Below are 113,588 nucleotides of genomic sequence, written 5' to 3'. Positions count from 1 at the left end.
CATTTTCACTTTCTACCACCCTGAGTAGAGGAGCTGCAAACTTAGCCAACTTACTGCTTATTTCTAAATTAAGATAATTTGTGAGCAAATTAAAAACCACTGCCCCAACTCAGACCCTTGTGGAACTTTTAACAGCATTCAATAATACTATTGGCATCCTTGATTACCTGGGTTGGACATGGCTACAGTTTTACAGAATAACAGTTGGAAGGGACTTTGTTGGTCATCCAGTCTAACCCCCTGCTCAAGCAGGAGACCCTATATCCGTGGTGGTGAACCTATATCACGCAGAGCCCTCTCTGTGGACACGCGCACCATCGCCCCAGTCCTAGGCCTTCAGTCCGTCCATGAGCAACTTGCATCAATACCTGCACAGGGTAAGGTTGCCATGCCCACCCCTGCCTCCCCCAAACTTTTTTTTTACTAACCTGCCTTTCAGCTGCATTCTGTTTCTCCGTTTGCTTCTCAGCCTTCGCCGCGTTTGTGGGACTAGCCGTAAAAAAAAGTTCCATCAGACTTTCTAACTTCTCGCGAGATCTCATGGGTCATGAGACGTTTGCAAGAAATGCTGAATGGACATGGCACCCCTGCCCTGCCCCCTGCTTCGCCTCTCCCTGCAGGACAAGCCTCCTGCCCACTGCCCCACCTGCCAGAGACCCCCTGGATCTCCCCCAACCATGCCCGGCCCCCACAGGCATCCCTCTCCACGAGCAACATTGAGGTGGCCATGCCTACCCTGGCCACGTCCACCCAGTTTGCCATGACCACTCCAGCGATGCTCACCCAGTGGCCACACCCACCCTACTGGCCCACCTGGCACCGGATGATAAATAAGTGGGGTTTGGGTTGCAGTTTGGGCACTCGGTCTCTAAAAGGTGCAACATCACTACCCTATACTATTTCTGACAAGTGGCTGTCCAGTCTCTTCTTGAAAGCCTCCAGTGATAAAGTACCCACAATTTCTGAAAGCAAGCTGTTCCATTGGCTGATTGTTCTGTCAGCAAATTTCTTATTTCTAGGTTGAATTTTTCCTTGATCAGTTTCCATGCGTTGTTCCTTGTCTGGCCTTTGGGTACTTTGGAAAATATTGTCCCCCTCAAATAATGGAACATTGCTATCAACATTGCTGTCCTTCCTAGTCCTCCTCACTAGACTAGCCATGCCCAGTTCTTGCAACCGTTCTCGGGAGGTACTGCTTTGTAGGTATTCTGGTTCTTTCTTGGCGGGCAATTAAGTCAGTGGTGATAGAAGAGAGGTTGGCCTAGTGGCTGCTCACTCGTAGGTATTGGAAGGGCTTGATCCTTTTCTACTATTTCATGAGGGAAGAGGTGGGGAGGAAAGATAGGAACCCTGCTTTTAAAATCATGCCTCCACTATAAGTCCCACCTTGAACATCAGGGTCAACCTGTGATAACCTTCCAAAATTAATCAAGCCTGGTAAAAAGGGGTAACAAACTTGGTTAAAAGAGGGCTTTTGACAGGGGATGCCATCTTACAGGTAGCTGTCAAAATGTTGCTATTAATATTAATAAAGTACTCTTTACAGTATTAACACTGTTACAGGTAGTCCTTGACTTACGACCAGAATGGACCCCAAAATTTCCATGGCTAAGTAGGACAGTTGAGTTGTGCCCCATTTTACAACTTTTGCCACAATTGTTAAGTGAATCACTGTAATTGTTAAGTGAACCACGTGATTGTTAAGTGAATCTGGCTTCCCCCATTGATTTTGCTTTTCAGAAGCCAGCTGGGAAGGTTACAAATGGTGATCACATAATCCTGTCAGAAATACATGCTGGTTGCATGTATTTTGAACATGTGACCATGGGGTTGTGTGAAAACCTGTGATGTCACTTTTTTCAGTGTGGTTGTAATTTTGAATGCTCATTAAACGAATGATTGTAGGTTGAGCACTACCTGTAGTTATCAGTTTGTTACTGTAGATTTTAATTGTGGTTGGAACCAATTTGGTGTAGTAATTAAGGCACCAGGCTAGACACTGGAAGACCATGAATGCTAGTCCTGCCTTAAACACAAAGGCAGTGGGTAACCTTGGGCCAGTCACTCTCTTAGCCCTAGGAAGCTTAACCACTTTTGAAGTTTTGCCAAGAAAACTGCAGTTGCCCAGGTGGTCAACAGGAATCAACATTAAACTTGAAGGAACCAAAAAAATGTACCGGTAGTTATATGTGTAGTTTACTTTTATCTACTTTACTATGCCATTGGTCTATTGTGGTTGTTTTTGCTATTCTGCTTAGATCTGATAGGAAATAAAAGCTTTCTCATAATGCAGATGGTCAATAATTACTAGCTTGGCTTTTCATAAGACTTCTCAACAGGTATGTCTGCAGCAAGCTTTCTTCAGAATGTTCATTGTAACAATAGCTCATCCCATTACAACACATGTATAAAAGAAGCGGAGTTTGCATTGTAAAATTATGACACACATTACATCACTTCTCCTTGTCACCTGGTGGATGTCCATGTGTACAAGGTGTTCTCTGTGTTGTTCTGTGCTGAAGAACTTGTGTTCATTTAAAAAGAAAAGGGGAAGGTTTTTGCTAGATAATGTCGGCTGGCCAACCCCAGGGGAAGGGCCTTCTCTGTGGGAGCGCCAGTCCTATGGAATCAGCTCCCCCTGAGCTTCGGATGACCCAAGATCTCCAGTCCTTTCGCCGCGGCCTCAAAACACTCCTTTCCCACCTGGCTGACCTGGACTGACAGGCATTTTAATTATGTTTACAATTTTAAATTTATTTTTAATTTTTAATTTTAATTTATTGCACAGATGACTTTAATTTTAATTTTATCTTAATTTCTGTTATATGTTATTGTTGTTAGCCGCCCTGAGTCCTTCGGGAGATAGGGCGGGATATAAGTCCCATTAATAAATAAATAAATAAATAAGGTTTCAGCTCAAATAGAGGGCAAAGTGCTCTGCAGCTGGAAAGCAAATAGGCATGAAGGGTTGGACTACATGATCTTTTTGATCACTTCCATCCTCATAATTCTTTGATCCTATGAATGAGTGCACACAGTACAAGCCTTGGGGCTATTCTCACAACCACCGCTGCAATGCAGCAGAATACAATTACCCAGGGCAAGTCATAGGGGAGCAAATCAAAAAACAAAGGACTTTGTAAGAGGACTTCTTTAGATGCTAATAATACTTACACTGCAATAGTTACTTTGTATGATGTAGTATAATTTAAATTAAAGGAAGTTAATTTAATTATTAGGCTGTCTGAATTTATTTATTTATTTGCAATCAAAGCTGATCTTGGTAAAAAATACTCTTCCTCAATTAGCAAGTGCTTAATTTCATTGGAAAATTACTGCAGATGCTAATCCACATGAACAACAAACATGTTAAAAACTTTATTTTACATTATATACATTAGGAAATATTCATTACCAACAACAATACAGACCATAAATCAGTTTTAATGTACTTTGTTCTTACTTTATATCACAGTATAAAGAACATATACAAAAAAGTATGTATTTTCCCTAAAACATGGCATCTACATATCGCACCGAAAAGAATCAGAATAGTTTTGCTCAAAACTAAAATTCCTGTGATGTATTATAACCATTTAATTTTGTGAGGTAGTAACTAAATAATTCCGGCTAGGTGTTAAGACATTACGAGAAAAAAACATGTGACAACAGTAGTAAGGCAAAACATTTTTTTAAACAAAAGCAAAATTCCTTAAAACCATTGCCCCATCTAGTATCACTTTTTCTCCAGAACAGGTAGTCAATATATGGTGTCCTTGATGGCAGTGGGTTGGAAGCATCCTTCTCTTCAGAAAAATATATGTGCATGTTGCATGTTATATACTGGTGCCAAGAAGCTGTTACCCTCTACTGATTATTAGTGTACTCATTTCCCACTCAACTGGCCTTTAGAAGTTGTAGCTCAGCATCACAAGGAAGGTCATAATTTCATCACTCCTGTTGTTAGGGTGCATATGGGTTGCTGGCTTTCCTCCTGCCTGAACTGAGAGGCCAGTCTACATTTCTTGTGAGATTGGGAAAATCAGTTGCAAGAAGCATTTCCTGTTTTTTAAAAAAATGCTTTTCTCTGTTACTGATCTTTTGTTTGAAAACTTTGTTGCTATGTCTGAGGAAGAGCAAAGATCCTTGAACATAATTTTAAAACCACTGATTCATATTCCTTGGTAAAAGAAAAGCTTCTATCTACACATGGAATGCAGCAGGAGCCCTATGGCCCTAACATCCTATAAGAATCAGATAAGAGCTCTGCAGATCCAACAGGGTACAATGGTAATTCATTAGTGATAGTCAATCTCTTATTAATGAAGGAAAATGTATATTTTCTTTTAATGCAAGTGCTAATGAATATATGCAAAGTACTGCATACATACTAAGGCCTTTTGCACATGGCTATCTGGATCTAACTCCAAATATTTAGACTCTTCCACAGTGTGGAGTGCTGTAAATTTTTTGCATGATATAGTAGCCAGTAAGATTCATAATAAAGCTTATATTATCATTGTACACACTTATAATTACACCAAGGTACCACTATTGGATGTATTCCTATTTCAAAATAGGTATTCTTTTCTCCAAGCATAGAAAATAATTAAGAGAATTTTCCTTAAATATAAAAATATAGGTGTCCAATTGGCTGGTTTTACAAAGAGAACTACCTAAATAAGCTAAAATTATAAAGCCTAAATTATTTCCACAAATGTACTTTTGTGACTGAATACATTACATATTAACACTTTGTGCAACCAAAACATCAGTGTACTTGCATAGAACTAAAAACAAGATTGTAATAGGATTACCGTCTTGATTACAATGTCTAAAAGATTTATTTATATTAGTAAATTACATAATAAAATACAATAGTGTTATTTAAATGCACTGTGTTTATCAATAGCATCCCATTAGTCCTTAAAATAGTACCCAAACACAATTTTCTGTCCTCAGCAAACTATACATATCTGTACAAGTAAAACATTTTGTTCATTATCTACAGAAAAATCAAGAGAGGCCTCCAATAATACATTTCAACAAAAAATACTGCATATATGTACAAACATTACATTATAGTGATCAAGAGTTCTGTAGAATGTGCTAATCATATGCATATCATTCATGCAAGCATTCTTGTTCTCACTCATACTCATACACTACAATAAATTACAAAATAACTGTAGTTGGGATCCTTTTCCTTTTATGCAATTGCTGTCAGATGTATTGAAGCAGTAGTGTTTCCTTATCTTGTTGCCTCTCAGTAACTGTTCTCATGACCTGCTAAGATGTACAAGTTGCTATTGGCAGTAGGGTTCTCTGTTGGTCTACTCTCCAGTACCACAACTCTGAGGGGAAAAAGAATGTCCCAAAAATAATAATTTTGGCAGATATATAAAAACTTTATGAAAGCCCTTAATTGGCTCTTGCTTTCAGACTGGGGTAGGATGGGGCATGTGACACAGCACAAGCCAACTGAGAAGTCTTTTTTCTTCATCTAATCAAGTATGCTTGTTCTCCTTTATCCAACCACACCTTAAATGACAGAGCAGCTCCCAGGAATTGGTCACTTGCCCAGTGAGGTGAGTGAATGGTAATAACGCACTGGCCAAGTTCCTTCCCTATAAATGGTGGAAGGATTTGAGCTGTCCAGAAGAAAAAGACAAGCAAGTGAATTCTACATAGTAGGTCTAGTGATTCCTGCTTCTCCTCAGCAAAATAATGAGTTTGGCAGCTACTAATGTAATGGGTCCCAAGCCTAATAGATAATTTATTCCAAAACTACTCCCTCCTTATATGTTGTGATTGTGATTGATCATACCTGTCAGATCCAAGAAGTCTAAATATTCTTGTACTGTCAGAAATTTCCTGGGTGATCTATTTGAAAAATCAAATATTTAATAAGAGTGAAGGTGCATGTAACAAATGCTTAATGAATCAAACTTTGCAAGCATTTTGCTTTGCAGCATTAAATAAAATTAACTGGTCATATCTAAAATTGAATAAATACATATACACACACACATAGTGGCTAGCTAGGGCTACCAAACCTAGCTGCAACTTCTGGACACCTAGATAGAAACAAAGGAGAGCAGAAAACTTCGTATTGGTTGTCTTGACATTGGTAGATCTGGCAGCCCTACTTTAAATGTTATTTAAATATTTCAGGGCAACTGAAATTATATAATACACAAAGTGCTAAGTGACTCAAACTGTACAGTCAAATTTACGGTATATGTTATCATTATTCACCCCTTTTCCATATAAGGTGACTAAGGTTAAGGGAGTACTTTAGGTTATTGAGTGAGTTCACAGAAAAGCCAACATTTCTACTGAGATGTTCTATTTAGTATCTTGGATTGCTATGATTCTCAGCTGTTTCTATGAGGGAAAATGTATTTATAGCTGCTATAATTTGGAAAATAATCTGAAGTTTAAGCTGATAAGAATACTAACAATTCTTTTTTGTTTTCAGAGTATTTTTCAATAATTAAATATATTTTTTTCATCTCTCAATATTTACCTCATTTGAACGGAAACTCCTGCCTTGCATTCCATGCTTCCAAAAAGCCAAAACACTATCTTGTAAGCAAACTGGGAGGAAAGAAAACACAAATTAAGTTTTTGTACTGTGTCCTAAAAAACATTTTCCTACTTAAACTGAATTGATTCCATACATTATTTAATGAATGAAGGACTGAAGTTTAGGGTGCAAGAAGTTTTCATCTTTTTGTTATATATGACCAACTTGTTTCCTTTCTGTATTCTGAACCTTCCATTTGTTATCTGAAGTTGGATGGGCAGGATACAACAAAGCAAATGCTATTCTGGGAGTCCAGATCATGGACAGTTATTGTCTCACTACATTCTACCTTGATCAGGCCTCACTTGAAATGCTGTGTCCATGAAGCCAGTGGAGAACTACCAAGATTGTCTGGGGATGGGAAATTGAATTCTCTGAGGAATATTTAAAAGAACCAATTAAGTTTAACTGGCAAAAGAAAAGATTGAGGGAAGATGGAAGAGTAGTCTTCAGATGTCATATGGTGGAGGGAGTGGATTTCTTCTCTATCACCCAGGAGGGAAGGACCAGAACCAATGAATGAATTTGAAATTACAGGAAAATAAGAGCCAGGTAAGATATTAGCAATAGTACTTAGACTTATATATAGCTCTATAGCGCTTTACAGCACTCTCTGAGCAGTCTACAATGTCAGCATATTGCCCCAACTTTCTGGATCCTCATTTTACTGACCTTGGAAGGATGGAAGGTTGAGTCAATCTTGATCCTACTGGGATTGAACTCTAGACTGTGGACAAAGCCTGCAATACTGCATTCTAACCACTGAAAGGTGTGCCGGATGCCATAAGGAGCATCTTTTAGTTATCTTGCCTTACAAGGATATTAAAACCTCTCTCTATAAAGAATAATCCAATGAGTTTATGGTCAAAACATTTTTAGTTTTCCCTTGACTATGTTTTGGAAGGATATGATTGTCCTAATTTTATATCTGTTTTTAGCAATATATGAAATGACTTGGCTTGCCATTAGAGACATCAGAACTGTGCATATTGAGCATCTTTCTATCTTCAAATTTTCATCTATATAATGCAAATTTTCATTATATAATATGGTGAAGTATTAGAATAAGCTGAAAAAAATGCAAGGTTCATTTTTTACTCACCTATTGATTCAATTTGGAAATCAAAAGTGAGTTCAGATGATAGTTTTCGACTAGATTTTAATCTGCCTTGCAAATTTACAATTTTTATACAGCCTGAAAAAGCAAAAATATTTATTACTCAGCAACATTTCAGAGTGCACCTTATCCAAATATTTATATATGGATCATAGTTGCCACTTACAATCCAAGCAGACTAAAATGGTATCTCTCTCCAGTTGTGTTACATGTACAACACTTGTCTGTGTAGTATCTATAACAAAAGAACCGAGTTAACATTTTTAAAATAAATATCAAGAAATATATTATGTAGTTAAGCTGTATCAACATCCAAATTGTGTGTGTGTGTGTGTGTGTGTGTGTGTGTGTTTTATTATGTACTAAACTTTCGTTAGCCAGTGCTAACAGTCAAAGTGTAAGCTAACATTGGGAAAGCCCAGGATTCGACAAAGGGCGGCCGCCTGTTGAAGGAAGCCTGGCTGTCTGACCAGCATTCCATTAACCGGCATGTTGACTTGTTACTGGCATATCAGGTGCTAAGACATCATGACCAATCGCGCAGGAGGCCAGAAGAAGCATATCAACAACCACCCCCCTCCTGGATAATCATTCAGGATGGAAAAGTGAGAGATCCTGACTATACATTAACTGCTGGAGGCCATGACGATTGAGGACATGGGAGAACGGGCCAGACCGATCGTGAGAACGAGGATGAGACAGTAAGGAAATGTGACAAGAGCAGCTGAGAGGCCACTGACCAGAATAATTACGTAAGGTGTTGACAACATGTTGGACTGTGATGGTGGGAGGAGTGACCATGTGGCAACACTGGATAGTCTGACGCAATATGATGAGTGTGTTCAGCCGGCAGGGCAGGCGGCAGGGAGTGGGGCGGGGAGAGCTGGGCGGATGTTGGCCAAATCAGCTGAGTCGAGATTGACACATCCAATCACACGTGGACGGCAGACGGATGGACCCATTACGCACTCAATGACCAAATTACCGACACTTAAAGGGCTATAAAAACAAAGTCTTCCCAATGTTAGCTTACACTTTGACAATGTTAGCAGTGGCTAACGAAAGCTCAGTACATAAGAAAACTTTCTGTCCCGGAGATCAGGATGCTGGTACATCTTTTTTACAAATAAATGTACCTGGGACTCGGATTTTTACGGTAGTTTCCGAGATATGACAATGAGAGAGGAAGCCTGATAACTTCCCTTTGACCCTTGGATAAGAAATTGTCCATCCCTCTTCTAAGCACCCAATGTCTTCCACAAAGGCAAAGAGCAGATAAGAAAAAAGGGGCTGCCACAAAGAAGAGGGAGTCAAGCTATTCTCCAAAGCACCCGAAAGCAGGACAAGAAGCAAAGGATGGAAACTAGTCAAGGAGAGAAGCAACCTAGAACTAAGGAGAAACTTCCTGACAGTTAGAACAATTAACCAGTGGAACAACCTGCCTCCAGAGGTGGTGAATGCTCCAACACTGGAGGTTTTTAAGAAGAGACTGGACAGCCATTTGCCTGAAATGGTATAAGGTTTCCTGCCTGAGCAGGGGGTTGGACTAGATGACCTCCAAGGTCCCTTCCAACTTATTATTATTATTGTTGTTATTATTATTATTAAGTTTAAGTTCCCTCTCATGGTATAACTCTGATCAGAACCATTCTCTCACAATATTCAGTGGCTGGAGAAAAAACAACCCCAAATACTATTTGTCCAGTGATAAGACACTGAGTGACCCAGATAGAGGGTCAAGCCAAAGAGCACTAATGACTCCAAAATATATATAGTTTAGCTATTAAACCATCTTGGAATGGAAGCATTATAAACCTAGAATCTAAAAGTACAGAAATCAAAATACTAAAAATACAGAAATCCAGGAAATAGTATAGAATCCATTAGCATGGAATTTATGGAGTTATCATAGGAAATAACAAACCTGTTTCTGTAAACCATGAAGAGGTAGAATTTGGATTGATAGTTTCAAATTTCACCACTTGGTTGAAATCTCTCCCTTTAGTTACACCAACACAAACCAAAGGGTATTCCTGTTCAGGCACTACAAGCATTTCAAACAACCTCAGTGGACATGGTACAGGAAAGTCTATGTGCTAAATCAAGAAATATGTTAGTCACAAAGTAGTTATCAAAACAGAATATTATTAAATTATTTCAACAATATATTACAATAAAATAAGCTTTTATTCTGTTAGGTTTTTATTAGTAAATTCAATCTCCTTTATGAAATAGATAATAGATAACATTTTTAAAATAAAATCTTAAAGAAGATTGTGGTTTTGCTGTTAAAACAAAATGTCAATTATGATCCTGTGAGGTATCTATGGTAACTCTGAATCTTTAAGTATATCTCAAGTCTATGGGCAGTGCAAATGTGGAAGCAGGATTGAATCCATGCTGAAAAATCCATGCTTCCCAAATGTGATAGATTCCTACCAACCAGGGAAAGATGAAATGTCTTCCTTACATGTCACTTTGGGAATTATCCTGTGCCAGTGACAATACTGGAAGAATATTTTTCTCTTTTGGACAATTGGGTTGGGGGAATCCAAGGTAATTTATGAATATGCCCCAGAAAATTACCCCTCCACTTTGTTAGCCATCTATCAATTTCTGTCAATGGATCAAGAAGTCCTCCAAAGAGCAGAGAGTATGTTTTGACCTGCTTACTTGCTGAATATTCTAAAGCCTCTCAGAAGGCAAGTAATGGGCTAGCATTGTAGATCCAGATTTTTTCCCCCAAAACATGAACAAAGCCTCTCTGCTTTTTAAAACAATTTCCTGTTTCAAATCCCTCCCCCCCACACTGATAAAGCTCCAGGACCTTTATTCAGGCTGAATTGCTGTGAAGACGTTTTAACCTCATACTTGTTAATAACACTGCAACAATTGCTCCTGCAACTACTAGTAATAAACTCTCTTTCTCTCTCTGTCTCTCTCTGTCTCTCTCTCTTTCATAGAACTGTTGCTTTTAAAGGAACCTACCTTGATTAACATGAATTTCTGCATTGGTTCAACCCATTCTAGTAGAATAATACTAGACTGTAGTGCCCCAGAAAGGTATTTGTGTCCAGTATAAGGATTCCTCACTGGAAAAAAAAGCACTCTCCTTAGAACACGGCTTCTTAAACCTTTTGCTATCTCTTTATTATAATCTTAATTTACACAACTCCCCTAAAAATCTAAGCACCAAAATGAACAGAAACGACCAATGAAAAACAATACAATGAAACTTTGAAGAAGGTGGGATTCATTGTAACAGTGTACAATTAAGAGGATCTTCACATCTTCCTTGGACTCTGTCTTCACCTCCCCTAGGGAGGTAAACTTCAGTTTAGGAGATCCTGCCTTAGAGTAAAGCATGGACAATGTATACATTATATATTATGCAACAGTAGAGAATTGGATACCTGCATAAAAAGCTAACATGAAACTGTTCTGTTATTCTCTAGCTGTAGCCTTATTACACATGAAAGTAGTGTAAAAGGGTCATAAACTATCACAATTTCTTTTCTATTTCTATTGTGAAAATTACACTTTTGAAAAAAACCTAGGTAGGAATGAATATTTTCCTTCTTTGTCTGCTAAGATAACTACCTACGTAGAACCAACATCTCAAATTCATGTGTGCTTATCATAAAATATTCTATATGTCATATATAGAAAAATATATAGGAAGATGTACACATGTGCTATAACAGTATATGTTAAGGATAGGGGGATAAAGCCCTATTGCACAATTCTAAATTTCTCAGGGAAACTCAGCACCAAAAGGTCCCATTCCTACAAACTCTTACAACATCAGGAAAAATTACTTTGTACCCTATTCTGCAAAATGTTTCTTCACAGCATGGTGATCATCAAATTACAGCAGAGACATTAAAATAGATATTAAATGTAAAATTCCAAGTCAATCATTATACAGGTGTACATTATAAAAAAGACACACACTGAAATGAAAAAGTATCCTTACTTACCCACACAGCATTTCTGACACCATTTGGTATCTGGGATTTTTGTAGACACTGCAAACTTCCTAGAATGCATGAAGAACAATGGAAATTAATACCATATCTTCCTCCAGATATTGATCCTACTACCAGAGCCTTGATTTTGCTCTACCAGAGCCTTGATTTTGCTGGAAATAAGAGTGGTAGGGAGGTACAGTTAACTGTAACAGTGTACTACACTATACTACCTTAAAGTTTGGAACCTTTTTACAGGGTGCAGAAGAGAAAATTCCAACTTTTTCAGTCTGCTTTCATTGGCTGTTTGAATGATTTTTTTAAAAAAAATACAATAAATTGTTCTTGTCTACAAACACTTGTGAGCCATTTTGATGACTCCATTTTTTCTTTTTTTAAGAAAAAACAAGATCCAAAACAAGCAATATATTTACCTGGGAAGTATTCTGTCAGGTAGTTTATGTGCTGGTATAGCCACTGGTAACTTCTGCATTTGCCGTGCATAGTCAAATAATCCTGGCAAATTATGAGAATAAAGCTGAGAAGCTTTACCTATAAATAAAAGAATAAATAAAAAATTTAAAATTCTACAGACCAATGTACTAAATATTTACAATGTTTTTTTTAATGAAATGTCCTACCAGATATTGATAGCAAGCAATTGTTCATTACGTATAGCCATGTGCATCGTCGGGGAAATAACTGATAAAAAAGAAATAATTTTGAATGAGATAGATAATAAACTTGATATAGTAAGCTGTTGTTAGTCATCCTGCGTTACACTTGCTTAGTGCACATATTTTCTTGGTTGTTTATTAAACCTATATTCCGCCTTTTAATATATGGTTCCAATAAAAAATAAATGCAAAAAATGTAAAGTTAAATAGTTGTGGTTGATTTGTTGCTAGATAGCCTATAGGAATTGCAGGAAAACCACATGTGTAAGGTATAAACCATGTTTAAAATCAAGCACGGCTTGATGTAATTGTATCCTATTTGTTTTTTTTAACAAAGCTAAGGGTAGCCCAGACCAAAGAGAGTCCCACCAATTTGCACCAGATAAGATCCTTTAGGCAGGAACCATCAGCTGGCAGTCATCTGCTTTTCAGAAATCATGCTCAATATGATGTAGTTCTTAATTTTGCTGCTACTGGTGGGTCTTATACTTCACCTCACCCATTTAAGGTGGAGATAAGGCATTATGTTTTGTCTTCAATAATACTTGCTATATCAATGTCTCATGACCAGGATTGAGAGGTTATGTAAACCAGTGGACATAGAGTCTCTGATGGGACCACAAATTCTGAGTAGGGAGATGGGTGGCATTTTAGCACTTTCTCTTTTAAAACAATTCACTTAACCATTATCCAAAACTGTAGTCTACAGTCTAGATACCTGTAATTCATATTTCCATGTTGTTTTATATTTTCCTCATTCATTTGAAAGGGATATACAGTAATTAAATATAATGAAAGTAAATTTAACAATTAGTGTATACTGAAGTATACTATTTATTGGTTTGGCACTAATAATGTTTTGATATAGATATACTATTAAATTGTCTGAAGTTTCAGTATGTATTTTGCGTAAAATCCAATGCTGTACATAGACACGCGTTTCTTTTTCTGGATATAAAAAAACTATTTTAATTAGATCAATTAATAGCTAACACTTCATATGATCACATTCAGAAATGCAGACATTTTATGAGATATAGCTATCTTGAAAAATCTAATTTAAATTCCTTTTTAAAAAGTTTTGGAGGTCAGTACACTCCATCTAGTGATTTATTTTTATTAAACTTATATACCGCCCTTCTCCCGTAGGACTCAGGGCGGTTCACAAGGTTTTTTAAAACAATGCAACAAGTTACAAAAATTAAAAACAATTAAAATAATTACACTAACCTTGAAAATAAAAACCCAATTACAATTAAAAATACAATTAAAACCCCAGTTAATACTCTCAGTCTAGGCCAGAAAGCTCGAAGAGCCAGGTCTTCAGGTCCCGGCGGAATGAGCGAAGGTCAGTGATAATTGTAGCTGCCAAATATCTATCCCCAAACCTGACGATTTTCAGCCCTAAAAATAAAGATCTGATCTCTTGGTAATTAACAGAAAAATGTTTTAGGCTGTATTGAGAAAATTATTTACTACTACATTTGAAAACCAAAATCTGAATACATACCTGTTCCATTGATGTTTCATGAAGCTCATTAAGATTTAAGGTATAAATACCTTCCTCAGCACCAAATATTAAGTACTGATCTACAAAGAAATGCAGGTATTTAACAAAAGTTTTCATTTGATCACACACAACAGTCTTTCAAAGCAATACCCATAAATTTAAACTAGCATAGATTAAAATATACTACTTAAACAGGGCAGATATATGAATGAATCCTTTTTTAAACAAGTGATTCAAAATGTCTTCAGTTAAATGGCAAGGAATTACAGATTACACCATGCACGGTTAGAAAATCAATGGTGAAACAAAGCAGATTTCTTTAGTACCTGAAAGCCATTTTCTTTCATTGATTTGCAATGCCTAATGCACAGGTCGGCAACCTGCGGCTCCGGAGCCGCATGCGGCTCTTTGAGCCGTCTCTTGCGGCTCCCAGCCGCCCGGTGCGCGCGCACCTCTTCCAACGGGCAGTGGTGCGCGCGCACCTCTCCAAATGGAGAGTGGCACCGCCCGTTTGGAGAGGTGCACGCGCACCTCCCCAAATGGGCGGAGGTGCGCGCGCACCTCCCCAAACCTTTGGAGAGGTGCGCGCGTACCTCCGCGCGAATGGGCAGCGGTGCCGCTCTTTCAGGAAGCCCGCCGCGGCCCGTCTGTGAAGCTGCCGAAAGCGGCAGCTTAGCAGACGGGCCGCGGCAGCTTCCGCAAAGAGCGGCGCCCCTGCCCATTCCGAGAGGTGCGCGCGCACCTCTCCGAACGACCGGAGGTGCGCGCGCACCTCCCCAAACCTTTGGGGAGGTGCGCGCGTACCTCCGCGCGAACGGGCAGCGGTGCCGCTCTTTCAGGAAGCTGCCGCTTTCGGCAGCTTCCTGAAAGAGCGGCGCCGCTGCCCCTTCGCTTTCGGCAGCTTCCTGAAAGAGCGGCGCCGCTGCCCCTTCGCACGGAGGTACGCGCGCACCTCCCCAAAGGTTTGGGGAGGTGCGCGCGCAACTCCGGTCGTTCGGAGAGGTGCGCGCGCACCTCTCGGAATGGGCAGGGGCGCCGCTCTTTGCGGAAGCTGCCGCAGCCCGTTTGCTAAGCTGCCGCTTTCGGCAGCTTCACAGACGGGCCGCGGCGGGCTTCCTGAAAGAGCGGCACCGCTGCCCATTCGCGCGGAGGTACGCGCGCACCTCCGGTCGTTCGGAGAGGTGCGCGCGCACCTCTCGGAATGGGCAGGGGCGCCGCTCTTTGCGGAAGCTGCCGCAGCCCGTTTGCTAAGCTGCCGCTTTCGGCAGCTTCACAGACGGGCCGCGGCGGGCTTCCTGAAAGAGCGGCACCGCTGCCCATTCGCGCGGAGGTACGCACGCACCTCCGGTCGTTCGGAGAGGTGCGCGCGCACCTCTCGGAATGGGCAGGGGCGCCGCTCTTTGCGGAAGCTGCCACGGCCCGTCTGCAAAGCTGCCGAAAGCGGCAGCTTTGCAGACGGGCCGTCGCCATCGGGCAACCGGGAACCGGTTCCATCTCATTTTTTAAAAAATGGCAGCCGCGTGCGTCCGCGCATGCGCAAAAAACCTTTTTGCGCATGCGCGTGCATGGACACACGCACGCGGCTCCCTCTTTTTTTAATTTGTGATGGAACCGGTTCCCAGTGGCTCTTTTTCTTTTTTAGGTTGCCGACCCCTGGCCTAATGGAACTGTTATACCTAAACCATCATTATCTATTCATTTTTAGATGCATATAAGAGCCAACTATTTGGAAGTCTGAAACTGCCCCACCCTCCCAATGTGAGGGAGATGATTTAAAAATGTTATAAATAAGTAAAAGCAAAGTATTTCTAGTTTTAAATATTAATTGGTAAAGAGCCAAAAGTCTATATTTTGTCCTGGGTCTATTCAGTTGCAAGTTTGTGCAGAGATTTGAAGACATGACTGAATAAACAAGGTTGACCAGAGGGCATGTACACAAGGACGCATAAATAAATAAATGTAATCTCTTCCCCTTGATCTACAGATGACTTTATGCTCTTCAAATTTAGCTATTTTGTTCTATTATCTTTGTAAAACTAGGTCTTATCTGTCTAATCAGGATTAAGTAGAAGATAAAAGGTTCATAGAGGATCAGCAGCAGAGACAATAAAATCTCAAAACATATGAAAAGCCTGAAATAAATCTCTACTATGATATAAGGTTTACATAGAAAACATAATTTGGTATATGACTTTCATTCTGTAAAAATGTTTAACAGGATTATAGTTATCCCAGGTATCCATATTAGTTCAATAAATCAAATCCATGTTCCATTGGAATGATTTCATTAAGTCTGCGGATAATTACTGGAACAACTAGAAAAAAGTCAATTGGGTGAGATAGGGGTATAGAAATGTGATGAATAAATGAATAAATAAAATATTGACTAATAAAAAATCTTAGAAGAGAATCTTGCTAAAGCTTCAAAAGAGATCAGAGAAGTATCCATCTTTTAGGGGAAACTGCCTGCCTCAGTGTGTGAGCAGTCAAGTGGTAGCCAGAACTCAATCCCATAATAAAATGCTTTTTATTAAATATTATTTTTAAAATATTATTCCATCCTGGTTCAGGGCAAACACATAACTTTAGGAAAGTCTGATGAGACTATTACCTCTTGTATCAGGATTTATCCATGAAGTTGCACAGTGAATTTTCAAGGGGCATCCATTGAAAACCTTTGAAAAGCAAGCACCCATCTGTGTAAAATAAAACCACACATAATTTAGAACAATGAGTGGCTTAAGAACTTTCAATTTTCAACTAAAAATGAGCACCTTCAGTGAAGTGAAATAGCTGCATATAACAATATGGCATATCATACAATGCTATAATATGATTTCCCCTTAATGTGATTACAAATTGTAGGAGAGCTGTGTTAGTCCCTGGTGGCAAATTTTAAAGGAGTCTAGAAACTCTTTTTCAGTCTAACAAATTTTGTCTCTCCCATGTAACTATCTTCCACTCCCTTCCTCTCAGTTCATTCCAACTGATGAGCTACAGAAGATTTGAGTTCTGGGTGTCATTTTATTGTTTTAGTATGTTTTAATAATATTTGTATGACTTTTCTTTTTTCTTTGAACGCCATCTAGAATGGCATTATTTCTGTTTGATTTAATTTCCTGCGTTGATATGGCAGCTACACTGTTTTATTGAAAAACATTGACTGCACCTTTTTTATTTTCAATTTTATTTCAAACACAATACATCTGGATCCTCAGAGAGTTACAGCTACTCTGCAATTATTTGTTGTAACAGGTATGATATTGTTCATGCAGTACATAAATGTAATTTCTAAATAAAAATTGTATTCAACCATGCTGTTGGCTAGTATTTCAATTTTATTAAAATGAGTTTGTCGGGTTCAGAACGGAATACTTACATGTACTTTTGGTGTAGGAGGAAGACCGTTACTAATTGGCTTCTAGGAAAGAAAAAAACATACATTTAAATACTGGCTTTGAATTTGAGCTAAGGTAACCGGGGGGAAAAAATCCATCGAAGTGGGAAGATATGTGCTCATGGCATTGATGTGGTGCTTTTAATATGATGGAGAGACCTAGCTTTCATCTCAAGACATGCTGAAGGGGCCCTATTCATTAGATTTCTATACAAAACAATGAAGGCAATGTTCTTTGCTAGGTTCAAGTTGGAGAAGAACCAGAAACTTAAGACAGTCCAGAAGGACAGGTTGTTTCACAAATGAAGGCGAATATAAGTATCCCAGGATAATGTTGCAGAATTCAATCTGGGTCAGTCACTGGGTCCAGAGGTTTACTCTTTCAAGCTTTCCGACTCTGCTTGAGTCCATCCTCAGGGAATCTCTCTCTAGCACAGTGTGTGCTTTGGGCTATTCTGTGTGTGCTATTTGAACAGGTTGTTTTCCTGTGATTGTGATTCTCTAAGTAGACAGGCGCATAACTTTGAAGTAGAAAAAAGATAAGGAGTTAGTTATTTAGTTAGGTATGTATTTTTCCACTATCTAACCTAGTACTATCAACACTGATTTAAAAGCTTAGGTTTTCTCTCTGGGTTGTTTTAATAAAAACATACATTTTTTTAATAAAAACAACCCATTGTACTGGGCTTACAGAATAAATGAAAGTAATTAGAGGGAATTTTGCATCTGTAGCCTTTGGGAAGTATCATCACTGCACATCTGCAGCTAAACCATGATTAGAAGCATTGCCATTGGATTTAGAGGACAAATAATTTGTCTTCCTATTGCAGTCTAAAATGATCTTGAATATTCATTATATTCTTATGTAAACAGAACCCTCTACCACTGGTAACTGATTATGAGAATCATGAACTTCCATTCTATGCTGAAGTCAAAAAGCTTTTGTTTGGAAAAATATGTGCAAGTAAGAGACATTGGTCCCAACATGGCACATAAATTATTTTCCTCCCCCTTAGGCATTGTCTTATTTCGCAGCTTTTGGAATATGATCTGGCAGGTAGCAATTTTGCTTTCATTTTTGAGTGCCTTCTTTTTGCATTCTTACAAAAGGCACTCACTATATCTGCTAAGACTACCAACCCTACATTTCCCTCCTGAAGAGCTTATTTCTGGTACATGGAAAAATACATTTCAGACATTCACTAAGACGTATATTCCAAATATGTGCAATAACATTAATAATGGATTTATTATCTTGCTTTTCTTTGCAATACAAATGCTTAAATTCACTAGCATAAAAATATTGTAAATTCAGATACCAAAAAAAGACAAGAAAATCACAAAGTGCATTAACCTAAAGAAATTTGCATTGAGTTTTTCCAACAATCTGAAAGAACAAAGCAGAAACATAGCATTACCTACCAGTATTTCCTTTCTTTCCTTCCTAGGATTAGTGTGCCTATTCTCACTTGGTTCTTGATGAGGAGAACTCTCTTTGTCACCATTTAATTGCACAGAATTAAATCCGTTACCTTCAGAGAAAAAGGCAATTAAAGAATTCATCGCAAGAAAACTTCGATTCACATGCATCACTGAAATCTCCAAGGTCTACTGAAAGCATTTTCAGATTTCCAAAATGCTAAGAAGCATTGTTGAGATTAACTCCCATTTACAGAATGTAATCACATTTTAGTCTTGATTAAATCCATGCTGGAGAATATTTCAGAATCACTATCGTGTTTCCCCGAAAATAAGACCTAGTCTTATTTTTTTGCGGGGGGGGGGGACGACAAAAAGACCCATGAGGGCTTATTTTTGGGGAATGTCTTATTTTACAGCCACCCGCCCACTCCATCCCACTGTTTGGTTACTCACGGCGGCAACAGGGCAGGAGAGCACTATCACGCCAATGTCGCTGCTGTGAGGAAAGGTGAGGCAGGTGGAGCTACCCCAGGCACCCCACACCCGCTTACCTCAGGGCCCTTGCAGCCAGGCCACCCATGCCCTACCACCTGCCTCACCTCGTGGTGGCAGCAGCATGAGCCCCATACAGCAGGATCCTGCATGGCTGCTGGCCTACTTGTCTGGTTGCTCGTGGTTGCAATGGGGCAGGAGAGGCAAGGCAGGTGGAGGGGTGGAGCTGCCCCACATGCCCTGCACCAGGCTGCCTGCCCGCATCTTCACTTTCACTCCCCTCCCAAGCCAGACTGCCATGCCATGGAGGATAGGCAGGGGAGTCTTGGTCCCCTTACCCGGTCCCCCTCTGCTGTTTTGGAGCCAGGGGAGTGAAGGCCAGTGCGCACAACTGTGACCGCTGCTGGAGGGGTTTTCTTCAGTCCCCGCCACCCCCGCTTTGCCCCACCCTGTCCTGCAGATGACCTGCCTAGTGGCAGCCTCCTCCTCTGCCTGCCTAATACTACCTGTTCCCCGTTTTGGAGGCAGGGGGAAGTGACGATGAAAGGCCTTTGCCATGAGCAGGCAGCGTGAGGCAGGTGGAGGAGGCAGTTACCACTGGCTGGTGCAGTGGCAGAGGAGGCCTTTTGTCATCACTCACCCCTGCCTCCAAAACAGCGAAGGGGATCGGGTATGGAACCCATCCTCCATAGCATGGCAGTCCGGCTTGCGGGGGGGGGGGAGTGAAAGGGAAAAGGCAGGCAGCCGGGTCATTGAATGGGTGGGGGGAGGTCACCGAGTGGGGAGTGGCCTGGTTGCAGGGCCCTGAGGTAAGCGAGTGCAGAGCACATGGGGCAGCTCCACACCACCTGCCTCATCTTACCTTGTGGCAGCAACACTGATGTGACATGCACTCTCCGGTGGGACGGAATGGGCGGGCTCTTAACTAGGGCTTATTTTGGGAGAAGGGGTTATATTAGGTACAGGCCAAAAATCAGCTAGGGCTTATTTTCTGGGTGGGTCTTATTTTCAGGGAAAAACAGTATAAGGGATGGTTGTCTATGCTGGCCTACAAACCAAGGGATAAGTTTGAAAATAGTGAGACATCCTAACAAACTGATAAGAATTCTCGGTTACCATTGAGAGCTGTTTTTGTGTCCTGCCCTGAACCTTCAAAGTAGACTAGACTTCCAAAACAAATTTGTAAATCTTCTGAAACAAAACTCATTAAATGGCACACATACATTATGAAACTGAAGTATGAACCCAGTCTTGACAATTGTAATTCATTTGTAGTTTGAACTATAAAAAAGTTATGATGGAAGACACCAAACTGAGGTCTTATACTAATTATATTTCTTCTATTTATTCACTCTAGAATATGGTGGGACATGCAAGTTTGAAGTATAATACTTAAAAATATTTTTGGGAAATCTCAATTTTTCTCTATTAGTAATAATGTTTATTATGGTCACAGGCCTGCATTACAAAAAAGAAGCATTAAAAAACAAAAAAGACAAGATAATATATTACAATTAGTGGTAGATTAACAATGGCCTAATTTAGCTACATTCAAAGAGATTACAGTGGACTGATCTGATAATAACAATTGTACATAAAAAAGATGGGTGTTTCCTAGTTATTTTATCAGGTGAGGTGTTATGAGGGGTCTGTGAGTCCTTAGAGGAGGAACAATATGGTAGGATATATAAGCTGCAGTTTATAGAGACACAGTCTCAGCTCGTATGGAAACAATTTTTCTCAATATGACCCATTACCTAAAATGTTTGATTTCTGTGGAGGTAACCGAGGGGGTGGTGGTCTAGGAGGGACTTGAGTGCTTGATTTTGCAGGACTCTCTGAAATAGGACATCTTTTAATAGTTCCTTGATTATCATCCTCAGAAGCATGGTTTTCCTGTGGAACGTAGATGGATTTAGGCTAAAAAAGAATAAATTATTATTCTAAGATATCTATGCAGTTATTTATTCAGAACATCTATCATACTACTTTTCTCTCACACTTTAAACCTAAATCTGTAAAGACCAGCTTCATTTACTGGTTATGAAAGAAAGGAACTCAGTATTGAAAGCATTTTCTTTGTAACTGTAATGAGAACAGTAAGTTTTGTTCTTTTGTTAATGGTATAATTTAGTAAAATTACTGAGTTGATAATTAGAGAATAAACAACACTTTGTTTTAGCCTTATATCCAATTCTAGTCTATGTTGAATTCAAATATGACAAACCATAGATTCCTTATTATAGGAATTTACATCCCTCCTGCCCTCAGTGAGGCTATCTTAGTTCCTTAAATCAAACTCCCACATTGGATATCAAGGAAAACCTATAAATAGTCTGGGAAGAAAGAAAAGGATGCAAAGAATTTCTTCCGGGTCCAGTAATCCACAACTCAAAAATATTTCAGGATTATTACAATCGGCTTAGCCAATGTATTTTGGCTGGAAGAGTCCAGGAGACAAGACTTTTCTGCTATAGCTCCCACCCTCTGGAATATTGTGCTCCTCAAGGTGAGATCTGCCCCCACCCACTAGGCCTTCCACAAAGGCCTGAAAAACTTGGCTCTGTTGATTGGCTTGAAGCCCCAATGGGGGCATCCCACTCTGGAGGTGGTTAGTATATTAAGAAGAACCCATCTCCACCACATTTATGCATTGGTTCCTTTCTTATCTAGTTTTTTTGGTAACTTTTAATGCTTTTTAAACGTTTTAACATTCTAATTGTTTTATATTGCTGTTTTGTGATGTTGTAAGTCACCCAGAGTCACTCCACAATGAAATGGGTGGCCTATAAATTTAATAAATAAGAATAATATTCTCTTCTGGTAGGAAGTGAGACCCCTTCTTACCTTTGGTGGCAAAGGAGGTGGCACCTTTGCTTTCATGGTTGAACTGTGAGAAGAAAACTAAGTATTAATTACCAAAAGTAAGAATTCAGTATTTTATAACTAATCTAAACATTGCCATGTATTCCAAAAGCTGTGGTTCACTTTATTATAACCTGCAAATCTCCAAAGATTTGAGAACAACTTAGCATCCATTTGTTTGTGCAGAATTCTACAGACTCATGTATTTTACATATAAATAAAAATAATAATCCCCCTCATCCCCATCCACAATTGAAAAAGCAATGACAATTATAAATAAGGTTCAGAAACAAGAAATGCTTTGAATGGGACAGCCCACATGCTACGTGCAGCTTCCAAGAATCCTGAAACTAGCTGATTATGTGATATCAAGTCAATGTTGACCTTTAATAATCAAATACCAATTCTCCAGGACACCAGGATACTATTGAAATCTGGCAGTAAAGTAGCAGAATTTCAACTGTGGAATTTTTCATGCTTTTCCCCAAATGTCACTCTCCAATTTCATTCTTAAAATTCTTCCCAAATCTCAAAAGCAACCTTAAATTGGCCAGAAAAATGCTGCTGTTTTTTGGGGTGGGTGGGAGGGGCGAACTAACAATACGAATGGGAACAGTTTGGAGCTCCCATTGTCACTATTAAGGGAGGATATTTTGCCCTAATCCTTTCAGGCAGAGTTACAGCCACAACTCTTCAAGCAATGCCCATTTGTGGGTTACATTGGCCAAAATGAACTAGTTTGCCACATCCAGATTTTTCTCCAAATTGAGATTTTTCAGAATAATATTTTAAAGAAAATATGCTTCTCCTCCTGCATAGCATCTATTTATTAAGGAAAGTACCTTTCAAATTACACCACAGGTAACCATAAGTGCACTTCCTGGATATTTTCAACTTAGGAGCTGCCATCTCATGTATCAAATCATGACTAATCAATTATCTGAAGGAAATAAGGGCTGCAGATGTGGCAGACTACAAACTCACTATCCATAACCAGCAAAGGACAGTCACATTAAAGTATAAATAAGGAAACTCAAGAAGAGTAATCAACATTTATGCTAATTAATTTAACAACGCTTTTCTAAAGTTATATAATTTCTTCTAAAAACAAAAGGACAAATAGTTATATGCTAAATAAAATCAGGCTTTTAAATAATATGTTCAAATTACATAGCATGTTATTTGGAAAAGATTCCTAGTTTTTGATTTCATCTTCTAAAATACATAACATTTTATCTATCTTAGGTGCATACATATAAATATATACCTAGAGCAGGGGTAGGCAACCTCGGCTCTTTTATGACTCATGGACTTCAACTCCCAGAATTCCTGAGTCAGCTGTTGACTCAGGAATTCTGGGAGTTGAAGTCCATGAGTCATAAAAGAGCCGAGGTTGCCTACCCCTGACCTAGAGGGATACTTCCAAACAGGCTCATGTCTCTATTCAAGGAAAGCCTGGAATTAGAGCATCAGACAACAAGAGAAAGCACCTTTATTTATTAAGGGTTTGGATTTAAAGTAAAAATTTGACTCCCTACATAGAGTTGAGGAATCATATTTTGTCTCATTGACATTTTATTCTCATAAAAATATGCCTATTAAAGTGGTACGTTTAGAACACTTGGGAACAAAACAGAAGAAGACACTGTCAAAATCATAATACATAAATGAGGTTTATTTTACTGATATACTGCTCAAGGCAACAACTAATAAATAGCTGTAAGATCTTCAGGCTTTTTATGTGAATCCTTATGTGAATCTTTGACCAGAAAATGATCAGAATTAAAATTCTCTATTGAATTGACACATTTTGGTGAAAACTGTGGTGAGAAACATACAAACTTTGTACCATGGGAATGGAAGTCATTACCATTCAGGGCCTTCTGACAGCTGATCCTGTTTTTAACGAGGTGGCAAGCATTCCATATTTGTATAAAAATGGCCTCTGGTGTGAAATATTATTTTTCTTCACTGTGCCCCCAGGGAATATGCAATTCTAACTATTTTTTGGAGACTCTAAAGAAAAGCTTGAGAAAGCCTTTCACAGCTTGAAGGATGGCAGATATGTAGCTCAAACACATTTGGAAGTTAGCTGGTTGAAGGTGCTAATTTAACCTTTAGTATCAATTTCTAGTAAGGGACGCGGTGGCTCAGTGGGTTAGGACGCTGAGCTTGTTGATCAGAAGATCGGCAGTTTGGCGGGTCAAATCCCGAGTGCTTCTGCCAACCTAGCAGTTCGAAAGCACGTAAAAATGCAAGTAGAAAAATAGGGACCATTACAGTGGGAAGGTGACAGCGTTCCGTGCGCCTTTGGCATCTAGTCATGCCAGCCACATGACCACGGAGACGTCCTCGGACAAGCGCTGGCTCTTCGGTTTTGAAACGGAGATGAGCACCGGCCCCTAGAGTCGGAAACGACTAGCACGCATGTGCGGGGGAACCTTGACCTTTACCTTTATCAATTTCTAAATCATGGGAAATCAGCAAAGGGACACCAGGCAGTGCACCTCGATTAGCTTTGCTTGCTTTCTAGAATCTTCCAGAAGAAGAAGACCCACTAACATAATATTCTACATGAACAGCAATAATGAAAGCAGTATTTTTCTAAATTCTGAACAATAAATGTTTCAAATTAATGTAACTTACTGTTTGGAATCATCACTGTCCACTTCATTGTCATCTTCTAGATGTGCTACATGTCCCCTGAGGAATTAAACAGATAGTACAGCTAAACAGAATAGTCAGATATCAATGTATACTTTGTAATCCTATTTGTTTGAAAGAATAAATCAAGGCTGCAACTCAGACAAGCAAAGAACCTCTACAAACATTGGACAAGAATATAGCTCATAAGCACTAGACAAAAGTAGGAGACACATGCATACCTCTTTGCATATGAGAAAGGACTTTGCAATCAAGAAGAAAAGAAATTTAACAATTACCGCTGATGTAGTTCTTCTTCAACTGATTTTAGAAGGCTCCTTTAAAAATAGAAGTAAAATTCAAGGACGACACATTTAGCGAAGCACATAAAATCAGACATATATTAAAGCCATGCAATAAGTTATATAAAGTATTAGAGATAATATATGAAAACTGAATTGCAATCTGAGGCAAATGATTTTTCAGCTAATTACAGATTTTTATTAAAGTATATTCAATCGTATATTTGTGAGCTAATTACTGTACCTGATAACCAACTCCATGTGGCCAGGAGGAGTATAGCTTATGTTTATATATAGTTATAATTATCTTTATTTTTATTTTTTTTTAAAAGTAACATATAGTATGCACGTATGTACAGAAAGGTACATTTTAGCACACAGATGCGTACAAGGAAGCTAAATTTCTATATGGAAAAGGAAAAATTCCTTAGCCACATATATAAGCACAACAAATAGATGTATTAGAGAAGACCCATTGGACATGCAAACTTTAGATAATAGTGGTTGTAGTTCCAATCACTCTGGAGGATGAAGTTTGGGAGAAAAGCTAATGGTTTTAAAGTATCTACTGAATTCACTTAAATTTCATTGGTGTCATTTTATAAATGTTACATTCTTGAAGACGTAAATCAATTAATATTAGCTTTATTTCTTTAAAATGACTGATTCTGTTTTTTATTTTATTGGTATTAAATTTATTCTGTTTTATATTTGGCATTTTTGTTTTTATAACTGCCTTCACTGTTGGAATAAACAAACAACATTAAATACAAAATAAATCACTACATTAACATCATTTCTAAATTGTACTCACTTATTTGCACCCAAGAAGTAACTGCCTTGAGGACCATGACCATATTCTAGCTGCAAATCCTATGGAGAGAAAACAATAATTTCAAAAACAACCAGGCCATGTTATCTTGTGGCCTTTCCTTTTTCTGAATTACAACATAGGCTTTGCTACTGTTTCTTTTTATATTCAACTCAAATAATTACTGTCCACCCTTTCTACAGGAAAACTGCATTGTTATGTGAAATGTTTGCAACAACAAGACATGCAATTCCAGTGTGGCCTGGTGCCCTATTTTGTTTTTGATGATTTCTTCTTTCTATCCCATTATTGCTTAGAGCAGTTTCTCCACTTCAGACTGAGAAACACCAGTTTAGAGGGATTTCCAATCGCTAGAAACAAACATCATAGAAGTGCAGAAATTAAAGCAAGGATTATATGTCATCAAGTTGACTTCTAGCAACTATATGTTCTCCATGAAGTAACTAATTAAAAATATGAAGATACTATGATCAGCTCACACTGCCCAGCTCTTTTGTTTTGAATAATTCCATTGAAACACCCACATCTTTTTCTATAGGAACCATGAACACCTTTGTCATAGAAAGCAATAGCTTTATCATATCCCTGCATTTTCTTTCTGAAAAATGAATACTGTTGCACTTAGTTTTGCATGGTATGTACTACCCACCTTGGGAAGCATTCCCAAGCAAATGTAGACTATTAGCCATCAGAGAAATAGGATATGTGAAATTGTAATATTTGAGTATATTATTATGGATTTTTTTTCTTTTTCTCCTTCCCCTGGCCTAGTATTTTCTTATATTTAAACACAAGCCTCAGATGGTGCAAAATATAGTAGTTTTGACTTTTTTTTCTTTGCAATTTTTGGATGTTATTGGTTATAGACCATAATATACATTGATTGAATGGTTACTGTTATGCTCAGCCCAAATATAATTTGTGGCATATAGTTCCTTTTATTTCACCAGTTAACAAAAACGCGAAATGGTGAGTGCTTTCTCTGTCTTTGAAAGCCCAAATTTTTTGTGTAAAAGAAAAAAAAAGAACACACCATAGTTTTGGAAAACACCAAACAATAGATATATAGGTTATATTAGCTAAATTAGAAGATTAGGATAGAATATTTGTCTTGCCTTTAAACACCTCCCCTACTCTTGTATACCAGCGGTCTCCAACTTTTCTGGCTCTGCAGAGGGGGGGGGGAGGAGGTGATTTCATGCACATCTGAGCTGCTTTCACAAATGCAGCTGTGCACACACTCAAACACCACTTCTATGGCCCGGTTCCAAATGGGCTGCGGCCTGGGGGTTGGGGATTCTTGTTATATACTATTACTATATGTCCAATCCAGATTGATACCTCACAGACTGCATCAAAAGATTCATCGTCAGTAAACACCTGCTGAATAAAGCAGTCCTATCTTACTACATCAGATTTCATTGATTTTTTGGTCTGTTCCACTTTAACGAGTCTTAACTTCTTTACGGTTTAAAGGAAAACATTTGAACTTTAAATTTATAACATGTTGGAATAGGCCCATTAAACCACTGTGTTCACTTGCCACCAAGCAACCATTGCTCTTATGCTCAGCCAGAATGAACAAGTTATTAACAAGTTCTCAGATAATACTAAGCAGTAACTAAGCACTTCATATCTAAGGGAATAATACTAAGTGAATAATACTATATTATCATCTGACAGTTCTGCCAAAATATGTTGCAAATGTCTATATTAAGGTATTTACAATAAAAGTTTGCACACACTAAAGAATTTAGAGGTTTTATTTTGTATCATAGAAATTAAGGGTTGGAAAATTCAACTTTTTACTCTTAAACTAAAGATGATGAAGAAAGTCACAATATGGTCTTAAGTATACATTTATTGTACTTTAGAATGTCAGGAATTACTTTGAAGTACTAAATGTCATTGATAGAGAACCAAAAGAACTGTGGAATGCTTAACAAAGTCATTAAGTATGAATGTGAAAAGAGACTGCTAAAGATCAAGAACCAAAAATAAATTGGATGACAGAATGAACTTAGAAAGAAGACAAGCTAAAACCAAATAAATAAATAAATACAGAAACATAAAAAGTTTCAAAGAACTATTAGAAGACACAAAAAACAGCATCATTTACAATATCTGTAAAGACATTGAAGATGGAAAGAGACATGGAAAAACAATTAATAGGATTCAGTTGATACATAAAAAATAAATAATAAAAATCTCTTTATTTATAATCAGGAGCTTCCAATCTCAAATTAATACACTATTGTCAATAGTAGACAATAACTGATTCAAGAACATCATAGAAAGATGGAAGAAGAATACTAAAATCTTGTACAGTTAAGATGTCAATATCTAAATAACAGGGGTGTCAAACTGCTGGCCTACAGGCTGGATGCATCATTTATTTATTTTTTATTTTATTTTAATCCCATTTATATCCCGCCCTTCTCCGAAGGCTCAGGGCGGCTGACAAGCTTAGCAGTAGCCTTCATTCTATGTATATGCCTGCTTATTAGGGCTTTCACACACACACACACACACACCCAGAGGCATTATTACAAAGTCAGCTTATTGCCCCCAACAATCTGGGTCCTCATTTTACCTACCTCGGAAGGATGGAAGGCTGAGTCAACCTTGAGCCTGGTGGGACTCGAACCTGCACTAATGGCAGGCAGCTGGTGTTACTTAAGGAGGCATTAGCCCACTGCTCCACCAAGGCTCCACCAAGGATCATAGCAAAACCGCACCCACTCCATTGTCAGCAATGGCAAAAAAGTTGCGATACGTCGCAACATGTCATGTGATGTTGCAAGTTTGACACCTCTGCCTTAGAACAGGGGTGTCAAACTCAATTTCATTGAGGGCCGCATCAGCATTGCGGTTGCCCTCGGGGGGCCGGGTGGGTATGGCCAGGGTGGGCGTGGCCTACTGGGTGGGCGTGGCTAGAGTGCGTATGGTCTGAGTGGGCGTGGCCAATTCTACATCGTTCACATCAAGGGTGCCTATGGGGGCCTGGGCAGGAGCGGGACAGATCTGAGGGTCTCTGGCAGAAGGAGGGTCTCTGGGCCAGGGCCAAGGCAGTGGGGGCCGTTCCCTCACTGTTTCCAGGTTGGCTTCGTGGGCCGCATGAAACCACTTTGCGGGCCGGATCTGGCCCCCGGGCCTTGTGTTTGACACGTCTGCCTTAGAAGATCTTCTAGCACAGGGGTCCCCCACCTATGGGCCGTGGTCCACTAGTGGGCCAAGAGGGATTTGCAACCAGGCTTTGTAAATGGCTGGTGAAGGTGCATGCATCCTCACTTGCATGAGCAGTGGGCAAGAAGATGAGCTCCATTTGACTGAACGGTAGGCGCCATGCATGCTGCTCGTGCAAATAAAGCTGCGTGCACGCACTTGCCATCTGCATGTGCAAAACTATCCCCCCCCGATCCGCAAAGCTGGAAACGTTGGGAAACTCTATTCTAACACTAAAACATGAAGTTAGATCAACATTCTGCTCATTATTAGGTTGGAAGACTTCAGGAATTGATGGAATATTCAGAGAACTATAGCAAGCAACAGAAGAAGAATCAGTAAAGGATCTAACCGAACTATGCCAGAAAATGTGAAAAACAGCATAGTGGTCAGTAGATTGGAAGAGATCAATCTATGTTCCAGTAGCAAAAGAACCAAATTTTTAAAAGTGCGCAAATACTGTACAATCTCCTGAATGTTACATGCTAGCAAAATAATGCTTAGGGTCATCCAATACAGATTTAAGCCCTATATAAAAAATGAATGCCAGATAGTCAAACTTAGAAAAGGAGGAGGAACAGAAGACACTATTGCTGATGCATGCTGGATAATTTAGAAAGCCAAAGAATGCTAAGAAGAAGTCACTATGTGGTTCATTGACGAAAGGAAGGCCTTTGACAAGGTTGATTATGTCGAACTGTGGAACCCACATTATGGATAGAACATGGCAAAACAGATTGGGAAGGAGTATGACAAGGCTTTGTACTCTCCCCTTATTTATTCAATTTATATGCTGAATATATATGCTGAATATATATTAATTAAGACTGGATTGGAATAAGATGAGAGTGGTTTTTAAAGTAGAGAAAGAAACATCAATAACATGTTCTAGGCTGGTGACTACTACTCTGATATCTGAAATAGCATTGGCAAGCTCTAGTAATAAAAGCTAAGAAGCATAATGAAAAAAATGGGTCAAATATTACATATAAAAAAGACCAAATTGATGACAATAGGTAGACAACAAGCCTTAGAACTGACAATGAAAATATCAAAATGATGGATATTTTTTTTAGCATATGGCATATCATACATGGACTAACAATATTGCCTTTTAGAATCAACCATCATCAATAAAGGAAAACCTGAGAAATTTTAACACTTGACAGAACAATCATGAAGTCCTAGAAAAAAAATGTCATGAGGTTGGACTTGGAAGTAGTAGGATAGAATATTGATGCATTTGAACTTTGATATTGGAAAAATTGAGAGAAGATATGTAATTTCTCATATTTTCTGCACGTCATGAAGCTGAAACATTATATACACGTCATGTTCTAGAATTCCTTTTTTATTTATTTATAACATTTGCCACTCATCTTGTGTTTTATAACATAAAAACATTAAAAACATAAAGAACATTAAAATCATCAGTTATAAAATAACACAGGAGATAAAATCATTAACACAAAATGGCAAAGGAAGGAGCCTGACACACACACGGGGGTGTGTGTGGAATTAGATTTTAATTAGTCAACCACCTCCAGTGTGAAGCTCCCCCATTGGGTCTCCAAACCATCTGTCAGAGGCTCTTATGAAACATCAGGAGGGTGGGAGCCAATCTTACCTCAGAGGGTAGGATATTCCGGAGGGCAGGAGCCATGGCAGAGAAGGCTCTTCTCCTGGATCCTTCCAGCCGAAATTCCTTTGTGGATGGGATCTTATCTAACTATTTACCACTTAGTTATTTAAATGCTTTTTTTGTTGTTGTTGAATCATGTCTGATTCTCAGAGACTGCCTAGACAAGTCCCTGGAGTTTTCTTGGCAAGATTTTTTAGAAGTGATTTGACATTGCCTCCCTCCTAGGGCTGACAGAAAGTGACTATCCTACGGTCACACATCAGGCTTTGTGCCTAAGGCAGAACTAGAACTCATCTTCTCCTGGTTTCCACTCTGTCTTAATCACTACACCAAACTGACTCTCATTTAAATGCTAATACATAATTTCTTATTATTGCAAATTGGTTTATCTTAATATGTGAGATTATACAGCCCATTATATAAAATTAATATGAAAATGTATAATTTTATTGTTTAACTGTTCAATGAATTTGACTGCAAATGGTGAAAGCAGCACAAGAACTGGGCAAAATATTTCATTTTTAAAAACAACAGACACATACACTGACAAAAGAAAAGCAATAGATGAAAATACCAGATTAGATCTTGCAGTGTAGTATATTTCTTCTGAACTGTCCAAAAAATCGTTACTGTCAGGCTGTTTATCAGATAAAGACCAGAAACTCAAGTTAATTACTTCTAGACTAAAAGAAATCCAAGTAAAAAAGGGATATTTTGCGTAATAGCTGACTTACTATTTAGTAGAGTTTTTAGAAGTCTACACAAATAACAGTTGGGTAAGTGTAATATCAAAAGTGTAGTCATAGCTTAAAACAAATGTAGCAGATGAAAAGGATGTCATTTCATTTTTAACTCTTCCCTCCCTCTGTTCTTCCTTCCTTCCCCTCCCTTCCCCAAATTAAAAAATAGAAGTTCACTGAATAAAGCAGATGTGATTCCTGACATTTGATTATCCAAATATGTATGACTTCAAAAAGCTACTGAATGAGAATAAGAAAACCCTTTAAGACCAAGCTTGAAGCTAGAGTTTCTTGGGAGTTTAAAATTCAAGTAAAATAAAAATATTAAAGTTGGCAAATGGCCAACTACTGAATTAATACTCTAGTTGAATTCTATAAGTATAAACATGTGTTCTTTATTGGAAGTTGATTCCATATACTCTATCTGAAGTTAAGTTCTGCCCCAAATAACTTCTATTTAAATTGGAGGGTTATCATAAGTGTGTTGACAACTTGGTAGACTGTTAATATCTAATCTTCCTTTCAAACGGAGAATGGATCACGTAAAAATCATATCTATTTTTTTAAGAACTATACCTTTAATTATAGGAGCAGAAAAAATGGCTTATTTTCCTTAAGCAGTATTTTCCCCTAATACAGAGAGAAACTATCAAATACTATAAATAGTTATAAAAAGTAAAATAATTTCCATTTAGGTTCAATACTACTTCTGAATGTTGCAGGCTAGTCTTCAGACCCAGAAATTGTTGGCGGTATTCAATTTTATTTATAATCAGTTTATTATTATAACTGGGCTGTAAACTATAAAGATGCACAGGAGAGCTGTTTTATGACTTAAATATTGACAAAAGTGAAATTGTAGATAACTCAGAATAGCTTCATGGCGCTCTCAAAATAATAGCAAAATCTATGCCAAGATTGTGACCATTGTCACGCTTACTAAAAGCAAGAAATATATATTGGTTTGGAAAAATACAATAAGTAGTGTACTTCAATGTTTGTTTTAACTGACTCTTTTTGGATTGCTCCAAAAGTATCAGCTTTCACATTCCTGAAGAGAATAAAAATTAATGGAGATTCTAATTCAGAAAACAAACTATTTGACATAAATTGCTTGGAAAATAATAATGAAATGCTGAAATGTAAAAACAATGCCAATCTAATGCCAATCAAATGAAGGCTGTAGAAAGGAAAGTAAATTAATTGATAAACTGAGCTAAGAGCTGCTAATACAATGAAGATACTTTGTATGAAATAATATGAAATGTATACTGTATAAAGTGATTGCCCAGTAAATTCTTTTGAAATTAGGTAAATTTTGGTTTCTAGGTGCACATGAGTACATTCCAAGTGTACAATCCAGTTTAAAAACTGTCTGTATACCTATACTCATAGCAATAATTATATGTACAGGAACATTGCATTATAAAATAGGACTCCTGACAGATATTGCTTATCAGAGACTAAACAAAATATTAGCAGAAGCAAGGTGAGAGATGAAGAAATGTGTCTAAGATGAGAATTATTTCTCAATGAATTTTAATTTAAAATCAGTAAAGCTGCATGAAAAAAAAATATCTAGGAAGAATATAAACAAGTCCAGAAGGGACAGTACTGGTGGATGAATTCCAGCCATTCTCTTCAATCCTCACTTCCTCTATCCTGGAATGGATGGGAATTATCTTATTCTGCCCATCCTCAGCTGGCAGCAATTTGCAATTTAAATAAGAAAATGTGCTAAGATTTCTCTCTCCACATGCTATTATCCTCCTTGCAATCATGTACCAAAACCTTTGAAAGGCTGCAGGGTTGCTTGATCACATATGATGTACATTGTACTAAATCATGTGGACCATCTGGCAATTTAGGCAACATCCTATCACTGTTAAGACTGTGAACAAAAATGAAAAAAATTAAACTAGAAACTAATTGTTAAAGAATGAAGATATTGCTAGCTTTATTTTTTCTCTCTGTTTGCATAATATTCAATTAGCAAATGGAAATTTAGTAAATTAAACATAGCAATTTACTAGCTTTTCTTTTAATACATAATGACCTATAAAGCCCTAAATGGCATGGGCCCAGATTATCTGAGGGAGTACCTGCTGCCAGCGTCAATTTTCCATCGTCCTGTGCGCTCCCACAGGGAGGGCCTCCTCAGGGTACCGCCGGTCAAGGATTGCCGACAAGCGATCCCCAGGGGGAGGGCGTTCTCTGTGGGCGCGCCTGCCCTATGGAATCAACTGCCAACGGAACTCCGGACTGCCCCTGACCTTTGTTCATTTTGCCGGGACCTAAAAACCTGGCTGTTTGAGCTATCTGGTCTGGACTGAGGGGTTTTCATGTTTTTAAATTGTGATTTTAATTTTTTGGGGCTAGACTTAATTTAATTTTAATTTTATATTGTATTGTTTTTAAATTTTGCCTTGTAAACCGCCCTGAGTCCTTTGGGAGTAGGGCGGTATATAAACTGAATTAATAAATAAATAATAAATAATACATCACAGTATATATATAATAACCAAAGATCCTGATAACTCAGGTGGAGATGAAGGACTAGATGAATTCAGTGCTTCACAAAAAGCTGTTTTAGCCTGAATCAGCCTCATTTTAGCAATGTATTAAGGTAAAATGTGCTCCAAAGAAAATAAAAAATAAATTGACACAAGCTAAAATAAGAGATATCTGTCTTCTGATGCAAGACATCTTTTGTCCTGAGAGATAATTACAAAGGGTAATTTTAAAAGGAATGATATAGAGATAATTGAATATGAGATGCTGATTTAAGTTAGTGTAGCAACTCCTCATAGCTGATTTCCTTCCTTCCTTCTTTCCTTCCTCCCTCCCTCCTCTTTACTAACTCAAAGCCTTATTTGTGAACAGAATATTTATATTATGTTCTAGCAGTCGATAGATGCTAATAAATAATTTTAGACAATAATTATGATAATGGCAGCTCATTTTTACTGTATCCTATACTAAAGCAATTGAAAGAAGTGGAGACAAGAATGGGAAAGCTGAGGAAATTGCTCTTTTGAGTGGCGATATTTATAGCCACTGCTGATTAAATTTTAAAATTCTCAAACTATAAATTCCTTCAGATAATTCCTTAATAATTGAGTTCTTATACAAATATATCCTATAGTGAACAAAGTACATAGTTCATAGATCTGCACTTTCACCATTCACATATTTTAGAGAAGAAATCTAATATGGTTGTGTTACTTACGAACTCATGATGTGGCTCTGTCTCCTTTCGTAAAGGAGGATCAAATTTTACTTGACCAACTATTAAAAAGAATAAGTAATAAGAAATGATTATATTCTCCGATTGATTTTTCAAATAATTGCATTATTATTCTTGGAAGCATGAAGAAATACAGAAAAAAACAAACAAGAACAAAAACAACAGAACCCAGATAAGCTCTCTTGGCTATAAATAATAACATAAACAATTCAAAGCTATAACGATAAATAATGAAGGCTGGTTGAAAAAAACAGTGAAATTCACATCCTTTCTTCATTATATAAACAAATAAAAGTATCTCCTTAGTTATCTCACCTAAGAAGGTGTTGGTGGAAAGAACCCATAGCCATAACTCTCAATAGGGAAGCAAGGTTTAATATACTTAAAAAGGTAAAGGTAAAGGTTCCCCCGCACATGCGTGCTAGTCGTTTCCGACTCTAGGGGCCGGTGCTCATCTCCGTTTCAAAGCCGAAGAGCCAGCGCTTGTCCGAGGACGTCTCCGTGGTCATGTGGCCGGCATGACTGGACGCCAAAGGCGCACGGAACGCTGTTACCTTCCCACCGTAGTGGTCCCTATTTTTCTACTTGCATTTTTACGTGCTTTCGAACTGCTAGGTGGGCAGAAGCTGGGACGAGTAACAGGCGCTCACTCTGTTACATGGCACTCGGGATTCGACCCGCCAAACTGCCGACCTTCTGATCGACAAGCTCAGCGTCCTAACCCACTGAGCCACCGCGTCCCTGTTAATATACTTACTAGGGAGTAAACCACACAATTGAGCAGTACTTACTTCAGAATAATAAACATGTATCTTATTATGTTGTAAAGATAGTCTTAGATGTTTGAAATATCACTAAACCTATTTTTCTGCCCCCTCTTTCTTGTTCAGTGCAATGTTCTGTGGGAATGACCTTGGGAGACAAGTGGAAAAACTACAGACCAGGTAACATTCAGACAAGTAGCACCTAAGTCTACAGAAGGAATGTATATTCCAAGAAACCATAAGGTTTCTTGGACTATAAAGGTGAGTGGGGATATACTTTCAGACTTGGAAGATTCTGTTACTGTGTAATTACAATAAAGTAAGAACTAGTATTTCTGGGTGTGCTTCTTTTCTGGACTACCTCACAAGGCTGGCACTCACTGTTTGCACTTCAATATTAAACCAATATCTTGTTTCCACGAAAGTGAGACCTACCCACCCCAAATAAGCCCAAGTTTTGGGGTGAGACACATGGCTAAAAATCAAGCTAGGGCAAGGGTGGGGGTGTGGAGCTGCCCTTCACGGTCCGCACCCATTGCAGCCAGGCTTCCCATGAATTGACACCTGCCTCGCCGGCCCACTTCTTCTGTGGCACCCCCAGCCTGCATTTCGCCAGCCGAGAACTGAGCTATGGATTGAATCTGTAGCTTGGTTGTCGGCTGCAGAAGCCTTTCCGGAAGTGAAATGCAGGCCAAGGGGAGCTTGCGTGTGTCAATCCGGAGCTCCATTCTCAGCTGCAGAGGCATTTCCTTCAGCCGCAGAAGTGGCCTGGCTGGGCGGGGCTGTCAGTTCCGCAGCTGCAAGGTGAGACCGTTGAAAAGACACCCTCCGAAAATAATAATAGGCAAATAATAATAACAACACCAACAACACCGGGTCTTATTTTTGGGGAAACACAGTAAGAAATTGAGCTAGGATGCCTAATCAAAAAGAAATGGCGAATATCCAACATGAACTAGATATGAGTAGTTTATTCAGGTAGGTTTACAATCTGTGACTCTACTTACAGTTTATTTCAGAGCGTGTTTTTTCTTCTCTCACATTTCTACTTGTTGAGTGAATTCTATGAGGTACAAGAGGCTGGGAAAAATATTGTATTAAATATTCATTAAAATGAATAAAATTTCCCCCACTTTAAAAATCACAGTACAAGAAATTTTTGTGATCCATTGAAACTCAAATTTAAAATCAGTTTCAAACAATGACATTTCCTGGGAAGGAAGAAAAATAATTTTGATTTTCAGATTAAGACAATTGCTCCAAAATTTACATTAATTCCCCGAGAAAATTCACACTTGATTTAAAAATTCTGCTACCTAATATAACAAACATTTATCCACTGGGATGTATTTGGCAAAGTCATGATTCTTATACATGGATGAAATCCTACTTGCAATTCAAAGAAGGCCTTAGGCAAGACTTTTCAAGGGGAAAAGGGGGAAATGTTATCTTTAGATTTTGAAAGAACTAACCTTTATTAGGAAAGCATCTCTTCCACTGTTGTTTCTAATCAGAACTTCCTTGACAAGCTAATTAAATTAACTGCATGAAAAAATTAAAACAAGCGGTTGGGCAGCAAGGGTTCTCTTCCTCTCTTCACAACTATCTGTTCATTCTTTTCTAGTTATTGTTCCTTTAAATAGGTTCATTCTAAATTAGTGAAAAATTACAAGTAAATGCTATTTTGGACATTAAGTTACAGAATCAAAGATAATTTTTAAAAGTAATTTTTAATTGATACTTCCCAAATTTAAAAATTGAAGGTAATAATAAAAATAAATTTGCCCCTGCATATACATCTTGCACAAGAGGCAGTAGTTTTAACTGTTCTAAGAGTGATGCTTCATTGATGCACCCTTGCATTACATTTGGTAATAAGCAGTATTAATTCACCTCAATATATCCATAGCTATTGAAGCTATTGACTGAACTTTTGTTATCCTGTGGAGATTTGTCCTAGATTATTTTTATTTTTAAAAAAAGCTAAAACTAACATAAATTTACACTGTGTATATCAGGAGTTTTAGCCAGGATGTTTTAAGTCAACACTTGCCCAAAACCTGGGCAAATACTATAAAAAAACCTATAAATACTATGCTGGATTAGAACACTTCTGATATTCTCATAGCTATTGCATTTCTGTGTAGTTCCACAGAACCTACTGGATCTTTGTGATAAGGACAAAAGAGACTATCCTAATTATTATGTTTGTTTTTGAAGATTTTCTTGAATTCAGCATTATAAAACACAGATTAAGGAAGCATAGCATTCTTTCAAATAAAACCTTTTTTTCCTAATAGGAATTCAGTTTCATTATTAATTTTACATTTATGAACAGATTCTCCACTAAAGAAGAATGCATAGCATCAAACAAAAACATGCACATATTTTTAAAATGGCCTGCTTGACTAAGGATGATGGGGCTATAGTCCAATCTACATAGACTGTGCTAGCTTAAAAAGTTATGTTAAATATCACGTGGATGTAAGTATGAGGACAGGAAATCAGGTGTCCTTTAGATATATTGTATTATAATCCCCACTACTGGCAATGCAAGTTGAGACATACAGGTTTATAGCCTAAATCATTAGAAATACCGTATGCTTTCTAATGGGGTGCGGGTTATTATTTTATTATTTTTATTATTTCTTTTATATTGTGTTTTATTTCCTGTAAGCTGCCTTGAGTCACTGTGAGCGAGTAGACAGCAATATAATGTACTGAACAATACTAGCCTACTTTGCGTGCCTGCTGTAAAATAATATGTTTTAAGTACTTATATCAGATTGGTTATATATCCAAATGTTTAACTATCAAAGCTATATTGAAATGATATTCTTACCTCAGGATCATCATCATCAAAATCATGATAGGTGGAATGATCAGGATTATTCATTTTATCCAATAGTTCAATAGCAAGAGTCCGGCTTAAAGGCTGGGTAATAAAAGGGTGCTTAAAATACAAAATGCAATAGGTAAGTATATGAAAGATAGTTGCATGATAATTGGAATGTTTTAATTTTATTTATGCATTAAATTTATATGCTGCCCCTCTCATTGTTGAGCTACTCTGGGTGGCTTACAACATCATACAAACATAAAAACATTAAACAAAAACTAACCTTAACCCTTAATATGAATACACTTCTCAAAACATTCTGGATGAATTTCTTAATAGCCAACAGAGATATTTCAAAAATTTTCCATGCTTTGCAAGATAAGCCAGCAATGCTACCCCATTTTTCCATTTCTTTAAATCATGGGGAGGATAAGACTAAAATACCTAACCATATGGTACTCCCAGGAAAACTATTAAATAATTGGCAGGGGAGACTATACAAACTCTGTAAGAAAAAGGATGGCACTATCCAAAGTGAGGAGTAGTTGTAGTCAAACCAAGTTCAAATGATAGCAACCATGACTCCCTAGCCCAGGGGTCGGCAACCTCGGCTCTTTTATGACTCGTGGACTTCAACTCCCAGAATTCCTGAGCCAGCATAGCTGGCTCAGGAATTCTGGGAGTTGAAGTCCACGAGTCATAAAAGAGCCGAGGTTGCCGACCCCTGCCCTAGCCTATAGATCCTGTTTTTTAATGCCCGGTTGGTTACTGGTTGAACATGTATCATTCAGGACCAGGCATGTATCACAGAGAGCTGATTTTGGACAAAGGGATTCTGCTGGTATATCACCCATTGCACTGCCTAGCAGTATCTGAACTGACCTAAAACCTAACAAGGAAAATCCATCCAACTAACAAAGAAAATAAGCAGCCCCAACTAACGTATCTAATTAGATGTTGAATTTTTCCAGCACCTCCTATTGACAGCTTTATTCACACAACAAAAAGTGGATAGAAATAATTTTAAAACAGTTTGGAAAAGGATAGAAAAGTCATTTATACCTGTAATAGTTTTTCAGCTGTAGGCCTTTTTTTAGGATTCTTTGTAAGTGCCATTTTGACAAAATGATGAAAACTATTTGACCTTTAAGACAAAATTATAGTCTTTACAAAGATAGTTAATATTCAAAGTAACTAATACAATGCAACTATATTGCAGTAATGTTTACCATTTCATTTTGTCCTTTAGTTTGGGAGGCTGAAAGTTGCTTTTTGACATTAAAAACAGTGCTCTGAAAAAGAAGGAAGAAAAGTGGTTACTTCTACAAAATTCCTGTCACTAGCTGACTTGCATGCAGAGAAGTAACATCATGTTTGCCTTTAGCAAGAAAAAGATAATTCTCAATGGACCACTGTATCTTCAGAAGAGAAAAAAAATACTTTCAGCAAAAACTAAGCCAGCAGTCAATCTTTCTCTTAAGAAAGAAATTTGAAAAAGCTTTGATAAATTAGGATAGTTAGGCTTCCTTGAAACTTTATGACTGGGTTTGCATGCAGTATTATTTCTTTTCATTTCATGAATTTGTAAGATTGGTGATCACAATTTGCAACTCTGGATGGAGCATAATATTAACATAAAAAAGCAATCAAATTGTAAATAAGTATAAATAAAATCTTGTATAACACTGAACATCTTATAAAAAGCAACATGTAACTGAGGGTAGGTGCAGCAAACTCTCATTTCTCACAACAGAAGAGACTCATCTACCATCTTGGCCCAATAAATGTGAAAACTCTGGCCTTTACAAATCTACAAAAGGCTAGCAGGGTCACACAAATCTTAGCAGGGAGCTCATTCCAAAGAGCAGGAACAGAATAAACTCATATTCAAATTATTATTGGATGATGCTTCAAAGGAAGAACTTGGAATAATCTCACCTGTACAATCTTGTGGGATAGGTAGAAATTAATAGGACATAAGTGGTCCCATAAATAATCTGGTCTGGTACCAGCACCTATAAAGCACCTACTTTGTAAGTGATTATCAGCATTTGAATTATACACAGAACTTTTAGGAGCCAATGCAGTTTGCTGTTACATGGGCATATTGAGGTGCAACAATTGCTATTAATGCCACTGTAATCTGGACCAGCTGCTGCTTTTGGATGTTCTTAAAGGGCAACCCTATGTAGACTGCACTGTAGAAAATGAATCAGGAGGTTAAGACCTGAGAGACCATGTGCAGGGTTTCCCAATCCAAAAATATATTTTCACATGTTTATCCAGCTGCTCTGATAGGACTAGTGCAACTCATAGTCTAGTACAGATTATCTAATCCAGTATTCCCCAATCTTTCTAGTTTGGTGGCCCGGCACAGGGGGGGGGAGGGGGCCAAACATTTCAACCCATTTCTAGTTTTTAATAGAATAAAAATAGCCAGAAATCACACAACTGAAATTTGTGGATTTCATTTTAAATTTTGGCGATGTTATGTTAATGTTAGGTTAAAAAGCTGGAGGTTGTCCTTAATATATTCCATATTCTGGTATTAAATATTCAAATACTTTATTACAACCAATACAGATAAACTACCTTTTTAAATTGTCTCTTATCGGTTATATGTTAGGTATTTGAATTCATATCCCTGCCTCTTCATTTGGTGTTTCTTTCTAGCAGTCTTATTTGTAAGATCTTAAGCAAAATTTGGTTGTATGAGAAATATAGTCAATAAAAGTACTATTTTCAATCTCTAGAACACACATTCCAGTCACAAAGTTATTAGAGCTTATTATTACCTACTAACCTCATGGGATGCAAATCAAACATTGGAGGCTGAAGTTCTGCTAGTTCTATAGCAGTAATCCCAACAGCCCAAAGGTCACAAAGTTGATTATATCCACCTTTCCTTTCAACAGCAGCAACCTCAGGAGCCATCCTAAAAAACAGAAAAATGGCTTGCAAAATGCACTTAATTCCTAGATTTCAAGGGATCATTCTATCCAAACATTTTTCAATCTATTTGAGAGGTAGTTAAGAGTAATGACTGACAAAGAGGCTAAGATATTTATTTATTTATTTTTATTTATTTATTTTATTGGATTTGTATACCGCCCTATTCCCATAGGACTCATATATTTCTTCTATCTCCATGAATCCCAAATCTAGCTGCCCATGCTCCTCTCCATCTTAGAAGAAAGCTTTTCCTTTGTTATATAATTCTTGTTAAAGGTATAAGACTAGACCAGACAAATTCTTGATACTGATGATGTGATAGCACTTCACAATTACTGTTAATGGTATGAATCTATTTTCCTTCTGAGTAACAGATATCCTCAGCTTTGCTCAACATACTGTAGGCATCCATATAACTGTAGGCATCCATGTAAGGATATTATCACAAACAAGTCAGTTAACAACATAGGCAAAAGACATTCTGAACCTCTACAACACAAGTGTAGAGCCTTGGTGGAGCCTTACAAGAGCCTTGGTGGAGCAGTGGGCTAATGCCTCCTTAAGTAACACCAGCTGCCTGCAATTAGTGCAAGTTCGCATCCCACCAGGCTCAAGGTTGACTCAGCCTTCCATCCTTCCGAGGTAGGTAAAATGAGGACCCAGATTGTTGGGGGCAATAAGCTGACTTTGTAATAATGCCGCTTGGGGTGTGTGTGAAAGCCCTAATAAGCAGGCATATACATAGAATGAAGGCTACTGCTAAGCTTGTAAGCCGCCCTGAGTCTTCGGAGAAGGGCGGGATATAAATGGAATTAAAAAAAAAAAAAGGGGGGGGGGGAAATGAACTTGAATTTTAGTATTAGATCCAGGATATCTGTGGAAACTTCTCTTATACCCAGGATGCTTCTAGTACTTTGACTTGTAAAATATTATTATAATTGTAAACAAAATTTAAAAAGAAAGTGGTCAGTTGCAAAGAAAAAGCATTAGTCTCAAGAATTATATTCTTTCCAATAATGTTCTAGGGCTCTCCCTTGTCTGTCTGTCTCTCTGTCACTCTCTATATATGTATGTATATAATAATAATAATAATAATAATAATAATAATAATAATAATAATAATAATAATAATAATAATAATAATAATAATAAGTAGTAGTAGTAGTTGGAAGGGACCTTGGAGTTCATCTAGTCCAACCCCCTGCTCAGGCAGGAAACCCTATACCATTTTGGACAAATGGCTGTCCAGTCTCTTCTTAAAAACTTCCAGTGTTGGAGCATTCACAGGTTCTGGAGGCAGGTTGCTCCACTGGTTAATTGTTCTAACTGTCAGGAAGTTTCTCCTTAGTTCTAGGTTGCTTCTCTTCTTGATTAGTTTCCATCCATTGCTTCTTGTCCTGCCTTCAGGCGCTTTGGAGAATAGCTTGACTACCTCTTTTTTATGGCAGCCCCTGAGATATTGAAACACTGCTATCATGTCCCCCCTCGTCCTTCTCTTCATTAAACTAGACATACCCAATTCCAGCAACTGTTCCTTATATGTTTTAGCCTCCAGTTCCCTAATCATCTTTGTTGCTCTTCTCTGTACTCTTTCTAGAGTCTCAACATGTTTTTTACATCATGGTGACCAAAACTGGATGTAGTATTCCAAGTGTGGCCTTATCAAGGCATTGTAAAGTGGTATTAACACTTCATGTGATCTTGATTCTATCCCTCTGTTAATGCAGCCTAGCACTTTGTTGGCTTTTTTGGCAGTTGCAGCACACTGCTGGCTCATATTTAAGTGATTGTCCACTAGGACTCTGAGATCCCTCTCACAGTTACTACTATTGAGCAAGGTACCCCCTATACTATACCTACACACACACACACACACACACACACACACACACACACAGGCAAATAAGAAAAAAGACCCATGTTTGGGTCGATACAGGGTATTCAAAAAAACACTTAAGACTTATCTCTTCCAAGACACACACACACACACACACACACACACACATAGAGGGCTTTTTTTCCCATAGAACGCTCAGAACAGCATTCCAGCACCTCTTTTTGGAAAAAAAGAAAAAAGAAAAAGAAAAAGCTGAAGGAAACTGTTCCGGAGAGCCAAATTCTCCTCAGGCAGCCAGATTGCATTGCAGCGACAGGCCTTCAGATGGCTCAAATCAAAGGAAATGCGATCGTACGGGCTAATTCAAAAGTGGGAGGGTAAGAAGGGCCGAGTATGAACAGGTAGTCTAGCAACCTGCTTAAACAGTCTCTGTAACTTTCAGCTCCTGGTGCCTTGCCTTTTTTAAGCTGAGAAGTTGAAAAAAATGCTAAATAGAAGGCAATAGAGTGCTATCAGGGAAAATGTATATAGCCAGCAGATGTTTAGGGAACCTTTATTTTTCATACACTGTTCAAATTTTGTTTTAATGATATGGTGATACACAATCAAATGTAGTAAATCTTTTTTTTTTAATCCCAAAGCAACTGTTCGTTAAATACAGTATAACAAAATTTTGGATGATGGAATTATTTTTTATCCAAGGATAACCAATGATAACAGCTCTTAAATCTGTTATTTTGTTTTATTTTTGCACAAAAAATTGTATAATTTGCACTTGCATTCATTTACATTTAGAATATATTGTTAAAATGTATTGGTGTTGAAATAATTAGTGCACACATATACCTAAAACCACTTTATTGCATTTGGCAATTGTACTAAAAAAGTATATCATTGTCAACCAATATAATTCATTTAATTTGAAATCAAGTAAAAATTGATTTAAATTATTTTATTAAAACAAATTAATGGCAATTCTTTTATCAATAAGAAGTTGCCTCAAACAAAATGAAATTTAAATACATTGTGCATTGTGAATGCTTTCTATTGCATTCCTTAAATACCATACTTATTCTATCTTATCCCAAGAGACCTTGAGTATTTTTATGGTTATCAATGTAACAGGAAGATAAGGAAGAATGCTTTGGAAGCATAAGAACGTAATTGCGTTTCTAAATGTCCTATGGTCATGCAAAGGAATAGTGCATTACAGAGGAATCTGATTTGTGATGTGTGCCATGTGTTCAAGTAATGTAGCTTGAAAAATAATGGCAGTTGCATATATACATATGGCATGGTGGTTTCTTCAGTGAACAAATTATGAAGCCCACCACACCTCATAGAACTACAACATGCTACTGAGGTGTTCATCTGGACATTATATAGTATGAATAATATTTACCTTAGAACATTAGCATACTTGAACAAAACAACTGGAGTCATTTGAGATTTTGTAGGCTCTTTAACTCAAGCTATCAGCCTTCATACCAGGACATGACTCAGTTAATTTACAATCCTTTTTGCACAGAAAAATAAAACCATATACAGTTGCAAGAAAAAGTATGTGAACCCTTTGGGATTACGTGGAGTTTTGCATGAATTGGCCATAAAATGCGCTCTAAACGTCATGTAAGTCACAACAATAGAAAAACACAGTCTGCTTAAAGTAATACTACACAAACATTAGCTGTTGTCATGTTTTAATTGAACACAAGATGGAAACATTCACAGTGCAGGGTGGAAAAAGTATGTGAACCCCTAGCCTAATGACTTCTCCAAGAGCTAATTGGAGCCAGGAGTGAGCCAACCTTGACTCCAACCAGTGTGATGATATTGGATGTGTTGCTGACAGCTGTCCTGCCCTTGAAAAACACACACCTGTTTTGGGTTTACTGGTCTCAAGAAGCACTGTCTGATGTGAACCATGCCTCACAGAAAACAGCTCTCAGAAGACCTACGATCAAGAATTGTTGACTTTCATGAAGGTGGAAAGGGTTACAAAAGTATCTCCAAAAGCCTTGATGTTCATGTGTCCACGCTAAGACAGACTGTCTACAAATGGAGAAAGTTTAGCACTGTTGCTACTCTCCCTAGGTGTGGTCGTCCTGTAAAAATGACTGCAAGAGCATAGCGCATAATGCTTAATGAGGTAAAGAAGAATCCTAGAGTGTCAGCTAAAGACCTACAGAAATCTCTGGCACATGCTAACATTTTTGTTGACACATCTACAATAAGGAAAACATTAAACAAGAATGGAGGACATGGGAGGACACCACGGAGGAAGCCATTGCTGTCCAAAAAAAATATTGCAGCACATTTGAAGTTTGCAAAAGAGCACCTGGATGTTCCACAGCACTACGGGCAAAATATACTGTGGACAGATGAAACCAAAATTGAGTTGTTTGGGAAAAACACACAACACTATGTGTGGAGAAAAAAAGGCACAGCACACCAACATCAAAACCTCATCCCCACTGTAAAACATGGCGGAGGGAGCATCATGGTTTGGGGCTGCTTTGCTGCCTCAGGGCCTGGACGGATTGTTGTCACTGATGGGAAAATGAATTCCAGAGTTTATCAGGACATTTTGCAGGAAAACGTACGACCATCTGTCTGCCAACTGAAGCTCCGCAGAGGATGGGTGATGCAACAGGACAATGACCCAAAGCATACAAGTAATTCAACAAAACAATGGCTTCAACAGAACAGAATACGCCTCCTGGAGTGGCCCAGTCAGAGTCCTGACCTCAACCCGATTGAAATGCTGTGGCATGACCTTAAGAGAGCGATTCACACCAGACATCCCAAGAATATTGCTATACTGAAACAGTTTTGTGAAGAGGAGTGGTCCAAAATTACTCCAGATCGTTGTGCAGGTCTGATCTGCAACTACAGGAAACGTTTGGTTGAGGTTATTACTGCCAAAGGAGGGTCAACCAGTTATTAAGTCCAAAGAGCGCATTTTATGGCCAATTCATGCAAAACTCCACGTAATCCCAAAGGGTTCACATACTTTTTCTTGCAACTGTATACAATAGATGAAAGATCCTTTGCAATGCAAAAAATGGACGTCTCTAGATCAGGCATGTCAAACTGTTGGCCCGCAGCCCAGATGCGTCACAACAAAACTGCGCCCACCCTATTGCCAGCAATGGGGAAAAAGTGTGACACATCATGCGATGTCACATGATGTCGCGAGTTTGACATGCCTGCTCTAGATAGTTGAATAAATATATTCTAGACCAGGCCTGTACATGCAGCCTACCAAGCACCTTTGGACAGAGCACAGACTTTTTTAAAAAAAAAGTAATAAAATCACCGCCACTGCCCTGAAAGTCTTGTTGCCTAGTGCCTCCATGGCTTACCATGACCACGAACTCCAACACTGTAGATGATCCTCTAGTCACCAAATCATTGATTAGCCCACCAGCATTCCTTTGCAGACCACAAAGATTTTTAATTTATCAGTGTGGGCCTTTCCCTTCTACAAGTTGCACAGACCTCTTCTAGATTTTCCTCTTGCCTTTCCGAGTTAACTCCTTGGTCTGTCATTGAGCAAGAATTGACTTTGTAGGGAAGCATATTATCATTTGATATATATTTAACATATGTTCTACCTTTATTTACCAATTATATAATATTTGTATGCAATCCACATGGCGAGGTTTGGGGCAACTTACAAAAGAAAAAAATATATTTTTAAAATCATAAAATTAAAACATAAAAGCAGGGCTTTTTTCTCATAGAATGCTCAGAATGGCGTTCCAGCACCTTTTTTTGCACCAAAAAAAAAGCTTTTGCACAAGCTATGCTACTCCCTCTATTGGCTTTCAAAAGCCAATAGAAATTGCTGCTGAGCACACCAAAAGACCTAGCCGGCAAATGTTGCACTGGCAAGTTGTCTGCAGCGAAGGTGAGTTGGCAGGAACTCTGCATCCCTCCCTGCTGCCCAACTACACCATCTCAACTAGGTAAGTAAGAGAGGACAAGGAGTGAGAGGTGGGTTCTGCAGAGTCAACTGCATACATACATACATACATACATACATACATACATACACACACACACACACACACACACACACACACACACACAGGAACTCACACGTCATACAACCCACCTTGCCTACCCTACAAGGTTCCATCCAAAAAAGGTGCTGTGTGTGTTTGTCCACGCGATAACTGGCTGCAGCTAAGTGCTTTATATATTGGCCAACCTGCCCTCCACCAAAAACAGGATAGATAATGAATATCCTGGGCCAGTAGAGATAGTGACAAGGAGTAACCCTCCAAATTTGCTTCAACAAATTGGTAATTTGCTACTGTCCAATTTTTAACAATGTAGCATTTATAATTGGCAATCATTTTATTAACTATAGGCCTCCCTTAGCAGTCATTTTCTTTGACAGGTTCTTAAAATATTAAATTATCATTCATTAAGAAATGGCAGGGGTTCCCTGGAATAAAAATAAATTACCAGTATGGAGTTCCAATGAAAGATTTCCTTTTTGCGATAGTAGCTGTTATTTGTGCTGCTACTCCAAAATCGGCTATAAAAGAATATAGAACATAATAAGTACACATATTTATAATAAACAGAATATTTAGAATGAAAGCCTTTGTAAAGATTTTATTTAAATAGCGAAAACAACTTTTAAAACTTTTATAACGCTATTTTCATGTTTCTGTTTCAGCATCATTATCTTCCACAACGTGCAAGTATTTTTTTTATTAAAGATTGGTTGCGTCAGTCTCACATCAGCTCATACTGTAATGATAGAAGTCCCTCTTTCATTAGATCTTATTTACAATAACTATATTAGGTAATTTATTGTCATTTTAGGTAATTGCATACCTGAATAATGAAATCCAATCTGAAATACAGCTGTGACTCAAAACTGCCAATTGAAGTTCTCATAACAAACTATCTTGACAGGAGTCTTAAGGTATATTAAATGTCAGCATGCGTAAAACTGAATATATAAATAAATATATTTATTTATATATTTATATATAAATATACAATATATTTATTTATATAAATTTATATAAATATATTTATATAAATATATTTATATATATAAATAAAAAAGTACTTACCCAACTTCACATGGCCATTATCAGTTAAAAGAATATTTGCTCCCTTAGGGAAAAATGGTAAAAGACATCTTTTTAGATTTTTTTTAATATTTATATTAGTACAGGTATCAGGTACAAACTTACACTATAAACTGTGTAAATCTGCAAAATATGTTAGAAATGGATTTTCATTGCAATACTAAACTTGTGTGGACAATAGGCAAGACATCTCAAGACAAGTAAACTGTATCAGTCAAACTGCCTATCAATATATCAGACAAACAAGAACAAATATTGAAAAATGACAGTATCACCCCATAACTCAGTACAAGCTGCCCAGACCTTGTTAGGGAAGAACAGGTAGGTTGATATACTTGCAGTATACTGCAGATAAAATAACTCATCTTCACTTAAGATTGAATGATTTTTGGGAGAGTTATATAAAGGCATTATTTTGATATTGCAGAATCCAAGGAAATGGATAGAGTCCTCTATAAAATAAGTTCTACCATCTGAGAAATAGGTACAAGTTCATCTGGCTTCGAGAGGTGATAAATGCCTCTTTGAGGTAGGATGATGTAACAAAAGCCTTGAGTTGGGGGTGCAACTTTTCTTGAACAACTTCTCTCTCAATCCAACCATATTAAACATGTTTTACAAAGGCTTCTCCTATATTCCTATTTGGGGGAAGATTCTGAGGAATCATTTGCAGAGGATTCTAGGTGAAGCAGATTATCTAAATCCCCTTCAGTCAGTTTTCAGACCTGAATATGTGATGGAAACAGCACTGGTCACTGTGGATGATCTTTAGGCCTTTGTTCAGCTTCAGCTGGTGTACTAATTGCAGCTCTATCTAAACCAGGAAGCCCTGATGATGCTGACTCACAACCTCATTTATCATGTAGCTCAACTGAGAAGTGCTCTATGTGGGGTATCTTTAAAGATAAAAAGTCCTTTCAGACATATGAAACAACACTAGATATGTAAGCGTGTATTAACAAAGTCAAAAGCAAAACAATGAAATAGAAAACTCATTCAAGTCAAGAACATTAAACTATATTAAGTGCAAATTCAATTGGAATCTAAATATTACTCGTGGAAACAATTCATGGGAAGAGTAAGCAGTTTCTGCATGAAACTTAGCAGATTAACATTCAAAAATAAACTGCAAAAAACTAAATTAAACTCATAACAAAAATTCTGCCAGCAGGGACAGAACAGAGATCAAAATAGGATAGAGAAATTTCAATTTCAGAAAAAAAGATAAGTGTAAAATTGACAAAATGTAATCTGGATGTGCTTGTTTGCCTAATATCCCAAACACAGACAAAAGGAAGAATATTTTCCAAACTGGACCAATTAAAACAGGGAACTTGTCAAAATGTGGGAAGGGGGAGAACCTACTTTTTGCATAACTTGTGCCATGTATATCTTCTTTGGTTGTTTGGTTGTTTGTTACAGAACCAAACTTTGTGTTTTTTGCAACATACAAATGCTGTTGGTTGAATTATCAATATTAAATAACTTTAACTTAGTTCAAAGGAATCAAAGCTCTATTATAATTATTACAAAAATCTTTCTTGTTTGTAAAATATTCCTTCAGATAAGTATTATTGCAATAATATGGGAATTTTGCGCACTTTAAAACTATTTCAGCAATCCTACCTTTATATCTCTGTGCATTTTTCCTTTACTGTGCAGGTAATACAAACCCTGTAATTAAAATAAAAGGTATAAAATTCTTAGAGAAAGACAGGTTTTCTGTTGAGTGTTTGCTCTATATAGTAAAAAATCAACTAGATTTTTAAAGTTGCAAAAAGTGTAGTTCTCTTATGTTTGAAATAAATATCACTGCATGACCAATCCATGCTTGAAGAAATGACAGAAGGAAAGAGATACAGAACTGTTACAAAACAGCTACTTTCATCTAAAAACATAATCCCTCACAAATGGTTAATATATTTTTATTACTAAAAGGCAAGCATAAGCAATAAGCACACAGCTTCATTGAAGCCTGTCATCTGAAACATATTTGTGTCAAAAAGAAGCACTACTGTAGTCAATTACAGGTCCCTTCTTCTGATAGAAGAATTATACTTCTTCTGTTCAGGATCTGGGTGCCAGGCATTTCTTCTTCCTTATAAAACCTGCCATATGAGTGAGAAGTCAAACAAAAATCTTTGTAATCATCACAGCTGCTCACTTTGTACCTAAATTTCAAAGGCAAATTCTCTGCACAAGACAGGCTTAGCTCTCTGCAGCACTGTAAGCCAGTGAACACAAATACATAAACACATACCTAAGAGCAAATGCAGAGGCTGCATTTTGTTGGTTAAATCTCAGCTAAGAAACATTATTTTAGAGAAATGCACATCTTACAATTGCTCAGTTCTATACTCTCCCCTCTCCCATTATTCAACAGAAATGTCTGGTATCATTTTTCTATCCTAAAAGCTAACAATGTAATAATTTGCTTACCTGCAGTGTCTCTCTGCTTACATAAGCAATCTGCTGCTCTGAAAGTGGTCCAGTCACTAAAAGAGAATCCATTCAAATTAAGTAGAACATCTACTCTATTTTCATTGCTAACTTTGAAAAGCTCAAAAGCTTGCTTTTATGAACATATATTCACTGTTCAAATTCTAAACTTGAAAATAAACTTTTATCTTCATGTTTTGCCAGAACCCCCCCCCCAAAATACAGAATAAAAAAATTCAGCTGGAACTCATATTGATGCCACAAGGATTAAATTCCCTTCTATTGTGCTGTTATAAATTTATTTATTTATTAGATTTATATACCGCCCCTCTCCTAGGACTCGGAGTGGTGTACAGGGCATAAAACACTAACAACACACAAGATATAAAAATTAAAATAAGATTAAATCAATAGCCCTAAGTAATAAATACATTCTAAAATTTAAATTTTTTAAATTTAACTCTAAAATCCAATCCCTCAGTCCAGGCCGGCCTGTTCAAACAACCAAGTCTTCAGGTCACGGCAAAATGAGCGAAGGTCGGGAGCCATCCGAAGTTCAACTGGAAGCTGATTCCACAGGGCAGGTGCGCCCACAGAGAATGCTCTCCCCCTGGGAGCCGCCAGTCGACATTCCCTGAACGACGGCACCCTGAGGAGGCCCTCTCTGTGGGAGCGCACAGGGCGATGGGAAGTTAACGCCGGCAAGAGGTGCTCCTGTAAATAACCCGGACCCATGCCATTTAGGGCTTTATAGGTCATCACCAGCACCTTGAATCTCACTCGGAAGACAACTGGAAGCCAATGCAGCTCGCGGAGCAGAGGTGTTACATGGGAGTATCGGGAGACCCGCATCACAACTCGCACAGCTACATTCTGCACCAGCTGGAGCCTCCGAGTGGCATTCAAGGGCAGCCCCATGTAGAGAGCATTGCAGTAGTCTATCCGAGAGGTCACGAGCGCATGAGTGACTGTGCGTAGGGCGTCCCGGTCCAAATTAACCCAAGCCTGCTACAAAGTCTGATTATCAGAGGTAGTTTAGCTTTAAAAATGGTATTTGTAGGATAAATCATGTGCAATGGTTGAACTGCCATCTTTTTTCTATGTTCTATGCCAGGACTACTGCAATGTGGTCTATGTGGGACTACGCTTGAAGAGTATCTGGAAGCTTCAGCGGGTACAGAACAAAAGCTGTGGGGGCAGTTCTTGGGAGTGCAAGTTTGGCTCATGTTACAACGCCGTCCTGTGAGTTGCAATGGCTGCCAGTTTGCCTCCAGGTCCATTGAAGGTGTTAACACCCTGCCTTCTCCCTGTATACACTTTGCTCCTTCCTACTCCATCCTGGTCAATTTTCTTTTAACTGAATTTTAAATTTAAGATCCCTATTTATTGTTTTAATGTTTATTGTGCATATAATTGAATGTAAGCTGCCTAGACAAGCTTTGTTGAGGTGGATGGTACATAAATTTGGTAAATAAATAAATGTTCAGGGCTTTTAATTTTATGATTGTATTTTTACAAATAGAACCTGCAAAATATTCTGGTGTAGCTCTAACTGGCCATTCCCTTCAAATAGGGCTTCTATTTTCTTTTCTTTTCCCCCTCAATATTCTTCCTAGTCCCTAACATTTTATGATTTCTTGATCATTATTTCAAAGAAATAAACTAACAAACTGGGAACCATATGACTGAGACGGGGCACCTCTCAAGCATATTTATACCTCTGTAATGGTAAGCTTTTCTACAATAAACCATTTTTCAGATATTCTTTAATGCTTGTTTGCTTGATTTTAGTGCTGCTTTCTGAAAGAAACTTGAGTCATCAGAATTGGTTACAATATTAGGGATGTGGTCTGACCAACACAATAGAAACTATGCCTTGCCTTAATATTGACAGTGTATGTCTGTTTTTGCAATCCAAGGATTGCATATGCTGTTTTGGAAGCTGCATCACACAATTGGCTCATGTTCAAATTATGATCCACCAAGACTCTGTTTGCATGTACTGCTCCCTATTATGGTCTCTCGTCCTATATTCAGGCCTTTTCCCCCTATCCATATGTAATTTTGCATTGTCCTTGTTGAAATTTATCTTGCTATTTTTTGCCCAATGTTTTTAAGGTCTTATGAATCTTAGTGGTGTCTTAAAAGATGCCTGGTTTTCCTCCTTTACACTGTCTACAGTTTCTAACCCTTCATCCAAGTGTTTTATAAATAAGTTGAACAGTATGGGGTCTAGAATAGATCTGTGTTATACACTCAACTCTTCCTCCCCGCTTAATACTTTCAATGAGTATGATTATTCAACCAGTGCTAGAGTCAATGCTAGCTCTCTTGTTGATATCCCCTCTACTAGACTTCACAGCAGACTTAATTGAACACTCTGCTGAAACCAAGCTATGCTATTTCTTCCACAATCTCTTGATCAACTAAATTGGTTACTTTATCAAAATAACAACAAAACAACTGGTTGGCATGATTTATCTTTGTTGTAGGTTGGTTTCTGATAAAGAATGCATTTTCTAAATCCTCACAAACTTAATAATCTGATCCAAATTTTTGACTAGTATTAACATCAAACTGATTAGTTTGTAACTATCCAGATCTTTCCTGTTTGAAGAATGGAACATTATTTGCCCTCCTCTAGCTCTCTTTTCACCCCCAAAATTGCTGAAAGATTACAGAAAGGGGATCTAAGATGATGCGCACTGTGGTTCTGATTAAAGAGGGGGGGAAAGAGTAGAACACATAACACAGCTAATTGCTATCTGGCAATACCCCATATTTGCCTCTCTTACGTGCTAACCTGTTTTATACAGTTTCTAAATTCTCAATTAACAAGAGAATAACAAAATAATATAGTTTTCAAAAGAATAATTATGACAGAAGGACTTGTATCTCCAGCAATTAAAACTAATGAAGTTTCACATTATTTCACATGTTTAGCTTATTATTTTGTGGTACCCATGGACAAGAGTTAATGTATTCTTTTATGTATGTATTCAGGATCAAATTAATGAAAGAATAGAACCATTATATTTGAAATATATACTGTACTTCCAAAATAACCCTATAAAATTTGCCAACTTACCATGGTAAATGTCCTGTAATGAACCACCTCCACAGAACTCCATGCAAATCCACAATTTATCACGTCTAAAAATCAAAATCTGGTCAGTTTTGCATACTTATAAACACTTCATGCAAATTTAACTATGAAACTTCATGATTTTGCAAAGTATTTGGAGGAAAACTAAGCCTTGAATATTTTCATCTTTCCAAAGAAGTGTTTTCCACCTTCCTCTCACTTCTTCACGAAATTCCAGTACCAACAAATCTTAATCCTGACTAGACCCTTACAAAAATTCTAAATCACTTCTGAATTCTGTATTTAGAAGACTTGTTGAAAAGAATAATTCATTTTAATAAATTAAAATCTAATCCATTTTGCTTTAATTTGATGTCTTGATGTTAAGAGTTTGTCAGAGTTTTGACATCAGTATTTATGCTTTAAAATAATATGTTAAATGAAAAATTATATGATTCAATATTCTTCCAAAATGCAAAAGTTGCCTTCATAGTAATTTTTAAAATAATGTCTACAAATAAAAGATGCAAATCACTCCTCAAAAATGTTAATAATCTTTCCAAACGTTTTGGCTCACAAATGTCTTTTCTGATTCAAAATGATAAAATAAATACTTGAGAATTCTTCTATTTTAAGAAAATGCTTTCAGATCATATACAGAAAAGATATATCTTTTCTACCTCATAATTAAGAAGTTTATATTAAAAGTTGGCAATGTTAAGTATCAAGTATGGAATTAAAATCTTAACATTATATAAACATATTTTCAAACCTACATTTCCTGAGGTTGATTGTGAGATGACATAGATAACATTTTTTTTCAACAGAACATTTTAAATTAGAAATTTAATTACTGAAACTAAATGGAACTCATGACACAGTCTGAAATAAACCCAAACTAGACTTGGTCTCACATAACATCATAATCATATCTTTCTTCCCTGTGGCCAGGAGGAAAAAATGGCAGATTATCTACTGCCAATAATATTTCATTTGTTCAACTTAAAGAAAACATATATGTAACTGTAATATGTAACTGGGAAGCTGTTACATTAAAGAGTTGTGATTCCATTCATCATTTAGTAATAAGAAACTCATAATTTTAGGTGATAAAACCTACATTTTATATTAAGCAAAACATCTTCCATTTTCATACATATAATATTCCTGTATGTGTAAAAGGAGAGGACATTCAACAGAAGAAATTATTCCACAACTGTAGTCAGAGTAACCTTCTGCTTCCCAGGCTAGGGGTCCTTACCAGGAAAAACAAACAAACAAAAAACAAAATACCAACTATATTCTATTTTAATTTATTAAATTTTTATGCTGCCCATTTTACTGATACAGCAACTCTGGGAAGCTTATGATCAAATGAAATAACTACAGATTTTTATAGGAATGCAAAGTGAATACTGAGCAGAGCAATAAGATGATTTATTTAATTGAGGAATTTCAGTATTAAGTGACTACAGGCAATTCTCGACCTACCACCATTTGATCAGTGATGTTCCAATCAGCGACTCTCATGCACCCTCTTACTCACTGCCCTACCCAGCAGCAGCTATTAACCTGCCTGGAGGCCTGGAACTTGCAACTTCCTGCCAGCGTCTCTATAGATTTTGGCTGTGGAAAGCTGGAAGTTACCGCATCTAATGATTATGGGATTCAGTTAAACAATGGCAACCATGACTGCAAGAATCAAGAACTGCTGTCACTAAGCAATACAGTCACTCTTTACAAGTGTAAATTCCACTCCCAACTGCTATCCTAAGTCAAGAACTACAATACAATAAACAATTTAATCTGTGATCAAAAATAGTATGAGATAGTTGGAAAAGCAGAAGGGAGAGAGTTTGCAAAGTTAGGAATAGAGCTTACTCAGCTATTTTCTGGAACAAAGATTAAAATGTATCATACAAAAGTGATGTGTTAACTGAAATTAGGCAGCAGACAATATGAACTTCCTAGGGAGTATAGAATGCCACTGATAATTAGAAACCCAGGGTCACACTAGGTCTTAATTTTGCAAACAGTGAACAATATTTACATTCTTATTGTATATATATATCATAAAAATTATACCTGAGATAGCTGCCAAAATAAGCAACAATGTTTGGATGTTTACAATCTTTCATCATAATGATTTCCTGCTGCACAACTGCAAAATCTTCACCTATAAAGAAAGCATGTTTAGCAAGATGCTTATAGAAAGAACGCCCCATTACCAACTTACATAAAAAGAACTTCCAATTCCTTAAAAGTTAATAATCAATTATTTTTCCATGATATTTATAATCCTTAAAATTAATAAATCAATTATTTTCCCATTATATTTATTACATTATACATGTTACTCCATTTTTGAAGTACATGATATCACAAAATAAAGTTAACATTAGTAGAAAACAATAATAAAGTATGATCACCTAATACGCCAGTATTCGAGTTATCAATATTTCACTAAGAAAACAGGCTATCAATCTTTCATCAGGAAAGCCTACATTAACTGTTGATATTATCTTGTTAAAGAGAGTAATATTAGGATGTTAAATATAGTGTTACAAATAGAATTTGGTGATTTAAATTTATTAATTACGTTGCCACTGTTGGAAATAGCTGATCTATGCTAAATTCTCCTACCTCCATTCCTTAAAAACTAAAACATGGGATATGGTCCTTCACAACTCTTGGTGTTAGAGAATACCACAGGTAACCATTGAATAAACTTCCAGCAAGCAAGAACTATATATGCCTATTTTGCTATAGATTGGGAAACTGACATCAAAGCTATCCAAAACAGATTATGACAACATTGTTCATCTTGCATTTAAGGATATACAACTGGGGGCATGCAGTATGTATTTACACATACACTGAGAGTGAAACAACAGGAACTGAAGCTATGAATCGGTAGCTCTGATAAATATTATAAATGCAATTACTGAAAGTTATTTAAATATTCATTTTTTTATTTGTAACCAACATTTCTGATTGCTTTTTCTGTAAAGCAACAAGAACACCTGTAATTGTAAATAAAAGCCTATGATCCCAATAACATCTGATAATGCCTAGTCTGCAAAGTGGTATATAGTATAACAGTGTAACAAAAGTTGAAGAGATGTGCATAATTTATGTAATCAATAATATACACTTTCTAATTTAGTTCAAAAGTCTACAGATTCCAGGTATGTTTACTTGGCAGTGAGATTGCTATAGAGTAGGCAATTTTGCTCTTTGCTCTATAACAGACATGTCAAACACAAGGCCCGGGGGCCAGATCCGGCCCGCGAAGTGGTTTCATGCGGCCCGCGAAGCCATCCTGGAAACAGTGAGGGAACGGCCCCCACTGCCTTGGCCCTGGCCCAGAGACCCTCCTCCTGCCAGAGACCCTCAGATCTGTCCCACTCCTGCCCAGGCCCCCATAGGCACCCTTGATGCGAACGATGTAGAGCTGGCCATGCCCACCCAGTAGGCCGTATGCAGTTTAGCCACGCTCACCCATTAAGCCACGCCCACCCAGGCCACACCCACCTGTCCCCCTGAGGGCAACCGCAATGCTGATGCGGCCCTAAATGAAATTGAGTTTGACACCCCTGCTCTATAATATCCTATTAGTCCCTATTGTGTTCATATCTAGTGCTCTAGATATTCTGTTAATTGATAAAGGACCTTGAAATACTGTGAAAGCATTACCTACATCTATTTTTGCTTAGGTCATCTTCTGAAATGAACACACAGTTACACTGTAGTGCAATCTTATTTTAAGCCTTGCACATATTACCCAGAGCAAATGCTATTGGATGTGACTCTGTAATTGCCTGGTTTGACAGCAAATTGTTAAATTATGCAATCTTATTACCATTGGTTTTTTTTTAGTCTTAATTTAAAAACCCCAAACAAAACATTCTAAACTTTTGGATGATTAAAGCAATCGAGTAGCTAGACTCATTTTATCTCTTCCACTAGCTAACTGGATGCCTATGCAATGTTCTTAATCCATGCCCTGACCACGAATGCAACATCTTTCTGGTTATAATTGCAGAAATGTATTTTAGTTTAACCACCATGATTACTAATCACTGATTACTTTATTATCTATTAGTTATTCTTATATGAAGTAAAGCATTCCTGTTCACTTTCTCTAGGACATATAAATCCCACATCATTTTTTATTTCACCTTTCCCCAGCTGCCTTTTAAAAGGTAAATACTCTCAAACATTCTTCATAGGGCGTGTATTTAGATAAATAGAAAAGTAAATTCTTCAAAGAATATGACTAAATGTATTAAAAGTAAGAGTAAAATTTGTTTAAATCCCAGATTAAACTCTGTAAATAATACATGCAAAGGAGAACTGTAGTAATAGGAATACACACACATACTAAAATTAACATTTCAATAGCAACTTTGTTACAATATGCAAATTCAGGTGGAATTAACAGCTTTAATTCTAGTTTTTAAGAAGGCCCATTTATTAATCTTCCTTATTTTGCTTTCCTAAATGTTACCCTTTCAGGATATGGAGGCTAGTTATTACTTAAACATTCTGATAGAAATGCATTTTTTGATTATCTAGGAAAATGTACAGCTAAAATTACCTATATTCTACTGGATCATTGTATTTTTTAAAAAGAAAAAAAAAGAAAACATAAGATGGTGGTCAAAACAATACAGGAAACAGAAATCTTGAGATTAAAAAATGCTTACCTGGTTCTAATTTTATTACTTTAATTGCTGCTAGTTCACTTGTATTGACATTCCGAGCCTGTTTTTTTTAAAAAAGAAAATTGGTAAATTAAACTGTGCTTTAAAAATTTTTTAAAAGCATAAATCCAGAGACTTAAACTGATCCATTTTCAAAAATTCTGATAGGAAGAAATTAGAAATAAGTACCTACATTAATTGCCTGGTGATATGTAATTCTGTTTAAAAGATAAGGGCATCTTCCAAACTGAGCGCAACTTGTAGTGTTGAGAATTTTAAAGTTAAAGAGAAAAATCCCTAAGCTTATGCAATTGGGACTTCTGGAGTAGGCTATAAAATACCAAAACCATAATTAATTGTATCCCAATAGTGGCATAGTACAAATGATAAAATATAAGAGTCCTTCAGGCAAGTCTCACTTAGGCAACAAGAAGGAATCTGCTATGTTATCTATATCTATAACAATAGCTGGATTTATTTATTTATTTATTTATTAATGGACTTATATCCCGCCCTATCTCCCGAAGGACTCAGGGCGGCTAACAACAATAACATATAATAAATACAGAAATTAAGATAAAATTAAAATTAAAGGCCTCTGTACAATAAATAATTAAAATTAAAATAAAATTGTGAAGTATATAACATTTCCTGTTGAAACAGAAGTTAAATCCCATTTGCCACTAAATATTTCTCCCTTTGAATAAAACTGCCAACAGCGGTAAAACTTTTTAAATAAAAAAAAACTGCCAACAGCAGAATTAAGGATCCATACAGTACTGTTTAAAAGCCAAAACAAACAGGAAAAGTACAATTCAATATTGCCTTAAAAATACTTAATTCTGTATTGAAATAGTTTCGTGCAACGATAGCCTTCTTAACTGCTTTAAGCATGCTAGTGGGAAATTAAGTTATAAACAAATATGGTCAAAGATAAGAAATCTTGTTAATTTCACCAATCCCTAGCTGTACCCAGCTGGCTCAGGAATTCTGGAAGTTGAAGTCCACGAGTCACAAAAGAGTCAAGGTTGCCTACCCCTGGTATAGACAGTGTAATAACATACACGCTACTCAGAATGTAGCATTTACTCCCAGTGAATGTTCTTCAAAGAAACTTTGGAGAGCATTTCATAAAACGGATAAGATCTACATACACTTTGCAGAAAGCATAATAATTCTTAACGAAGATTTAACAAAACCTTATGAAGATACAGAAAGGAATAAGACAGGGATGCCCACTGTTCCCTATCTTGTTTATTTTACTTCTGGAAATATTGAAGAGACATAAGGCAAAATGAGAGGATTGTGAGAGTAAATATTTAAAAAAACATATAAGTTAAGTAAGGGTTTCTGCAGGTGACTTGGTGTTGGTTCTGAAAGATCTTTTAAAGGGAATTGAAATATTATTACTCATTATTTATTTAATAGGTAAATTAAAGGAGAATTTGGTGTCTTAGCAGATTTTAAGAATAAAAAGACGAAAATGTTAACAAAAATATGAAAATAGAAGATCAAACTAGAACTTAGAATGATGTTTTTGTTTCAGATAATACCTATTTTGACAACTGATACACCATTTAAAGAGTGGCAGAAGGATATATCTAAATTTGGCAGGGGAAAAACATGTTAAATATATGCTACAGTAGTACAAAATGCAGAGGAGAGGAGGACAAGGTTTACCTGATCTGTAACTATATTTGGTAGTTTGCTGTTTGGATAGGATGAAAGTGTGAGAAAAAGAAGGCTTTTGAAGTTAGAAGGACATGATCTGAGATTTGGATGGCATGGATATTTGTGATATGACAAAGATCAATGAGGATTTTAAAAACCATTATGTTAGACTTACCATATTGAGATATGGAATAGATACAAACTCAGGATTGTGCTCAAACATCTAACTCTCAGCACAAGACGCATCATATAGACAAGAAATAGTAAACAAACACAAGGGAATGAAAAATAAAATCAAGAGAAGAACTGATGGTAGAGGGATACTGATCTTAATGGTTTGCTTATTTAAAATTATTAGAAAGCTTTAAAGTAGACAAAAGACTGTTTTTGAACATTCTATGACTGAATTTGAAACAGAATTTACAAATAATGAACGTAGTTGCTGAAATATATAAACATTTATTTAATACGAAACAGAAGAACAAGTGAAAGAGTGTATGATAAAGTAGCTAAAATTTTGAGGAAATAATAGGAAAATGTGTGGCTGAAAGGATTGAAATTTGCCTTGTTATAAAAATTGAAAGCATTTTTGTAAGATGATGTATTATTGGTATTTTCCATCAGAAATTGTATAGCATCTATAAAAACACTTCAAGTTTATGTTGGAAATGTGAACATGAAGGAACATTTTACCATGTTTGGGGACATGAAAAAGGCTGGAAAATTTTGGGTTCGAATACATATTATGGTTCACAGAAACTTAAATGTTAATATACAATTGAAACTAGGGGTTTTTCTTTTGGGATTGATGGGCAATTGGAAAAAGTTATGGAACTTTGTTTTTGTACATGATAATTGCAGTGAGATTATTGTATACACCAAGATGGAAAGATTCAGCATTACCCTGACAATGAAGTAATGGGAGGTGAAAATAATGGAATTTCCTGAGATGGCTAAATTGACTTCTTTGTTCAGAGTAAAGGCAATAGACAACCACAAATGAGTCTAAAATTTCTGTTCTTAGGTGAGACATTTGTGAAGTGAATTTTGCCTCATGTTATGACCTTTCTTGCCACAATCACTGCAGCTGGTAAGTTAGCAACCCAATTGTTAAATGAATCTGGTTTCCCCATTAACGTTGCTTGCCCAAAGGTCACAAAAGATGTTCACATGACCTTGGGACACAGCAATGGTCATAAATATGAACCAGTTGATCACATGATCATGGGGATGCTGTAACTGTCAAAAATGGTCATAAGGCATATTTTCAGTTCTGTTGTAACTTTGAACGGTCGCTAAATGAAGTGTTGTAAATCAAGGACTATCTGTATGTACTTTTATTGCTGACTGGAAACCCCTGTTTGCATGAAACAGGAGAAAATAAACATATGATTTATGGTTTTGATTATTAAACAAAATATATAGAAAGCAAGCTATGTTGTAATCATAGAGTAGGTGGTAAATTTGTAATTGTACTTATAACTGTTATAAAGAAAACAGGAATTTACTTCTTTGTATCATTTTTCTTTCTTTTTGCACTATTCTTTGACTTCTTTTCATTACTTTTTCATATTCTTTTAAAAATCTTTAATAAATGTATACGTGTATGTGTGTGTGTGTGAGAGAGAGAGAGAGGGAGGAAGGGAGGTGGAGGGAGGGACAGAGAGAGAGGGAGGGAGGAAGAAACTTATAACCTTCTCTTAATATATTTGGACGATTTTGCAGTATACTCTATAGTAATTTCATGACATGGAAATTAACTGTCAGAGATTTAAGCATATCACAGAATGAGAAATCAAATTAGATTTCTCAAATTTCCCTCTGTCAGGGAATTGGGCATTTCATTTCTCTGACTGGGTTGAATTTATCCATTTTTGAAATTTTTGAAGATATTTTGAGGAATTAAAAACAGAGGGAATAGAAAGAGGGAAGAATATTTTAAAAGATTTACCCAACAAAAATAACATAGTTTATACTATATTAAAAGAAAAAACCTTCCACCATTATTTGTGCAATTCAAGCTACAGTTATAAAGAGACCATATAACTGCTTAGCACTTTAAACACTGATATTAGAATCTGATGAGAGGTTGACAAAAATAGCCAAAATGATAAGAATTAACAACTAAAATAATAAGTTAATTCAAATAATCCTAAAATTTATGGTAGATCAGACAAAAATCTAGTGTTATAAACGTTGAAAAAGATCCAAATTTTGGATCTAGCAGAAAGCTATGTGCAGTTTCTAAATTAAATTAAGGACAGTATCATGCTTTCTTTTTGATATGAGATTATTTTTGACACTGATGTACACCTCCAAATCTTGATCTGCCATCCTTCTAATAAAGGAATCCTAAAATAAACTTCCAAAATTGTTGTGGTTTGTCACCTTGAAGCCAGGCATGAGAAATTGATCTATCCTAATTGTCATATTTCCGGCAGTCCTTTTAAATAATTTTTTGGGGAAAAAATTGGAATAATATATCAACAAAAAAATTCTTCTATACCTTTCTCTAAGTGTAATATTCACAGTAAACTTGTTTAGTTGCAGCATCACATGCAAACATATTGTGAGACAGTAACCATAAATCAGATTGCAGGGGCTAAGAATCAGATGCACTTAGATTTCATTATGTAAGCTAATGTCCTTTGCTTTTAAATATTTAAGCTTTAGAACAGTGGTCCCAACCTTTCCAGCTTTGCAGACTGGCGGGGGTGAGAGGGGATGGTTCAAGCCAAACGGGCTGTAGCCTGGGGATTGGGGACCCATGCTTTAGAACTTTTTTCCAGATAATCCCGGAGTACATATTTCATCCATTTTTGACTGTGTGCCATTCTAAGATAGACTGGTGAGGATTGGGGTACAACAATTTTAAAAGGACCACATATTTTAGACAAGAATAAAACTCAGAATTTTACTTTTTTTTTGGTCAAAGGTTTATTTCTTTAAAGGTAACCTGTCAAGGGGCACATATTGTTAGTGAGTGTAATTTAAGTAGGCAGTGAGTGGATCAGAGCCATAAAGTTAACAGTTCTCTCTCTTTCTGAAATCTCTCTCTCTCTTTGTCCCCATCTCTCACTCGATTCTAAATAGTAGGCTATCACAGTAAAGGAATAAATAGCATCTTCAATAGTCTACCCATAATTTACCAAGAGATTTTAAAATTTGGCCAAGGCTGCCCATCATTTGCATATACAAATATATACACAGTTATAGTTAGACAAACATGCTGAACAAAATTTAATTCTTAAAATGCATACCTTTCCATCTGAATGCCTGACTGAGGTATATCCCTGATACCAGGTTAAGTCCATTGTGAAACTGTTTATAGTTAATTATTATCAGTTTAATTTATGGCACTATTTGTAGTCCTTGGGCTATTCAACAACTGTTCAAAACTGCAATGGTGCTGAATAAAAGGTAATTACAATTGGTCCTCAAAGATACAGCCTTTGCAGCACTCCTGAGGTCATGTAATCAAAATTTGAGTGCTTGGCAACCAGCCCACATTTATGACTGGTCACAGTTTCCTATGGTTACATTCTCCTGCCCTTTGCAAACTGCCTCTGCTTCAAGTCCCCCCACCTGCCCACCCCCCTCCATCTTAGCCTTTTTGGCTGCCCTGCACTCCACTGTCTACCCCTGCTGCTGCCCCTTACTTTTTTGCCACTTTCTTCTATTGCTGTCGCCAATCCAAGCACAATCTTAGCCTGGACTTTGCAATCTGGACTCTGCCACCAAGTGACGGGGTCATACGATGCTTTGCTTAGTGACAGAAATTCCAGGCCCAATTCCGGTCAAAACCAGAGGACTACCTGTAGATATTATGGATGTTTTGTTGTTATGAAGTTTGCTGTGGATGCTATAGTGTTTATATTGCTGACCCTGGTTGTTTTATTGTTTCATGCTGTATTGTACTGTAACATTTTTACAGAGTTATGTAGACTATTTTAATTATTTTTTGTAAACCACTATGAGGCAAAGCAGACTCAGCAATGCAGAAGCACAATAAATGTGGAATGAAAAGAATGACTATTCCTAGGCATAGACTTGTGTTGCTGTTTTTTTAAAATCATCTTTCAGAAACCTAGCTTTCAACCAGTTCTGCTAATACAATACTAACATTAGCAATAACATCCAGGAATAAATTTTCACACTGAAGTGACCTATCGCACAATATATACTGCTCCAAAAAATAAAGGGAACACTTAAACAACACAATGTACTGTATTTAATAGTAGGATGTCTTATCTTGTGTTCCCTTTATTTTTTTGGAGCAGTATATTTTAAAATCATGCTAAAAATGAAATATTTAAATGCAATATATTTTAAAAATATTAGCCCAATTGTATAGGGTTTTTTGAACAGCAACAATTTGAAAGTTTGAAAGTCTTTGGGTACTGTGGATGCCAAAATCTAAACAAACATTTCAATTGATTTGGAGCACTGATACCAGTTAATTGCCTAATTAACACATTTTGATTATATTTAATAGCTAATCACTGATTACAGAAACCAGTAAGACTATGCTTTTATATGTCGTTCTACAGAAGTAAAATAAAAAATACATATACTTGATATCTAGGCAAAGTTTTTCTTTTAATGTACTAAGAGTATTGAGTAAAGTGTTTGTATGCAAATATGCATACAAACCATTATTTATGTGGGTGCATATCAACCCTTTCCTTCCATTTATGACATCTTAGTATAGGATACAGTATGAACATTTTTAAAGTAGCATTTCTACTACTTGCTTCCCTGTTTTGTTTTTAAATGACTGTTATTTCAATATTATAATTTATTGAACTAGTCTTTGCTGATTGCCAAAATTAAGTTTTTCTTCGTCGCTGGCAAGCGTTTAGTGGCACCTGCTGAGCATTAATGTTTTATTAATTAATCATAGACTGTGTTGATTAAAGAAAGCATAATCAACTATAGAAGCTCTTTCAACTAGCTACAGTTGCATAATCTTGTTTCTTCTCTGTTATGGCATGTAAAAGAAGACAAATATTAAAATAATCTCAGTGTAATTTACCTAAGCATGCACTTCTGATTTATTGCTTTATCTAATGTATTATGCCAATATTTTATATGAATACCTGTGACTATTTGACATTTTAAAAATAATTTCTTTATAGAAGATGAAAATATCTTTCATCTTGACTTTCAATAAAGGTTGAAAGTCAAGGGTTTAATTGAAAAAGAACAGATATCAGTGAAGTTAATAAGCCATACTAGCTGGAAATTAAGCTAGCAATACTTCGCCCATTTTTTAAATAGGAAATTTCTTTTAGGTTAGTGGAAAGTTAGGTACAGGTAAATTTAAACAATTGTTTCACATTTACTTTTCTTTCAGCTTTAAAATTGAAGAGTTTAAAATCTCTTTGCTAGTTTATCAAACCTGAGAAGTTACAATCTTAAAATTATGGAAGTATTTAAAAGTTTAATTAAAAATGACGAGACACCTCCAAAATGCTTTATGTCACATTTTAAATTTGACCTCAAAACCACCTTAATAATATTATAATTCTGTAAGTTTGCTACTGTCTTTATCTTCTTTAAAAATGCCAAATAAAGACTGCAAATTTCCCTGGCTACTACTTCTGACTCATATTTCAGATTCATGTCTTTAGTCTCTCATTTAATATCAAGAGCTCCATTCATTTTTTTTCAAAGTTCTCCGAGCATCTGTCTTCCTGCCACACAGTAAGCAAAGGTTTAAAACTATATCCATACATGAAAGCCTTAAAATATATTTAGTAATCCCTCTGTTGTTATTCTTTCTCGTAATAGTTTTTTTCATTACTTGGAAAGATCAGGTAAAAATGGTAAGGCAAAACATCTTCAAAAAGAATGATACAGTAACTTTTTCATTAAACTACACACCCTAGGATATTATCTCTATAATTTGGATAACAAGCATGCTTGAATATTGTTCTATTAAACTGAGATACTGAAAAATGAACGGACTGTTTGCTTTACATTAAAAAAAGAAAAAAAAATGCAATTCACTTATTCACATGGAGATATAAATAGCTCTTAAGTTGTTCCTTCCAGTTCTCACTGCTGTTGTCTTAAGAACTGTCCTACTTTGCTAAAGGGCTGTAAGAGCATTTTTTTGATTGGGATTAGGGCTCTTTACAATACTTCTGATGGGAATCCAAAACAGATATCCCTTTGTGGAAATGGGAGTCAAAGTGAAGGGGAAATACCGATAACCTATGATGCCCTACTTTTGAAAATATATTGACAATTTCTAGCAGGAAAGAAAATCATTTAGGCACAGAATTCAGATGGGAATCAAATTATTTCAGGGACTGTCAAAATAATTATCAAGTGATACATTTCTTGTGGAAAAAACCACAAGCTTTATGGCATTGATTTTGGAGGAAGAGAGAATGGAAGAAAATGACTAGGGAGAAAATTAGTACTGAACCTTCATAGATCTCAAGAAGAATCTGAGGGGCACTGATGAAAAACCAATGTACGTGAAGAAGGCCTGCAAGTTGGTTCACCTTAGGAAGCAGATTAGAAGCCACGGTTCACACTGACTACCTAGCCCTTAAGATCTGTGTTTAGAAGCCTGTCTCCCACTATTGCCCTGCCTGACCTCATGTGCTGAGGCAGAGGGTATAGGTTCCTTACAGAGTTAACTGTAAGAACCCAGATTGTTGGGGGCACTTAAGCTGACTTTGTAATAATGCCGCTTGGGGTGTGTGTGAAAGCCCTAATAAGCAGGCATATACATAGAATGAAGGCTACTGCTAAGCTTGTAAGCCGCCCTGAGTCTTCGGAGAAGGGCGGGATATAAATGGAATAAAATAAAATTTTATTTTATTTAAAATAAATGGAATAATATAAATGGAATAAAATAAAATAAAATTAAAAAAAAAACTTAAATTGCCAGGTTAATTATGCAGAAAATATTTTTAAGGGCTTTTTTCTGCTGGCAGTGTTATAATGCCAACTTGGATGGAAGAAATCTGTATGCAAGGCCATGCCCACCCCCACCCCAAATTAAGTTAGAAGGGACAGCTAAGTTACAGAGTGACAGCTCAGCTGCATTCATAAGAGAGAGAGACTGATCTGAAGATGCGAGTCAAACCCATCTTGTACCTGGGCTGGGGAAGAGAAAAGGGCTATAGGTATCGGGGGAAGGAAGAGAAAATGCCCAGGCCCAGAAACATTTTGCAGATGGAGGAAGGGCCACCCCAAAACACCTTTCCCAAGAAGGAAGACGGGGGAAGAGTTGGCGAGGTTGCCCGACGATAGGGCGGGTGTCGGGGTGTCGGACCTCTGCGGACTGAAGAGCAGAGGGAGGAAGGAAAGCAGCCCCCTCGCCCTCCACCGCTCACCTTGTAGACGTCGCCGTAGGTGCCGCTGCCGATGCGCTGGATGAGCTCGAAGTCTTCCTGGGGGTTCCTGCGGGACAGGTCGCACACCCGCCCCCCGCCGACGCTCATGCTGCGCCGCCTCCCGGAGCACGCAGCTGCCCGCTCAGCTCGCTCCGCCGCAGCCCCCGGGATGGCGAGGTGGGGGAAGGGAAGGAAGGAAAGAGGGTGAGCAGGTGGGTAAGGGGAAAGGGGGGGGAGGAGGAGGAGGAGGTGGAGGGAGAAAACGACTCGGAGCGATCACCACCGACGCCACCTCCCCCCGTTCTGCTCAAGCAACATGGCGCCCGGAGTCACCGCCTGCGCATGCGCGCAGGATCTTCAGCTGCCCGGCGGCTGTCTCGCAAGACTTAGGACGCAGCGGGCGGGGGGCAGAGGCGGCGTAAGGGAAAGGTGAGGCTGGTAGGCATCTGGGCATGCTCGAGGGAGGGAGGCCTGGAACACTGTGAGGTCAAATATTCGGACCCGAAAGCGGGAGCGGCAGTTGCGGCCTTGGCGATTTCTGACCTCCGGCGCTCAGCAGACCGGGAATCAGGGACCACAAGTACCTTCTTGGCTTGGAGGATCGGCGGACTCTTTGTCAGCCTTGGCGGGATAGAAGGATGTGCAAACCTTCAGACTCGATTTCTATTAAGCCTTTTTATTTAATTTGTAAAGCTGTGTACCGGCTATGTAGGTTTTCAAGGCGGTGTTTGGATAAAGTTGCGCTTTCTGCCGAATTTAGGTTCATCGGTCTCGATTTTCACGTAAGTGTATATAAAGTCATTTTTCCACCAGACGCGATCCGGAGGGATGGGAGTGCAATTCTGCAGCTATGCTGACCCTTTACAATACCGATGGTCACTTGGACCTTCCCTGAAGCACTCCTTGTAACGTGGAGTGTGGGAGGAAAGGCTGCGATCCTGAAGTCGGGCTGCACACACAACTCTTGTTGACGCAGATCAGCAAGCCTGACCAACAGCAGAGAGCCAATTCATCTTGGGGAGGCATCAAAATCCTGTTGACGCAATGATTATGTTTGGGTAAAGAAGTCAGGACCGCCCTGTTTTTGACACACTGGTCCCAAACCTGTTTTTCCCTTTTTAAATAGTTTATGATATAATCTGGAGAAGTCCGATGTTTCTATTATGTTTCTATTCTGTTGTAAATCTGAGGCGTAGCTATAAAGAAGACATAAGATAGAAAATGTATTTATTATATCAATATTTTATTTTTCAATAGGTAGGGATAGGAATTTTTGCCCTAGATGCCAAAGCAGAACGGCAGCCACAACTATTGGGTACCTTGCTTTCTAAGGTAGGAATTCTGATTCTGGCAGTAAAATGTTGTGAGTCATTTTTGTGAAGAGGAATGAATCCTATCATGGATAAATAATACACATTCTAATTAGTGTTACTTAACTAGTTTCTAGAATGTTCCCTGTAGCTGATTTATCTGAAGAGTACAAAGTTTTTTTCAAAATGTATGTATACTGAGGGAATATGTTACTATGTTCTATGGTAACTAGTGATCCAAACAATAAATCACAATCCCCAAACCACTCTGGTTTCTAGGTGTTGGACTCAAATGTTGGCAACTGTAACTTTTGTTCAGACTTGTGAATATTTTATCATAATGTTTTACTTTTAATTGCAATACTGTAGATTAGTATAGCTTTCCCTAACTTGCTGTTCTCCAGGTGTGTTCTGCCAATGAAATCCAGAATTTCTTGGCAGCAAATTTTTTATTGACTGATAATTCTAAGAACTGTAGTTCAAGTGTTGACCCTAATTCAGAACCGGATTGAGGAATGGTAATTTAGAATCTCCAAGTTCAAAGGCTGTAATACATTTATGTTAATATATGTGAATTTACTTCTGGATAGACATTAAGAAATTTTAGAATTAATTAGCCCATATCACTGCCATCTTTTCCTTTAAGTGGATTTGGATTTCAAATCATTTTAACTGTTGTTTGAATTGAACCTTTTCATCTCTCTTCTATGACTTTGATGTGGAAAATTCTACTGTAATATAATTTAATATAATTGTAATATAATATAATATGTAATATAATATATCTTTGCTTTTTAATTTTTCCTAATTAATATATCCTTAAAACATACATAGATAATACAAAAAAATTAGTTTAATAAAACCAAAATCTCATTAGCTATATTTGCCTTAGTAGTCTCTCATAACTGCTATAACCTCCATTGGCTCTTTCATTATCCAGGATAGGTATCTTACATATTTAGATGGGTATTGTAAATGGGCTATACAGTAGGATCATTTTAATAACTCATCCATATGTTTTCAACTCCTGCTTGTGAAAAATAGCCATAATCGGCTGGTTTTTGTTTTGAAGTTAACCAGTACACTAGAAAACCAGTGATAACCTCATGCTTTGTATAAGATATGCGGCATTATATTGTATATTTACTTATCAACACCACTTGCAATTATTTAAATTATTCATTTGTTTTACATAATTTATAGTCAGCCCCAATCCTAAAAGACTCTGGGCTGCAGATAACTTAGAATAGAAAGAAGCAGCAGCAACATAATTATAAATAACCAAATCCAAATGAGCACAAGAATGGAAGGTAACCATAAATAAAAAGATTAAACTAAACTAAAATCTAAGATAAGTACCCATGATCAAAAGCACATTTCTAAACAATAATATAGGATTATTTAGATTGAGAACGTTAATCAGTCTTGATAGCTCATTCATAGCCATTAAACTGGTTTAAAAAATCTAAGTGCCCATCTTTTCCATTTTATGTTTTATGATATAGTTCCATTTTATCAGTTCTTTTGATATATATCAATTTATCAATTATTTTGATATACCGTATATCAATTTAGAGTGTGTGTATGTGTATGTGTAATAATTATAAAAATACGAATCCCAGGCATATCTGTATAGCAGTATGAAATTCTTGAACTCCAGGAAGAATATAAAACAGCTGTTTATTGCTAAAATAATAAAAACAATAAAAACAACTATTTACAAACCTAATACCTAAACCTACAGTTAGTTAGGACGAGCGGCCCTATTACACAATTAATGGGCAGGGCACTGAGTCAACAAGGTTTATAAACAAACTGCCCACCCCCTAGCATTTACTCTGATGACGCTGGTCTGGTAGTGGACCAGCAAAAGCTAAGGTTGTTTTAGGTTTGTAAATAGTTGTTTTTATTGTTGTTATTGTTTTTACTATTTTAGCAATAAACAGCTGTTTTATATTCTTCCCAGAGTTCGAGAATTACTTTTTAATATGCAAAACACTTAGCTTTTGTCGGCCAAACTGCTGATGTCGTCAGAGTAAGAATAGGAGATCTGGGAGTTTGCCTATATAACCGGCTGCTTTTGCACCCTGCTCATTGAGCAGGTCACCGGTCTATTGACTTCAAATGGTATATATACACACACACGCTATATGTGTGTACATACACACACAAACACACTCACTATATATATTTATAAATATTTCAGTATTTTTAGGTTTTTAATATATGTATGAATGGAAATATTTGTTAAACTCTTTTATCACAGCCTTATTTAGATTTTACTTTATTTACAGTTTAGTATATACCCAGAGTGATTGCCATGCATTGTAATTGGAAATACATTGAATATCTTTGGCAAATAAAAGTTACACTATTTATATTCATTGTCAACATCTTTTATTGCTTTTAGATGCTAGTTATGCCTGGAGTCAAATGTTGACACTCTCTTGTAAAATTGCAAATGGGAGACCAGTCTTTTTTCTGGAAAAGGGTGCTCTGCTACTGAACAATGGCTCTGCCAGAAGGAAAACATCTCTCAATATGTGCTGTTTAACAGGATTAGGCAAGTTAGAAACCATGGGCAGAGCTTTTTCAAAGCCATCTGATTTTAAAAATTGTGTAAAAATTGAATGAGTCTGAATTTATCCCAGTTGTCCATAAAGACATAAATTAATCGTATGTAAGGGAGGAAGTGGGCTCTCAAAAGGGATTAATTTAAATCAATATTTAAATGACAATGCAGAATGTTCTGGAACTGATTGGATCTGTTGCTTATTCAATCTTTTGTGTGTGCTTTTTTCTTTAAAAAAACTTTAAATATATACTTGATATGTTTTTTGTTTTATATTTTTTTGCTGTATGTCAGTGGTCCCCAAACTTTGCGGCATGGTGGGTGTGGAGGAGAGGGGAACCGAGCCACACTAGTGGTGGGCCAGTGTGCATGCATATGTGCACAGTTTAACTTGCACAAGTCGAGCTGCATGTGTATGCACACGTGCCAGCCTGCCACTTGTGCAAGTCAAGCTGCATGCATGCACACTGGCCTGGTTCCAAATAGGCCACACCCAGTAGTGGGCCGTGGCTCAGAAGTTGGAGCCCTCTGCTATATGCCATCTGGAGTAATTTCTTGTGAGATGTGGGTTCATATAATGTTGATAAATAAATTGTATAAACTGATAGTTGTTTCCTGGATCTTTTTACTGTGAACCCTATATATTGCATTATTTATTTAATTTATTAGATATTTTTTTATCCCACCTTTATTATTTTATAAATAACTGAAGGTGGTGAACATACCTAATAGTCCTTTCTCCTCCTATTTTCCCCACAATTACAATCCTGTGAGCTGGGCTGAGAAAGAGTGTTTGAGTTACCCAGCTGGCTTTCATTTCTAAGGTAGGACTAGAACTCAGTCTCCTGGTTTCTAGGCCAGCACCTAATCCAGTTGGCGCTCTGTATTATGTTTGGGGGAGAGAGTTGTGATTTATTAGCATGGAAGTTTTATTGTATATTTTTGTTACTGTAAGCCAGAAAGTCTAGAACAGGGGTGTCAAACTCGCGACGTCACGTGACTTCGCGCAACGTATCAGAGCTTTTTCCCCATTGCCGGCAATGGGGTTGGTGCGGTTTTGTCATGACGCGTCTGGCCTGTGGGCCGGCAGTTTGACACCCCTGGTCTAGAATGATTCCGTGACATACAATAAGGATGATGTAGGCGTCTATTGAAATTTGGCCAGATTGTAGACTTAATGAAGAGTTTATACAACATGGTGCATGCCAGTCAGGAGCCTTTAAGGGGCTACATTATGTTATTTTTAAAAAATGTATATCATAGATCAAACATCTCATGGCCCCACGTGGTATCTTAATAGTTGCAGAATATGCTTATTAATATTCTGATTGACAAAAGACAAAATAGCATTTGTGAGACTTGGGGCCCACAGAGAATGGTCCTTGTTTATTTCAGGTCAGTGGCTGAAATGGTGATGGTGCTGAATGAGTGCTACTCACGACTGATCCTTGAAGCTCAGACCATTTACGACCTTCTCTGCTGGCTTCCCACAAGCAAAGTCATTGGGGATACCAGAAGGGAAAGTCACAAGTTGCTCTGGTAAGTCTCTCCCACTGCAATGCATCATGGCCTTCTTCTTCCCTGGGCCTCCTTGCATTTGTACGGATGAACCAAACCTGCAAGCCCTCCCTCCCTCCCGCCCAACTCATGTATGTCCTGGGTTGGGCCTCTCAGGACCTCCCTCATCCCCTGAAGCACCCCTCTAACTATTGGAGACTCCTGCTGATACACGCTTAACAACCCATGTGTCTTGTGGTTACAGTGGTAACTGGTACTGCTTGAATTGCCATCATTTAGCAATGTAGTCGTGTAATATTGTAATTGGTGAAGACATTGTTTAGTGACGGCAATCCCAGCCCCAACTGTTATAACTTGAGGACTACCTGTGCACCATAGTAAAACAGTTCCACTGGCCAACTTAGGGAACTGGAAGTCTAATTTATTTATCCCAGTTGATGAAAAACATTAAAAAATAGGATAAAAATATATTTGTTTCACCACTTTCTGAACCCAGGGAGTGGGGAACACATCAAACCTGTTTTGTATTCAAATGTAGAGACACTTCCAGTAAGTTCTGCTTCTCTTCAGGTTATATGCAATTTTTGCATTTGGATAAATGGGTAGATTGGCTGCACCCGTTGGGCTTTGTGAATAACCCCCCCACTGACAGTCATGTGAGAGCCTTCGGCAAATATTCTCAACATTGAAAGGTCTCCACAGCACCCAAATGGGTGCCTCCATTTACTGTGCAAGATATTTTGGTGGTTATTTCACACCTAGTGAATTGGAATCCACACCTGTTCACATATAAGTGATAGAATGTTTTTGGAATTGATCCCTTTCGCTGCCTACCAAATACTAATCCGATAATACCATGAGGCAATGGTAATTAAACAATGAGATCATTTGGCATTTTCACATGCTCCAGTAAGCTCGATTCTTTCCATGCCTTTAGTCCTGTTTAAGATTCTCCATTCCTAAGTTATAAAAGGCTGCAATAGAATATGCTTATCCTCATGAAATTCCCTCCTGCTGTCAGTTGGACTCACTAGATAGAATAAAGGAGAAGACACATAGTATTATTTCCTCATTAAGACATAAGGTCTTCGGCCGCGCAGCCTTGCTCAGTCCTCTCCCGGCGGGCAAGTTGGCTTCGCGCGCTTTTCTTGCTCCGGTGCGTCGCCGCTGACCGGTTGCTCTTGCTCCCTCTGGTGTCTCCCCGGCGGTGCTGCAAGCTCCTGGCCTTTCTTTTGTGTGGAGCGACCCACCCGTGGAGAGCGAACAATGAACGCGGGATAGGCGCCGCCGTCTATCCGGCCCGTGGCTCGATTCGGCGAGCGAGTAGAAACCAGAGGCTCCTTCTGGACGCCTTTGCCGTCTCTCGCGACGCCATGCGCGGAAGCCCTGAAAGCAGGACGGGCGTCCGTTAAAAGGACGCTGCGTGCCAGGCGAGGGGCGCCCCGGGGGGCAAGCCATGGGCGGCGCGCGAGCGCGGGCGCTCAGCTTGTGCCTCAGCCTCTGCTCGTTGGCGTTGCTCGTCACGGCCATTTTCACCGACCACTGGTACGAGACTGACCCCCGACGCCACCGGGAGCGCTGCGAGGAGCGCGCCGGCAGCGCCCACTCCCCGGACCAACGCCGCCGGCTCCTGCCGCTGCCGCACCTGCCCCTGCGGGACGCCAAGCCACGAGTCCCCCGCGGAGGCAGTGCGGAGGCAGTTCCCCCCACCGGGAACCTGCTGCTGCAGCTAGAGAACTGGCCAACGCTCCTGGGGCTCCGGTGGCTGCAGTCTCGGTGTGGCCGGCCTCTCTTCGCCACTTACGCTGGTCTCTGGAGGAAATGCTACTTTGAGGGAGTCGACCAAGACCTGGATAGCCTACTGGACAGAGGTGAGGGGGTGACCTCAGGCGGCCTTGCAGCTTACATTCCCCTTTCCCACTGTTACCACCTCAAAGTGGTGGAGCAGTGGGCTAATGCCTCCTTAAGTAACACCAGCTGCCTGCAATTAGTGCAGGTTCGCGTCCCACCAGGCTCAAGCTTGACTCAGCCTTCCATCCTTCCGAGGTAGGTAAAATGAGGACCCAGATTGTTGGGGGCAATAAGCTGACTTTGTAATAATGCCGCTTGGGGGGGCCCAAAAGCCCTAATAAGCAGGCATATACATAGAATGAAGGCTATTGCTAAGCACATTGGTTTGTGCTTAAATTGTAAGCCGCCCTGAGTCTTCGGAGAAGGGCGGGATATAAATGGGATTTAAATAAATAAATAAATAAATAAATAAATAATTGCTTCTCCTTCCCAGCCCGTGCCAACTGTGAAATAGAACAGGCCCCACCATAATTTCTTCGCTATATCAGCGCATGGTGTCATATGATATATGTATGTCATTTTGTGTGTGTGTGTGTTTTTCTTTTGTATGTTCATCCACTTTTTCTTCCCCAAAAGTCTGTCACTCCACACCATAATTATGTGAATTCCATCCTGAAACCTTCCTGGTGTAGAATGAATAATCTCTCACCGCTGTTACTATAATGCACTTGTCATCTCCTGGTCACAGTTCCTGAGAATACACACAAACACTCCTCTTGACAGCACATCTAGTGCCATCATCACACAAAACCATTATTTTTTTATTTTTAGTTTAATTCCATTTATATCCTGGCATTCTCTCTTTTTCCTTTCACCTCTTTCCTTTACATTGTTACAGTTGTTGGTTGTCATCACTGTGCTAGTCATTGTCCTCGTAGTCCTCTTCTGCCCTGCAACACCACCCATAATTTTCTTGAATACTAGTTTCCACCCTTGTTTTTCTCAGTTTTCTGCAAATATAATACCAGATATATCGCTATCGAAGTGCATTCTCCAATGTAGCATTTATGCTGCAAATCACCAATAGAGTGCATTTTATTAGTGACTAAGGAGCAGGAGAATACTGTTTCCTAAGCACTATTATGTTCATGTATTAATTTATGGACCACAATAATCACACAAATAACACAATGAATCCACAGTCTTCATCAACCTTTCAGTGATTGAACTCCATGTATTAGCCTACTTCATTCTTTCTTTCCCACGCACTATGTGTCTTCAGTAATCTGTATAGTATGTAGTAACAAATTCACTGAGCAGTTATTCAGCATGATGTAGCACCTAGTTTGGGTAGCTACCAATCTGTTTCAAAGCTCCCAAAACAGAGTAATACACAATGCATCTGTTATAATAGTAAATATTTTCTCTTCAATCTGCAAGGACAATCCCCTGGTTACCATTTCTTTCATTTCATTACACAGCTTCTAGGCTGTGCTTCAGGAGTATCCTTTCATTCTGAAAATGTTGTGGAGCCACTGCACTTAAAGGCATGATGACCATCATTTTTTGATACATAATGGCCTGTCTTGCAGAAATGACATTTTTTCCCCTTCAACTGATAGAAATTAATATTTCTGAAATAGTAGAACACGTGTCTTCTACACCCCAGAAACTAGCATTTTGACCTTTTGCTTTTCTGCTTATATTTCCAGGAGGAACACTCTCATGTTCTCTATATTTTATATATAAACATTTTGCATGAGGCATCCTCCCAATTCTTCATACTAGCTCTTTCTTTGAGGTCACCTGCTCCAAATAGAATCTCCCTGCCTAGGGTATCCTATGGAGAAGGCCTGATGAAAGTCCCCATCCATGTGAAGTGTAATAAAAGGGGACTGGGAAGTAAACATTTGTTTGTGAGATGTCCCTTCCTATGGACTATCCTCCCATTAAATGTAAGACTTGTATCCTTACTCCTTTTATTCAAAAAGCTGTTAAAATGTAGCTTTTTAAATGTGTAGTTGGAGACTGAGGTGAAGAAGAGATTTACTTGAGCTGATTGATGAGTGTTATATTCTTGTTATTTTGAATCTGTTGGCAGCTTTATTATTGATATTTTTAATATGCATAACATATATTGCCTGCCATTAGAGCAGGGGTGTCAAACTCAATTTCATTGAGGGCCGCATCAGCATTGCAGTTGCCCTCAGGGGGCCAGGTGGGTATGGCTTGGGTGGGCGTGGCCTACAGGGTGGGTGTGGCTAGAGTGCATATGGCCTACTGGGTGGGCGTGGCCAGCTCTACATCGTTCGCATCAAGGGTGCCTATGGGGGCCTGGGCAGGAGTGGGACAGATCTGAGGGTCTCTGGCAGAAGGAGGGTCTCTGGGCCAGGGCCAAGGCAGTGGGGGCCGTTCCCTCCCTGTTTCCAGGATGGCTTCGCAGGCCACATGAAACCACTTCACGAGCCGGATCTGGGTCCCAGGCCTTGTGTTTGACATGTCTGCATTAGAATATGTGGTTGAAGTGGCCTTGGGTAGAAGCTTTTGTAATAAGTGAATAAACAAACTTTATGCAGCCAATAATGTAGCTGTAGAATTTATATCGAAGATGTAGTGGTGGCCACTGGCTTGGATAGTTTTAAAGGGAATTACCATGGAGGACAGGATTATCAGTGGCTCTGTATTACTTCCACTAATCTATCTTCAAGAAGTTTTTAGTGAATATAACAAGAGAGTTATACTGTGCTCATGTCCTGCTTATGGGCTTCCTCAATGCAAGTGTTGAATACTGGACTAACAAGTTTTTTATGTTCTTGCACTCTCTTTAAGGGATGAGGTATTACATGCAATATTATTCTCTCCTATACTTCGGAGAGAAAAGCAGTTTTAGAGAAAAGTACTTTGGGATAGTTTTGAATTTGGCAAGGAAAGGATGAAGTGCAACCTCATTCTCTTCATATTGCCCAAGCTAATGGACATTATTTCCAAATCAGCATTATTTCATATTTTATCATCCTTCCTGGAAAGAAATATGGCTCTCTTCTTTACTTGACTTTAGCCTTTTAAATTCTGTCAAATGGATAATTGAAAATTTGAACTGTAGCTTTCTCTGCCATAATTAAGGAACCTAATCACTACACAATATTGAAATGCTTTTTAAGGTGTCCAGCTTTAATTTCTGGGTTAAATAAAAATATAGTGGGTATTGCTCTGGAAACCGATGTTCTTTTTCACAGATATTAAAAATTATTTTTCTTAACCAAATTGTTTAACTGATTAGCAGTATTTATTTTTTCAGATACAAAATATCCTAAATTGAAACTGAATACTCTTTTTACAGGATAGTGCCATAACAACTGAACACCTTCTTTTTAACTAAAGTGTTGCCACATAACTCCTATAATCCTCTGTGGTCGTTGGAGAATATATATATATATATATATTTTACAGAAAATAATTTCCACTATCCCCCTTTTCAATAATCTATCAATAGTAAATTGTATAAATGTACATTTAAAGGGCTTCAGGTTTGCGTGTGTCAAATGAGGGTCTGTGGTGGGTCTTGTGATGGGTCAGGTGTGAGTCCTCAGTGAGTCTTGTGATGGATCATGTGATGGGGAAGTTACCTCCGGTCAGGGACACTGGAAGGTGAACTGCTGGTGTGGGGAGTCTTGTGTGGGTTGGTTGAGGATCGGTGCTGTCTCTGGTTGGCTGTGTGGTTGATTTGGATCGTGACGGGGTTTGTAGGCTGGTTGCAGGTCGATGATTCTGTTGATGGAATTGCTTGTGGAGTGCCAGGCTTTGATGAACTCACAAGTATGGTGGGTGGTAGTGTGGCCAATGATTTTTGTGTTGCTACAATCGAACTGGCGCTGTTTGGTGTCAGTGTGGTTAGAGATTAAGGATTTGGGATCGTGGTGTTTGATTGCCAGCTGGTGATCATGGATCCTGCTGAAGATGTTACCTAGCTGGGTAATGAAATATTCAGAAACCAATCCACAAGCTTGGAGAACGAACCTTCACCCTCATCCTATACCTGAACTACAGATTTCAGACTATAATTCAGCATCATATTCATATCTTGGAACCATGAAATTTCTTTACCATTTACAACCTGATGAATATTAGACCAAACTGGTGTCAATGTATATACAAATAAAAGCCCCTTCTTCCATATTGGACTTCTAGCATAAAGAAGATACAGCCCACTCCTTGCTAAATGTTCTCTGAAGTGCCCTATTTATTTGAAAAATATTATTTGGTCAACTTAGTCTTATTTTCAAAACATACAATATTAATATAACATTATTTAAGACTCTTAACATATTGATTTGTTAAAAAAGAACATTTCCCATATCTATTGCAATATGCTTCTTAGCGTTAAGACAAAAATGACAAAACTTATATACGTTTCTTACAAAAAGAACTTCAAAACCATTTTCTAATGGTTTCTAATTAGTTTAAGAATTTCAGACACAGCTAGTGCGTCAGAACTAAAATGTAGAACCAAGAGATATTTTAATTGCATATATTTGCTCTAGGTTATTTTAAAAATTGGGTTATAAATTGTTTTAATTGTACTGCACAATCAGAAACTGCAAAGTTTGTCACTCAGTTGGGGATATATATGCTCTTGTTAGCAGCAAAACTGTAAGTGCTTTCATGATCATAATTGGCAGAATAATTCTATAACATTTCACTGATTGTTTCTGTAGGGAAATCTCTTAATGTTTATAGTCAGCCAAACCAAAGGACAAAAGAAAATATCCCACCCCTCTGCCACTGAAGCTGGGACTTATCAAATTCATCCCAATTGTAATTATTTTGTGCATCTTTTATAAAATTTCAGATAGTGTTGCATACTGTAAGTAACATATCTTGACAGAAAAGGGCAACTTCCAAACATATGTTATAAATCAGATTATTTCCAATAAAATGGACTAGTAATTTTCTACCAGATTTGGCAACTAATGGTCCTAATTCAGCATGTCTATTAAATTATTACTGTTTTAAAACAAATATTATTTATAAATGATAAAATAATGTAATAAAAATTACATTATTTTAGATCAGGAAATTTAAAAGATTATCTCCTTTCACAGGAATCTTACCTATCAGCTACAGTCACCTTCAGTGGTCTCTTTTTTTTGCCAGAAAGGAAACATGAAAAAGGTTTTTCTTTTTTTAAAATGGCAGTACTTCTTATGTGAGGGGTATAATGGCTCAGCAGTTAAAGACCCTGAGCTTGTCAGCTGGAGAGTTGACAGCCCAGATTCAAGACCTGGGGTCCACGCAACAGGGTGAGCTCCCATTACTTGCCCCAGCTCTGCCCACCTAGCAGTTTGAAAGCATGCAAATACAAGTAGATAAAAGGATACCACTTTTGTGGGAAGATAATAGGGTTCCGTGCGCCTTTGGAAATTGTCTTCAGACAAGATGAGCTCTGTGCCTTAAGAGTTGGACACAACTGACAGGGAAACCTTTTTACTACTTATGAAGACCTCTTTTTTTACAGTCGGTGTTAGATAAGTGGCTAAGATTGTGGCAAGCTTTTTAGTGCTTTTTAAATTGTGTTTTGTCTTTATCTTTTATCCTTTCCTTGAAGATATTCTGTACTCTCAGGTTTTACATGTTTTGGATTGTAAATCAGTTTGACAGTCAAATATAATAAGCAAATATGACATTTTCAATATCGAGTGTTTGAGGATAGCAGCGTAAGAAAAGATCTGCAAATCAGCACCCTATGTATGAAATTTTTCAGTCATTATCCATTAAATATCCAGCCAGTATTTCTATGGTCCTTTGACAATAAGCCACAAGCAGATAAGGCGAAAAGCTATTATAAGGGAGTTGTAACAGTGATGCTACAGAGTGGAGAATTACAACTGCCATCTAGACTAAAACATGCAATTGACTGCTTGATGCTGTATCACCTCCTTGCCAGTATGGATTTTGCTTCAAATAGACTAATAATGATGATGATGATGATGTTGGAAGGAACCATGGAGGTCATCTAGTCCAACCCCCTGCTCAGGCAGGAAACCCTATATCATTTCAGACAAATGGCTGCCCAGTCTCTTCTTAAAAACTTCCAGTGTTGGAGCATTCACCACTTCTGGAAGCAAGTGGTTCCACTGGTTAATTGTTCTAACTGTCAGAAAGTTTCTCCTTAGTTCTAGGTTGCTTCTCTCCTTGATTAGTTTCCATCCGTTGCTTCTTGTCCTGCTTTCAGGTGCCTTGGAGAATAGCTTGACTCCCTCTTCTTTGTGGCAGCCCCTGAGATATTGGAACACTGCTATCATGTCACCCCTTGCCCTTCTCTTCATTAAACTAGACATACCCAATTCCAGCAACCATTCCTTATATGTTTTAGCCCCCAGTCCCCTAATCATCTTTGTTACTCTTCTCTGCACTCTTTCTAGAGTTTCAACTTTTTTTTTACATTGTGGTGACCAAAACTGGAGTATACCAAAGCATTGTAAAATGGTATTAACACTTAACATGATCTTGACTATGTTTGGACAATATACTGGATCCCAGCTGCTATCCCAGGAGATATATCCCTGTGTGCTGGGAGCTAGTGATTCAAGATCCTTGTCAAGTGGCCATCTTTGCTTCTCAACTACTGTTTTTTAAATGTTTGAGGAAAAATTAAAAACCAAACCTGTGTGGTTGCTGTCAGTGCTCCAGGTTAGTCATTTCTGCCCTTTTTTACATCTCCCCCTCTATATTGGATTGGGTGAAAGGTAAAAAAATAAATAAAATGGAAATGACATTCCTAGAATAGGCCTGTTTATGACTGGGGAACCTAGTTTAGCAAGAAAATTACAGGTTAGTAGTTAGCAGCTAACACTGTCCAATCCCAATGCTGGCTTATGGTGTTAGGATGCTTATGACATACTATTGTATAATATGTATAATATTAAACCAGTTGCATAAGTTTTATGAATGCAATCATAAATTATAATTTGTCTTCTGGATCTCAATACTGTCTTATTTTATTTCCTTGCTTACAGAATTTATAACTTGCCCCAGTAAAATTTGGGCAGTGTACAAGTTCTAATGGGTTGGACACGGCTTCACAACTAACAACACAAGTTCTGATATGAAAAATATAATAATAACTATCTAAATTCCAAACAATAGTAAAACCAAAAATTAACGACAAAAAAGCAAAGGTAAAATCCAAGGTAGGCATTACAGTCATTGGTGGGAAAATGTAGGAGGACTATAATTAAAAAGATGATGGTAGTCCCTACCTTTATATGTTCTTTGAATAAGGCAATTATTTTATAAACATTTCAATTCACAATAAAATGCTCATTTGAAAGCATCTCATTTCCTGGATTTCTCTGGGTTAAAAAAGTCATCACCCAGATCCTGTTCAGAATTATTCATTAAATATTTCTGTTTTCTAAAGGTATTGCTCAGAGATGTACAGCAATCAAGTATCACTTTGCCATACCAATACGACGCTTATGGAGCATCCCTATCAATTTAACCAAGATTATCCAGCAGGATGAATGGCATTTATTACGTAAGTCCTTGTGTATTAGGTTAAACATGTGGTCTTCCTAGTATGATATCCATTGATATAGGGCAGGTTACAAATGTGAAAATAAATGTTAGTATATAATGTTACCTATTCTATATGCATTCTATGCAATAACTATCTTGTCAGTTTGTTAAATAAACTTTTAACTATAGATGTAGCATAATTTCTTTGTAAAGCAGGGTGGAATAACTTTTTGATAGCAAACAGTATACTATTCAATAATATATTTTTTTCAGTAACTGAGGTGCAAAAATGGGGTAGAAGTGGTCATAGATATGGCCAGTGTTAATTTTTTTTAGAATAAGGGTTTTTAAAAACTTACAAGAAAAACAAATCAGAAAATGTATCCATCACTTTTTTCTTATTAAAATTGGTAAGAAACAATAGCTGCATGATCTGGCAATTCTTTATAATTAAAAAAGTCATATTACATTTAACATACAGGTAGTTGTCAACTTAACTACCATTCATTTAACAACTGTTTGAACTTACGATGGTGCTGAAGAAAGTGACTTGTGACTAGTCCTCACACCATATTTGTAACTCCTGTAGCATCCTGAGGTCTTATGTTCACCGTTCGTGACCGACTCAGGGGTCTTCCGGCAAGCAAAGTGAATGGGGGAAACAATAACATTACTTGCTTAATGACTGTGATTCGCTTAACGACCATGACAAAAAAAAGGTTGCAGTTGGGCATAGCTCTTATAATGACCACATAATTTAGCAATGGATGTTCTGGTCCCTATTGTCATTGAGTACTACCTGTAGCTTGTTACTAGGAATGTGTATGCATAAGAATAGGCTTATAATGTAATTTTAATGTGTGCTGATAGTTTATCACTTCCTTCACTTACGAGACTAGACCTAAGAAGAATTACAGCAGGTTTCCTTGGGATGGCAGCAGCTGTTCTTCTCTGTGGGTGCATTGTAATTGCAGTTGGCTTCTTTTGGGAGAAAAGCCTCACACAGCACGTTGCTGGTCTTCTTTTCCTCATGTCAGGTACACTTTCTTTTTTGTCTGTTAAGTTTTTAAATGTAATTATTTTATTTTTTACTGCTAGAACTGGGAAGGCTAATTTGGGGGGCTTTTTAACTTCAGGCCCTGAAATAATTTGATCATCCACTTGAAAGCGAAAGTTCAAGAGAAAACATTTATTGGATAGTCCATGAAAGTCTATGAAAAGCCATTACGATGGCATATTTATTCATTTATTTTGCTGTTGTCCCCTTTGTAGGGTAGATTCCTTCTCTTGCAGTCAATTCTGCAAGAGTTGGGAGAAGGATACTTTGAGTTATTTACTTTCCATATTTTGCATTGTATTTAAAAATCCTAAAGGATGATTTGAGATTACCAGGTCACATAAGCCTGTGTTATGGTTCAGAGCTGACATTAATTTCAGGAGACCAGTAGTACGAGAAAATAACTACCAGGAGTAAAAATTTTCTACATTCTACACTAAGCAAAACAGGCTACTATTACTAGGCTAGACATGTCAGTAAATGTTGGTGTATTGAAATCCAAATTCTGCGGGCAACTAAATTTCATTTTTTATGTGTGCCATTGTGCCCACAGTAAAAAAAAATGACAATAAAGGTTATCTTATCCTAAACTATTACCAAGAAAGCCTAAATTTGAACTATGACTCAGCAACTTAGAAATGAGACATGCATTATTTGTAGATTTCTACAGATCTTTCAGAATCAAAATGCCTTATATGTACATACCATCAAAACTTGTTTTCTTGACCTTAAGTAATATGAAAGGTTAGACAGTCCATATTTTCACAAGACACTGGCAGAGAATTAAGGTGAGCACTTGTAAATCAGTCCACTTGCTACTATGCCAAGTTATAAAAGTGTAAATCTGGCTGTAGTCTTTCCTTAATGTTGCAAGAGCCAGATGGTCACACGATACATATAATGTATCAAGCAATCCAATATCAAATCAACTTTTTTCATAAACCTCCCCTAGCAGCTATTGATTTCTTTGCTGTGCTAGTTTATGACCTTTCACCAGCTACCTCTTGATTCTGAGGGGCTGTTAACCACTGTGTCTAGTTCCAGTCCAGATTCTCAGCACTAGACTCTGCAATTAAAGAGCCTGCTAGTGCTGAGGTTTGGCTCACTGGCATCCAAGGTATCGGTTTTGAAAAAACACGATTCATCTGATTTGGCTCTATTAAATTAGGGGAGGGTAACACTAGAATACAGAAATATCAAAATAAATAGTTTAATAAATAAATAAAATTAAAATTATTTTAAAAAACTTTTAAGGAATTCTAACCACAATATCTGTCTATCCAAGATGATGGCAACAAAAGGTCCTTAATTTCAAATATATGAAAATAATTTAATATATAAAATATTGATTAAAAACTGGGCATTTAAGAAGCACAGTTCCTTTTGCAGATTAAGGAAGATCTTGGGATTCAATCCCAGTTCTTGGAATCTTTGAGACTGAAACTTCTTTTTGGAGACATTGAAAAATTTAATTCTGCTTCTTTGCCTTGAATATCCTTTATAAAACTCAGAAATAAAAATTTGGATCATGACTATTTTAAAGTGGTATTTTTTTATTGTTTGCCACCTATCTTGTTTCAAAATTATTATTACAATAGGACATATCTGCTTTATAATAATGTAATTTAAATGTCAATTGTTTTTTTCTGATACAGTTCTGATGACAGATAAATTTTATGACATTCTAGCAATGCCATTCCTGTAAGTTCAGATTCTTATCACACAGTTAAAAGCTTATGTGTATCCAGATGATTTATTTTGGAAATTCTTATTTCTATGCATCTTATAATTGTTGTAATGTTTCCTTTGTAGGCATCTTTTGCATTATTTCCCTCTGTACTTATGCAACAAGTATATCCTTTGACCTAAACCGCCTTCCCAAAATTATCTATGGTCTGCCTGATGATGTTGAACATGGATACAGCTGGTCTATATTCTGTGCATGGTGCAGTTTAGGACTTATAGTTGCAGCAGGATGCCTTTGTACCACTCAGCCATTTATTAGTAGGACAAAGATTAGCCATCTAAAATCTATCACAGATTCTTCTGTATGACTTTTTATGAGATACTTTTTTTTGTTTATAAGGGAGCTTAATACAGAATCCAAGCACAGACAAAACCTGAATCCTTTAAATACTGAACACTGACTTAGCAGCCAGGAAACACAAAAGACATCTATGCTTCCATGGTGGCTAATATTTCAAGTTCAGACAGCAAACCTGTTGTGGAACTGATGGTAATTTAGCACAATGTATATGCACAAATGAAATGAAACTATTTCTACTTGAACAAGAAAACTGTGTTCATGTTTCAATTGCTATTTGCTGTCCAGGGTCATGAGGTTCATCTGAGTGGCTACATAAATGACTTTAAAAAGAAAACTTAGTATGTAAGGTTAAAACAGCAAAAACACTGCCATATTATCTACTTGGTAATATTTTTTCCTTATTTTAATTATATTTTATATTATTTTTGTCTTGTTAGGTGATACTTCGTCTTCTCTATTAATTATTATAATTATTTTAATAGTTACCAAAATGATGTATGGGAGAGGTTTGAAAGATTTCCTGTGTAAGAAATGAATGAATGATTTGTTTTTAGAAGAAACAGAAATAGGAGCTAGAGTAGAATGACTTCCCACTTTATATAGCAAGTTATACAACCCAACGCCATATATAAAAAAGATAAAATGTATAAAATGGATTACAGCATTGGCTTTATTGGAAACAATGTATATTATGTGTTTCAGGGTTTTTTTGTCTAAAAAGAATGGCATGTTATCTGTTAATAAAATTCCTGAACAAGTGACTTGGATATGGCTCTTCTTATAAACAATACAGCCACAAATTACAAATGTTATTCTTTATTTGGTTATACCTGTTTCAATTTTCTAAATGCATTCCTGGATTTCTTAATGACAAAACTATCTATCTGAAGTAGACCCTACACCAGCTCTTGCCTTCCTTTGCAGCAACTCCATGGTGCCATGCAAAAGGGAAAAAAAGTATCTTTACATACCAGATTCATTCTCAGCTATTTCCAATACTGTAAGGTTAAGAGAGAAACTTACGGGCATGCCTGCTGTTTATTTTTCTGTAACTGTCAATGGCAGTGGCCATCCTCAAAAAGGACATTTACTATCAGCAAAAATCTTTGCTTCATAACTGACATAACAGAATTAATATGCTTGCTCCAAATATACCTAATGTCGCCACTATGACTAGGTCATAACTATTACTGAAACAATTGGAGTATTCCCTTTAGGTTCTTAGAATTTATAGATGAACAGGAGGGATAATAAATCACTTTCATACATTATCATTCTTACACACGTGGTGAATTATGAAATGCAAATATGTTTAGATTTAACAAGTTCCCTGATTTTTAGCCAGCTTACATAACTGGTTTTTATAGTTTCCATTGGTAAATTAACATATAGTATTGGAAGCATAATACAGCTAATGTACCTGAATCAGAATTGCTAAAATGGCTGACAGGCACTTATATAATTTCTAATTCATCAAGTAGGTTATATAATTGCTTGAATTAGACCAAATGTCTTTATTTTATTAGGAATGTTTGCATATTTTCTTTTTGCTTCTATCTTTCTTTCCGAATACAAATAAATGTATCTTTTATTACTAGTTAAATTATGAATTTGTGTAAAGAGACCTGTCCTCCAAAATGTTCTGTGTGCGCAAAAATACATGGATGCAAAATTAATCTTAGATTCAGGTGTTTTTTTTAAGTTTTGTATTTTCAGAGACTTCCCATACAATTCTAGGAAAAATACTAAAAACAGAATTTGGATTTTCTTGCTGCAAAGCAGTGATTTCTGAAACAGGATTCATTATGATTTTCAGGCACAAATCTGCAGTCTAATAACAGTTAATATAAAAAGGGCTTCCATTAATGGGGAATCCTCATCTCCTGGATCCATAACACAAGATTATGAAAAGCAATTGCCAATACTCTGAATAATGCTCAGCAATGGACTGGCATCCAGGAAAGCTATTTCAGAAGTTTCTTCTGAATATCTTCCCAAAGAACACTTATATCCTGCACAATTCCCTTGAAGGCAGAATACAATACAATGTAGTGCAATGCACTATGACATACCAAGCATGATCCTTGCCTAATATTGCAAAATGGTGATATGTAAATGCCAAGAATTGATGCAAGACTATTATCAACTACTTCAGAGAATGCATCATGTTGGTTATCTTGAGGACCGCCTTGAGAAATAATGTCCCTTAAAGCTATCTCACTGTTAATTATCTGGACTAGCAACCATGCCTCTTTCGCCTCAAACATCTAAATTTAGCCCTGTGTTTTCAGTTACAGATCCTAATATAATCTTTTGGGATCTTGTGCTGTGATTGCTATGCAATTTTGACTGTCAACTCCATCAATGTGTGGTGTTTTATACATACTTGCCTGTTGTTGCTACCTTCTAGATCTTTCAAGTTATTTTCTTGTACTTGCATATGAATGCATTTGTCTTGCCAAGACTAACTTCAAAGGATTCTATGAACACCAGAGAACCAAGATCTGCCTTTTTAAAACTGAGCTGTTCTTTCCTTGCATCTTGAGAAGAGGGGGAAACAGTACCACAACTAGTACTTTCTTCTTTGGTATCTTGCTCAACTGATATCAAATCACTTTGTCTGCAATCAGTAGAAGATTCTGCAAAGATGGATCTCTCAGTCTGACAGCCATGGGCAATACCATTAGAAATACATTTATAGAGTTCTTGATTGAGTAACAATACAACAGTCCCTCCAAAACAAAGCACCCTGAAAAACAATAGAGAATAGTTAACTAAGATATTATTGCTTGGTTTCAATAATATTTATCATTTTATAAGAAACTTTCAGAGTATCTAGTAGTTTACAATCTCTATTTTTATCTTTACCTTTCCATATGGTAAGATACACCAAGAGAAAGCCTCTCAGTAACATCTTGGTAAATAGATTTTAATATTAGGTATCATAAAATTCCGTTTTTTTCCATATAGGCCAGTATTTCATTATGTTTAATTACTGTATCCATTATTACCCAGCTGAAATAAATGTCAATGACGATTTCTTGACTTTCAACTGCAATCAAATACAACAACCCCCCAAATTTTAATGGATCTTGGCATTTAAAAAACCTGAAGGGATATTTACATTAGAGATAGTCTTTGCTGATTGGTCACATTTTCAGTGCCTGAAGTTACTGATAGGGCTGAAAAAATAACATTATGGCCAAATTTACAACCATTTACAACTTGTTAAGCATCCCTCAGTATTGTGATTGCCATTAGGCAGTACACATTGTTCTGTGCCTGAACTATTTTCTCCCCACCTTGCAAAATAGAGTTGAGAGGAAGAGATTGCAAGAGAGTAAGCTGTTTGCTCCTCTATGCATTGAAAACAATGTGATTGCACTGGCAGCTTGGGAACTGCAGGCACACTATGCAGACAGTTTACAGTACTCATTCTTCCTTTCCAATCTCTCCGTTCTATGGGGGAGGGGAATTTCTGTAGGTAATCTCTCTTTTGTCTGACCCTTTGGCCTCCTGCAGGGCAGAGATTGGAGAGGAAGTGATTTCAAGAGAGTACTGTAAGCTGTACAATAAAAGTAAGGAAGAACTTTACAACTGGATGCTGTTCTAAATGTAACAATAGTTTCAGGAATATACATACATAACAGTATCCTATACTTGGGGAGCTTAAGGCTACAGTCAATGTCCTGGGAAAAATAAAAAACATATTTTGAAAACATTTTCCCCCATCTGAGCCAAATTAACTTTGTCAAGAACATTTCCTTTACTATATATTTTTCTGTATGTATCCTGTGACTTCTGATTCACTACCAGCATCAACAGAGTCTTCGTATACAATTTGACTAGATTCAGCCCTTCTGAGCTTGTTAGCATTAACCAACAATGTATTTTTTGTCCTATTTGAAACTATTATTTATGATGGATCCTTGTTGCTCTCTGAGCTCGGTTGTTTTGTTGCAGATGTTCCATTACTAAACTAGGTAATATCACCAGTGCTCCAACCACTGATTAGAAATCAGTGAAACATCTGCAAATAAACAACAAAGCTCAGAGAGTACCAAGGACTCCTCATTTGACTCTAAGCTTGAAATATTCTCCTTTATCAGTTCCAGTACTTATGTAAGAAGATAGGTAATTACGATCAAGTTTCTATCTAGTTATGATGTGTATTTGCCTACATGTCATACACCAAATCTCATTTTAATAGTAATTCTTGAATTCCGGATAATTTGGCTCATGTACCTTTCAAGTTCTTGAAAAACTCTGGGAAAGAACTTTATGTCTTCTGTTATTTTGAACTTTTTTCCAAATGGAATGTCTGTCAAAATGACATCAATACTTTCTGACAGGAAAGGTAATCCTGCGGAGATAAAGCACACCGAAAAGGACTTGAACTAAGACAAAATTATAACTTAAAAGTTCACCTGGGAATGAAATTTTTAATCGTTATACTCTTCTGCATTTGGAAGGAACTAAAAAAAAATATAACCAGGAAGAAACAGCCCATTGCAAAATATCATACAGTACATACTGACAGTTCTCTAGGGAATTGCAATTATAAGGTAGGAATGTAAAATAATAGATCTAACAAAAGATATTATGATGGAAGAAACAAGATTAATTAAGGGATGTGTAGATATGGTTTAAGTAAAATAACAGCAAAACATAAATCTTTGACCCATACGGCTCATGTATTGTAGCTCACTCCAAATGAGATATTGCCACTTTCTTCCAGGACATCAAAAGGCCTGATAATCAAGGGCCAGATGGCCTGCAATAGAGAACTTAGCCTTTAGCTCATAATCTGGCTTATTGTATAAGATGTGCAGGCTTATGAATATGAAATTCAAAAAAGATATATAAATAAAGCATCTATATAATATTTTCTTGAATGAACAGACTGAAAACAAGTTCAAGAAAATCCATCTTAAAAAGCTTGGTAATTATAGTACCCCCTAGAAATCTCTACCTAGTCTGGGTAACAATATTTTAATGTGAAAAGAAAACATGGAACATTTACAAGATTCTATTTTTAAGAGGTCCTTTAAAAGCCTCGAAGTTTGCTGGCCCACACATGGAATTTCACTGAGAAGGGATTTTACATTAGGAATATTGTCCTGGATTCTATTTGGGCTTCTATTATTCTAGAACTGCCATTGATACATGGGGCAGAGACAGTATCCTGTATGGGACTCAATTTTTGCCAATTCCTCCTTGTGGAGAGTTTCATAGGGTCCCCCAAATTTCTACAGGGCAACAGTGGGAATTAAGAGAGTATTTCTTAATTTTGCTGCTGGAAGTATCACATATGCAGAACAATCAGCATTGCTAGGAATTCCCAGAACAGAATAACAGGAAACATTTCTGGAACCAAACTGTCTTCTTTTCAAATTAACATCTTCACAATTAGCATTAATAACTGCTAGGCAAAATGAAGACAGACAACAATTCATAAAGTAAATTTGGGCAACACCTCACTTCCCATGTACTGTATACTATTCCATTGTTCCTAGTCAAAGAGATGTTAACATAAAAACTTGCTTATCGAAGGCAAAAATAAGATGTGCTCATATCTTGATAGAATTTGTGTATCATAAATCCTCTTTAATTATCTGAAAAAACACTAGTATCAGTTCCGAACCTTAATTCTAAAGACACATAATCAAGTGCTTAAACTGCACAAAACAATTCTGGGAAAAAGAGACTTTGTTACTTACATTCTAGTTCTATAAAGAAAACATTTGCAAGCCAATAAAAAATAAAGCAATATGTATATCTAATATGTATAACAATATATACATTGTTTAAATTTTTATGTAATTTAACAAGTGTTCTTGTTAATATTTACCAGTCACAGAAGATTTAAATAGTTCAATTTTATCTATCAGGCTTGCATCTCTAATATTTGAGTAGGCTCCTTGTAACTGTGAATCACTTATATCAGACCCCAAATAATGCACATTCTGTAGAGGAAACAAACAATTATATTAATAACAAATTTTACACATTATTAAAATAGCCAATCTGTGTTGGAAAATGTGAGATTGAAGAAAATACTGTGAATCAAATTGATAGAAGTTAAAAAGCCTTTGATTCCCTCCCCCCCCTAAACAGTCTTCTGGTCTGGAGTCAGAGAAACCTGTCACCACTCATAAAATACGTTTCCTTAAAGGATCACTGACAGGCAGGATTCTAAGGCTGGAAAAGGCCCAGGAATTTAGCACTTCTGTCTAGCCAGGAAGATCTTTGCTGATAAAGAAGATAACAAATCAAATATTTCCTCTAGCCATAAAAGCTATATTTTCTTGCTTTCTCATGGTCATAAAAATATATTTCACTCACACCAAATGCTAAAAAAATGTATATAAACCTTGCTGATGTACCAATCTGATGTCAGCTGTCCCATAAACAAGCTTTGCAGTGTTTCTGACCCAAATAAAACAGAAAAACTTCTTCCCAAGCAGCTGTTTTTTGCATCTTCAGAGAAAGGAACACAGGGCAATTCTCACAACAAAATAACACAAAGCTCCAAACAAATAAAATCTGATCACATAGGCTACATGAAATGAAAGCTTTTAACTTTTGTTTGCTTTTCACAGTATCAGTGAAACCAGAGAATAGGAAAGACCATAAATTGGAGAGTCAAAATCATTAATTCATTGTGTTTCTGCGAAAGATCTCAAAAACTGAGAAAAAGATTAATCTGGCTCAAAATGATTATATACTGATTTTTTTTGACACAGATTATGTCATACTTAAGAAAATGTTAAGTCAAGTTATCCATCCATATTTATCTGTAGATAATATAAATATAAAAGAAAACTTAATATAAATTATTTCAATTATTCTGAAACACTCATTCTTTTTTATGTCTGTTATTTCCAGTAAGCAAATGTTATAGCCCACACATAAAAATCTGTTAATTTATGTTTGTAATCTTTAGATGTTATTTCAGCCTGTTTTAATTTGTGATAAGCTTGTTTTTCAACAAAAAACAAAAAGATTCTGACTCAAAAAATAAAGATGTGTCTAAGATCTCAGGAGATGTAAGTTCAAAGGAAGTTTGATACTCTTGACTTCAAAAATTCTAAATTTGTCTACTGATAACTGGTAAGCTAATAAGTTAACGTGGAAGCTTTTTAGGAAATTTATGAAGAGCAATAGCTGATAGAATATTTGTTTTCTTACAACACAGTTAGTAATACAAATACTAATTACTTGGATTAGTACTTTGTACTTGAATGAATGTTAAGCTGAATCCCATTTAGGATATTGATTTTAATTGTGAGGACACTGGGACTTGTAATGCAAAGTAACAAAATAAAGGTATTTCTTAAAAGAACAGAACTTACAGGCCATTCAGTTGCAGCTTCCAAAAGTATTGTACCTAGACCACACATAGGATCCAATACAAATGCCCCAGCCTGAAGAGAGAGGGAAAAACCAATTCAATACAATCTATAAGTTATAGGTAATTGCTCCTTGGCTTGAAAAAATGTATAGTATATACTATAAATAAAGCAAGCAAAAGTTAGATTTGACAGTTAATACTTTTCTCCATCTACACCGCACATTTGAATGTTTATCTTCCTTTTCATACCTTTCAATAATCCTTATACCAATTTTATAGTAATTTCTGTATATACCATGGAGATTAAAAACTAAGAGACAATAGATAATTTAATTTGATTTGAACTACTCACACATTTTTGCATATTTATTAAGAAATTAAGTCCCACTGAATTTAAGGAAATTGCAAACTATGCAGCTCTCACATACATTAAATGCTTCAAATGCTCCTATAAAATTCCCATAATAGTTACTTAGAATGATTATTTTGCTCATTACCTTGATTTCAGCAAGCGATGTCATAGCCCAAGCAATGGTAGATCGCAATCCAGCAGTTTTAATATATGCCCGACTTGCCAAGGGAAGTCTGCGAATAATAGATATACTTAAATAAAAATAAGAACATTCAATGCACATGTTGGGAGTTTCCCGATACTCCCATGTCACACCTCTGCTCCGTGAGCTGCATTGGTTACCAGTTGTCTTCCGGGTGAGATTCAAGGTACTAGTAATGGTGTTTAAAGCCCTACATGGCAGGGGTCCGGAGTACCTTAGGGAACACCTGCTGCCGGCGTCAACTTCCCTCCGCCCTGTGCGTTCCCACAGAGAGGGCCTCCTCAGGGTGCCACCGGTCAGAGAATGTCGACTGGTGGCCCCCAGGGGGAGATCTTTCTCTGTGGGCACCCCGGAGCTATGGAACCAGTTACCGGTTGAGCTCCGGACAGCGCCCGATCTTCGCTCCTTTCGCCGCGATCTGAAAACATACCTGTTCAAACAAGCCGGCCTGGCCTGAGGGGGGATTGGTGGGGTTTTTACTATCATTTTATTGGGGTTTTTATTATGTATCAACTGTTTTTATGGGCATGTATTTAATTACCTTTTAATTTTTGTAACTCTGTGTTTTATTCTTGCCCTGTACACCGCCCTGAGTCCTTCGGGAGAAGGGCGGTATAGAAATATTAATAAATTAAATTAAATTAAATGTACAATTCTAACACAATGTGTCAATAATGACATGCTTCTCTTCAGGATTGTTTCCTTTCATTCTCATCTTTTTCCTAATACACCACATTCTAGGTCTCTAAATTCCAACAATCACTTAGAGTTATATGGATATAACTCTTCGGGGGGGGGGAAACTTTTTTAAAAATTTATTTCTGCAAATTCTGACACTGCTTTTTTCATACGTTGACAATTGTTCCCACCTCTGCCAATCTATATGTTTAAATGTCAATGTCATACCCTAGGGAAATATAAATGTATAAATGTTTCAAGTACCATGTTCCAAGTTATTTATACTTTTATATGACACAGAATGCTACAGTTTTACCATGTTAAACATTTAATTATTGCAATAAAATATTTCTCATCAATTTATTGCAAGGTCAATAAAATGAGAACAAAAACCATTCTAATTATTTTTGGGGGGAAGAGAATGTTTTCTATTAGAAAAGTCAGTATTTATAGAGAAATAAGGAATAATAATTTGTAATGTCATCTACCTGAATAGAGGGATCCCAATCACAGAATAAACATCATTTAGATGCACAAAGATCTGTAAGGGAATGAAAATTTACAATAAAGAATTACTTGCAAATTGAAAAAATAATAGGATATCTCAGTCATTTTTTCAAGGATATATTTATTTATTCTAAAAAGCAATCTCATCCTTAAATGCATATAAGTATTATATCTATATGAAATATAATATACGGATACTGTATAAGACATAGTACAAAATTGAGATCACTACTTCTGCTTTTCGATTAGTGCAAACACAAGTAAAAGAGATATTCAGGAAGAAGAGAAAAATGTAAAAAACACCAAATTAATACTGGCCAAATATTTTTGTCCAAAGAATTTAAGTGGCAGAAATGTTCTACTACTGACAGCTACAAACTATTTGCAAATCTTGCTGCCCGTACAGAATATCCTCCACCAGAATTCAGGACAGTGAAAGTAAGTTCAATGAATTAAATGGTAGATCCTACAGGTAATGTGGAAGTATTGTCTAGATGTTATCTTTAAGGTTTGCCACTTTTCAAATTCTATCTATATCCCTTATTTTTAGAGCACTGTTTACTTTGTCTTTTGTTTTTAGATTTCTGTAATTTTTTCAGATTTCAGTCATGATTAGGTTCAAAGGTTTTCCTCTTTAATAAGTTTATATTTTTTAACATTTTCAAAAAAATTGCACTTATTTTTTCTTTCTCTAATTTTACAGTTTAATAAAATTGGTTGAAGTGTCCACACCTTGTGCTTTTCTCAATATTTTGTCTATTCTCTTACATCTTTTTTATGTTTAAGATTCCTCACCCTTCTGATTTTTGTCATGCCTCTCTTGTACTGCTTTGCAGGAATATTTTATTTCCTTTTCTTTGTGTCAGAAAATGTAACTACTTTTTAAAAGGCTGGATGGCCATCTTTTATGAACATAAAGCAGCATATTTTCTCAATCACCTGAAGCAGATGATTTTATGGTATTTTTTGTTATTACTTCCAAGCAGCAAATGCAAACATTTATTTAAATTCCAAATCTCCTTTTATCTGATGGTAATTTAGACAGGTTATGTTGCAACTAGGAACTTGCAGGGGGTTTTTTAATTAAAAAAGCTTGGATGGGATTATACCTATCCATAGGGTGTCTTTAGTATACTGGATCTGCAATTCCATACCCACTTCTTGAGGAATAAAAGGTAAAGGTAAAGGTTTCCCCGCACATGCGTGCTAGTCGTTTCCAACTCTAGGGGCCGGTGCTCATCTCCGTTTCAAAGCCAAAGAGCCAGCGCTTGTCTGAGGACATCTCCGTGGTCATGTGGCCAGCAAAGGCGCACGGAACTCTGTTACCTTCCCACCGTAGTGGTCCCTATTTTTCTACTTGCATTTTTACGAGCTTTCAAACTGCTAGGATGGCAGAAGCTGGGACAAGTAACAGGCGCTCACTCTGTTAGGCGGCACTCGGGATTCGACCCGCCAAACTGCTGACCTTCTGATCAACAAGCTCAGCATACTAACCCACTAAGCCACCGCGTCCCTTCTTGAGGAATAAACCCTACAAAAACCATTTAAAATTTATTTCTGAGTAGATCTATATGGGACTAATCTGGCAGAGAACCCTTGCTCCACTGTGACCATTCACAATGAATCAAGACAGCAATACTTTCCCACTACAGATAGGCAGGCTATTGATTGTTTTCACAGGAACGTATAGATGTCAAAATATAAGGAAGCTAAATTCTACAACTGTAACATAAGATTTCATTTTTATTAACAAAAATACTCATAAAAAATATCCTCCAGTCATATTTCAGGGACTATTTGATATCTGAAGAAGGCAAAGCCCAAAGCTTCTAACAATTCAACTTGGATTATTACCTCTAAATCAGGATTTCTAAGATCTGCTCTCCATCCAAAATTCTTCATAAGAGCTATTCCGATAATTTTTCCCAATTCCTGAAAAAACAATTACAAATCAAACATGAGAATTATTTGGGTAGGCAGCATATTATGTAGATACTTAGAATAGGAAACAGCAAAGAAAATAGTTATGCTGAATATTATAGAAGCCATAAGACATATTTTATATCCCTACCTTATGCATGTTTACTGAAATCAAGCCATCCAAGTTCAATTACTTTTATTTCAGTTTGTCTTGTTATGAGTTTTTTTTTTAAAAAGAAGGTCTAAGACAGCAAAACATCTAGCAAGTTATTTTTATATTTTATATGTGCATGCACACACACAAACACACTGGGTAAGCTTTCAAAATGACAGTACTGACATTTAATTTGTTTTCCATCTCCTTTTGACAATTAAGAGGAATTTCAAAAGATGGCATAGAAGAGCAAGTTACAACTGCTTAGCTTTTAAGAACACAAAATGTCCACCTTCAAGCAGTGCTATTTTTTCAATGTTGCTGTCATTCACTAAATATAATTATGAATTATGCATAAATTAAATATCCTTTCTGACAATTACAGAATAATCTAGAGAGACAGTACAATTATTAAGAAAATTAACTGTTTTGATAGCAATTTTCAAATGTACAGGTAGTCCTTGTTTACTGACCGCTTGTTCAGCTACTTTTGAAGTTAAAATAGAACTAAAAAGAGATTCAAAACTGGTCTTCAAGGTTGTGGCCACTGCAGCATCCCCATGGTCATATGATCTCGATTTGGGTGCTTGTCAACCATTATACATTTATAATTGTTGCAGCATCCCATGATAATTTGTATGCTTCACAGTTGGCTTCAGGACAAGTAGTCAATGGGAAAGGCAGCAGGAAGTTAAAAGTGACAGTCATGTAATGCTTCATTATGAGACTGTGTTCTTGCTGACAGAGTTGATGGTTCTAATTGTGGTTGATAAGGTATTTTTTTAAAAAAATGTTATTTTGAATGTAATAAATGTATTTTTCCATGCAATAGAATATGAAAAAAATCCCTGTAAACTGTATGTACAATGAGGTGGCAGCCATTTCCATTGTGCAGTTGAATATACTCTTAAACACAAGAGTAGCTTGCCACAGATATAATTGCAAAGAAGAATATTGTGAATTAACATTGTGAATTAGCATGTTTAAAAAGAATAAAATCTGCAAAACACAGCATATTGTGGATACTTTTTGGCCTATAGAATTTTAAGAGATTTAGATTTTTAACACATCAATTTGTTCCCTACATATTACCCTTCAATTTTCATGAAGCTTAGCAGCTCCTGAGCTTTCAAATGAATAGTCTTTTACATACCTGGGCAGTAAATAATTTTGCAAGTATTCCACTACAACGACATGATACTCTGAAACTAAAATAACTATCACAAACAATAGTTTGGTCTTCAAGTTCAGGAGTGTTTTCAAGAAAAGGTCTGCTCTGAGGCAATAAAATGTCTTTACAAACATTGTGTGTATCACATTTTTGCTGATCTTCAATTTGATTTTTAATAGTATCTGTCTGTAATATTATTTGTGTTTTTTGCTTTTCATTTTCAATATGTTTTTCCTCTTCCAATTTCTGTTTTTTGGAATCTGGATATTCTTGATAGAAGTTTAGTTGCTTTGCTGCCTGATCATAAAGACTTCTCCAGACAGCAGTTGTATGAAGCCAACATCTGGGATTCTCATTTACAAGTTTTTGAACATCCTGGATTATTCTTCCTGAAATAAAATAGTAAACTATTAGTCCATACATTTTATCATATCACTTAACATCTAAAAACAAAAGACAAGATTTTCTATTAAATTCCATAGTTTTAGTGCTCCAGTTATGTAACAAGCCAACTTCTTCCTTTGTAAATTTGGTAAATTCACTGGCATGCCTGTATGCCTCCTAATTAAAATAATACACACAAAAAAACTTTTGTATAGCAAAAGTTTTTAAGCCAATTTAAACTAAAATCCAGAGCAAACTGAATGAGAACACGTCCCCCCTGAATTAGAATGATCACTTAATTTTAAAATCCTAGTGGGTGCTAAAGTTGAAAGAAAATGTTATTAATCTGTTCAGAAGAAAATAGAATGTCTTCATTCTCTTCTTCCCAAACTTCAGATAACTGCTTTTCAAAATCCTCAGAAAGCAACTACTTTCTTAAGAGGTAGATTTTGTTCTGGAGCTCACAAATCCAAAAGTGTACTGTATGTTCCTTCCAAGGCATCCCAAGCAACATTTTAATTTCATGACTATCTACTTAGTAAAGGAAGCCTAGACATTATCATTTTGCATGCAAAGCACTAAACAAGTAATTGGGAATGAAGCACCTAACTGAAAATTAATGCATTCTTTTAACAAAGAGAGAAAGACAAGAACATAGAAGACTCTTACCTTTATTCCCACAGAAGGAAACTGGAGGACATTTCTTCAGCAGCAGAAATAATCTTTCAGCCGACTTTAATTTCTTCAACATACTCAGTTCAACACTGGTACTGAAGAAAACTTTTCCTGCTACATATTCTACCTTGTAAGAGAATGCATACCAATAATAAATAAAACTGGATATATATTTGAGAGTTGATTTTAAAAAAAATAATTTTTCCCTTATTAATGAGTTAATACAAACAGCTGACTTTGTTTATAAAATGCACTGGGTACTATGAAAAGAGGCAAAGAGGGATGCTTGTGTTTGCCTGATTCCATTTATCTTCTGCAATGCTTCCCACAGGCAGCTGGTGATCAATGTCCCTTTAGCAGTGTAAGTGACAATATAACAAGAAAGTGTCTCCTGTTGTCTGTTTGCACAAAGATTTACTTGACATAAGACATCTCTTTTTCAAATATTGGCAGCAACTATTCATTTTATTATTTATTAATAGTATTGTTATACTGCCTGTTATCACCAATTTATATATATAACTCATGATATATATATATCATGAACTGTCCGGTGTGACTACAGCCTGTTCTATAGCCTTTGAGATAAGGCTGAAAACAGGAAATAAAGATTTGCCCCATGTTTGGGGCCTAGCAAGGTAATCTAAATAGTTAACATTTGACTCATATCTCCCCTTGCAGAAAACTAACAGAGAGCGAGAGAGAACCTGTGGCTCAAGAGGTAAAAAAACCTGCCTAATATGCAATCAGCCCAGGTTCGAATCTCAGAAGGGTATGACTGACTGATGAAGACTAAAGAGTCAGAAATGCATCTTAGTCTCCCTTAATTCTTTGTTAGTAATTTACACACACACACACACACACACACATCTATCTATCTATCTATCTATCTATCTATCTATCTATCTATCTATCTATATTGCACTTCTACACTGCCCCTCTCCTTCAAATTTCTAAGTATCTTTTCTTAAAGTGTTGTTCCTTGCCTTGAGAAGCTTAGATTTTGAAAAGATAATCTGTTACCATTTAATATAGAATATAATTAGGTTGTACATTCTTTTCTCTTTGATGATCATAAGTGCTACTTGTTGAACAATTATCTGAGTGCTGGCACAATACAAAGCAACAGCCTAGCTGTGAGATGAGGGCTCACATTATGGAATGTTCCACATGAAAAAACCCCTACAGTTTTTAAAATTCTGTATAATATTCTCTATGGAGTAAAACTGTTGTTACACAGAAGTTAGTTCTGAACTGAACATTCATAAAGCTCTAAGTCAGGCCCTCCACAAATGACTGGATTTAATAAAAACATTTTTCATGATCACTAATGCATGTCAACAAAAGACATTTTGAGCAGGAACTGGTTTCTTATTTTTCAGGCATCCTGTGATAAGTCCCAAAGTATGGGAAATTAAAAGGTAGTTTTTCCTACTGAAAATGATTCTAAACTCAATTTAAGACTTAGACAACAAGCCAAGCAATTGTGATCATTAATGTAGCTTTTACACTAGAAAGATGAAATTATCTCTTGGTGCAAGCAAAAAAATAAATTAGCATTTATAATTACCATATAGATGCACACTATTACATAGACAAGAATCTTCATCCCTGAAGGCAACAATAGTTCTCACTGAACTAATCAGTTTACCTACATAAATACCGCAGACCACTTTGTTTTATTGTCATTTATTCCAGCAAAGAACTCTTGCCCTTTCAATAGCTACAATACATCCAGGTTGCCTGTATAAAGGAATACTTAAGTTCCTTTCCCTGACATCTGCCTCTTAATTATTAAAAGCTGAAGAACTCATGATTTTAGAACCCAGATTTTGCACATCTGGACCAGTAACGCAAATGATTATAAACTCGGCCTAAATGTCACAAAGCAGTTAAAAATAGGAGTTCTAATATCAGACTGATGTGAGATGTGGTAAGATGTAACGCAAGATACGAGAGGTGCAGATGAGTTCAAACGTAGCCATTTAAACACAGTCGCGGCACGAGAAACGTACGGAGAATTACACTGGGTCGCCAAAACCGCGTGGTTGGGACTTTAAACACGGCTAACTGGAGGAACTGGTCTTCCGAAGCAGCGAGCGTACAAACGAGCAATTTGACCCAGACTTTAGCTCAGGGGTCTTCAAACTTGGCCCTTTTATGACTTGTGGACTTCAACTCCCAGAATTCCTCAGCCAGCAAAGCTGGCTGAGGAATTCTGGGAGTTGAAGTCCACAAGTCATAAAAGGGCCAAGTTTGAAGACCCCTGCTTTAGCTCAATCTAAGACCCCTATTATCGCTGCCTCCCTCTCCGTATACTTTTTGCGGCGAGGAAAGCAAGCTACTCAGCCGTTATTTTATCGACCGAGGCCGGCGCGTCCTAAGGAGTGCGGAGCCGGTCACCTGAGTGGCGCCCAAACGAGCCTGCACTTCTTCGATGAGGAAGGGCTCCATCCCGCGTCCCGCCGTGCAAAAATAGCGACTGCAGCGGCGAGCCTCTTTCGGCCTCTCCCGTTTCCCTCCGTCAGCCATTGCGGCCTCGTCGCGGGAACAACCGGTGTCAAGCCTCCCTCCCCCGCCTCCCCTACGTCGACGCTTCCTCCGCTTTCCTCTCTGGTTGCGAAGGGGACGCCGCTGAGGAGTTTGCCTCCGGCAGGCAAAGGCGCTGTTTCCCGCGTTGCTTTGTGCTTTTGGCGCTGGGCCAGCCTCCCGTTCCAACGGAGGGTGGCAAACTGCATTTGGAGATCTTGAGAGATTTAGCTATTCTGCCTCCGCGCTTTTAACGTGCGAAATCTAATTCCTTGTTTTTTTAAAAAAATAAAAAGTAACTCCTAACTCACTCCAATAGCATGGCAGCCCCACCTGAAAGGCGAACGGCGACTTTTCCCCGTCAGGAAAAAAAGCGGAGAGCAGACTGTTTCTAAAAAAGAATTAGAAATCTTCTAAATAAAATAAATAGGAAAACACTTTGTATTGGTGCATGGATTTTGTATACACCCATCAGCATGAATTTCTTTATATGTGTGTCCTATTTTACACCGGCCTATTGATACAAGCCAAGCAATGAAGGCAATATTGGTGAGTGAAGAAGGAGAGTGCAAAACTTGGGTTGAAACTAAACATTAAGAAAACCAAGATCATGGCATCTGGCCCTCTCGATTCCTGGCAAATAGATGGGGAAGAAATGGAGGTAGTGACAGATTTTATTTTCCTGGGCTCCAAGATCACTGCAGATGGGGACTGTAGCCAAGAAATTAAAAGACGCTTGCTCCTCAGGAGGAAAGCCATGGCAAATCTAGACAGCACACTAAAAAGCAGAGACATCACCCTGTCAACAAAAGTGTGTATAGTCAAGGCTATGGTCTTCCCAGTTGCAATGTATGGCAGTGAAAGCTGGACCATAAGAAAGGCTAAGCGCCAAAGAATTGAAGCCTTTAAACTATGGTGCTGGAGAAGACTCCTGCGAGTCCCTTGGACTGCAAGGCGGTCAAACCGGTCAGTCCTAGAGGAGATCAACCCTGACTGCTCTTTAGAAGGCCAGATCCTGAAGCTAAAACTCAAATACTTTGGCCACCTAATGAGAAGGAAGGACTCACTGGAGAAGAGCCTAATGCTGGGAAAGATTGAGGGCAATAGAAGAAGGGGACGACAGAGAATGAAGTGGCTGGATGGAGTCACTGAAGCAGTAGGCGTGAGCTTAAATGGACTCCAGAAGATGGTAGAGGACAGGAAGGCCTGGAGGAACATTGTCCATAGGGTCGCGATGGGTCGGACACGACTTCGCAATTAACAACAACAACAATTGGCTATCCTTTTGAAATTAATGAGGAAGCCTTTCCAAGATGGGACACTATGCAGTTGTGTAGACCAGGGCTTTTCAACGGTGGTACAAGTACCATTTGTGGTACTTTGCCACATGGCAGGTGGTATGTGATTGCTAGCCAAGTGTAGTAGGGGAGGGGAATGAGCCGAAGTGAGCCAAGCCCGAAGGAGAGGCAGCTGCAGCTGCAGAACTGTCTGGGCTGGGCAGAAGCCCCAGGAGCAGACTCCAGCTGATTGGCGCTTCCAGAAGCAGTTGGGAGCTGGAGGTGAACTGAAGAAAAAGCCGGGAGGAAGAGAGGAGAGGCTATAAAAGAACGTGGTTTGGGTGGTGGAAAGGAAAAAAAGACAACAGAAAAGGTTTAATCCCTTTAAACAAATGTAATTAGTTTTACCCCCTTTAATTGAGTCTGTCTGTGGCTTTTAGAAAGTTTTCTTTGAAGGTAAACAGGCTTAATTTAAAGCTAAAGCTTTTTGCAATTGCCGGAGCCTTTCTGTCTGGGTTGCAACATTGTGACGTGTGACAGGGCTGAGGCAGCTTAAAGAGAAAAAACAACGGAGTTTGTGTTTCTTTATTTTCTTGCTTTGCATTTGATTCCTGTGTCTTTAAGGGTACAGGGAAGGGATTAGGGGTGGGGGGTGGGGTTGCATTCTTACTAAACTGTGGAAGAGCTCAGAAGGGCCAACCAGCTAGCTCAGGAGTCTACAAACTTAGCAACTTTAAGACCTGTGGACTTCAACTCCCAGAATTCCTCAACCAGCCATGAGGGCTGAGGAATTCTGTGAGTTGAAGTCCACAAATCTTAAAAGTGCCAAGTTTGAAGACCCCTGAACTAGCTGGTAGTGGTGCATATTAATAAACATGGATAAATTCATCATACATTTGTCAGTGCAAAGAGAAAGTGATTCAGCAAAGGAACAGCCACCGAAGAAATTAAAACTGGTACTTTTTTTCTACAGTTTGTAATATTTTATTAGATTATAGAATAAAATACAAAAATACAAAAGCAAATAGCAGGACACAGTGGGGAGGAAAAAGGGGGGAAAAGCGAAGGGGAGAAGGGAAAAAGAACATACTTCCTCTGTTGCAATAGAAGGAGCATTAACATTGAACCTCAACTTTTTACTTTTCCATAATATTATAAACTAGCCATTTCTATAACAACAAATGAATCTAATCAGCAAAACCCAAAATCCTCCTTTTTTTAGTCATCGAGTCATCACTTTGCTAAGCACTGGTGGTACCCAAATATTGTCATGTCCTAAAAGTGGTATACAATCTGTGAAAAGATTGAAAAGCCCTGATGTAGACTTACGATTAGCAGACTAAAAATTGAGGTTTGAAAATGAAAAACTAGTACATACATTATAGTTTATAACCACTAGAGGGTACTATTACCATTTGATTTCCATGTTCACTCCTGTTGATAATGAGCAAAAATGTTCAATAACTCATTGGAATCTTGGCTTCTGTTTAGAATAATTTAATTTAATTTAATTTAATAATTTAATTTGTATACCGCCCTTCTCCCGAAGGACTCAGGGCGGTGAACAGGGCAATACAATAATCTCACATCATTGGCTAGAAGGATTCTTTTGCAACTAATCTACAAAAATGATCACATGGGATGAAATTTGTAAAAAAAAAAGTAGCACTTCATATCCAGACTGAATTACGTAGACTGACTGGATTTTCTTGCCTTTTTTTAAAAAATGTACTTCATGACTAATTATAAAAGTGGAGAGGTAAAATTTGAATCTGGCCTCTCCACCTGGTACTTATGGATCAGAGTAAAATATTTAATAAACACTGCTACATATCAAAAAATCTAGTAGGTGATTGTTTTGTTTTACTCTTTGATGAAACTAGATATTGTTTTATCTAAGTGAATATATTTCTGAATGTCTATTTTCTGCAAATACCAGGAATGGAACTGTAACTACTGGCAAATATGAAAGAAAAATAATTTGGGTAGTACTAAGGGGAAAAAAAAGATGAAGAGTTTTTCACTTGCCTTGGATGATCTTTTCTTTCATTTTTTTTTCCATTGGAATTTGAAAGATTGGGATAGAACATTAAGTTGTCAAGTGTGGTTTATGGGGTGTTTGATAGATTGGGATAGTATACTACTTGTCAAGTGGGGTGTATAGGGAATTCAGGGAGGTGTAACACCTCTGGTGGAGGGACCAGGCCACACTTTTCAGGACTAATTGTTCACCTTTGGTCCCCACCTGGCACTCAGGTCTCACCTGTAGCTCCAAGTAGTTGTAATATGTGCAGCGGCCACATCCTGGTAAACCATCTTATCAGACAGGCAAAACCAGGTGAGGGTAGCTGATGGTTCTTCAATTTTCTGTGAGATACTAGATTTGTCTATCCAGTTGTGTGAATACTAACCCTAGCAGATTGAGCAGAGAAGATTGATCAACCATTGGTCAAGCAGAGAGGCCCAGCGGTGTTGTGGAGCACTAAGAGCCTAATAAGACACTGACATCCTGGTCATCCACTGTAGCAAGATAGGTCTCCAACCATAATGTTTCTCCAGGCCACTGGATCAAGGTCTCTTCTGCCAAGAGTGGCACTATCCCTATGCAATGGCTGTTCTACTTAAAACTCAATTGTGCACAGCTTTCTGTTGTGCAATTCATCTACAATCATCTGCAAATTCTATCAATCATAATTTAATTCCTTGAGTCCTGCGGCTTGAGGAGTGGCAAAGCAACAGGTGGAGATGGCCACTGACAATTGTAATCACAAACCTGCATGTGGATGATTCTCAGACCAGTGATAGTTTGTCTCTGTACCCAGGGCATCAGAGATATTCAGCAGCATCCAGGGTGTCTGGGCAGCCCTTCTAAGATAGCATTGCTCATCCTTGCATGAGGAATAGAGTTAGAAAGGCACTCTAAAAATTGCTTGCTCCACAATAACATTTAGCTAGTTAATCGCAGCTAGCAGATCATCTCCCCCTAGTAGTTGAGAATCTGGAAAAAAGAATTAAAACTCATTTGAAATGTCCATACCTTGCTTGATAAGCAGCCCTCTTCACTTTGCTGCAGTCAGTGGGACCAGGCTTGCAGATGAGGGTTCAGTACAGGAAGTAGTAGGTGGATATACATTTTTTGGAAAGAGAAACCAAAGGGAAAGGATTCATGGAGTAGGTTTTGCAATCAAAACTGCTTTGCTGAACAGCATTCCTTCTTTATCCACTGGAATAAATGAATGCATCATGAAGTTCTGCTTTCCTCTCTGCAAGTATGGTATATCATAATTGTTATGCCTACACACCAACTCTCCCAAGTCCAGACAAAAACAAGGAAGCTTTCTACGAGGACCTGCTAGTGGCAAACTAGTTGTTCTGGATGGCTTCAGTGCTAGGGTGGAAACAGACAGATATTGGGATGGAGTCCTTGGGAGACATGGGATGGGAAAACAAACTAGCACTAGTTTGCTGCTTCTGGCAAATGTGCCAAGCATAACCTGTGCATCACTAACACTATGTTCAGATTTGCAAATAAGTACATATCAAGCTGGATGCAGCAAGGTCCAAACATTAACATCTATCTGATCATGTCACAACATGTCAGTGTGATCTTAAAGATGTCACCAGCACCTGTGCCATGCCAGGTGCTGAGTGCTGGACAGATCACAGGCTGGTTCGACTAGTCCTTGACCTACTCATAGCTCCTTTATATTATAAGCAACCAAGAACTGTTAGAAAATCATTCAACATAAGCAGACTACAAGACCCACATCATGTCAAATCCTCTGCAGCAGTTTACCACTTGTAGGAACCAGTTCTGCAAAGCAGACACAGTTTAAAGATGTCATCATGCAGACCGCAACAACTATATTTGGACTGAAAACCTGGGCGCATTAAGACTAGTTTGATGAAAACCACAATCCCATTTTAGCAGCCCTCCAGGCAAAAAACAAGTCCTATGCAGACTGGCAGAATGGATCCATCATCTGTCCCAAAGAAAGACAAGTTTAAGGATAACAATTCAAAGTACAGATGGAACTGCGAGAAATGCAGGATGAATGGTGGCAAAAAAGGCTGAGCAAGTGGAATGCTATGCATGCCACCAGGGATATTTTAAGCACCATAAAGTTTATGGTCTTTCTAAATCAGGATGCTTCCCTTTGCTATCATCCGATGGGGCACGCCTAATCAAAGACCAGGAAAGACTGAAAAATTGCTGGACTAGACACTTTTCCAACTTACTCAGTAGGCTGTCCACAGTTGATCATGATATCTTATAGCAGATTCCTCAGCTCCCAGTCTTGGATGCCCTAAATTTGCCTCCTGATCTTGCAGATGAACTCAAATAAAGAAAAGGGCAGGATGGCATTCCTGCTGAGATCTAAAAGCAAAGATACAGTTGCAAGAAAAAGTATGTGAACCCTTTGGGATTACGTGGAGTTTTGCATGAATTGGCCATAAAATGCGCTCTAAATGTCATGTAAGTCACAACAATAGAAAAACACAGTCTGCTTAAAGTAATACTACACAAACATTAGCTGTTGTCATGTTTTAATTGAACACAAGATGGAAACATTCACAGTGCAGGGTGGAAAAAGTATGTGAACCCCTAGCCTAATGACTTCTCCAAGAGCTAATTGGAGCCAGGAGTGAGCCAACCTTGACTCCAATCAGTGTGATGATATTGGATGTGTTGCTGACAGCTGTCCTGCCCTTTAAAAACACACACCTGTTTTGGGTTTACTGGTCTCAAGAAGCACTGTCTGATGTGAACCATGCCTCGCAGAAAAGAGCTCTCAGAAGACCTACGATCAAGAATTGTTGACTTGCATGAAGCTGGAAAGGGTTACAAAAGTATCTCCAAAAGCCTTGATGTTCATGTGTCTACGGTAAGACAGACTGTCTACAAATGGAGAAAGTTTAGCACTGTTGCTACTCTCCCTAGGCACGGTCGTCCTGTAAAAATGACTGCAAGAGCACAGCGCATAATGCTTAATGAGATAAAGAAGAATCCTAGAGTGTCAGCTAAAGACCTACAGAAATCTCTGGCACATGCTAACATTTTTGTTGACACATCTACAATAAGGAAAACATTAAACAAGAATGGAGTACATGGGAGGACACCATGGAGGAAGCCATTGCTTTCCCAAAAAAATATTGCAGCACGTTTGAAGTTTGCAAAAGAGCACCTGGATGTTGGCAAAATATACTGTGGACAGATAAAACCAAAATTGAGTTGTTTGGGAAAAACACACAACACTATGTGTGGGAAAAAAGGCACAGCACACCAACATCAAAACCTCATCCCCACTGTAAAACATGGCAGAGGGAGCATCATGGTTTGGGGCTGCTTTGCTGCCTCAGGGCCTGGACAGATTGTTGTCATTGATGGGAAAATGAATTCCAGAGTTTATCAGGACATTTTGCAGGAAAACGTACGACCATCTGTCTGCCAACTGAAGCTCCGCAGAGGATGGGTGATGCAACAGGACAATGACCCAAAGCATACAAGTACAACAAAACAATGGCTTCAACAGAACAGAATACGCCTTCTGGAGTGGCCCAGTCAGAGTCCTGACCTCAACCCGATTGAAATGCTGTGGCATGACCTTAAGAGAGCGATTCACACCAGACATCCCAAGAATATTGCTACACTGAAACAGTTTTGTGAAGAGGAGTAGTCCAAAATTACTCCAGATCGTTGTGCAGGTCTGATCTGCAACTACAGGAAATGTTTGGTTGAGGTTATTGCTGCCAAAGGAGGGTCAACCAGTTGTTAAGTCCAAAGGTTCACATACTTTTTCCACCCTGCACTGTGAATGTTTCCATCTTATGTTCAATTAAAACATGACAACAGCTAATGTTTGTATAGTATTATTTTAAGCAGACTGTGTTTTTCTATTGTTGTGACTTACATGACGTTTAGAGCGCATTTTATGGCCAATTCATGCAAAACTCCACGTAATCCCAAAGGGTTCACATACTTTTTCTTGCAACTTTATCTTATAAAACATTTGGTCCACAGAAGAGATGGCCAATGACTTTCATGATGCCCTCATTGCGGCTCTCTATAAAAACAAAGGAAGCAAATCTGATTGCAGAAACAACAGTATCTCATTGCTGTCCATTGCAGGCAAGATCTTTGCCTACATTCTCCTGGACAGACTGGTCACTGTTTTCAATGTGCCTCCACTCAAGAAATCCTCTTTACTGATGATGGTGTGCTCTACACAGTGATCTATGCTGAACGAATTTTCAGAAACTCCTATGCTCTTTGGCCTATCATTCTGAAGAAAATATTGTGCATTAGAACAATGTTTCTCAACTTCAGCAATTTTAAGATATGTGGACTTCAACTCCCAGAATTTCCCAACCAGACAGCAAGTTTGCACTTTTTTAGAGCAACTTGAACAGGGGTAGGCAACCTTGGCTCTTTTATGACTCGTGGACTTCAACTCCCAGAATTCCTGAGCCAGCATAGTTCTAGCACATTCCAGGCTGACAAGGCTCCCGGGAAGCTGCTTCCAAACTCATTGCCTTCATTCCTTGCTTTTGACAGGCTATTTTCCCTCAAGTCACTCTGCTTTCTGCAAGATCAGCCTTCTGTGATTCTGTAAGATTTTTGACAACAGGTGTGACAGTTTTATCTTTGTACTGTAGGACATCGTGTGTAAGAAAGTCACATCCCAGGAAGGACAAAAATCTAAAGCAATTGCCTGAAAAATGCTGAAACTTGTTTAGGCTTTGTCAACCGCCTTTTGTTTCTCTGTGCACATATAGTAGAATAACAGAGTTGGAAGGGACCATGGAAGTTTTCTAGTCCAACCCCCTGGTCAAGCAGGAAACCCTGTAACATTTCAGAGAAATGGTTGTCCAATCTCTTCTTAAAAACCTCCAGTGATAGAACAACCACAATGTCTGGAGGCAACACATATGTGTATACAATGTAATTCTCTTCCCACGCTGAATGACAATGAATAAATATCTAACATGGCATATTATATGCTTACAGCCAAGTAGACTTGGACACCCCTATTGCTTCTATTCACTTGTGCTTTGTTATCCTTGTGCCTTGACTGTTGATTGCCTGCAAAGCTTCACTACTGTACTTATTCTCCTGTCTTTAACCTTTCCTATCTTTAGCTCCTGACCCCTTGACTAGACTTGGATTACTTTAAGTTACATCTCCTGCCCAAATTACCTCTTCTGTATTTTAAGTCATGAGTAAGTCTTTTTGAAATTAGACTTTGACTGCATAACTATGCTTTTGTTAGTCCAAAGGAATTCTTAAGGGTGGTAGATACTGTTGGAGGATCAGCATAGTTATCATTGCTTTTTATTTCCATGCATGTCCCTTCTTTCAGTGAATGCCAGTATTTTACTGTCAATTTTCAACAGTATTTTTTTTACAATGAGGCCTTCTAGAGCTAAAAAAAAAAGGTTGGAGAGACTGCATGCCTACTAATGGTTTAAAATAGATTTGTTGATTTATTTGATATGTTCACATTTTTACCTAAATCTTGATTAAAAAAAATTAAAAGACTCAAATCTAAACAGATTTTAATACAGTAGCAGGAGTCTGGAGGTTTCTCGAAGCTTCACCCCATTTCTCTTGCAGAATGAGAGCAAGAGAGATCACTATCTGCACAGATGAAGGATATGTAAATCCACTAGCACAGAAATCGAGCAGTTTCTCAACACTGGGATATGCTCTGTGATTCTCTGAACCGGGTCATCATATTATGCACGAGGGCTTTAGCATTATATGCTATAGCTGGTTAATGAATTAACTTATTTTCTAGGTTTAAATAATAAGCTAATCCAATGGGCCCAAACTGTTAAGACAAAAATATTAACCTAGATTTTTCAAGCTTCACTCATGGCACACATAGCACACACTGCTAAGACTTTACTTGATTTGGTAAGCATGTTGGGAAAATATTATAAATACGTAAAAGCAATGTGTGTGTGTGTGTGAGAGAGAGAGAGAGAGAGAAAGAGAGAGAGAGAGAGAAAAAGAGAGAGAGAGAGAGAAGATGATTTTTTGTGTATATACTTGCATGGGTGGAGTTTGCCAGCTATATAATTGGAAGCCATACTTTGCTGGTGAATGATCAATAATGTTTTTGATCCACAACAGTGCTGAATGACTTTATGAATTTTATTTGAAGATACATAACTTATTCTGGTCTAAAATTATAATAAAGTTTTGATTTGAAAGTGCCTCTATAATTGTCTCACTGGGTCTATGACAATTTGCCATGGCCAACTCGCCATGGCCAACTCGCCACAGCCAACTTGTAGTGGTCAACTTGCTGCAGGACAAGTCTTTCACTAATATCAAAGAATAGTGGAATAGAACCATTGAAGAAAGGAGGGACAGAATGAAATGTGAATAGCAAAAAATAAAATATTTTAAAATTTATTTTAAATAATTAAATAGAATTGTTAAATTGTCCCGCAGCGAGTTGTCTCATGGTGAGTTGTCCCACAGCGAGCTGGCCATGGTGAGTTGGCCTTGGCAAGTTGGCCGCAATGAGTTGACTATGGCAACTTGTCCCATTCCGTGTCTCACTAAAATACTTAAAGGCAAGCCTTTTTTTAATGAGAAGAATTTCCTGCATCCAGAATGGATCTATAAAGGGGGAGTTACATTCAGTTAACTATACATATAATTTCTTAAGGAATTTACTTTTCATTGCAGAGGTTTCCATGGTTACAATAAAATGTCACCGTTTTTTATCCCACCGAATCAATGGAGTGACAGTCACTAAACTAATGGGGGGAAATTGATGAAGGCATATATTTCAACATCTATGATAAGGGGATTATTTTGTTGCTGAAAAAGTTATGCTATGTGTTTTGTAGCATGGGGCTGAAGTTCAGGTGTGGCCCATTTCGTGTTCACTTGGAGCCACCTTTGGGCATGTGGCCGGTCTCTTTATTGCATCTTTGTGGATATATTGGAATAGGAAGCAGCTTACATACAAAAGCAGATAACTGGCGCAAAGAGGAAAGGCATTTTGATTGTGAGATTCCATGAAGACTGCACAGGGGTATGGCCAAAACAAAAGGCTTTCCAAATCTTTTCAGAGCATTGTTGGGCTTTACTCTTCTTTTTTACAGCATGGTCAACATGCACTGGCAATTTGATCATACATTTGTTGTATGTCCTAAACTACATTACCCCTGAGAGATTGTACATTCCTTCCCATATGAATAAAATCTTCACAGTAGATGGTGCCTGCTTCTTTACATGTTCGTGATTTTCTCCCTCCCCTTCTGGGTTTCACAAAATGCCAGTTCCTAAAATCCGCTTCCCTGTCAGTCAGTGGATTTCTCAATAAGCTGTTGCTGTCTTGAAGTGTACATTTGCACAGTGTCAGAAGTTTCACGGTACTCGTGGCCATTGTCCAGCAGCTCTCATGTCTCATTGTCCAGCAGCTCTCAGCAATTAATGCATCTTGAACCTATTCTCTTTTTCATTGTGTGTTTCTTTGGAGTTAGAATGGCTATAATGGCTTCATCAAAAACAGTCTTCAATCCTTTCTGTGTCAAAGCTGAGCATTCCACATAACAATAGGCTCCTATCTGTCAAAAAACAAATGCATTTAATAGCTACATAGACAGTGGGCATCTTCCCCAAACTCTGTTAGTGAACTCAGGGGGCTTTCATTTTTATTGAAACATCGGTGTTTGTTTTTTGATTCGTCTTTGCCCTGAGAAAAACATTTCAGCACTTTACCTTCCAGAAAAAGAAGCTTGTCTTTTGGTGACAGATTTAGAATTCTTTTCCTTTCATTCAGGGTTTTTAAAAAAAACATTAAATACACTGGAGTTTTCAGTTTGTTTTACTTTTGGTAGTATATCTGTATCTGAGCCATTTTAGGAAAGTTTAAAGAGCAAACGAAGCGTACCAATATTTTAACGCACACACAGAGATTACCATCAAACATAAAAATTTCTATAGTTAAAAACATTATCACACCTGATGTAAATATTATACTTTGGAGACTTAAAAATTCAGGTGATTGTTTTAATTTTCTCAAACGTATTCTCACTGTGTTCCATTGCCTTGTATTGAAGTAAGTTATCTTTTAATTATTGAAAAGTACTAAATGAACTCTTACTTATAATATCTAATTCTATATTTTATTCACAAACAAAACAGCTATATTAACAGATAAGATTATGTACTGCTTAATTCTAACATCGCTGCTTTTAAATGTAATATAAAAATCTGCATTCTTGCTGCTCCTTTTCACTGAAAGAGACAAAAAGTAGCACTGGTCCATTTGGAAAACAGAAAATCTAGTAGTTTATTCCCTGAGATTGTGGGCACAGCTAGGATTTTGGGAGCACATCCTGCCCATGCCAAACAATATTGACAGCTGGCCATGCAGGAAGTCTGGAAAGAAGTCACATATGGAGAAAAAGCCTTGGTGGAGCAGTGGGCTAATGCCTCCTTAAGTAACACCAGCTGCCTGCAATTAGTGCAGGTTCGCATCCCACCAGGCTCAAGGTTGACTCAGCCTTCCATCCTTCCGAGGTAGGTAAAATGAGGACCCAGATTGTTGGGGGCAATTAAGCTGACTTTGTAATAATGCCGCTTGGGGGTGTGAAAGCCCTAATAAGCAGGCATATACATAGAATGAAGGCTACTGCTAAGCTTGTAAGCCGCCCTGAGTCTTCGGAGAAGGGCGGGATATAAATGGAATTTTAAAAAAAATAACCTTCAGTTTGTATAATAGGACAGTGAATCTGTAATTATACTTGACTATCTGCAGATGAAATGCCCCTCCTCACAATATTTCCCCTTGCTGTGGAGCCCTTCTAAATGATTGTGTATCAAGGGTTACAACTGATTTAAGTGGTGGCCCAATATATTTTTGGCTTTACCCTGATGACAGGGAAATAGTAGCCATAATTGCCAAGGCAGGTGGAAGTTTACTGAGTATAAGCCTAGTTCATGCTTTTTCTTATGTGCAATTCCCAAACATAGGAATTGTTAAGTACTGGGTTCGTTGCTTCAATGACGAGACGAGGCGAGTGAGTTCAGCAAAGATCATTGTTTATTGCTTGCAGGATCTGAACTGAGAAACAGGGCTGCAGATGCAGCAATTTATACTCTGGCCTCTAGGC

At 37.5% G+C, this 113,588-nt stretch overlaps 3 protein-coding genes across 13 annotated transcripts; 1 reads left to right on the top strand and 2 right to left on the bottom strand.

The window, feature by feature from the left end:
- Positions 1-3,356: 3,356 nt before the first annotated feature.
- MAP4K3 (mitogen-activated protein kinase kinase kinase kinase 3) lies at positions 3,357-67,754 on the bottom strand. Of its 7 annotated transcripts, none has more exons than XM_083379256.1 (34): positions 67,434-67,754; positions 58,411-58,468; positions 55,787-55,877; positions 53,705-53,769; positions 50,617-50,672; positions 49,804-49,851; positions 48,160-48,202; positions 47,537-47,609; positions 41,075-41,206; positions 39,501-39,563; positions 39,334-39,415; positions 38,275-38,385; positions 36,440-36,512; positions 34,651-34,709; positions 31,256-31,318; positions 25,797-25,855; positions 24,980-25,018; positions 24,684-24,740; positions 22,020-22,062; positions 20,930-21,092; positions 18,681-18,790; positions 17,241-17,282; positions 16,473-16,557; positions 13,862-13,941; positions 12,316-12,376; positions 12,109-12,226; positions 11,687-11,745; positions 10,695-10,798; positions 9,631-9,802; positions 7,873-7,941; positions 7,692-7,784; positions 6,530-6,600; positions 5,828-5,883; positions 3,357-5,354 (listed from the first exon to the last, which is right to left on the bottom strand). In XM_083379256.1, the coding sequence occupies exons 1-34, from the start codon at positions 67,539-67,541 to the stop codon at positions 5,267-5,269; spliced, it is 2,694 nt and encodes an 897-aa protein (XP_083235382.1). In that variant the 5' UTR covers positions 67,542-67,754; the 3' UTR covers positions 3,357-5,266. The 7 variants fall into 7 exon arrangements, with proteins under 7 accessions (XP_083235382.1, XP_083235383.1, XP_083235384.1 ...); XM_083379257.1 differs by having other exon boundaries at positions 20,930-21,068; XM_083379258.1 differs by lacking the exon at positions 24,980-25,018.
- Positions 67,755-67,806: 52 nt separating this feature from the next.
- On the top strand, positions 67,807-86,007 carry TMEM178A (transmembrane protein 178A; the record flags this gene model as incomplete). 5 transcript variants are annotated; one of them, XR_014494365.1, is made up of 6 exons in its annotated part: positions 67,807-68,219; positions 68,695-68,765; positions 81,641-82,161; positions 83,042-83,179; positions 84,855-84,900; positions 85,012-85,172. XR_014494365.1 is itself a non-coding variant. In XM_083379365.1 (6 exons), 2 exons carry the CDS (start codon positions 83,074-83,076, stop codon positions 85,251-85,253), a joined length of 348 nt encoding a protein of 115 aa, XP_083235491.1. In that variant the 3' UTR covers positions 85,254-86,007. The 5 variants fall into 5 exon arrangements, 4 of the variants coding, with proteins under 4 accessions (XP_083235491.1, XP_083235490.1, XP_083235489.1 ...); XM_083379365.1 differs by lacking the exon at positions 84,855-84,900 and having other exon boundaries at positions 81,641-81,814; positions 82,045-82,161; positions 85,012-86,007; XM_083379364.1 differs by lacking the exons at positions 67,807-68,219; positions 68,695-68,765; positions 84,855-84,900 and adding an exon at positions 72,792-72,854 and having other exon boundaries at positions 82,045-82,161; positions 83,013-83,179; positions 85,012-86,007.
- Positions 83,092-101,213, bottom strand: THUMPD2 (THUMP domain 2 tRNA and snRNA guanosine methyltransferase). The gene is made up of 11 exons (XM_083379330.1): positions 101,047-101,213; positions 98,638-98,770; positions 97,567-97,973; positions 96,194-96,271; positions 94,321-94,373; positions 93,098-93,185; positions 92,602-92,673; positions 91,098-91,212; positions 89,492-89,609; positions 86,077-87,995; positions 83,092-83,197 (listed from the first exon to the last, which is right to left on the bottom strand). The coding sequence occupies exons 1-10, from the start codon at positions 101,173-101,175 to the stop codon at positions 87,662-87,664; spliced, it is 1,527 nt and encodes a 508-aa protein (XP_083235456.1). The 5' UTR covers positions 101,176-101,213; the 3' UTR covers positions 83,092-83,197; positions 86,077-87,661.
- Between the last annotated feature and the right edge of the window lie 12,375 nt (positions 101,214-113,588).

The sequence above is a fragment of the Vipera ursinii genome, assembly GCF_947247035.1.
Source record: "Vipera ursinii genome assembly, chromosome: 1".
Lineage (NCBI taxonomy): Eukaryota > Metazoa > Chordata > Lepidosauria > Squamata > Viperidae > Vipera > Vipera ursinii.
Note: the sequence above shows the minus strand (reverse complement) of the source record. Positions and strands in the feature narration are given on the sequence as shown.

Coding starts and splice junctions, on each gene's coding strand:
- THUMPD2 (XM_083379330.1), bottom strand. CDS start 101,175: ATGGCTGACGGAGGGAAACGGGAGAGGCCGAAAGAGGCTCGCCGCTGC. Junction 92,674..93,097: donor CATCGCTTGCTGAAATCAAG/GTAATGAGCAAA, acceptor CTCTCTCTTCAG/GCTGGGGCATTTGTATTGGA. Junction 87,996..89,491: donor GTTTTTCAAGAACTTGAAAG/GTACATGAGCCA, acceptor ATTGTTTTTCAG/GGTGCTTTGTTTTGGAGGGA.
- MAP4K3 (XM_083379256.1), bottom strand. CDS start 67,541: ATGAGCGTCGGCGGGGGGCGGGTGTGCGACCTGTCCCGCAGGAACCCC. Junction 25,019..25,796: donor TACTTCTTGGGTGCAAATAA/GTGAGTACAATT, acceptor CTATTTTTAAAG/GAGCCTTCTAAAATCAGTTG. Junction 5,355..5,827: donor AGACTTCTTGGATCTGACAG/GTATGATCAATC, acceptor TTTTCCCCTCAG/AGTTGTGGTACTGGAGAGTA.